General features: G+C 36.3%; 21 protein-coding genes, 1 long non-coding RNA gene, 1 other non-coding gene and 2 pseudogenes across 49 annotated transcripts; 10 read left to right on the top strand and 15 right to left on the bottom strand.

The window, feature by feature from the left end:
* Positions 1-1021: 1021 nt before the first annotated feature.
* Positions 1022-4018, bottom strand: LOC111788268 (14-3-3 protein 7). 2 transcript variants are annotated; one of them, XM_023668579.2, is made up of 7 exons: positions 3816-4017; positions 2973-3279; positions 2555-2642; positions 2316-2425; positions 1685-1830; positions 1390-1424; positions 1022-1217 (listed from the first exon to the last, which is right to left on the bottom strand). In XM_023668579.2, exons 1-7 carry the CDS (start codon positions 3880-3882, stop codon positions 1212-1214), a joined length of 759 nt encoding a protein of 252 aa, XP_023524347.1. In that variant the 5' UTR covers positions 3883-4017; the 3' UTR covers positions 1022-1211. The 2 variants fall into 2 exon arrangements, with proteins under 2 accessions (XP_023524347.1, XP_023524346.1); XM_023668578.2 differs by having other exon boundaries at positions 1022-1424; positions 3816-4018.
* Positions 4019-7270: 3252 nt separating this feature from the next.
* Positions 7271-10637, top strand: LOC111788125 (uncharacterized). The gene is made up of 5 exons (XM_023668340.2): positions 7271-7451; positions 7721-8188; positions 8287-9574; positions 9660-9806; positions 9888-10637. The coding sequence occupies exons 2-5, from the start codon at positions 8135-8137 to the stop codon at positions 10403-10405; spliced, it is 2007 nt and encodes a 668-aa protein (XP_023524108.2). The 5' UTR covers positions 7271-7451; positions 7721-8134; the 3' UTR covers positions 10406-10637.
* A 621-nt stretch (positions 10638-11258) lies between these two features.
* Positions 11259-16057, bottom strand: LOC111788120 (putative pectin methyltransferase QUA2). The gene is made up of 9 exons (XM_023668328.2): positions 15815-16057; positions 14437-15148; positions 14230-14362; positions 13832-14072; positions 13036-13261; positions 12738-12913; positions 12334-12637; positions 12018-12156; positions 11259-11835 (listed from the first exon to the last, which is right to left on the bottom strand). The coding sequence occupies exons 2-9, from the start codon at positions 15120-15122 to the stop codon at positions 11677-11679; spliced, it is 2064 nt and encodes a 687-aa protein (XP_023524096.2). The 5' UTR covers positions 15123-15148; positions 15815-16057; the 3' UTR covers positions 11259-11676.
* A 9169-nt stretch (positions 16058-25226) lies between these two features.
* On the top strand, positions 25227-27629 carry LOC111788270 (uncharacterized). Its single transcript, XM_087121164.1, has 6 exons — positions 25227-25666; positions 25748-25871; positions 25951-26050; positions 26374-26413; positions 26511-26727; positions 27415-27629. Exons 1-6 carry the CDS (start codon positions 25481-25483, stop codon positions 27483-27485), a joined length of 738 nt encoding a protein of 245 aa, XP_086977290.1. The 5' UTR covers positions 25227-25480; the 3' UTR covers positions 27486-27629.
* Positions 27630-30131: 2502 nt separating this feature from the next.
* On the top strand, positions 30132-31293 carry LOC111788240 (protein EXORDIUM-like 1). The gene has a single exon (XM_023668531.2). The coding sequence runs from the start codon at positions 30147-30149 to the stop codon at positions 31131-31133; it is 987 nt and encodes a 328-aa protein (XP_023524299.2). The 5' UTR covers positions 30132-30146; the 3' UTR covers positions 31134-31293.
* Positions 31294-32744: 1451 nt separating this feature from the next.
* LOC147793366 (uncharacterized) lies at positions 32745-34716 on the top strand (annotated as a pseudogene).
* LOC111788238 (F-box protein FBW2) lies at positions 33429-39873 on the top strand. Of its 9 annotated transcripts, XM_023668528.2 has the most exons (5): positions 33429-33515; positions 34710-34761; positions 35431-35510; positions 36945-37259; positions 37457-38274. In XM_023668528.2, exons 2-5 carry the CDS (start codon positions 34756-34758, stop codon positions 38106-38108), a joined length of 1053 nt encoding a protein of 350 aa, XP_023524296.2. In that variant the 5' UTR covers positions 33429-33515; positions 34710-34755; the 3' UTR covers positions 38109-38274. The 9 variants fall into 9 exon arrangements, with proteins under 9 accessions (XP_023524296.2, XP_023524295.1, XP_023524292.1 ...); XM_087121424.1 differs by lacking the exons at positions 33429-33515; positions 34710-34761; positions 35431-35510 and adding exons at positions 38283-38309; positions 38831-39873 and having other exon boundaries at positions 36942-37259; positions 37457-38111; XM_023668527.2 differs by lacking the exons at positions 33429-33515; positions 34710-34761; positions 35431-35510 and adding an exon at positions 35902-36178 and having other exon boundaries at positions 36942-37259.
* Positions 39777-42222, top strand: LOC111788266 (14-3-3-like protein A). The gene is made up of 4 exons (XM_023668575.2): positions 39777-40262; positions 40964-41086; positions 41635-41751; positions 41862-42222. The coding sequence occupies exons 1-4, from the start codon at positions 39777-39779 to the stop codon at positions 41910-41912; spliced, it is 777 nt and encodes a 258-aa protein (XP_023524343.1). The 3' UTR covers positions 41913-42222.
* Positions 42223-43603: 1381 nt separating this feature from the next.
* LOC111788233 (VQ motif-containing protein 9 pseudogene) lies at positions 43604-45237 on the bottom strand (annotated as a pseudogene).
* A 14613-nt stretch (positions 45238-59850) lies between these two features.
* LOC111788350 (uncharacterized) lies at positions 59851-62267 on the bottom strand. 2 transcript variants are annotated; one of them, XR_015419890.1, is made up of 5 exons: positions 62048-62266; positions 61536-61703; positions 60940-61024; positions 60785-60853; positions 59851-60261 (listed from the first exon to the last, which is right to left on the bottom strand). It is a non-coding gene; the product is annotated as an uncharacterized LOC111788350 (long non-coding RNA). The 2 variants fall into 2 exon arrangements; XR_002814146.2 differs by lacking the exon at positions 60940-61024 and having other exon boundaries at positions 62048-62267.
* An 865-nt stretch (positions 62268-63132) lies between these two features.
* SRS (Seryl-tRNA synthetase) lies at positions 63133-66808 on the top strand. Of its 2 annotated transcripts, none has more exons than XM_023668374.2 (10): positions 63133-63450; positions 63569-63717; positions 63929-64022; positions 64104-64252; positions 64342-64434; positions 64921-65100; positions 65432-65598; positions 65837-65971; positions 66081-66169; positions 66263-66502. In XM_023668374.2, the coding sequence occupies exons 1-10, from the start codon at positions 63222-63224 to the stop codon at positions 66361-66363; spliced, it is 1386 nt and encodes a 461-aa protein (XP_023524142.2). In that variant the 5' UTR covers positions 63133-63221; the 3' UTR covers positions 66364-66502. The 2 variants fall into 2 exon arrangements, with proteins under 2 accessions (XP_023524142.2, XP_023524141.2); XM_023668373.2 differs by having other exon boundaries at positions 63204-63450; positions 66081-66174; positions 66263-66808.
* A 393-nt stretch (positions 66809-67201) lies between these two features.
* Positions 67202-71932, bottom strand: LOC111788220 (thylakoid lumenal 29 kDa protein, chloroplastic). The gene is made up of 11 exons (XM_023668498.2): positions 71749-71932; positions 71558-71662; positions 71244-71328; positions 70948-70982; positions 70406-70471; positions 70250-70290; positions 69803-69933; positions 69399-69505; positions 68604-68741; positions 67698-67832; positions 67202-67526 (listed from the first exon to the last, which is right to left on the bottom strand). The coding sequence occupies exons 1-11, from the start codon at positions 71842-71844 to the stop codon at positions 67416-67418; spliced, it is 1050 nt and encodes a 349-aa protein (XP_023524266.1). The 5' UTR covers positions 71845-71932; the 3' UTR covers positions 67202-67415.
* Positions 71933-72872: 940 nt separating this feature from the next.
* On the bottom strand, positions 72873-75904 carry LOC111788295 (uncharacterized). Its single transcript, XM_023668619.2, has 5 exons — positions 75748-75904; positions 75114-75327; positions 74446-74534; positions 73498-73611; positions 72873-73246 (listed from the first exon to the last, which is right to left on the bottom strand). The coding sequence occupies exons 2-5, from the start codon at positions 75301-75303 to the stop codon at positions 73034-73036; spliced, it is 606 nt and encodes a 201-aa protein (XP_023524387.1). The 5' UTR covers positions 75304-75327; positions 75748-75904; the 3' UTR covers positions 72873-73033.
* Positions 75905-77378: 1474 nt separating this feature from the next.
* On the bottom strand, positions 77379-78063 carry LOC111788316 (uncharacterized). The gene has a single exon (XM_023668644.2). The coding sequence runs from the start codon at positions 78061-78063 to the stop codon at positions 77584-77586; it is 480 nt and encodes a 159-aa protein (XP_023524412.1). The 3' UTR covers positions 77379-77583.
* Positions 78064-80269: 2206 nt separating this feature from the next.
* Positions 80270-82560, bottom strand: LOC111788337 (uncharacterized). Its single transcript, XM_023668667.2, has 3 exons — positions 82309-82560; positions 81723-81787; positions 80270-80621 (listed from the first exon to the last, which is right to left on the bottom strand). Exons 1-3 carry the CDS (start codon positions 82451-82453, stop codon positions 80550-80552), a joined length of 282 nt encoding a protein of 93 aa, XP_023524435.1. The 5' UTR covers positions 82454-82560; the 3' UTR covers positions 80270-80549.
* A 1395-nt stretch (positions 82561-83955) lies between these two features.
* Positions 83956-87002, bottom strand: LOC147793365 (homeobox-leucine zipper protein ATHB-5-like). Its single transcript, XM_087121308.1, has 3 exons — positions 85003-87002; positions 84521-84906; positions 83956-84420 (listed from the first exon to the last, which is right to left on the bottom strand). Exons 1-3 carry the CDS (start codon positions 85064-85066, stop codon positions 84157-84159), a joined length of 714 nt encoding a protein of 237 aa, XP_086977434.1. The 5' UTR covers positions 85067-87002; the 3' UTR covers positions 83956-84156.
* A 323-nt stretch (positions 87003-87325) lies between these two features.
* Positions 87326-89898, bottom strand: LOC111788275 (uncharacterized). 5 transcript variants are annotated; one of them, XR_015419867.1, is made up of 4 exons: positions 89764-89898; positions 89383-89434; positions 88176-89298; positions 87326-88020 (listed from the first exon to the last, which is right to left on the bottom strand). It is a non-coding gene; the product is annotated as an uncharacterized LOC111788275 (transcript). The 5 variants fall into 5 exon arrangements; XR_015419866.1 differs by having other exon boundaries at positions 87326-88733; positions 89183-89298; XR_015419865.1 differs by having other exon boundaries at positions 87326-88724; positions 89183-89298.
* Positions 89899-90215: 317 nt separating this feature from the next.
* On the top strand, positions 90216-100874 carry LOC111788093 (uncharacterized). The gene is made up of 11 exons (XM_023668270.2): positions 90216-90519; positions 90812-90970; positions 92515-92632; positions 93244-93340; positions 94184-94290; positions 95053-95175; positions 95335-95488; positions 95986-96046; positions 96130-96503; positions 97521-99117; positions 100258-100874. Exons 2-11 carry the CDS (start codon positions 90843-90845, stop codon positions 100493-100495), a joined length of 2997 nt encoding a protein of 998 aa, XP_023524038.1. The 5' UTR covers positions 90216-90519; positions 90812-90842; the 3' UTR covers positions 100496-100874.
* A 561-nt stretch (positions 100875-101435) lies between these two features.
* On the bottom strand, positions 101436-102874 carry LOC111788290 (blue copper protein). 3 transcript variants are annotated; one of them, XR_015419904.1, is made up of 3 exons: positions 102718-102874; positions 102546-102642; positions 101892-102030 (listed from the first exon to the last, which is right to left on the bottom strand). XR_015419904.1 is itself a non-coding variant. In XM_087121478.1 (2 exons), exons 1-2 carry the CDS (start codon positions 102734-102736, stop codon positions 101606-101608), a joined length of 444 nt encoding a protein of 147 aa, XP_086977604.1. In that variant the 5' UTR covers positions 102737-102860; the 3' UTR covers positions 101436-101605. The 3 variants fall into 3 exon arrangements, 2 of the variants coding, with proteins under 2 accessions (XP_086977604.1, XP_023524383.2); XM_087121478.1 differs by lacking the exon at positions 102546-102642 and having other exon boundaries at positions 101436-102030; positions 102718-102860; XM_023668615.2 differs by lacking the exons at positions 102546-102642; positions 102718-102874 and adding an exon at positions 102198-102366 and having other exon boundaries at positions 101436-102030.
* A 1299-nt stretch (positions 102875-104173) lies between these two features.
* Positions 104174-107675, bottom strand: LOC111788251 (28 kDa ribonucleoprotein, chloroplastic-like). Of its 3 annotated transcripts, none has more exons than XM_087121476.1 (6): positions 107134-107675; positions 106962-107060; positions 106450-106734; positions 106203-106363; positions 104542-104689; positions 104174-104385 (listed from the first exon to the last, which is right to left on the bottom strand). In XM_087121476.1, exons 1-4 carry the CDS (start codon positions 107521-107523, stop codon positions 106235-106237), a joined length of 903 nt encoding a protein of 300 aa, XP_086977602.1. In that variant the 5' UTR covers positions 107524-107675; the 3' UTR covers positions 104174-104385; positions 104542-104689; positions 106203-106234. The 3 variants fall into 3 exon arrangements, with proteins under 3 accessions (XP_086977602.1, XP_086977603.1, XP_086977601.1); XM_087121477.1 differs by having other exon boundaries at positions 104542-104620; positions 107134-107674; XM_087121475.1 differs by lacking the exons at positions 104174-104385; positions 104542-104689 and adding an exon at positions 104730-105540 and having other exon boundaries at positions 105648-106363; positions 107134-107670.
* A 1182-nt stretch (positions 107676-108857) lies between these two features.
* On the bottom strand, positions 108858-112378 carry LOC111788232 (uncharacterized). Its single transcript, XM_023668514.2, has 6 exons — positions 111981-112378; positions 111605-111877; positions 110877-111034; positions 110129-110234; positions 109916-110041; positions 108858-109293 (listed from the first exon to the last, which is right to left on the bottom strand). Exons 1-6 carry the CDS (start codon positions 112170-112172, stop codon positions 109156-109158), a joined length of 993 nt encoding a protein of 330 aa, XP_023524282.2. The 5' UTR covers positions 112173-112378; the 3' UTR covers positions 108858-109155.
* Positions 112379-113599: 1221 nt separating this feature from the next.
* On the top strand, positions 113600-117475 carry LOC111788172 (serine/threonine-protein kinase PEPKR2). Of its 3 annotated transcripts, none has more exons than XM_087121551.1 (4): positions 113600-113898; positions 114043-114926; positions 116307-116603; positions 116763-117475. In XM_087121551.1, the coding sequence occupies exons 2-4, from the start codon at positions 114167-114169 to the stop codon at positions 117143-117145; spliced, it is 1440 nt and encodes a 479-aa protein (XP_086977677.1). In that variant the 5' UTR covers positions 113600-113898; positions 114043-114166; the 3' UTR covers positions 117146-117475. The 3 variants fall into 3 exon arrangements, with proteins under 3 accessions (XP_086977677.1, XP_086977676.1, XP_023524190.2); XM_087121550.1 differs by having other exon boundaries at positions 114039-114926; XM_023668422.2 differs by having other exon boundaries at positions 113601-113898; positions 114117-114926.
* Positions 116642-121328, bottom strand: LOC111788324 (bet1-like protein At1g29060). 2 transcript variants are annotated; one of them, XR_015419937.1, is made up of 5 exons: positions 121091-121328; positions 120773-120896; positions 119310-119366; positions 118365-118608; positions 116642-118204 (listed from the first exon to the last, which is right to left on the bottom strand). XR_015419937.1 is itself a non-coding variant. In XM_023668653.2 (4 exons), exons 1-4 carry the CDS (start codon positions 121156-121158, stop codon positions 118447-118449), a joined length of 411 nt encoding a protein of 136 aa, XP_023524421.1. In that variant the 5' UTR covers positions 121159-121328; the 3' UTR covers positions 118212-118446. The 2 variants fall into 2 exon arrangements, 1 of the variants encoding a protein (XP_023524421.1); XM_023668653.2 differs by lacking the exon at positions 116642-118204 and having other exon boundaries at positions 118212-118608.
* Positions 121329-122063: 735 nt separating this feature from the next.
* PPOX (pyridoxin (pyrodoxamine) 5'-phosphate oxidase) lies at positions 122064-126833 on the top strand. 2 transcript variants are annotated; one of them, XM_023668386.2, is made up of 14 exons: positions 122064-122298; positions 122374-122547; positions 122700-122738; positions 123634-123801; positions 123888-123993; positions 124151-124317; positions 124427-124669; positions 124972-125060; positions 125165-125215; positions 125310-125400; positions 125925-126029; positions 126114-126184; positions 126272-126367; positions 126601-126833. In XM_023668386.2, the coding sequence occupies exons 1-14, from the start codon at positions 122161-122163 to the stop codon at positions 126665-126667; spliced, it is 1605 nt and encodes a 534-aa protein (XP_023524154.1). In that variant the 5' UTR covers positions 122064-122160; the 3' UTR covers positions 126668-126833. The 2 variants fall into 2 exon arrangements, with proteins under 2 accessions (XP_023524154.1, XP_023524155.1); XM_023668387.2 differs by having other exon boundaries at positions 122159-122298; positions 122358-122547.
* A 3656-nt stretch (positions 126834-130489) lies between these two features.
* LOC111788131 (transport inhibitor response 1-like protein) lies at positions 130490-133892 on the bottom strand. Of its 4 annotated transcripts, none has more exons than XR_015420047.1 (4): positions 132951-133728; positions 132164-132665; positions 131240-132081; positions 130490-130948 (listed from the first exon to the last, which is right to left on the bottom strand). XR_015420047.1 is itself a non-coding variant. In XM_023668349.2 (4 exons), exons 2-4 carry the CDS (start codon positions 133559-133561, stop codon positions 131296-131298), a joined length of 1899 nt encoding a protein of 632 aa, XP_023524117.2. In that variant the 5' UTR covers positions 133562-133585; positions 133735-133892; the 3' UTR covers positions 130490-131295. The 4 variants fall into 4 exon arrangements, 3 of the variants coding, with proteins under 3 accessions (XP_023524117.2, XP_086977893.1, XP_086977892.1); XM_023668349.2 differs by adding an exon at positions 133735-133892 and having other exon boundaries at positions 130490-132081; positions 132951-133585; XM_087121767.1 differs by adding an exon at positions 133735-133890 and having other exon boundaries at positions 130490-132081; positions 132951-133648.
* Between the last annotated feature and the right edge of the window lie 557 nt (positions 133893-134449).

Here is a 134449-nt window from a genome sequence, read left to right as displayed (position 1 = left end):
GGAGATGGGGAGCTCCCTTTTTTAGCTTTCAATTTAATTCTTCCTCTTCTGCTAATTTTCCTTTCTGGGAAACACATTTCTAACTTAAAACCCCACGGAACGTCAAGACTTGGAAACACTAATATGAAATTCTGAAAAAAAAATTCAATGTTCTTTCTTCTAAAATTTGGTTTCACTCGACAAAAATTATGAGTATTTGAAAGTTTGGTCTATTTAGTGACTAATTGTTGAAAAATGTCAATAAAATTTTGTTAAGAATCAAAAGGACGTCAAACTTTCAATGGTATATTAAACAAAAAAAAAATCACCTATATTTAATACAACATTTGACTTCTAAGTTATAGGTATATCATAAATTTATAGAACACTTGTCACAAAGATTAGTAAATTCAATGTTTAAAGTCTCGACAAAGAATCCGAGGGCATTTTTTGGGAAGATTAGTAGAGCCATCGGTCAACCAAGAGAGGACCAGCCCTTCTTGATCGTTCAACGGTCAACCAAGAGAGGTTCAGCCCTTCTTGATGGTCAACCAAGAGAGGTTCAGCCCTTCCTGATCATTCAATATGGGTTGAACCAATAATTTTTCTCTAAAGTTCTGAAGGATCTTTTAAACCTTAATAGTTAAAATTTTAATTTTCCTTAAGATAATTGGAAGTCTAATCTCTTTGATAAAAATAACCGGTTACTTTCTAAAAAAAGACTTCCAGATACTTCTACATTTATCTTTAAAAAATGTAATATACTTTGAATATTTAAAGCTACTTTTCCTATCTATCATGTGATTGAGGCCCGCCATACCAGATGTAGGAAACCCTACCCTATCAACTATCATTAGCTAGCCACGTGAACTAGAGGTCATTGGCCACCATTGAGTTTCCTTCAAAAAGTCCTGAAGATATTTTCCCCTAATGTTTTGTGGTTAACTATAATGTTATGATCAGTCTTAGGAATAGGAACAAATCAATGTAGTACCCGGGAGCAGAGGTGTAAAGGAAATTAAACAGGTTGGCAAGTTAAGAATAAAGAACAAACAAGAACACATTCTTAAAAAGATTCACATGTGTTGTGTTTGAAACATATAAAGAATACAGAGCTAATAATTGTCAGTGAACCCTATTGTTCTATCAGTATGCCCCAATAATAATAGTTAATAACTACTGCATGTACCGTTGTTCAATACTTCAACCACAGGAACAAAGTTGCATGTTGCTTAACTCTGCAATCAGAATGTTTGTTAGTGGTTTTCTTTTTAAAGGAATGGTTGTTAGTGATTGATTGGTTGGTCCTGGTCCATGTGTTAAGTATTGATCGAATGCAAAATACCTAAGGTGCACAAACATTGCAGGGATTTTCTTATATTAACAGAATTGAAACAGTGATTAACTTACCTCTTTCAAGAGTTCATCGGCATTGGATTGCTCTCCTGTCAAATTGAACAAATATCAAGTCATCCACTGCTGAGTAAAAACCTCTGTTTCTAATTGAAAGTTTAACTCATACTACTGAACAAGATTCAAATGACAATTGGTACACTTTGGAATAACTATTTCAGAATATGAATTCAGCATATATGTTGATTTGATTCTTATAAACCAAGAAGATCAATGGCTTAAACTATATTGTTATGGAGTAAAACAGCAACGTAGAACCAAAAGAAAGACAGAAATAAAGAATTTGCCCCACCTTCGTCTGGCAAATTGGAAGTCCACAGGGTTAGATTGTCCCTGAGAAGCTGCAAAATGAGGGAACTGTCCTTGTAGGAATCTTCATTGAGACTGCCAAGTTCTGCAATGGCCTCATCAAAGGCGATCTGGGCAAGGTGGCAAGCCCTGAAAGGATACGATGTTATTGAAAGTAATAAAACCGAAGACGCGACCCTCTACAATGGTATGATATTGTAGAGCATAAGCTCTCATGACTTTTCTTTTGGTTTCTTCATGACTTTCCTTTTGGTTTCTCCAAAAAACCTCATATTAATGGAGATAGTATTCGTTGCTTGTAAACCCATGAATGATCAACCACTCAATTAGCCAACGTGGGTCTACTCCTTTCAATAATCCTCAACAAAACGTTGGAGGATGGTAAACTGCTTCCTTTACTGGTGCAGCAAAGTCCTCGAAAATTATCTCATAGTATTATGATCAAGTAAGGTTCCCTTTTATAAAGACCAAACAAGTAAAACGAGTGTAAATAGGATTCTTGAACTTTCCCATTTGCTCTGTACTTTCGGAATGGAAGTGACTCCTAGCTAAAAGAAACGTTTTGTTATAGTAATTACCATGTTCCGTAATAAAAGTGAGGGAAAGATGTTAACCTTTCAGGGGAATTCAAAATCTCATAGTAGAAAACAGAGAAGTTCAGAGCCAGGCCAAGTCTTATAGGATGAGTTGGAGGCAAATCAGAGTTAGCAATAGTCGAAGCAGCCTACGACACGAAAACATTTAATATCATATTTGTGAAATTTTAGAACACAAAAATAGATATAGGAAAAGGAATGAAAAGATAACAAAGCAACACAAAATGCTATTCCGGGAATACAAGAAACTGACTTACCTCATAAGCCTTTAATGACTGTTCTGCAACTTGTTTACGCTCATCGCCAGATTTAAACTCGGCCAAATACCGAAAATAATCTCCTTTCCTGTAGCAGAAGATCGAGAAGAAAAAATGGTAACAACCATGATAATCATTTGACGAAAGAATATGGATTGCACCAACATCAATATATAAACTGCAGATTTATGGGATCTATCTTCTAGAGAGAGTATCAAATAGAACAAACAATAGATTATTGCAAACAAAAAAGGTAGAGTGAAATCCCCTTAATGAAGCAAATAAAGATTAGAAATCTAACCTATTCGTAATGAACAAACAATATTACCACAACATATATCCAACCGTTCAAAGTTCTGCATACTAAAGATTTCATCATTTCTACATTTCAGTTAAAATAAAGCATCATGAATCTCACATCTTATGGTAGAATACAATAGATTCTCCAGCTGATGAACTTGGAAGGAGATGCTGGTCAATATTTGACAATGTGTCACTGCATATTTTAGAGAGCTCATCTTCTACCCGATGCCTATACTCAATTATCCGTTCCACATCCTTCTCATTATGTTTGGTTATCTCCTTCTGTTCAATTGAAGACAAAATGCGCCATGAAGCTCGTCTAGCTCCTATTACATTCCTATAGCCAACAGAAAGCAGATTTCTCTCTTCCACTGTCAATTCCACGTTTAACTTCACAATTTTCTTCATTTCCTCAACCATCTCTGAAGCATGGAAAGATAATGATTCGAACCATTCAGTATATACAAAAGATGAAGCGTGAAAATAGTATTACACAATGAATGGAGGAAGAGGTCTTGATTGACCACATTTTCACTCCATCTTTGATCTCCACAAACCAATCAATTTTGAAACCATGAACATAAACAATTCTCATATAATTATTCCCGCGCTGCGACAAGAACATTGTAAACAGCCAATGAGAAAATGAAAATGCCTTAATGTAACCAGTAATTTCTGAGCCAGATTGATTTTCTAGATTAACGCGCAAAGATGCCCCGACATACAACCAACAAATCCCGATAGTTAAGCTTCGTTTGATATAATTATTACGACAGACAGATTCCAACGACCTCTAAATAAAATCGCAAAAGCAAAAAGTGATTAAACACCACGTTAATAGCGGATTTACAGTCTCAAACAATCAAAACAACACTAATCCCTAAGTTCATAGTAATAATCAATTGAATTAGCAAATAATCCACGAATGACGAAATTAAATTCTACAGATAAACCATACCTTCATATCTCTCGGCCTGCTCTGCCAATCTAGCACAGTAAACGAGCAGTTCTCTCTCTTTCGCCATCGCGTCTCTCTCTATTTCTCTCCAAACTGAAACTCAGGTTTTAGCTTCGATCTTGCCGCCTGCAGAACTTGGCCCTTGGTGCTCTGTACTTGGCTTGTACTCTAGCCATGGGAGTTGAACTGAATTTTTTATGTACGATCACAGCAAGTTAAAGACATCTTGAATTTCGAAAGCTCTTTTATTGACACGTGTGAAGTTGGCGCGCATCTAAAGTAAAATCAGCCGTTGGATTAAGTTCATGACAGGAAGGGGCGCGTCGTTGACCGTGAGTTAGGTAACGGCTGGGTGATGTAAGAAAGAATTGGTATGTTTTTGTGGACCCCACTGGAATTGCGTCACAATCACAGCTTTGCCGTTCTTTCCTAACCATACAGTTTACCATAATTCTTTTCTTATTCCCTTATTTCAAGATTTTAATTTTTTTTTTTAAATTCAAACATTTTTCATTTTTCATCTTTATTTTTTTAATTTTAAATGAAATAATAATAATTTTTTAAAACGTGATTTCAAGTTAAATAAATTAGAAATACGAGTCGACTCCATCAAGGGTACAAACGACATTTCACCTTTATTTTATTTTTGGGCTAGGTCCAATATTTTGGATATCTCAATTTTTTCGTCCACATATATATATATATATATATATAGCTAAAATATGTCAATGTTAATAAAAATACCTCTAAATTTGTATTCATTATAAAAATAACCTTTCACATTTACTTTTAACTTTTTACCATTAGAATTATATTTAAAAAATACCCATAAAATTTTAAAAATAATATTAGTACCATTTATATTTATTTTAAAATTATAATTTTTACTGATAAGTATATCCAAATTTTTTATATTAATTACAATTTTAATTTGAATCAATTTTATTTTAAAATAATAATAAAAAAATGAAACATCTTATGAATTCGACATTATTGAGCTAGGTTTTTTTTTGTTGTAAATATAATTAATTATAAGCTAACCTTTTCGACAAAAACAATAAATTATTATCCGTTAATCGCTACTTTATGTCCATGTGGCTAATCAATTTGTTGGGTCATCTTTATTCCACCTAATTTCCCTAATTACCATTATACCCCTTTCACATTTACTTTTTTTTTTTTTTTTTTAAATATAAATAAATACAATTCAAAACATTTTAAAATTCTTTTTAATAAAAATTTATGAATTGAAAGAAAATACTTTTTTTTTTCTAATGTTAATAATATTTAAACTATTAAAATATTAACTTATTTACCATTTATTTGAATTCGTAAATTTATCGGGTGTAAAATTAAGTTTCAAAGTTAATTTCATATCTAATTAATTTATTAATTCAAAAATTTATAACAAAACAATTTCTTATTAAATAGAAATTAAATTCAACGAGAATAGAAGGAACTAACTGATTTAAAAAATTAAATCAATCATTTTGAACGTTGAATTTCATATATTATTTAGTTCAAATTCTAAGTTTTATAATTTTTTTATATAAAAATTAAAAAATAATTTGATAGCAACCTTTGGCCTATGATGGCATCTTCAAGAATAACGACACACTTATAAATTTGTTATTTTAGAATTTAATTGAAAGTGTTATTTAATGAGGTCTTTATTTATTTATTTATTTATATAATAATTTTCGAAAATAAATAGTCAAAAAGAACACAACAACCTTAATTGTTTTATAATGGAGAACCTAATGCAGGTTAATATTATCCACACAAAATTAACATTAGCATTAACCTTTTCGACAAAAAACAATTAATTAGCATCCACTAATCTACTCCCTACCTTAATTACTATTATACCCCTTATAGATGTTCTAATTTGGTATAAGGGTAAGGGTGAAATTGTCCATCAGCCATGTTCTAATTAGGTTATAAATTATTTACGAAGTTTAAATTTAATTTTTTTTCCCTAATAAACACTTCCCTTTCAATTGAATTGCTTTCAAGGACCACGTGGACGGCACGATGACAGGGTGGACCGACTTGATATGGCCCACCACGGTCGTGTTCGTGTATGGCTGTTCGGCCTTCCACGTGTCGCTCGTTTAATCGCTAAATTCGAATTCCCCATTATTATTTCCAAGGCTTTAAATTTTATTAGTTTTTAATTAAAATACCATTCCGTCAATTTCAATCTCTATATTTTTAAATGATTATTAATTAATTTATTGTTAATTTTTATATTAAAAATTAGCCATTATTAGCTTTTCGTCTATAAATTCTTAAAATATATTCACATTATTATTAAAAATTATTAAATTTTGTTAAATAAGTGAATTTTAAATAGGAAAATAATATTAATTTTTAAAATTGTTAAAATATTACCCTAATTATATTTAAGTATAATAAATTCTATAAAAAAATAATTAAGGAAGCGAAATTAAAGGGTAAAAAGGGAATAAAAAGCAACAAATTTGAAAAGCAGAAAAAAACAAAAAGAGGCAACAGAAATCGCCGTACGTCTTAATTTGTACGACGGACGGTGACGTCGTTTTGATTTATTTTTTAATCTCTTCCGGTTATTAAAGGTCAGCGCAAAATATGATTCTTACACGTGGACATATGAGGACGCAGACTGATCGGACGGCAGACAATGAGATGGTCCCCACAGATTGTGTGGGCCCTTACTGATATTCGACCCATGTGGCATCCTAGCCATATAAAACAAATATTCCACGTCATATTGGCTGGCAAAGAAAAATCATAAATATTTATGATTAATTTACAAATTTTGTATTTAATTGAATATTAAATAATTTTATATATTATCAGACCATATAGATTATTTAATATATTTTTTAAATTATAAATTTTTAATTAATCGATATTTATTTTATAATAAGGTTGTTGTTGAGCGGTTATTTTTTTAATTATTTTTGTTTGGAATAAGTTGTTGATTAATTGATTAAGGGTTTCTTTGGATTACCTTTAATTTAATTAAAATTTTTATTTTAAATATTTTATAAATAAATATTTAATTCTACGAATTAATAGGTTTAAAATTGTACTTAAAACACTGTGACCAGTCACTCTCAGTCGTAACATCGTTGAAAATAGTTATAGACGGTGACTGGGCGATCGATAGCCCGTGGCCTTCGATCACCGAAGATTGTCTTGGATGGATTCGAAATCAATATTTTAAGAGTGTATGGTGACGTCATAATTTTTAAATAATTTTTAAAAAATAAAAATGGATTTAATTTATTGAAAATAAAAATAGAAATATTGTAAAATTAAATTGGATGTAATTAAACAAATAATTTGTAAGGAAAGAAGGGGAAGCCGTGTTCCTTGCGCGTCTTTCTTTCTCTCTCCTCTGTAACTTCGAGAGCTCTTTACGACTGTAACGCCCTCCTCTATAAATCCGTAGCACCCGCCATTAGCTTCCTTCATTTCACACCTTGTTTCTCTCTCCTCTCTTTCTTTCTCTCTCTCTCTCTCTCTCTCTTCATTGTTGATTTGTGAGTGGAGAGCACTGTGTTCTCGTACTGCTACAACGAAAGCGATTAATCAGATTCATTTTGAGGGTTCAATCGAGGTAAATCTGGAGCAATCCATTGCCAAAAGGTACTTTCCATTTATCAATTTGATTCTCTTTCTTGCGTTCGATTCAGAGAGATTCCTTTTCATGTTTCAGTTTCCGAAATGAACCTAGGCCGTTCCTTTGATTACTGTGTCTGTTTACCCGATTTAGCTATGTTTTTTTTTGTTATTGGTGTTGAATTACAGAACGTTATTGTTTGATTCGTGTGGATTTGGGAATGGGATTTGCTTTCTTTTATGGTTTAGGGTTTGGGAGGTTTTCTTATTCTGGTTTGTTTTGTTTGTGTGATTAGGTTTTTTTATCTTCGAGAAAATTTTTGTGAAGCTTCTAAGGAGAAGCTGCCTCGTTTACAACTCTGGCCGACACCGAAGTGATTTCGTCTCAATCGCTCTGTAGTATTGGTCCTTTTCGTGGATTTTCTGGTCCATGGGCGTCGTTCGATTGCTGTTTTCTGCTGGTTCGACGTCTTCCAATCGATTACGGCTAATGTCAATCCGATCGTTCTTGTTTTGAAAACAAAATTGTATTGATCTATCAACATCGTTAGCGATGTGAGCATTGGAGCCATTAATTAAAGAAAAGTGTTGATAGGGCCAGGCGGAAGGAATAGTTCGTGGGAAAAGGATACTAACAAGAACCGAAACGTAGAACTATCATTCGGATCTGTAGAGTTATTTTTATTATTTATCTTTCTAAAATTGAACGTATGGCAAAATTCAATTGCTTCTCCGTTCGATCAGGGAAGAAGAAGAAAACCAAGGTAATGTCTTCTTTCGCTATTCATATCTTAGTTGCTTGTCAAAAAAAAATTCTGGGGGTTTGCTCAATATATATATACACTTTACTCTATGGTTGCAGGATGGTTTAGAATCGCAAATGCCTGCTGAATTGAATAGTTTGACGAAGACCTTGCAAGTCAGTATCCATCACACTGAGGAATCTTTTCAAGATGGAGAAGCGAAGTCATCGACCATGGACGTTGCAATTCTGTACCCATCTGAGAATAATTCTAAGCTGGATGTTAAGGAAACGAACAATGAGAATCCTGTAGGAGGAGGAGGAGCAGTAGAAGCTGCATATGAAGGGGAAGATGAGCGTGACGACAACTCCATCAAGAGGAACCTTTCTGACTTTGATCTCGCTGCTCAAGACACCTGTGGAGAAGAATTCGAGTTTCGATTTTCTACTTCGTTGGAAAAACAATTTGATAATACCGTCGTTGAAGGTGGAGAAGGGGCTGATGCGATCCAAACTGGACATGTTAGTGATCCTGGAATTGGTAAGGCAGTATGTTGGGCATCACCTAAACTTAAACGCTCCTGCTCTAATCTGGAAACCAGGGATGTGCTTAGAGATCTATCTCATCAGATGCCCCCTTCAAAATCTCAGTCTTTTGAGAAACTGCAAGAATTGGCTGACAAAATGTGGAACTATGTCGAACCGGGCAGTCCGGAATCTATTATGACCCATCGCAGTGCTGATAAAGTGATGTTGAAGAAGCGTTCTTCGAGCCAGATTCTGCCTTCCAGAAGTCGAAGGTTGTGGTGGAAGTTGTTCCTGTGGAGCCATAGAAACCTGCAAAAGCCGTGGACTACCAAGGCTGCTGCTCCTACTAGCTCTGCTTTCAACCAGCAAGGCGGGTATTGTTCGGATAATCTCGAGCCGAACAGAGCTGTGGGGAAAAGTATGATGGAATCGCCTGGATCATTTGCAGAGGAAACCTGGACCAATGACCCGAGTAACAGTAAAGTTGAGGATCAGAATCAGGAGAGCTTGTGTAATGGAGTCTCTGGCTTGTGGCCACAAAACCAGTGGGTTGCATTTTCAGCAGAATCATCTTCCCTAAGAAGAGTGGATGAGTGGGTAAAGGATCTTCAAATTGAGCCACGTCTTTCGATCGACTACATTAGAGATGACAACGATGAAGATACTTTCTCCCCGCCATATCCCGAGAGAACTGCAAGTCACACAGCTCGACGTGGCGAACCCAATCTTACAGAAGAGATTTTGCACGCGAATAGCGTCATCCAATCTCTGAATTCTTCCTCGACCGTGGCTCACATCTCTGGTATCGGCTTAAAAGCCATACCCACAATCTCACACCTATCCGGTCTTAGATCTATCAATTTGTCCGGGAACCTCATAGGTAAGAATTCGTTATTGTTCAAGTTATGTTCTGGTTACTTGTCTTATTGGTCTTGCCACTACTAACATGGCTGCTTGGTTTCCAGTTCACATCAACTCTGGATCACTGCCCAAGGGGCTGCACACTCTTAACTTGTCCAGGAACAAGATCAGCGCCATTGAAGGACTCAAAGAATTAACACGTCTTCGAATCCTCGACCTGAGTTACAATCGCATTTCTCGCATAGGACATGGTACTGTTTGGAGAACTTAGTGTAGAATTGTGTCCATTTCTGGTTATTATTCTGAGTGTGCAATTTGTTCAACTGCATCAGGGCTGTCAAATTGTGCGATTATCAAGGAACTTCATCTCGCTGGCAACAAGATTAGTGATGTCGAGGGACTGCATCGACTCTTGAAGCTCACTGTACTCGACCTGAGCTTCAACAAGATTTCAACAACCAAAGCTCTGGGCCAACTTGTAGCCAACTATAACTCTCTTCAAGCTCTTAATCTGTTGGGAAATCCAATTCAAAGCAACATGAGTGATGAGCAGCTTCGCAAGGCCGTTATTGGCCTTCTTCCAAACCTTGTTTATCTAAACAAGCAGGCCATCAAAGCACAGAGAGCTCGAGAAGCAGCGACCGATAGCATTGCTAAAGCAGCACTAGGAGGGAACAGTAGTTGGAATTCTCGCAGAAGATCATCAAGGAAAACAAGCCAGATGATTGCATCGTCTTCTCTCAGTGGGCGGAGGAGCAGCACTGCAAGTGTTGCTGCACACAAAGGCAGGCACAGATCAAAAGCGCCAACCCCACGCCCTTCTTCTCTGGGGTTGGCTTCATCTCGTTAACCACTTTGCCCCTTCCGCTGAGATACCACAACAACATTCACCTGTTCTGTTCTGTTCTGTTCTGTTTTGTGTTCTTCTATTCTCACCTTTTCAGCCATTTCATATTTTGTGTCCTGTTTTTCTCCTTCATAAAACTACGTTTGTCTTGTGGTTTGTGAGTCCCTTTTTTCCTTTTTAGTGATTTGAACATTGTTTTTCTTGATGGAATAATCATATTACATTGTCATATAAATCTTCCTCCAATCAACCCTTCCATGAACTTTGTAAATCCAAATCACATGTGACGATACAGCATTTTGAAAATAGCAATCCATCGATCAAGCAACTTTACGCCCTATTGGGTATGCGCTCGAAGTGAGAGATGCAGTTGGATTTGGATTGGACGAGCTAGGTCGTAGTGTAGGTATGACTTTCGGGCTTTGTCACGCTTATTCCTATACTCTTGGTGAGTTTGGCAACGAGGAAGGAGGTTGAAAATGAGGATGTGAAGAAGAAATGTTGACGTTTAGACCGTGACCAGAAGTAAACTTTTTAGAATTACAAATTTAGCTGTTAGGATTTTCAAATTATTTTAAAATTTATGAACTTTTAGACAATGAAAATGTATATTTAAAATATTGATTAATCAACTTCTTCAAAAGCATTAAGAAGAAGCTGAATAATCTATCAACTTCTGAAGCAAGCATTAGTGCTAAAATAATAATGATAATAATTAAAAAAAAAAAAAAAAAAAAAAGAGTAAGGTATTAAATATTTCCATATTATTAGGAAGCAGAGAAGGAAAGAAGAAATGAAATTCCAGAAAGCAGAGATGATTTTAAATGAATGAGGAGCTTATTGTTGATCACATTCATTTGATGTAATATATATATAATATATAATATAATAACAACAACATTTCAGGAACTGCTCAAGAATGATGCAAATTCTGTAATCAAATCCTACAATTCCCTCTTCTGTGCTCATTTTTTTGCATAATTACATGATTTCCTATTTTTGGCCTTACGGCTTCTTCTATATATAATAAAATATAAAGCTGCTATTGTGGTGTGCTCGTATCATATTTATGTCCTCCCTCCTTCTCCTTCTCCTTCTTTTCTTCTTTCTCTCTCCTCTCCTCTCTCTCTCTCTCCCTCTCTCTTTTTGTTCTTTTTTTTTTTTTTTTTTGTTTCAGAAATTTAGATTTTGCCTCCCCCCCAAAGATATGATTATTCCATCCCTCCAGAGAATGAATGAATATATAAATACTTTTCACCTTCAAAACGTATAAATCAGATTGCTTGTCTCTTCAAGAATGGTTTTTGGCAGATCAACACTCTCTCGTCGTTGTTGTCTTCGATTTTTATAACTCGTGCGTCCCACTTAAGCTGTGTAGTTATAGTTCGAGCCGATTCGATAAGTGTGGTCATGTCACGGATTATCACCCAACCCTGGAAAAAACCACCAACATCAATGAACAATCAATGACACATCTTGCAGGACAATGTCTAAGTTTCTAACCAATTGCAAAAGTGTTTTCGGATCATTAGGAGCCGAGTTGATTTAGAATGACTATCTAAGTGCTTATTCTCAATACGACATAGTTCACTTGAGTATTGGTTTAAGATAGTACCTCTGGACGAAGTAACCGATCAATCTCGCTGAATAAATCGAGCATCGAGCACCTCGGCTTCTTAGTTACTTCAAGGGACAGAAGTCCTGCTGCATGCACCAAATCATATGATCTAGGATATGTTGGAAAGGCCTCGCACCTGAATAGATGAAGCCAACTATAACGTAAGGATACAAGAAACTTCAATTTTTAACTACAGAAAATGTCAGATGAGCTGGCTGCACTAGGATTCAAAAAAACATGTTTTTCCCGTTCTTTTCCAGCAAGAATTACAAGATTTAGGTGCAAATATTGAAGTTTAGAAGAATAGTATTACCAATCGTGCAATACCCCAACGAAGCCTCTATCCATTATCAAGGGAAGATGGTTAGGACCATCTGTTGGCACCACGTTCATGACCCATACAGACTTCCCAGCTTCCAATAATGCAGAATTGAAGCCTCCAAAATGAGCGTTCATGTCTAGCACGTTGCGGAGCATGTTGTATGGGGGTAAAGGATCCTCGTCACCGGGTCGTTTTGGATGATCCGAGAAGATTAGTGGCGACAAAAGAGACCAGTAGTTCTTCACTGCCATTTTCCAGTTTATACCATCCTCTGTGAAATCATCCAAACCCAATCCTGAAAACGTGTCAACTTGAAACGTAAGCGGGATGTGATCGAATATCAAGTCCAACGAAACTATTCGATTCGAAGAAATGTAAACAACATCATAAATTACCATGTATAGCCAATTCACTCTTGTTTAAGATAGCCCTCGATGGCCAAGTTCTTCGTTCATTAATAGGAACCCAACGACGACTTTTTCTTCCACCGATGCAGGCTTGGAGTGGTCGGTAATATGGAGATTCGATATCATGACCTTTACCACATATTGGAGGAGACGAATCTGGCTTCCTAGATATAAAAGACAGCAGGAATAGACAAAATTAGGATGTAATCTGACAGATACTCAAACAAGACAGATGAAAAGATTTAAGAACATTCAATACATAACGTTAATAAATTCGACGTCGTACCGTGAGCTATAACAATTACTTTTACTAGTTTTCTTCCAGACAACAGTTTCATCTTGTTGAGACAACATCTTCCAGCACAGATATTCTACAAAATCCTGAATGAAGTTCCACCTTTTCTGATTCTCTTTTTTGTAACGAAAAGTCTGAGTATCTGTAATCTGCGATGTCCAGACAAAATACCCCCCTGGCTTCAAAACTCTATCAACCTCAATCAAGTATTTGCCATCTGCCATGGAAAAGGAAAAAGAATTGAAAATTTCCATGTTTGAATATAATCTCTGACAGAATGATGGACAGAATCGACCTCAGGCTGGCACAAGACATATAAACACTTGTGACGTTCTCAAAAACCGGGTTTGTTCTTATTGGATAGACTAAATTCTTGTGTTTTGTGTTATAGCATACAAGGCCATGACTATCTTTCTATGAAGCAGATCAAATAACGATGGAGAATTTATAAATAACGCACGAGAATCATACTCCGAAGCTACAAAACTCCAACTTCAGGTATTGGCCATTAACCAAAAGATATACAGTAAACCCGAACTCAACGGAATCTCCTCAAACGTTAGTTCATGCTATACGAGATTGCAAATATTGATTCAACTGTTGCAAGACGACCCTGTTCACGTTCCTACTAAATTTATACAAAAAACTCATGTTTTACTCGTGCTAGTCAACGAGATAATAAGTTTTTCAATGTCATTTTGCTTTAATTTACATTACAAATATGGAGGTGATACATAAGTTAAACAAGAACATCCATCAATATCATACAGCAAAGCTTTAAGTTTACCTTTACTATCCCAGTCAACATCACATCGTGCACAATGAACCATATCATACGACAGAGACGGATATGGCAACTGTTTCGAAGTAAACGAACCAAGCATTGCAGGAAGACCCCGTTCAAGAGTTAGTTGAACCTGACTGCCTGAAGCCTCATAATTTGCTATGCACATAGTTATGAGATGTTTGGAGAAAAGATGTGCTCCAAAGCTCCCATAACCACACCCTATATCCAGAATGGTTCTTACCTGCAAAATCATTAATCAATTAAACTGATATTATAAAGCTTTAAAATAAATCTGTTTGTCAACGACATAAATTTACACGTGAAGTGGGATCGTTTGCACGCATCAGCAGTATATGTGATGAAGAGATACAAAAGAAGGCAGTTGTCAAGATACATACCCCAACTTCTCTGAAATTAGATTCATTTCTCAGCCCAATCATTTCTGCAATTTGGTGAGAGTAATCTTCGACACCATCGAACATTGGAGAGGCAGAACGAAAGGATATTTGTTCTTCTTCAAGCATCATCATTCTGTAAGTTCAGAAGAACAATTAATCAAAGAAATATACTATGAGATTTTCTTTATCATGGATTTCTTGGCAAACCTTTTGGTCAAGCTTCCAGAGGAAAGCACCTCCTGTGCTGTAATTTTCACATTTGTTACCCAGATAACATCCCTTCCGGTCGGCCATCTAAGAGGAATCTTGTAATTCAAGGGAGGTTGGACCAAACAATTCTCCCACGAGCTAGGCTCACAATGTCGATCACAGGCACCATCTTGAATCTCGCTCGAATTGAAGCAAGGAACATGATTCTCCAGTTCTGGAGAACAGAATTCGAGCTCTTTCAACCTCGAAGCACCAAGGGAAATCTCGCCTATATCCCAAAGGTCTGAAACGAGCTGCTCTTGGAGTCGTCGATAACCATGGAATATTTGAACTTGGGATGAACTCGAAATGGAGAGTGTCCACCAAAAGGAACCAGTAAGAGCAAGAACTATAATCACCACTAAACTTAATTTCAACATTAGCATTATAAATTGCTGTCGACTTCGTGAGCTCAAAGAATCAGAAGCAAAGCCATTCTCAGGGCCTCCATATTTGGATGGGGAATTGTCTGGAAAAAGTACACGAATGGGAAGCCTGGAAGCCAGAGTTCCTCCATGATCTAAAGAAACTCTCTTCTCCATCTCTTCCCTTTCAGTTTTATCTTTCATTTGGGAATCCCATTTATCATCGCCATGACCATGTACCTTAACACCGGACGCACCTCGATGTAAAGGCCTGGACATTGCTGCCGTGGTAACTTCAAAATCAACTGAAAAATCATCAAAATTCAAAGAACACAGACACACGATTGAGTTAAATTCGATCCAAAAATTCGCAGTGTAAAGTATTTCTCCACCGCGATTGAGTTAAATTCATTATCGCGAAGAAATCGATGAATTAACACTGGCAGAATAAGATTAAAATCCCTAAAGATGCGAAGATCCAGATTTCATCTTCACTGAAAGCAACACAAACTCGCCAGCACGAAAAAAACACTAATAAACAGATTAAGAAAACGACCTAATGTTTTTAAGATCCGAATCTCGAATTCAAAACATCAGATGAAGAACACCAGTAGTAACACAGCCGAAAACGATTCAAGATCGAGCAAACGAGAAATGGAGGAAAATCAAAACATCTTCCAATTGAAGAGAGAACAAAACTGAAAAATCACATTCGAAAGAAAAAACAACAAAGAACACATCAGTAGTTTCCGAAAACAAAAACATCCAAATCAATTCAAACAAAACAGCTCCAAAACCCCTGAAAAGAGATTCACTAGTGACCCGTGACTCCGTGACATGATTATCCAAAACACATTATTATCATTATCCATCAAACACAAGAACCAATCCAAGCAACTTCATCAAAACGTCGATTAAACCCAAACTCAAAGCAGTATCAGAAAGAACTAGAAGAAGCCACAAAACAGTACCTCCAAGAAAGAGAACAGAATGAAGGAACAAAAAGAAGGAGGCAAAGGCTGTATTAAACAAAGAAGGAAGAACCGACACCCTAGGCCGCCATTGTCGTCTTCTTCGACCTTACAGAATTGATTTTCCACTCTCTCTCTAACCCTCCATTGATGGAAACGGAAGCGCTTCGCTTAAAACCAGAAGGGAAGAGAGAGAGAGAGAGAGAGAGAGAGAGAGAGAGAGAGAGGAGCAGACTGTGGAGAGTTGGAGAAGGGGAAATGGAGATTTTGTACAGATCCAATCACGACAAGCAGCGAAACATCTCGTGAAAAAATTAAAATTAAAAAAATTAATTAATTAAATAAATCGGACATATACAGTAATTAAAATATTATTAAAATTTTCAGAAATTAAATAATTTAATTAAGATTTTATAAATTAATTAAACTAAAATTAAAATATCGAGCTGGAACTCCGCGTCCATATTGAATTTAAGTGCGCAGTCAAATCAAAAAAAGAAAATAATAATAATAATAATAAATAAATAAATAAATTTTAAATAATTATGTTTTTAATTAAGTATACTCAAGAGTGAGCTTCAATAATTAATCAAATTAATACGCTTCATTTATTATTTTTCCCTTTTTGTTTTATCCAATTTTAGACGTATTTTTAAATCCGTGTAATTTTGGGAAAATCGGAATTTAGTTAAATTAAAAAATTAAAAAAAGAAACAAATAAATAAATATTTTAATGTTATTGGTTCGAATATATTTGTTTTTTACGGTAAAACTGTTAAAAAAAAATTACCAATTAAGAACAATTATTTACCTCTTATTTTGAATTTGACGACGATGTCAATTTAATTGACAAGACACGTACCAAAAATCCATTATCTCATACGCCCACCATATATTTGTTTTATATAAATAAATAAATTATTTAAGGATAAGCATGAGATAGCGCCACTTCCATGGTTTTTTGGAGACTACTAAATTTAATTTTTTCTTTATTGTTTTAAAATAAATAATTTCAATCAAATAATTCTAATAAAATAAAAGGGTTTCAAATAATTTCAACGATGCGAGTGTTTTCGATCTCATAGTGATGATCTGATAGAAGACAGAACGAGCATTTGTTGGACGGCCACAGATTGAATGAAATGGTGACATGGGGTTTCTTTCAATTCCATTTTTAGTCTTTTTTTCGATTGAAATTGAGCTTATATACGCTCGTTGAAGCATATTTCAGGCTCGTAGCACTCGTTATAGTATTATGAAATAACATACTAAATAAATAATAATAATTAATTATGAATTTTCAATGATTATTTATTTGTATATAAATGTATAAATTAGGAAAATAAAAATTAAAATTGGCGGTAGATTTTAAACACAGGGAAAAGGATCTAGCGTGGATTTTTGTGATAGAGGCGCGCGGCTATTAATGGCAAACCTAGCTCTGCTACCACTTCCACTTAAATTGCACCCTAATTATACGCAATAATTATCTCTCTAAATTTCAAATTAATTTCATTTCAATTATTTATTTAAATTAAATTATAAATTTATTGGTTAACTTTTAAATTTATTAAAATTAAAAAATATATAAAATAAATTATAGACTAAATAAAATTGATTATTTATTTATTGATTTGTATATAAATGTTATACTAATTAAGCAATGAATTAAAAGTTTAAAATATTTATTAGAGATTTAATTAATATAAAATTTTAAAAATATATATTAAAATGAAAGGGTGTGAAAAAATGGGAAGTTGTTAGTGGGAAGTCAATTTTAATTAATTAATTAATATAATGTAAAATAGGTAATTAGTTCATTAATTTTGGTGATTAGTTTGGAATTTCAGACTTTTAAACAAAATGTATTGTTTTAGGAGGATTTATTTATTTTTTATTTTAGCTAAATTATTAAAAAAAAATTATAATTCAATAAAATGTACAAGGACATAATTTTTAAAGAGGGTGACGTAGAAAGGGAGTAGGGACCAGTGGACGCGTATGGGATATGTCGGTGGGATGATGTGGCAGGTCTGCTGAGGTGGTCCTGGAAGAGCACTGGCGTGGAAGGGGTTGAATTATGGAATGAGAGTGAGCTGGCAGTGTGTGGGTGGACGAAACGCGGGGATCGGATTCTGTAATTTTTACTAGTTACCATATGGGGAAGTGTTTTTCGAACAATTACTTTTACTTTTTTTTATGTTCTATGCTTTCAAAAAGTGCTTTTTTTTTTATGACCCTTCCATTTATTGAATTTTTTTAATTTTGTATCCAATTAGGTTGACTTTCTAAGTCAACTCTACCTAATTCAACCGATAAAATAACGTTTAGGGTTCGAGTTTGTATGTTTATGTATTGTTGAACGGATAAAATAATATAATGATTGAACTATGTCAACTATTAAGTAGATTAATTCGTCTAATACGAGAATAAGAGATGTCCACGTGACCGAGCAAAAATAGAGAATTCTTATATTTATTCCTGCCACTCATTTTATTTATTTATTTATTTTTTTGCATGGACCAAGGTGGAGATTCTCGCGGGGATCGGATTTCGAGTGAAAAATTTTCATTTATTTTTACCGGAATCAAGGATCGAATTCCCAGCATATAATATTTCTCTGTTTATAATTGTGATTAAAAATAATATAATATTTTATATTAAGCGGGTGCGTAAAACAGCGAGAATTTAATCATTTAACTAATAATTTTTTAATGATTCAAATTTTAAATCTCATATATATATATATATATATATATATATATATATATGAGACATAAATCATTCACTTTGATCATGTTGTTTTAGACAGTTTTAAGCACACGACATCATTGTCTAAAACCACTTTAATATGCTTAGTGATTAATTAACTATTTAAACTCGTGATTACTTCCCACTTAACTAATTCTTTTATAAAAAAAATATTAATTTATTCCAAATCTCATGAAACCTTGAGTATTGTTTTTTTCCACACAAATATTTTTTAAATTTATATTATTATTATTATTCTATATTTTCTCGAAATCTGTGGGCCCAAAATTATTCAAATGATTATTAAGCTTATCAATAGTTTTGACTTGATTCACTGTATATTAACTATAGCTATGTGAGTAATAGAGTTATAGATGTCGACGCCTTCTCCCATGTCGATAAGTCATTTCAATTTCTATTCTCATAAAATTATTAAATGATGATTTATATTTTAATTTTTGAATTTTCTAAATATTTTAAAATTTCAGGGACAGAATTAAAATAAATTTCGATCGAGAATTTGAAACATTAATATATGTCGTAATATTTTTAGCAAAATTTAATGGGTTAATTAGTAATTAAAGTGATTAAATGTTAGTACTTTATTATAATTTTAAATATGAAATTAAAAGAGAAATTTTTGAATATAGTGATTGTTTAATTAAGGAAAGCATGTGTGATGTTGATTTTTTGTTGACTTGGAAGCACTGTTTCCATTGTCCGTTTTGTTAGACTCCATGTGCCTGCATAAAACGACACCGTATAAGTCAAAATAAATAAATGGATTTTATTTATTTATTTATTTTCTCACCCGCAAAATAAATGTTTATATTATAAAACGTCGTCGTTTTAGGAGTTCATGGTCATGGTGGAGGTATAAAAATTGGGATTTAAGAAATAAACTATTATATTATTTTTAAAAAAAATTAATATATAAAATTAGTATTTTTTTTTTATATAAAAATAATTTTTTGATAAGGAATCACATTGACAATTGTAGCTGAGAATGGGACATATACTGAATTTTATTTAATGTTTTTCGTTTGATTGTGTAGAAAAATAAAAATAAAAATAAAATGTATTTTCTATGGCCTTATCTTCTTAGTGCAACTTGTTTTTTTTTTTATCATGATTTAATAAATTATTTTAAATAATAGAATTATACGAACAATTATTTGCATTAATAAATAAAAATTATTTTAAAATTAATGGTAAAGAAATAAATGGGTGACTCGAGCAACTTTAATAAAATTTACCATCCAGTAAAATTTACAAAATGCAAAATACATTACTAACATAAGTTATATACGTAAAATGTTCTTAGGTTAGATTGTAACTCTATTTTTGAGTTGGTCGATTTATCCTCGTTTGATATTAATTTTTTTTTTTTTTTTTTTTTTTTTTTTTTTTTTTTTTACTTTCTTTAAAGTAAATTATGATGGGTAAGAAAAAGGAAATTTTTGGAAGGTAAAAAAAGTAGAAACAATAATGAGGGGAATAAAGTGGGTTTATTTGAATGGAAAGGGTAACCAATTTTTAAAAGAATAGGGTGAGGATTTATTGAAATGCACACCAAATAAAGAAAATAAAAATAAATAATATATAAATAAATATTATATATGAGAATTAATTATTATATAAAAATGGGAATTGATGGGGATGGGATGGGAAAGGGAGTACTCCAATTTGCTAGGTGAGATAAGGTTTAAGGCCACTCTCACCGAGTAGTAGTCTCGGTGTTGATACATGGGGAATGTGGGAGGTTTGATTAAACTGTGAGGATCTGCCCCGAGTAGTAGTCTCGGTGTTGATACATGGGGAATGTGGGAGGTTTGATTAACCCGTGAGGACCTTCCCTGAGTAGTAGTCTCGGTGCTGATACATGGGGAATGTGGGAGGTTTGATTAAACCGTGAGGATCTGCCCCGAGTAGTAGTCTCGGTGTTGATACATGGGGAATGTGGGAGGTTTGATTAAACCGTGAGGACCTGCCCTAGAACAAAGTAGAGAATGCCTGAGAATGTGGAAATGAGTAGGGAGAGATTTTTCCCCCGTTAATTAAATGAGGTTAGGGACGGAGATTATATTCTATATTCCCGTTCTTGCCCAAATCTCCATCTTGCCCTATCGAGCCCTGCTCACTTAGATATATGCGTGTCCGTTGTAATATTAAAATTTGAGTTTTTAGAAACGATGTATTTCATAAGAATGTGGGGACGAAGACCGAGAAGACTTCCCTATTTCCGCCACGTTTCGTGAACATCTCTACCTCTAATCAAGAATACGTGTCAATTCATTGTATGAAAATGAAGGGCAACGTCACACCGTTAAGAGCCAACGAAAAGTCTACCAATCAATGCTCTTTACAACACCATGATTAGATTGTAGTGTATTATTAGGAGTGTGAGCCCTCCAAAACCCAACATGTTAGGGTTTTATTGGCTAAAAGCTTTCTCCATGTGAGAATGAATGATCTTTAATAAAGTTCGAGTTGGATTCATCTAAATCGACGGCGTATGATTTAATTAGTTGAAGTATGTTCGGGTTGACCAAATGCAATTTTCACAATTGTTTTCGATAATAATAACGGAAGAAAGACGTTAAACGTAAAATACGAGCATCACGACCACAACAAATTCATCATTATGAAAAGCTCTTATCAGGGTCACGGTCGATATCACTGGTATCATCAATAAGAAAACCTTTAAGCTTATTACCCAGTAACTCGTTTTAAAAAATACGATAATAAAAGGAAGATACGAGTTCGTAGCTAAATATTTAACCTTAATAGGATCGTCCCGTTCCACACAACACCAACACAAGTAAAATGTTTATAATGGACAATTTTACCCTTTACCCTTTGTGCCTCAAACAGCCTAACACAAGTAAAATGTTTATAATGGACAATTTTACCCTTTACCCTTTGTGCCTCAAACAGCCTAACACAAGTAAAATGTTTGTAATGGACAATTTTACCCTTTGTCGTTTGTACCTCAACAGCCTCGCAACTCGTTCGTCTTGATATGAGTTTCTCGATTGATCGATAAAGGATATGCACGGGTAAATCTTTTCATTTTTTACGGTGAAATTTACCATTTTTATCTCTTGTATCCGAAATTTTAAAAATTGAATAAAATGAAGATGTCATGTCATACTAAACTCCATGCTTCTTTACTTTTTTTTTTATTGATTGCAATAACACATGGAATGGACCAAGTCCTATTATTATATCTTTTTCCTATAAATGTAGGGGTTTGGATTTTTCAATTACAAAATAAAATAAAAATTATAAAATTGATTTTTTATTTTTAAAATTAAAATATTTAATTGAATCTTCCAATAAATGTCTAATAAATTAATTTATTTATAAAAAAATGTCAATTTAATCACACAAAATTATTAAATTTAAAATAAATTTATTGGATTTTGCAGTTACAAAATAAAATAAAAATTATAAAAATTGATTTTTTATTTTTAAAATTAAAATATTTAATTGAATCTTCCAATAAATGTGTAATAAATTAATTTATTTATAAAAAAATGTCAATTTAATCAAACAAAATTATTAAATTTAAAATAAATTTATAGTTTAATTTAAAAAAAATGAGGGTGAAATTAGAGGCGTGAATGAGGGGTTAAAAATGTCCCACATCGGTCCATTTATGATAAGACAAACTTGAGGGAGAGGGTTGTGAGTTATGGCTATAAAATCATTAAATGTTTCAACAAACTATATTTATGGTCACGTTACCATTAACCAAAGCCAAACCCTCCATTTAAGTGAAAATATATGTCTTATATTCACGTGGATATCCCATATCTTGTAATGTCTTGCAACGTCCCAAATCCACCGCTAGCTGATATTGTCTTTTTTGGGCTTCCTCTCGAGACTGTAAAACGCGTCTGCTAAGGGAAGGTTTCCACACCCTTATAAAGGTTGTTTTGTTCTCCTCTCCAATCAATGTGGGACATCACAATCCACCCCTTTCAGGGCCCAGCGTCCTCACTAACACCTCTCCCTAACATATGCATTTAAAAACCGTGAGACTAACGGGCCAAAACGGACAATATTTGTTAGCGGTAGACTTTGGCTGCTAAACATTGAACGGTGTGTCAGTGAGGACACTGGACCCCCAAAAAGAGTGGATTGTGAGATCCCACATCAGTTGGAGAGGGAAACGTTTGTGAAATTTTCAAATATTTTGAGGGTCGATTTTTATATTAAAAATCGACAATATTTGCTAGCGGTAGACTTGGGCTGCTAAACATTGAACGATGTATCAGTGAGGACATTGGACCCCCAAAAAGAGTAGATTGTGAGATCCCACGCACGTTAGAGAGGGGAACGTTTGTGAAATTTTCAAATATTTTGAGGGTCGATTTTTAAGTGGAAGATGACTAGTGGGTACAAATTGCAATGTAACATAAAATGTAAGGTTATAATTGCAAATACTTGCTAAAGTTTGAAGTAGACAATAAATAGGGAGATATGGGGATGTGGGGGGGTTTCATAAATAAGTGAAATTATGGGGGGCTTAGAAAATATGATAATGGCAGAGAATGGGCAAAAAGGAATTTTAAGAATGTCCTCAAATTCAAAAACATTATTCTTCCGACATTATTATAATCTTCAACACTGAAATTACCGCCGACATTTGACCGTGTCAGAGATTCACACGTACGATTTTACTCAATTGGGCCTGAGCCCAAACAAGGCCCACGGATTTGGTGAAAAGCCCAATAGGTTGGTCTCCATCGTTAATGGGCTATAAAGTGGGCCTGAGCCCAGAACTAGACGTATGGATTACCTGTTTACCGACTTTCTTTATTTAACAATTTATCCGAATATTAATTAAAATGTGATAAAAAGACTAAAATGCCCTTTGACAAAACCATTCAAATTTCATAAATCAAGGGCTTATTTGGCAAAACAAAAAAACTCTTTTTTTTTTTTTTGTGAAATAAAAAATTCAAATAATTTATAGGTTTAAACGTATTAACCCAAGCCCACTACTAGTAGATATTATCTGTTTTGATCTGTTATGCATCGTCGTCAGGGTTTTAAAACACATTTGTTAGAGAGAGGTTTCCACACCTTTATAATGAATATTTCGTTCCACTCTCCAACCGATGAGGGGTCTTCCAAAGTTTAATCGCCCTAGTTAAAAATTAACATTTCTTAACAGCGACATTACAACGGTTGTTCGTAAAAAGACCACAGATAACCGTTTCTATCAATGTCAAATCAAACGGCTCGAGATTAGAATACTCACCCGCTTACCAAAACTAGTAATTGTTTTCTTTTTAAAAAATTTTAAAAAAAATTATTATTTATAGGGAAGGAATATAATAAATGAGTTAGGTATTTTCAAAAAATATATATATAGAAAAAGGCAACTTTATGAGAAAATCATATCTTTCTATAAAAGATGTAATGATTTCATAAATAAATATGAGATTTTAAAAGAAAAAAAAATCACAACATGGCTGCATGTTCTTAACCTTTCAATAATCATTATAATATCAACCAACATTACGAAAATTACTACAACATACGGTAATATTTATAGGGTAAAAAAGTAAACGTCACGTGGGGTTGAATACGAGACAGGTAAGAAATTAGAATATATATTTTTAATTCAATTTAATATCATAGATGGAGACGTATAAGGTATCCCTGACCACAACCTGAGAGCATTAAACCGATCGAGACGGGACACGAATTGAAAGTCTTGTAGGGATAGGAAGACGACGGAGAATACAATCCCGACCCGAGTTTAGGGCGAGAATTAATGCCAAAAGTGGGAGAGGGCAAGGAAGGGAAGGGATAGGGGTAAGGGATTTTGCAGCCTCCACTGCGCTGTATTCTGAAATTTTGCAGCTTTTAAATTCCCCATTCTACCCTTTCATTGAGTAGAGCATGTGGTGGCTATAAATTTTAATTTTAACCCAATTAAAATAATTAAAATAAAATGGTTAATATTTTAATTTAAAATATAATTAAAATTTAGAAGAGTTTAAAAAAAGAAAGCAATTTTTTTACAAATTAATTAAAATATTAATTATTAAATTTAAATGTTATGTCTAATAAAATTTTAAAATATAAACCATCCATTTTCCACACCAAATAATAATAATAATAAATAAATAAAAGACTTTGGTTGGTCAACCCCTACTTAAACTTGGTCGTGCCTCCATCTTTGGTTGACCCTCTTTTAATGCTCCTCCATTCATTTCCCTTTCCTCAAATATTTAATTAATATTTTATTTTTTTTTTAAAACACTTAAAAAAATAATATTAAAAATTAATGGAGAGTATCTGTGACGGTTAAAAAAATTTTAATTTTATAATTTTTAAAATGTTAAAGATATTTTTAAAATAATTAAAATATAAGGATATTATTAAATTTTTTTAGTAGAAAATATTTTTATTAATTTAAAAAAATAATAAATTAGTGAAGTAATTGTGTGGACATATTAATTATTGAAAGTGTACTCATTTATTAAACTGAAGTAATCAGCTGTCCAAAGTAAAGCGCCAGATCAGCTCTCATTAAAAAATAAATAAATAAAATAAATAAAAATTGCAGAAACAGTCCCTCAACTATGATGAAATTAAATAATAATTATTTTGATTGGAGAGTTGGAGAGTGCATTTTAATGCAAATACAGAGAAATACAGAGAAGCACTTCTCTCACTCACCTGTCATTTCCGATTCCATCACCCACCAACCCACTTCTTCCACCTCCCCATCCAGCAAATTAGAGTTTGCAGCTGTCGGAGATTTTCTCTCTCTCCTCTGCAAACAATCTATCAAATTATAACCACCAACGGCTTAAACCGTGTGGTTCACCGGCTGTGATATTTGATGCAGAAGAAGAGAAGCTCGTGTACGACGTCGTTTTCGGGGAGGGCATGGCGGCTTACCCACATTACCGGTCGCAATTTGGAGACACCACTTTCACTAAGGTCTTTGTGGGTGGCCTTGCTTGGGAGACTCCCACCGAGGAAATGAGACGTTATTTTGAGGAATTTGGTGACATTCTTGAAGCTGTTATAATTACTGATAAAATTACCTCTAAATCCAAAGGCTATGGCTTTGTGAGTTACTCTCCCTTGTTCTTTTTTTTGTTCTTTCGCAATGTTTTCCGCTTCTAACGACGTTTTGATTCGATTCTTTAGGTTACGTTTCGTGACCCCGAGTCGGCTAAAAGGGCTTGTTTGAATCCTAACCCGATCATTGACGGGCGACGAGCTAATTGTAATATTGCTGCATTGGGACGCCCTCGTCCTTCGCCTCCACGAGGTTTCTAATTCAATTCCCTCTTTTTTTTTTTATGTCTTAGAGTTTCTCGTTATGTTTTTTTTTTTGTGTGTGTGTGTAGGACGACTTCAGAGTGGCGTAAATGTGCAATCGGCTTCGCCGTTGCAGTTGAACCTCCCGCCGCTTCCTCCGCCACCTCCGGTTGTGTATTCACCATACGGGTTAGTTTTGTTTTAACTTTAAAGTTTTTATTTTGCGCGTCGGAATGAGAGGTAAAAAAGTTTAGAACTTTTGTTTGGAGAAAGTTAGGTTGTTGGTTTTAGTGGATTATCCTGTCACGTGGTCATAATGAGTCAAAACAATAATCAACTTACCAACAACAAAACAGCTAAAACGATAGCTTCTTGACTTATTCGACATTTTTTTTTTTCAAGTTATAAATTTACGAGAGATTATTCAAGAAGACGGGTATATCGTGACCTGCAGTTTTATACTCTAAGACGAGTTTTTTATTTTTTATTTTTTATTTTTTTTTATTTTACAGATACCCGACTTACAATTCTGATTATAACTACCACCAGCAAGTGAGTTTCGTCTTGTCTTGTTTTTTTTTTCATTGTGGCATTTACTCAAACTGTTGATAGGTGTCACACAAACTAACTCGAACACTTTGAATTATAGCAAGCGGTATACAATCCACAACTCCAACAACCACAATTCTATCAGCAATCCCCATATTTCTACGGCTATTCTCGAACATTTCCCATTCCTTCACTATCTCATCAACATCGTCTTCCTCCGTCTTACATGTACTACCCGACGCTTCCCCCAGCTCAATTCGAACCCTCCTTCAACTACCCTCCAGCTCCTCTCGTACCGCACCGCTTTTCTCCTGCAGGTACGTATCATAAATTAGGTTAAATTATAAATTTCAATAAGAAATTGAGTTAAAAATAAGTAAACGTCTTAGTTACCGTCACGTCATTTTGTTACATTTTGTTACGAGAGGGTTAAAAGTGGGGGCCATGTGGGTAAGGTAAGGGTAGAGCCATGTGAATGAGCTGTGTGTTGGGGCCAATGAAATGGTTGAGAGCAAATTGATGACAGACAGCTACTGAACTCACCTGCATTTCCATGTCACTTTTCAACCCCCTTTTATTCTAAAACCCCAACTTTTTTATTTTTCAACTGCCCCCTTAATTTCTTTCCTTTTTCGTTTTCTCCCCTCTAATTTTCCAATTTTGCTCATATACCCTCATTAGGAATAATGTTACCACCAAATACATACCCCTTTTACCCCTCATTATTCTTTCAAATTTTCAATTTAGTCCCTAATTTAATAAATATTTAAAATTTTAATTATATTCATAAAAAATAAGGTAATAACTTAAATGTATCATATGTTATTAATGGTTTTTTATTTTTTTTATTTTATTTTATTTCTTAATTTCCATTTTGGGTAGCTGTGTCCAGCTGCGTTTGAAAATGGACCACTTTCGTAACGTCTAAATTAAAATAAAACATTATTATTTATTCGCATAAAGTTTTGAACATTAATATATAAAAATATATATATTAATTTCAGATTCTCAGACATCTCAGACATGTCAGCAAACTGGAGCTGAAGCTGGAGCTGGAGAAAGTCCGACCACTTGACACAGAGAATAAGAATGTCAAAAATCGAACCGAAATTATTGGTTCCATTTCTCATGAAAATAGAAAGTAAAAAATGAAAAGGTGGAGATAGTAAAACTGTAAAAAGTTGACAACTTGATCAATTTGAGATCTTTTTTTCACCCATTTTTATCTCTGGCTGAGGCTCAAGGTCAATTTTTAGAGACATTCCATCTTTTTTGTATTTTTATTTGTTATCGAGGTATCCAAGATGTTTTTTTTTTTTTTACAATATTTATAATGAAAATATTCGAACTTCTGACCTATTATCGACACTTTCGAGAGAAATTGTAGAGGTCCATGTTGGGACTTGGAACTTCGGCTTTAAGGCCTATGTTGATACTTCGGGCCATCAAATAAATTACACCTTTTACGACCCTTAAAATCACGGTCTCTAGATTGGAAATATATTCTCTGTTGTGTGCCCTGACCGTGTTTAAGTTTCTAAATATTACATTGTAATAACTCAAGTCCATCGTTATCAGACTCATAATTTTAAAATGTATTTATTAGGGTGAAGTTTCTACACCTCGCAGACCCTGATTGTGTTTAGGTTTCTAAATATTAAATTGTAACAATTCAGGTCTCAGTGAATCTGAGATCTCACAATCCACCCCCTTGGAGGCCCAGTGTCCTCGCTGACACACTGCCTAGCGTCTAGCTCTGATACTATTTGTATTAGTTGTAGCTCGTTGCTAATAGATATTGTCCGTTTTGGCTCATTACGTATTGTCATTAGTCTCAGGGTTGCTCAGCGTCCTCGCTAGAACACCACTCGGTGTCTGACTCTAATATCATTTGTAATAGGGCAAGTTCACTGCTAGCAAGTAGTATCCACTTTAGCTCGTTGCATATTCGTTATAAGTCTCACGGTTTTAAAATGCGTCTACTAGGGAGATGTTTTATTCACTTCTACAACAGACGTGGGATCTCATATAAATGATTTTTTTTTTTTTTTTATACTTTAAATAATGTCGTAAGGTGTTGGGTTAAGTCCCGCAACGAGCGCAACACTCGTGTTTAGTTGCCAACCGTTGAGGTTGGAACCCTGAGCAGACTGCCAGTGATAAGCTGGAGGAAGGTGAGGATGACGTCAAGTCATCATGCCCCTTATGCCCTAGGCGACACACGTGCTACAATGGCCGGGACAAAGGGTCGTGATCCCGCGATGGTGAGTTAACTCCAAAAATCCGTCCTCAGTTCGGATTGTAGGTTGCAAATCGCCTGCATGAAGCCGGAATCGCTAGTAATCACCGGTCAGCCATACGGCGGTGAATTCGTTCCCGGGCCTTGTACACACCGCCCGTCACACTATCGATCTTCCTTCTTTTCACATTGCTATCAAATCTCCATTCCAATTTCGGCGGAGAAGGGCAATCAAGCTCACTATGTGGCCACCAGCTTGCTACATCCCTCTTTATTTGGTCACCTCCACTAACTCCGGCGATAGCACCGCCTTGTCTTCCGCCGCCAGATCCGGCCTAATTATCCAAAAACTTTATTCCACTGTTTGCAAGCGCCATGCAAATTCCTTTGATCTTATGCAATTTGAAGTAAAAAAACAAAAGTATAAAAAATTAGCATAAAATAGAGGTTCGTGTTCATATTAATCGTCATCTCCATTGTCGTCACGTTTATCTTTACAATTTGCTGCAGGGGTACACACGAGTTATATTGAGTTGAGTTGAAGAAATCTTTTTGACTAATAAAAAAGTTCGGGTTCATGATCCGAACCATCTGAATAGAATTCACAACCCAACCTAACACTATATTTTTGGGTTCAGTTGAATTGAGTTGTCGGGTTGTTTTTATTAAATTATTTAAAAAAATTATACTTATCTATATACATGTTACATTAATAATTAAAATCTTATAAACCTTAAATATCAAACGGTTCACAGGTCACCAGCATTGTTGCATCTACCACTTTTTTTTCTGTCATTATTTCACCTATAACCATTTAATAATTAATTATTTCTTTCATATTTGACTATTCTTATTATTTTTATTATTCAACTATAATCATAAATTCTAGCCGTTTTCAATTATTTAAAATTAAATAAGATAAAAATAATGTATCAAAGATATCATCCACGTACCAGAGTAGATACGAAAATAAAAAAGAACACGAAAAGAAATAAAGTTTAAATTTAAAGATGAGACGTAAAACATTCAAATCATGTTCGAGGTGCTTGCTTAACCCATAAAAAGACGTAAAAAGCTTACCAACTTCATTTGGCAAGGTCGTTGCATTTATACGTGAGGACGTATACCACCATGGAGAAAGACGTTTTTAATATCTAGTTGCTTCAATTTCTTGTCAAGTTGAGCGGTCGGAGATAAAATAATACGAATTATTGGCTTCGTAGTAGCTCGACTAAAATTTTAGGACGTGGATAATCTTATAAAATTTAATTTAATTGAAAAAAAAACAAAAAAAAAACATAAAAACCATGACTATAGCACAATGTTTTGTTAACAAAATAATAAATAATGCAAATAAAATTAATTTGGATTTTTGACTTTAAAACAGAGTACTAAAAATCCATCATGCGCCGCACTATTACGCGTCATCCTCCTCTCCCGCAGACAATAAATACCCTTTTCCCCATTTTCTTCGTCTCCACGCACAAATTTTTCACTATGGCTTCCATTTCTCTCCTCCTCCTCCTCTTCTTCTCTTCTTCAATTCACTCTCTCTCCGCCGCCGCCGCCACCGCCACCACCACCGCCGCCGCCAGGAACCTTGCTTTCTTAGACCATCCACTTGATCTCGACTCCTTTCCCTTTGAATACCACGGCGGACGTCTTCTCTCCGGCAATATAACCATCAATCTCATATGGTACGGCAATTTCAGTCCCTCCCAAAAAGCCATCGTCGGCGATTTTATCGCCTCCCTCTCTGCTTCCAAATCGGCGATTTCCCGGCAGCCCTCTGTTTCCACTTGGTGGACCGCCATTAACAAATACTATAATCTTGCTCGGAGTTTAAAGAAATCCTCCCGTTTTTCTATCTCCTTGGGTTCTCAGATTCATGACCGGAAATATTCCCTTGGGAAATCGCTAACGAAGCGTCATGTTCTTGCTCTGGCAGCGAAGGGTCGGCGGAAATATGCAATCAATGTGGTTTTAACGGCTGCGGATGTCGCCGTCGATGGATTCTGTTTTAACAAATGTGGGTCACATGGGGTTTCCGCCGGAGCTCCGATTCAGGGGAAGCGGTATAAGTTTGGGTATATTTGGGTGGGGAATTCGGCGACTCAATGTCCGGGGCAATGTGCCTGGCCGTTTCATCGTCCGGTGTACGGTCCACAGAATCCGCCGTTGGTGTCGCCGAATAAGGATGTGGGAATGGACGGTGTTATAATAAACTTGGCCGGACTTCTCGCCGGAACTGCGACGAATCCGTTTGGGGATGGGTTTTATCAGGGGCCGAAGGAAGCTCCGTTGGAGGCGGCGTCGGCCTGCACCGGAATATTCGGTAAAGGTGCTTTTCCGGGTTATCCCGGGGAGGTTCTGGTGGATGCTGGCAGCGGAGGGAGTTATAATGCGGTCGGTGGCAATGGACGGAAGTTTCTGCTTCCGGCGTTGGTTGATCCGATCACTTCCGTTTGTTCTACTCTGGTTTGAGAACTTGGAACGGTCTCATGCGAAGAGACTAAACGGCGTCGTATTCATGTTGTACGGATTGAAATGATTTATTTATTTATACTTTATTTTTCTTTTTATAAATATAATTCACAAATTTAAAGAAGGTTATAATAAATATGTATTTTTATTTTTCTGATTATTTTGTGTGAATGGAAAATATTGCTTTTGATTTTTAAGTCCCATGTTTGGTGATTTAATATATTTTTAATTTAAAATCAATTATTTCTAATTAATATGAAATTAGTTTAAACTAAATTAATCGAAATAGAAATATTAAGGTTAAAATTTTAGATAAAAATTAACTTTTAGAAAGAAAAGAGAATTTATTAGAGAGATATAACTAGGGGTGTACATTCAACCCGATAACCCGACAACCCGGACCAATCCAACCCGAACTATAAGGGTTGGATTGGGTTGGATTAGCATTTCGGCTAGGGTTGGGTTTATTTTTTCTGAACCCGAACTGAATCGGTTCGGTTTCAGGTTCATGGGCAAAACCTTCGAGTTGATCCGAGCCAAACTAAAATATATAAAATATATTAAGAATTTTTATATAATAATGGGTTTGACAGTGGTACCGAGGTCTCACTAATTTTTTTTTTGTCAATAATTATAAATTAATTTGTGTTTATATGTAAATTTTAAATATATTTTAGTTAAGATTGTATCCGAATAATTATAATTTTCAAGAAATATCGATATTTAATTATTTATAGTTTTATGATAATGTTGAACTATGTTAATATGTTACAATTTTTGCTGATTGTTTTTTTTTTTTTTGTTAATAATTATAGATTGATTCGTGTTTGTATTTGAAATTTTAATATATTTTATCTAAGATTATATCGAAATAATTATAAATTGTGGATAAATAAAATTTAAAAGAAAAATTTGGTAACCCAACCCGGACCCAACCCGAAAATAGAGGGTTGGGTTGGGTTGTGAAAACTTTCGGGTTGGGTTGGGTTACCAATTCAACCAACCCGAACTTTTGGGTTGGGTCCAAAAAAATCTTCCAACCCGACCCAACCCGGACCATGTACACCTCTAGATATAACAATAGAAAAAAAAAAAAACAAAGACATAAATATTTTTAAAACCTAAAATATAAAATTATAATTATTTAATATCTTTATATATATATATATATATATATTTATTATTTATTTATATTACAGGAGTCATATTTATAAGAAAATAGGTAAAAAAAAAAAATTAAAACAAACTTTTAAATTTATATAGGCTTATTTTTAAATTTGATGTTAAAATTTTTAAATTTTTTTTATTTTGTGGATAGTAAATTATTGGATATTTTTAAAACATAAATTTTTAAAATTTATTGTTTTATTCGATGCAAAACTAAAATTTAAAATATATTAAATTTACGAATGATAAATTAGTTAATTTTAAAAAATTTAAATATGTCATGTATTAAAAAAATTAGGGAGTTAATTGTACCAAAAAAAATTATAACTAATTACACGTCCAGGCTTCCCGCTCCCGCCAGAGCGTGTTCAAGGACAAGGCGGAGAATTGAATTCTCCAGCGTCCTCAGTCGCCTGAAACTCTAGTTTTCATCCTTTGTAATAAAATTCTCTGGAATTTCGTCGAAATAATGGATTCCATGACTTCAAATCTACAGAAATCCTAAATCCTTCGCCCATTTTCCGGCCGCCAACCCATCGTCCTACTCCGGTGGCTAGCATTCCGGCCAACAATCGTTCGAGTCAATCCATAATTCTCTCTCCGGTTCCTCAGCCCCAAAGAGTCTCCGTCGTTCCTCCCCATTACCATTTACAATCCCCCTCCAAAAGAATCCACTCTCCCGACGATATAGCCACTTCCACGATTCCGATTCCGGAAGAAATTTCCTAGGTTTCATTGTCGCTCTTTCCGAATCCGCTCGATGCCGGAAAATTTCCGATCCTTGTTTCCAATCCGACAATGTTAATTCCATCGTTTCGATTCTTGACACTCTGATTCAATGGGTCGACGAAATACCACCGGCGCAGATGGAAACCTCTCGTATCGAACATGGCATGCGCGGATGGTGGGAAACAGCGATTCTTTTATGTTTCGATTTCTCCCCGAGAATCTCCAGTCAGCTGCCATAGAAATTGTGCCCTATTTCACCGACAGCTTCGGGAATTCGAGCCGAATCGATTGTGGTACTGGCCACGAGACGAACTTCTTGGCCTGGTTGTATTGCTTGGCAAAATTGGGGGTAATCGAGGAGGAGGATTACCCGGCTGTGTTAATGAGGAAATTGCAGGTGGTTTATTGCTTGGAGCCTGCGGGTTCCCATGGTGTTTGAGGTCTCGATGACTACCATTTCCTGGCGTTCGTTTTAGTTGATAGACCGTAAGTATCTGAAACCCAACTCCATTCACAGTCAGGATATAGTTCCCATTATGCAGCACTTTCTCTTTGGATGGCTCATCAAATGGTCTTTATAGTATCAGTTAAATGTTTACATTTGTTGCAAATTTGTGCTCTTCATATATTCCTTAGGATACACAATGTTTGTTTTGTGAAGTTTTTGCTGAATTTTTTTATGTTGTTTCTAAAGGCTGGATAGTCAATGAGTTCTATTTCATTAGATCAAATACAAGCTCAATGCTCTGGCTTGCAAGTTATTCATTGTTGCTCTTCATAAAGAATAATGTTTATGTTTATAACTAGTAAATCTTTACTGGCCTGAGAGTAAAGAGACTGGTATTGGCTTTGTTTTCATGGGAATGGGATTGAACATTTGTTCTGCTTCAAATTCTAGATTTCTATGTAATCATGTTCTGTAGATGGGATTATATGTCTCTAAACACTTCAGGAATCCTTTGAACTTTCTTGTAGTAATGAGTTTGGGGGCCAAAAGGCCCCTACTCGTGGGTCGCTTGGTCGGCAATCAAGTGATGGGCACATATGTCGTTTTTAGCCCGAATTTTGATTTAGAAACATTCAGTCGTATAATCCAACATACGGTAGTTTCGTGCTGTTGGCTTTTCAACCAAGCGCGTTGACCGATTGTGCGAATTAACGGTTCCTCTCGTACTATGTTAAATTACTATTGTGGTTCTAATTAGTCTAGTGAGTTAGTTCAACTCTGTTTCTCATTAGTTAGAATCGAATTGTTACTAACTCGAGATCTACCCCGCTATTTATGTGTTTGCAGGCTTGTTTCGTAGAGATATCTTAAACAATATCTGAAGACCCATAATCTTGTTATTTTCCCTTCTCATGCTACCCCATTTTCTATTCTAGGAAGTGGGTAGAGTATAGAATTGGCTCTTTGCTTGTAGAAAAGTGTTAACGCTAAAGGTATAGATAGAAGAGAACTGTTGATGATGATGAAATGACATTTGGAATTTGGGTTGCCAAACATCATTCATAGCCAATCTCCTCTTGTCTCTTTCCTTTTGACGTTGCATGTCCATGACATCTCCATATAGGATTTAAGATACAGCATCTAAGTGCTTGTCATGATTGGTTAACGACACACTCATTTTACACAAGAAGATTCGTTTACTGAAATTACCTTCACTTTTTCTTCCTTTGCAGGAACTGGATGGAAGAGCTCGGCTAATCTGTAAGGGAATCTTCTCTGATGAATGTATGAATTTGCTTCTTATTACGGACTTTGGTTAAGAAAAAAAGCACTTTTCCCTCCCCTGTTTTGCTTCTTTGGTGGGCTTTGTTTCAGAATTAGGCCCAATCAAGGAGAGGAAGGGATCCATGGATTCACGAGTCGAGTTATATTATTTTATAGGCGTCGTATAAAGTGTCACGTCGCTTGGCTCAGGAAAATAATGGAATAAAAAGGACCTGCCTTGTCTGCTTCCTCTCCTTCTTTCTTTCTAATTAAAGTAGAGAGAAGAAAACCAAACGGAGGGTTTATAACACTGCTTCAGAGGGAAATAAAAGGCAGAGAAGAATGGGGTGTGGGTGAGGTTGATGAATGGTGATAAGGCTGTGGGGGCTGTGATTAATAACAGAGGCAATAACATCGACCATTGGACTAAATTTGTTGATTTGGGTACCTGAAATTTTGTACCAAGTTTCAATATTTGAAGCAAAATTTCACTATTTATGCCTTTTGTCATAGACTCCATTTTCATATGGTTACCTTTTTACCCATTTCTTTTTCTCCCAAACTTTATCTTCTTCTGCACTTGGCTCATTCAATAATTGATATCTCAATAAATTCCCTTCCACTTATATCTTAGCTTTTTGGTAAATGACTTCTTTTTTGTGTTTTTTTTTTTTAAATGATTATTTACAGGGCAGGATTACGCGTCATTGGAACAGAAACGAGGACCAATTTTGGAGTCAAGTGTTGGTAAAGAGGAAAGGAAAAAAAGGGTACTGTTTCCTTCTTGCTTTCCTTTTCCCCAAGTTTTGGTTGAATTAAGTCAATAGGGTAACCCGGAAGATTTGAACTTTCAAATTACCCAGCGTTGAAAAGAAGAGCTCTGGCATTAATTTTCACGTTTTACTGCCTTTTCCCGTTCCACCTCCTCCTTCCCCAATCCTTGACACCGACACCTGTAGGTGCCATTAGTTGGAACTTGTAACTTGAAACTTCATCCTCCGTTGCTTTCTCCTCCTCCTCCTCTCTCTCGGAGAAGGTATTTACTGCCTCAGTCACCTCAGTAATAAAAAATTCTCAGAAGGAAAAGGAAAGTAAAGTTTTTGTTTTTGTTTTCTGATACCGATGCCGTGCCAGTAAATTTCAAACATCACGTTTGCTTATTTGTTGTTATTATTACAATTCTTACTAACATCTCTGATCGAATGAAAAGGAAATGAAAAAACTAAAATAACAGTTGTGTCATTCTACGCTAGTCTTGCGTCTTCCTCACATCTATGCAAACACACACACACACACACTTATCCCGTTTGAGCATCTTTTTTTTTTAACCTCATTTCATAACATTGCGTCTCTTTCTCTCTTACACTCATTGGGTTTTCACTTTTTTGAAATTTTTGTTTCTCTGCTGCTTCCTTGCCTGCATTCAAGCTCTTGTTAGGTGGGTAGATAGCTCTCTCTCTCTCTCTCTCTCTCTCTCAATCTCCCCTTTCTCTTCCCTCTCTTGCTTTTGCTTTGTTTTGTTCTTCTCTCTGCTGAATGAACCGGTGAGCTTCCTTTTCCTTTTTGGTTTTGCATCTTCGTTCCTTCCCTCAATCGATTTCAATAGGAGGAAAAGAGTAGTTTTTCCTTTTACAAATTTAACATCACCCACTTAGCTACATGGGTTTTGTGTTCTTCTGTCCATTTTGTCTCTCATTCCATGGAGCTTCACATTTGCTGAGTGGTTTAGTCATCTATTTCTCTGTTTTGCCTGAGGTCATCTAACTAACTTCTGGGTTTTCTTCCACTAACAACTTCGTTTTTTTGTATGTCTTTTCTCTTCATTTGTGATGCTTTGTATTTTACTTCTAAATATTTGCCTTTTTATCAGTATTTTTAGTTTGGAACTTATTGATCTGTATGTATGCTTGCCCTTGTCTTCACATATTTTCGTTGGTTTATGGTTTAGATTTGATTTTAGGCTTGGAAATTTATGCTCTCCTGTGGTGAATGAATGTGTTGGGGGATTTCTGTGTAATTTGGATCTCAAACTGTGCCTTCTTCTCCACGGCGATTTCTTAAGTTCTTGAGATGTTTGTTTGATGTTTTATGAGTCGGTTTTGAGTGTGCAACTTCTCCAAATGTTTGACAAAAGGAGTGTTTTTCTATCTTCAGGCAGCGATGAACTGTGTAATTGACTTTTCATGTCTTATCTTTTCAAGCAGACTAGAGATGACAGAGGGAAGCGATTTCAGGCACTGGGATGAGCTAATACCGGACGCTCTGGGGCTAATTTTCAGTAAACTCCCACTGCAAGAGATACTTACCGTTATCCCCAGAGTCTGCAAATCATGGGCTAAAGCAGTGCTTGGACCTTACTGCTGGCAAGAGATTGACATTGAAGAATGGAGTAGCCGATGCCAGCCCGACAATGTCGATCGAATGCTTCAAATGCTTGTCAATCGAAGTGGCGGTTCGCTTCGCAAGCTCTGCGTTACTGGCCTCCATAACAGCAACATTTTCTCCTTCATCGCTGATCAGTAAGATATAAACATTCCCCTCTTCCCTGAAACTTATTTTTCTGGATGTCGGTGACATTGATTTTTACTGCCTTTCTTTTAAAATGAACATATACTGGCTTTGAACAAGATTGCTATGGTTGGTGCTAACTGGATTTGTTGGTGTTAAATGGAGTATTTTGTGATGTTGGTGTTTTGTTTTGTATTGGTTTTTCAAGTGCTGGCTCTCTCCAGACATTGCGGCTGCCAAGGAGCAATATAAGCGATGCTCTAGTAGAACAGATTGCAGGAAGGCTTTCTGCAGTTACTTTTTTGGATCTAAGCTATTGTGATAAAATCAGTGCCAGTAGTTTAGAGTCTATAGGAAAGAATTGCAAAGCTTTGGTTGGAATCTGTCGAAACTTGCACCCGTTGCATACAGCAGGTATGCCGTTGCTGGACGATGAAGCGTACGCCATTGCAGCCACAATGCCAAAACTGGAGCACCTTGAAATGGCCTATCACCCTCTTAGCACTAAAAGCGTGATGACGATACTGTCGAGCTGCCCCAATCTCGAATTCCTCGATTTGAGAGGCTGTTGGGATGTAAGGCTGGAAGACAAGTTTGTGGCTGAGAAGTTCCCAAAACTAAGAGTGTTGGGGCCTCTGGTTAGAGACTACTACGAGCGAAACGAATGGGATGAATGCTCAGACTACTCATACATCTCTGACGACTTGGCTTGGGACTTCTCTGCAGATTACTTCGACGACGATGCCGAGAGTTACGACGATCCATGGGACGACGAAGACAGGCTAGAAGGACTCGAGTTGAGATTCTATGAAGGAATAGATGAAGTTGGTGGAGGCTTTGGTTGGCCTCCCTCCCCTTAACTAGTAAGTGATGTTGTTTTTTTTGTGTTTGTGAAATTGTTGCTCTCTCTGTGTTTTGTTTCTTAGCTTCCTACTTGGTATCAACTCGATGCTTTTGGGACTTAGTGGATTTGTAAATTCTCTAATACAAAATTTAAGATGTAGTTGCACACGTTTTTCAATGAAACTTGTCAGGTTGCACTAAGTTACTTACGGATGTATACCCGCCCGCCCCATCAAACGTATTAGTATTTGTTCCTGTCTGACCATTGAATCGGTTCAAACCATTTGCTTAAGGAATAGAGGATTCAATCCATTTGCTTAAGGAATAGAGGATTCAATCCATTTGCTTAAGGAATAGAGGTTTTTGATGTAGTTGCACACGTTTTTCAATAAAACTTGTCAGGTTGTACTAAGTTACTTACGAATGTATGCATGTAGTTCGGGAATACATTGAGTACACCCTACACACAAGCAGCACCCGAGCGTGAATGAGATGACATGTGAACTATGGCATTGAAGATTTAAGGTATTTTAGTTCAATGTGTAAGTTTTGATGAGTTCTAAGCTTGTGAGTCTGCCATAGCTTGCCCGCCCTCCCCCATCAAACATAGAAGTATTTGTTCCTATCTGACCATTAAATCGGTTCAAACCGTTTGGGTAAGGAATAGAGGTTTTTGATGTAGTTACGCACGTTTTTCAATGGAATTTGCCTGATTGTACTAAGTTACTTACGAATGTATGCATGTAGTTCGGGAATACACTGGGTACACACCCTACACACAAATAGCACCCGAGCGTGAATGAGATGAGATGTGAACTATGGCATTGAAGATTACCTAGTAGAATAATTGTACCATCAAATTTATTTACAATATATATATAATTATAAAACAATGAATAAATGTGGATGTGTGTGTTTGTAAGTTTGTGGATTTGTTTTTGGTAGGATTAGGGAATTATAATAATGAATTAAAGGGAGTCACATGATGACACGTGAGAGCGGTCCCTCGGTAGTGGAGTTTGCACGTGTTCAACTTGAGATTTCCCTGCTCTTCTCCAATCTTCATTTTTAGCATTTTATGCCAATTTTATATTTAATTTCGAGATTTTGAATTTTCATCCATTTTTACCAATTCAAAAGAGATAAATTTACTTTTACCAAGACCGTAAATTATACACTTACTGAAAATGGGCCGAGTAAGTGGGCCGATATTGGCCCAATAGCCTGAATAAATGACAACATTTTAGCCCATCTAAGGCCCAAAATAAGAAGAAGGAAAAGGAAAGGAAGAAGAACCCGTGCGTGCCAGCTGTTTAGTACATGTCAGGCTGTCAATCCGAAGATTTCTAAATATAAAAATAAATAAATAAATAGAAAAGCTGTCGAAACAGAAAACGCACAGTTTTGAACATCGTCTCTGAACCATCCATCTCAATCCAACGGCTCAGATTTAATCTCTCTCTCTACTCTGGTCTTCGTCCTCAACGCAATTATCGCTCCTCTCTCTCTCTCTCTCTCTCTCTCTCGCGCGCGCGGAGAGAAAAAGAAAAGAAAGAACACAGAAAGAAGGAAAAGAAAAACTATCGAACCCCCAAATTCTCCAGCTCCTTCGGTTTCTTCTCCCTCTACTTCGAATCCTGCTCTCTCAGATTCTTCAGATCTAAGCGTTCCTCCTCGTTTCTGTAATGGCGGTCGCCTCTTCCCCTCGTGAGAAGTATGTTTACATGGCCAAGCTCGCCGAGCAGGCCGAGCGCTACGAGGAGATGGTTGAGTTTATGGAGAAGGTCTCGGCCGCCATAGAAAACGAGGAGCTTACCGTTGAGGAGCGGAACCTTCTCTCTGTTGCTTACAAGAATGTTATTGGAGCTCGTAGAGCTTCCTGGAGGATCATTTCTTCCATCGAGCAGAAGGAGGAGAGCCGAGGGAACGATGATCATGTTTCCGTGATCAGAGAATACAGATCTAAGATCGAGAGCGAGCTCTCTAACATCTGTGATGGGATCCTCAAGCTTCTTGACTCCCGCCTTATTTCCTCAGCTGCTTCTGGAGATTCCAAGGTGTTTTATCTCAAAATGAAGGGTGATTATCATAGATACCTGGCTGAATTCAAGACCGGAGCCGAACGGAAGGAGGCTGCTGAAAGTACCCTCACTGCTTATAAATCTGCTCAGGTTTGATTCCGTCCCTGTTTTGATGATGCACATATCGAAATCATTTGGTTGGTTAGGGCTCTTGAGATATCTCGTACTTATTCTCTCGTTCTTTCCAAGTGTTATTCGAATGACGTATGATCTTCCATCTCGTCTCCTAGTTTTAATTATCTGATATTCTACTGTTTAGTCAAGATTTCAAATCGGCTTATCATATTTCCTGCATATCATTGCCACTCGATTGGCTCTCATCCGTGTTTTTTCTCTCAGTTGAATATTCCTTGGCATGTAGATCTTTACGTGCTTGATCAAATTTCCTGCGTCAAAGAGAAAATATAGTTTATGCTTGTCTTCTAACTGTTTCGAAATGGATGTCGGCTTTTCGAAGAATCAAATTCGTGAAAGTACACTTGTACAATCTTTCCCCAATTTTCCTTTAGCCGATTCTCTTTTGATTGCTTATTTTTTCTCTAAGAAATTTGATTTCCTCGCTCTTGAATTCACGAGTTGATCTGGGGAAGTGGTTTCAATATGCATACAACTTATTGAATCACAATTTTTATTAAGAGTTATCGAACAATCTAAATCGTAAGCAGTTTCTCTATGGATTCTTCCAGTTTTGCAGTGAGTTGCCTTTCATTGAGGTTCGAGTAGTCAATAACGATCGTGATAAAATTAAACCAATTATTGTTCTAATTGGCTTGTGTCTCTTACGTCTACAGGATATCGCAAATTCTGAACTTGCTCCTACTCACCCCATACGACTTGGGCTGGCTTTGAACTTTTCAGTGTTCTATTACGAGATCCTGAATTCCCCTGATCGAGCTTGCAGCCTCGCCAAACAGGTTACCCGAACTCGAATATATTGTGTGCCTTTGTTTCTTGTCCTGAAGCTAGTGATTTGTCATATACAAAGCTGAATTTTCTTATTCCCCTGATTGAATGAGCCATTTTTTTGCTTCTCTTTCAACATTTACCGAAAATTGGGTGTAGCACTGTAAGTGGGTCAATTTGGTACAGATTTTGGCTGATGTTGAAAGGAACCAACCCCCCTTTCAATAGTGTCACACCCAATTTTAGGTAAATATTTATCGTTTTGTTACAAACTGAACCGACCATGCCATGAGAATCAATATAACTGTCTGAATTCAACTATAAAACCAAGGCAAAATGAATCGATACTAACCATCCTAACTGTCCATATCTGAACAGGTTGAAATATTTTGGATTTTGAATATCATGAAATGACCTATATTTTCTCATGAAAAGAAATTGAACTACTTTTAACTTGTATTCCCTTCCTAGAACTGTATATTTACTGTTCAACAGTCCGAAATGTCACTAGAAGTAGTCTATAAATCATTCCAAATCACTTACCATTGCACTTCTATAGGCTTTTGATGAAGCAATTGCTGAATTGGATACACTGGGCGAGGAATCATACAAGGACAGCACTTTGATCATGCAACTTCTTCGTGACAACCTCACCCTATGGACTTCAGACATGCAGGTAAACTATATGGTCATATTTCATACGCTAAATCTTTATCGACTATCTGCACCCGTGTTCTAAGTCCTGGGCTTGGCACTTTAAATTTGCTTATGTATAAATCTTTTCAGGATGATGGAGATGAGATTAAAGAAGCAGCTCCCAAGCGCGACGACGAATAATAGAGAGCATATTGATTTGCACGTGCAGGATTCAACTTCTCCTTTACATGTTTTATTCTGGAGAAGTGCTTGTTTGGAAATTTGGCTTTTCTATAATTATCTAGGTATTTCTTAGCCTTGTTATCATCACCACACTCTGGAAAAACGTCCTCGTTTGTCTTTTTTCTTTCATCCTCCCTTTTTACCCATCAATTCCATATATCTGAATTGGCTATTTTTCTCAGAGTTCTATATAAGTTCCATGTAATTTGATCTTAAACTTTACCCTTGTCAAGTATTTATATGAACTCCATATGCCGTCTGATTTGAATCCTGGTGTTCATGATTGTGGCTATTTTCATCACCAATCAATAAGAATAATTTGTTGTCCATGTAGAGATGATAAGTTTCTTTGATATATCTGTCATATTAGTGGGTGGTCCTGATGTTGATGCGTATTGAAAGCGTCACATGTAGTTGTAAGATCTTGTGTTGATTGGTGAGTTGTAAGCTTAAAGAACTTCCAATTCCAATTCCAATTCCAATTCCAATGCCAAGCAGTGGCTAGCATCCTTCTGCTTTAGTTTTCAGTTTCTGCAGGCCTGCCTGCCTGCCTTCGGCTTCATGGAGCTATCAATAATAAACCTGTTGGTGGCGGTGTCTGCTGTCACAGGTATGTGTACCAAAATTTTGTCATATTATATTACTTTTATTCTTTGGAATTTTATCGTGATTTCAATACAATATATATATATATATATATATATATATATATATATATATATATATATATATATATATATATATTTGCCCAGCTATTTTTTGAAGCCTTTCAGGTATACTTGAACGAACATTGAAGAAATCATTGGGTGTTATAGGAAAATAATTTAAGTTCATAATTTTAAGTTCACGAGAAGGGGCATTAGGAAACGGCAAAAACCAGCTTTATAGATCTAAACAAACACAAATAAAAGCCTCCTTAACCGCTCTTCTCCTTTTTCTAATTTTGATAAAGCTGAAGAAACCGGACCAACCAGTAAACCGTTTTTGCTTCCTCTTATTTTTCCCCTTTACATGCCATGCCAGTTTTTTCAATTTTAAAGGTTGTCAAATATGTCAAAATTTATCATTTGAAAATTTAATGACATAAAATATTTTCTATCCAAAAAAGCACAAATATGAAATAACTTCTCCCTACCCTAAGGTTATATGCCGTGGGGGAGGGAAGAAGAAAAGAAGGTGAAAAAGCAAGATAAGGAATGGATATTTGAGCCACAGACTTCTCTCTATCGAGAGTATATGTCCTAAACAACATGTCGGAAGGAATGGATATTTGAGCCACAAACCTCTCTCGATCGAGAGTATATGTCCTAAACAACATGTCGAAAGGAATGAATATTTGAGTCACAGACCTCTCTCTCTATATCCTAAACAACACGTTGGAAGAAATGCATATTTGAGCCACAGACCTCTCTCGATCGAGAGTTATATGTCCTATATGACCAAAGCTCAGGTTGGGTATCAGAATTATCCAGCATGAGCTTGAACTAACTAGCAGCCACCAACAAACCAAACCAAACCAAATCATATGAAAACCCAGCAGAATCAAAGCAAATGTGTTGGATGTTTAAGGAACATGATCTTTCTTGTTCTTGTGAGGCAGATAAACAAAAAGGTAGCTTGGATCAAACAAGTATGTTTCTTATAACAGGAATTCTGAAGAAATGTAACCTATATGACATTTGAATTCTTGCAGTAACCCAGAAAGAACCAAAAACAAAATCAACAGCAGCTACCTAAGATGATGTTGTTCTACGAGATTTACAGAACAAACAAACAAACAAATTCCAGTTTCTGAATCAGTAGTGTGAAATTCATTCCCATTTCACAAACTGATCATCCAATCCAATCCAATTACCCTTCATTCATCTCATTCTCAACATGTATACAAAATAATCTAATTAAGTAAAGAACAAACCCTGAGAGCTGTGACAATAACTACAAAGATTAACGAATTTCATATCCAAACTTACCATATGATGAGAAAGAAAGAAGAACTCACAGACCTCTCCATCTTGGATTCGGCACTGGCACTGTGGGTGACAATGGAAGCTGTGGATATCCAAACGGACCCGTCGACGGCGATAGCAGCAAGCTCGGTGATAGCAAAGGGTATGCTGATCTTGGTGAATTCATGCATCCGAATGGAAGAGGTGAAAAGGGCATCGGAAATTGACCCTCAGAGCTCATTACTGCCGATGATGGTGGTGGAGGAGGAATGCCCCCTTGCGCCATGGCCGGCGGTGGAGGCAGTGGCTGTGAGGTTAAGTTGTTCCAGCGAGGCGAAACTAGAGGAGCTAGAGGTGAGAATCCCGAGAACTGTTTCTGATTAGAATCTGAAAATGAGTTGTGAAGATATCTCATATATGCTGAAACAGGTGATTCCGCTGGCGCGTGGACGGCCGGTAGTGGAGGGAGAGGCGAAAGCGGCGCAACGGGCCGTCCAATGGGGCCGAAATTGTTGGTTGATGAAATGGAACTTCTAGGGTTCAGGCCAGGCGGTGGTTGTTGCGGCTGTAGCATCGGAGGAGGGCGGTTACTGACGTTTGCTAATGGAGGCGGACGGATTCGCTGCAGACGTGAGCTCTGAGGCTTCGGTGGATGAATAGGCGGCGGATTCGAGAATCGCTCGTGCGCCGGTGAGCCAGTAAGCTTCTGAACCACATCTCGGAAATCGTTCTTATTGATATTATAAACCGGCGGCTGATGGTGCTGCGGTGGCTGTTGCGACTGAGCCTGCACAGCCGAATCCGGCGGCGGAGGCGGTGGTGGAGGTTGAAGAAGACCCTGATTCTGACTAAAATTAGGATTAGAATGATGAGAAGAATCAAACGCAGGCTTCTTAACAAAACTAGGCTTGGAAATTTTGTGCGAAAGCTTGTTTAAGTGCTTGAGGTATTGATCCTTGCCTGAGGAGACCGTACCGCCGCCATTACTAGCGGCGGAGGAATCTCCCGTCAGAGAAGATTGGCAGCTTTTCTCCATATTTCATACAAAAAAGAAAAAAAAAAAAACAAAATCCAGATGGCCGGGACCCCCTGTTCTTGCTCAAAACAACAGTAGATCTAATCTCTCTTACAGATTACAGAACAGCAGAAATCTCTGCAAATTGAACGCTGTTCTTCCTCTCGCAGTCGGCTGGGCGACTCAGAACCAGAACGGAACCCGAAATTTGAAGAATAAAATTATGAATTAAAAAGAAAAAAAGCAGGTAAAAGATATACTTCAGGCTCCAGAGAGATCGCCCACCTTTACAAACACACTTCTAGAGAGAGAAACAAGAGAGAGAAACGCAAAGTGGAGGGTCTTATCTCATAAGCCTTCGCCCCCCCCCCCCTCCTCACACCAATAATTCTTCTTTAAATCATCTCTAATCTCATTTCAAATAATATTTCTTTTATATATATATATATATAAGTATTTAAAATAACTGAGAAAAACAATATTTTCAGTTTATTTTAAATTTTAAATACCATTTTTGTCCCCTCTTTATTTGGAGGGTTAATTTTAAAATGTGATCACACAAATCGGGGTGGAAACCTTTTCCCCTCGTTTTAAAGTTTTGAGGGAAAACCTGTGAAAACCTTTCCTTAACAGACCTAGCAGAAGCATTTTAAAGTTTTGAGGGGAAGCTCGAACGGTGTGGAAATTTTTACTTAGTAGACACGTTTTAAAGTATTGAGGGAAACCTTGAAATCTGCTAGTGGTGGATCCGAGTGATTACATAAAATTTATGAATTAAAGGAATAATTTAATTTTTTAAATTTAATTTTTAAATTTTATTTATTATACGTATTTTCAACCTATTTAAAAATAGAGAACCAAAAATTATAAATAATAATTTTCATATATATATATATATATATATTAAATTTAGAATAAAAATATAATAAAATTTAAAAGATAGAGACAAAATAGTGTTTTTGTTAAATTTTATAGTATTTATTGAAGTATTGGAAATGAAGAATCCTTGTGATTAGATAAGCATGAAGGAATATGCAACGTGTCATATTTTTAATAATTTTTATATTTAATTTTTATTCGGTTCTTTATCAAAAATAGTTTATGGCTTAATAAAAACATCAACAATTATATTATAAAGTTGGGAATAAGACAAATTTGGCTGTCTAATTAATATTCTTTTTCTTTTCTTTCTCTAAATCTCAATCTTATCTCTTCATTACTTACATTTGTGACAATATATAATTTCATTCAATCTTTTTAATGCTTTAAATTCTTATATTAATTTTATTATTACATTCTTATTTGCCAAATGTCTCATATAGTTAGTGGGTGGGAACAAACAAATAAATTAAATTATATTTTATAATTATTTTATTTGTACCGATCTACCTCCTATCAGATTGAATTACATTTGATTAAATTATTTTATCAGGTTTAACTTAACGAGTGAACGATCCACGTTCACTCGACCCCTATTTCACTGTGACTATATATATAATTATCAGGTTTAACTTAACGAGTGAACGATCCACGTTCACTCGACCTCTGTTTCACTGTGACAAAATATCAGGTCTTTCCTTCCTCCAATCGATGTGGGACCACCCCCCACATCCACCCCCCTTTGGGGCCCAGCGTCCTTACTGGCACACCGCCTCGTGTCTACCCCCTTCGGGAAACAGCGAGAAGGCTGGCACATCGTCCAGTGTCTGGCTCTGATACCATTTGTAATGACCCAGATTCACCGCTAGCAGATATTGTCCTCTTTGAGCTTTCCCTTTCGGGCTTCCCCTCAAGGCTTTAAAACGCGTCTACTAGAGGAAGGTTTCCACACCCTTATAAATGGTGATTTCACTCTTTTCTTCCTCCAATCGATATGGGACCGCCCCCAAATCCACCACCCTTTGGGACCCAGCGTCCTTACTGGCACACCGTCTCGTGTCTACCCCCTTCGGAGAACAGCGAGAAGGCTGGTACATCGTCCCGTGTCCACAAATCCACAAAAAATAGCCTTAAATAACTTAAAAAGGAAAATTACAAAAATAGCCTTAAATAAAAGAAAAGTGGGGGAGGTGGGTCAGAGAGTACTGTTGCGGGTCAAAGCAAGTGTAAGGAACGAAGTTGTTGTCACCAAATTTCTTTCCCCCAAAAAAATCATTAAAGAATCTTTTCGGCTGCCCTTTTGCTTTTTTTTCCTTTTTTTATTTTATTTTTTAAAAATATTTATTTTATTATTTTAATTGGATCCAAAATGTCTATCTAAATTTTAAATTTTAAATAAAAATTTATTTTAATTTCCTATTATTATAATAAGACTAAATTAATAAAAATACTTATGTATATATATTTAAAGTTTAAGGGTATTTTTGAAAAATAAAGTATTAATAATTTCTATTCAAATGTATAAATATTTTTTAATTTTTTTTTTTAAAGTTTAAGGGTATTTTTTATTTTTATTTTTTAGAAAATGGGTATTATTAATTTTTTTTTTTAATTTAGAGATATTTTTTAGAAATAAAAAGTAAAATTTAAAGAAATTTTTATTAATTTAGCATTATAATAATATTATTATTTAAAGTTGGGTGAGAGCTTATATTTCATCCCTGGGTCCATTAGATGAAGAATATAGTGTGTCTTTGACAAATTAATTATTGAGGGTCACCTTGTCTAGCAGCACCATACCAACGAGGGTGACTGGACAGTGGAAAAAACAGCCTTTTATGGTTGTTTTATAGTTAAATGTTTAGATCAGTAATATGTGTGTACTGTGTGTCACAACCGTACTAATAAGAGAATAGGTTGTGATCCCCACACTATATGTAAGGCGGTGTTAGCTTAATATCATGATGTAACCGAAGAGAATGATGCATCATCCAACACACCAAGAAGAGTGTGCATGAAAGTCGAGACAAGACATAAATAAGATTAGGGGTAACTAGTTGTCATGAGTGCCAGAAACGAGCTTGGAAGAGGGTTGGATAGGGTCTTGGGCCATAACCTCAAAAGTTGGGATTTCGGCGTCAGTTTTGCCTTATGGCTCTAGAGTCAAGTCTGTCTATATGAAAAATGAAAGCTTGTCAAATGAAAGCTCGTCAAATTTGGTGCCAATCAAACACCTGATGGATACTCCATGAGGCCGTATGACCCTTCGTCAAAATCATGTCTACTCCACCTAGATCTACAATGCCTCACAATGTTATAGTGGGAGGCATGATATCAACTCTCCACCACTCTAGAGCCCCTATGGCCTAAGTGAACTACCCTAGTGTGTCGACATTGCACCCTCAACCTTGAGTCAGAGGTTGGTATATGGGACCGCTTTCCGATACGGTATCTAAAAATGATTTAACATGAACACATGAGGGTTCATGCTTCAATGGTACTTAAATAGATGGATGCTCAGGATATCCCGACAATATAGTTGACTCATGGGTCAATTCTAAATAAGCGTATCCAAGCGAGTAGCAAAGGCCGACGACATCCAACATTTCATTTGAAAGACCTTAGCCTAGAGTAGAGATAAATCGGCTAGAGTCGCAACGAGTAAACATATGTGTATAGGTGACGTGTATGACTAAATGAGCTTCATTTCTATATGAATTGTGTCCAGTCGGTGAAAGAGAACCTTGCCTAACGTCGGATGAATCTACAAATCTTTTCTTCCTTCCTTACTGCCCTTGCAGTGCGCAAGATGGAGCTTCGCTCACTCTGGGAACGATTATTGATATCAGTTGGGGTGTAGCTGAGAAACCCCAAATCATTACAAACTACCAGGAAAAATCTTCAGAGGACCTATCTCTTGCCTTCTTGCTAACCGATATTGGGGTATGTCTTTTCCTTCTCTAGCTTGCTTAGGTTTTAGGTTTGAGGCGTTTTGGGGAAACCAAAAGCAAAACTATGAGAGCTTATGCTTAAACTGGACAAAATATCATATTATTGTGGAGAGTCGTGGTTCCTAACATGGTATCAGAGTCCAACCTTAACTTTTTTGTTCGACATTTGAGGATTCTATTGACATGACTAAGTTATGGAATAAAGGGTGTATTTTGTTCGAAGGCTCTAGAGAAGGAGTCGAGCTTCGATTAAGGAGAACCTGTTTGAGGGCTCCATAGGCCTCAAGGGAGGCTCTCTATGGTGTACTATGTTCGAGGAGGTACTGTTAAGGATTGCTGAGAGATTAGTCCCACATCGGTTAATTAAGGAGTTGATCATGAGTTTATAAGTAAGGAATACTATCTCCATTAGTACGAGGCTTTTTGGGGAAACTAAAAGAAAAGCCACGAGAGTTTCTGCTCAAAGTGGACAATATCATACCATTGTGGAGAGTCGTGGTTTCTAGCATTTTCTACTTCTGAGACATTGGGGGAAAACTGTTCTAGTGTTCTAGATTGGACCGAGTCATCCGTGTCAAATAATTCCAAGTCATCCGTGTCAAATAATTCCAATGATGAGGCCCGTCAATTCTAAAGGTATCAGCTCCCTGATGATATCACACATGATTTCATAAGTACACTACGATAATATATGGTCTGACAATCTCTTTACACAACAATGAAGACAAGGTTTATAATTAAGCAAAAGCATACCCAACATTTATGATTCACATAGCTATATACCACTTCAACCAGCATTCGTAGAGAACAAAATATTCTTTATAAATGTATGAAAACTTCTCTCTAGTAGACACGTTTTAAAATCATAAGGCTGACGGCAATACGTAATAGGCCAACACGAACAATATCTACCAGCGGTGGACTTGGGCTATTACACTTTTAGCAGCTAAACCAGCCAGGAACTCAACAGGGTTCAAAATATCACTTTGATTGCTGTTCAGAATTGGCCTCTGCTCAGGTTTATTTGAAATTCGGACAAGCCTGCCATCGAAATATTTCCTAGACATAGGTTCTCATCTTCTCCCATTGACTTGAAATCATGTGTGATATCATCAGGGAGCTGATACCTTTAGAATTGACGGGCCTCATCATTGGAATTATTTGACACGGATGACTTGGAATTATTTGACACGGATGACTCGGTCCAATCTAGAACACTAGAACAGTTTTCCCCCAATGTCTCAGAAGTAGAAAATGCTAGAAACCACGACTCTCCACAATGGTATGATATTGTCCACTTTGAGCAGAAACTCTCGTGGCTTTTCTTTTAGTTTCCCCAAAAAGCCTCGTACTAATGGAGATAGTATTCCTTACTTATAGACTCATGATCAACTCCTTAATTAACCGATGTGGGACTAATCTCTCAGCAATCCTTAACAGTACCTCCTCGAACATAGTACACCATAGAGAGCCTCCCTTGAGGCCTATGGAGCCCTCAAACAGGTTCTCCTTAATCGAAGCTCGACTCCTTCTCTAGAGCCTTCGAACAAAATACACCCTTTATTCCATAACTTAGTCATGTCAATAGAATCCTCAAATGTCGAACAAAAAAGTTAAGGTTGGACTCTGATACCATGTTAGGAACCACGACTCTCCACAATAGTATGAGCTTTCCCTCGAGGTTTCCACACCCTTATGAAGAATGTTTCGTTCTCCTCCCCAACCGATGTGGGATCTCACAATCCACCCCCCTTTGGGGCCCAGTGTCCTCGCTGGCACTCGTTCCATTCTCCAATCGATGTGGGACCCCCAGTCCACCCCCTTCGAGGCCCAGCGTCCTTGTTGGCACACCGTCTTGTCCACCCTCATTCAGGGCTCAACCTCATCGCTGACACGTCGCCCAGTGTCCGGCTCCAATACCATTTGTAACAGTCCAAGCCCACCGCAACAGATATTGTCTTTTTTGGGCTTGTCACTATACGGTGCGAGGCACTGGTTGGAGTAGACTAGACCCTCTCCATAGGCACTGTTTTTTTTTTGGCTTGTCACTATACGATGTCTGCCCCCCCCCAATCTTAGTGCAATGGACTTTCCTGCACTTACGGTGTCAAAACAGTCATCCAATATTTGATGGCTGATCCCCAACGAAGTAAATTCTCATATTTGGTAATTGCATAGCTGTCCAAATTCGTTCAATACTACCTCAAACATTATTTTCGATCCAAAGAATTGCAATAAATCATCTAATAAGTCTAAATCTAATCTCATAAAGTTTGGGAGTCTAATCTCATAAAGTTTGGGAGTCTAATCTCATAGTTTAACACTTCATCCAGTTACCTCTTTTTCGTGATCGTCCATCCAGTTACTCCTTTTAGGCTTCAAAATTTACTTGTCAAGGCTAGACTCTAATTCCAGATGGAAGAATTGTAAGATACCTTAAGAGAGACCGCTACTGAAAGCGCATTGCCATAGATGCTCCAATCTACCTACTTGTCGTCCTCAAATATGAAAAAACATGAAATGATGATGAAAAACATGAAAAATTGCTTCAAAGAGTCACTAAGAAGTGAGCACTAGAGAGACAAGCAACACTTGTGGAAATGTCTCAAGAGGAGTGAGAGCATGAGAGAGGCAAACAATGCCCATGGAGGTGCTAAAAAAGGAGTGAGCACGAGAGAGGCAAGAAACATCCATGGAAGTGCTCAAAGAGGGGTGAACACGAGAGAGACAAGTAATGCTCATGGAAGTGCTCCAAGAAGATAATATGCATGAGTTAATGGTTTCAATTGGATACTGACTCATGAAGCAGTAAGCTGTGAAGTTATTTTGTTAGCACATAACTCATGCATACTACCTTTTTGGAGCACTTAGGCGTTGCTTACCTCTCTCATGCTTACTCATCTTGGACCACTTCCACGTGCATTACTTATCTCTCTCGTGCTCACTCTTCTTTGAGCACTTTCATGGACATTGCTTGCCTCTCTCGTGCTCGCTTCTCTTTGAACAATTCCACAAGTGTTGCTTGCTTCTTAGTGCCAATTGAACTTTATCACTTGCAATAGTGACTCCTTGAAGCAATTTTTTGAGCTCCTCATCGTTCATCGTAGCTAGAACATACTTAGAATTTATCCTATTTTTCTTGTGTTGCATGTTGCATTCTTAACCAATTCCAAAACCATAATGGCAATGTATTTGAGGACGATAGCCAGGTGGATTAGAGCATCTACGATAGTGCGCTTTCTATAGCGACCTTTCTTAAGGTACCATTCGATTCTTCTATCTAGGAATAGGAGTTCAACCTTCACAAATTGGAGATCTTAGTTTTGTTGCCTCCTTTTCTTCCTCCAACACCCTTATATGTTATGAACACTTAGATAATAAGAATTATAGTGTTCATAACATATAAGTACAGGTAAATAATAGCTTGAAATTTCATCACTAGAACTCTGTTTTACAGCATCTTTGAAAATCTGAATAAAGGATTTGTCATACCAGTAGGCATAAAGCTTTTACAGGTAGATAAAAATTTACCAAAATCAACTTTTCCAAGAATTCTCTATAAATTAGGTCGGTAACAATTTATAAGGGTGTGGAAACCTCTCCCTAGCAGACGCGTTTTAAAAACCTTGAAAGAAAGCCTGGAAGGGAAAGCCCAAAAAGGACAATATCGGTTAGCAGTGGGCTTGAGTCGTTGCATATAGTATTAGAGCCAGGTTCCGGGCGATGTGCTAGAGAGGAGGCTGAGCCCCGAAGGGAGGTGGACACGAGGCGGTATGCCAGCAAGGAAGCTGGACCCTGAAGGGGGGTGGATTGGGCGGTCTCACATCGATTGGAGAAGGGAACGAGTGCCAGCGAGGACGCTGGGCCCGCCCCGAAGGGAGGTGGATTGTGAAGTTCCACATCGGTTGGAGAAGAGAACGAAGTATTTATTATAAGAGCGAGGAAACCTCTCCCTAGTAGAAGCATTTTAAAAACCTTGAAGGGAAGTCATTTCACAAACGTAGTCGAATACATGTAATTTATACCTCTCAAGAATATAATATCTAATGCTATCTACAAATAAAAGTCATTCACAAACAAACAGTCCTCAATATATAGTCCTCCATTTACCACACAGAGCTAATCTTTTTCCTATTTTAGGTAGGTAAGGTATCATCTCTTTCAATTTTTCAAGGAAACCCATAAAACGTTATTATAAGAAAGTAGCCTATTTCATCGTCTTTCATTTATTTGGCCCCTTTCCAAATTCAGGTTCCTCACTTGGCTCAAGGAGATCACTTTACTTTTGGAAGGCTAATTCGAATCACTCATAATACCTTTCTTAGAGAGCCATATCCTCATTCCTAAGAAGTAGAAGAGGGTTTGGGTTGAGGAACACTAAATCATCTCTTTCCAAAATTCTGGTTTCCCTTATTCCTTAATTCCGACATTTCTTCGTGCATGATTCAAATTCTTTCGTACTTCATATGGAATCTGTTTAACGCATCTTGATCAAGCAGTAAAGGAAAGAAATGTTTTGTTGGTTAAAGGTGCTCTTTTCTCTACTCCTAGACATAGGAGAGAGGCTCACTCTTCATCCATAGTATCATCTACATCTTATGCATCTTCTGTCTCCTTTCTTAGTTTTAGGAAGCCTCGAAAGTGACTTTGCTAAAGGGAAGTGGGCTTCATTCAATGGAATACTTTGTTGGTTTAGGGGGTCCAATTTTTCAGGTTAGTGTGTAGGGACGCGCACTTTGTTGACCTTTCAAGAGACGTGTTCTTCAGTGACAAGATAGTACATATTGGGTCAATGATTAATCCGACGAGTCTTAGCTTTTCAATTGTCAAATCGAACATATACTCCACCATTTACCACACGAGGTAGATTTTTAGCAAATCCTTTTATTCTCGTGCTTTCTTCTAAAATTTCACAAACCTCTTTTTGTCATCCCTTATTTCTTGATCCAAATATTTTTCGTTTTCCAATTGTCCTTGATTCATATTATTTCATTCTTCTGATGCCTTATGACATCTTATTCATTGATTCCAACCATTTATCGCTTTCCAATTCTCTATTCCAACAATATAGTCATCCATTCACCGCACCAAGTGGATTAGAAAGTACCCTATTTCCTCATCGTCATACTTTGTTCACTTGTCCTAAATTAAACCTTATAAGACAATGCTACCTTAAACATTATTTTCGATCTGAAAAATTGAAAGAAATCATCAAAACAAGGATCGACCAATATAAAAAGCCAAGCAAGCAGGTAGAAGTTCAACCAAGTTAACTGTTCTTTAGAACCAATCTAGCAAATCCTTTTATTCTAGTGCTTTCTTCCTCTAAAATTTCACAAACCTCTTTTTATCCTCCCTTGTTTCTTGATCCAAATAATTTTTCACTTTCCAATTGTCCTCGATTAATACTCTTTCATTCTTCTAATGGCTTACGACGTCTTATTCCTTGATTCCAACAATTTATTTCATTTTTCTAATGACTTATGACATCTTATTCCTTCATTCCAACAATTTATCGCTTTCCAATTGTCTTTTCCAATATATAGTCCTCCATTTACCACAACGAAATGAAGGTTTCCAAACTTATCTTTCTTCCGTCCTTTCATACATCATAAACAAACAAACAAACAAAAAAAAAAAAAAAAAAAAAAAAAAAAACTCGAAGGATCGTCCAATATAAAAATTCAAGGAGGCCAACGTGATTTACATGTTATTTCAAAATAGATGCTCCAAAGAATTCTTCAGCTTTTAGATCTAATATCTCTAATCCAATGCAAAGTCCTCCATCCACAACAATGTATGTCTTTTGCATCTTATTATGCACGAAAAATTGTCGACAATTATAAGAGACTAACTTCGTCCCATTATCTAAACAACACTCCCATCCACATTGCAAATTTTCTTCAAGGAAACATAGGCAGGGTTAAGAAATTACCCTATTTAATCATATCATAATACTTTATTCACTTGCCTTGATGCAAAGAATCGAGAAATCCTCAAACAAAAAATTGAAACCGAATCTCATACTTTAATCCAAACATATCTTATTTCCTTCCTTACATACATAACTTACGAGATGATTCAAATTCTTTCATCCAAATTTATCTTTCTTCCGTCCTTTTATACATAAAATTTAAACTAAAAAGAATTCAAAGATGGTTCAATCCCTTATTCCTTGATTCCAACCATTCTCTGTTTTCTAGTTGTCCTTGATTCAAATTCTTCCACGCTTCTTATGGGATATGACATCTTATTCCTTGATTCCAACAATTTTTCATTTTCCAATTGCCCAAAGTTCATTCGCCGTACTATGTAGATCTTTTTCCTCTTTAAATAAGAATATCCTCTCATTTAATTCTTCGAGGAAACCAATAGACCTTTTTAAGCTCTCATCATCATAATTCTTGTATCCAAACAAATATTCTTGTATCCAAACAAACTTATCTTTCATGATCTAAAAAAATTTCTAAGATTGTCCTACTAAAAAGTTGGGAATCAGTCTCATACTTTAACCCATAATTCTCATATCCATACTTATCATCCTTTCATCCTTACATACATAACTGTCAAACTATAAAAATCCAAGCAGGCGAGTAGAAATAATTTAGCAATTCTAGAGCTTCCTTCCTCTAGAATTTCACAAACCTCTTACTGTCATCCCTTATTCCTTGATCCTTGATTAACATTCTTTCATTCTTCTAATGGCTCATGAAATCTTGTTCTTTGATTCCAACAATTTATCGTCTTCCAATTGTCAACATATAGTCCACTATTTGCCACACCAAGTGGATCTTTTTCTTCTGTTAAGTAAGGATATCATCTCATTCAATTTTTCAAGGAAACCCGTAGAACGTTATTATAAGAGAGTACCCTACTTCATCATCGTCATACTTTATTCACTTGCCCTAAATTAAACCTTATAAGACGATACTACCTCAAACATTACTTTTGATCGGAAGAATGGAAATAAGTCATCAATCAAAACTTGAACTCAATTCTCATACTTTAAACCATTCTTGTTGTATCCAAACTTATATTTCTTCCGTCCTTTCATACATAACCATAAACCAAAAGAATTCAAAGGATCGTCCAATATAAAAATCCAAGCAAGTGCGTAGAAGTTCGGCTAAGTTAACTTTTCCTTAGCCCCAATTAGCAAATTCTTTTTTCTAGTACTTCCTTCCTCTAAAATACCTCTCGTTGTTATCCCTTATTCCTTAATCCAAATAATATTTCGCTTTTCAATTGTCCTTGGTTGATATTCTTCCTTCTTTAAATGCCTTATGATATATTATTCCTTGATTCCAACCATTTATCACTTTCCAATTGTCTATTCCAATATATAGTCCTCTATTTACCACACCACCAAGTGGATATTTAGCCTTTTTGAAGTAACAATATCATCTCATTCAAAACTCCAATCTCATCATTTGAACCAAAATTCTTGTATCCAAACTTATCTTCCATCCGTTCTTTCATACATAACCATCAACAAAAAAATTCCAAGTATCGTCCAATATAAAAATCCAAGCACGCGGGTAGATGTTCGGCCAAGTTAACTGTTCTTGAGCACCAATTTAGCCATGCTTCCTTCCTCCAAAATTTCACAAACCTTTGTTGTCATCATCCCTTATTCCTTGATCCAAGTAATTTTTCGCTTTCCTATTGTCCTTCATTAATATTCGTTTGTTCTTCTAATGACTTATGACATCTTATTCCTTGATTCCAACAATTTATCACTTTCCAATTCTCTATTCCAACGCACAGAAAGAATTGTCATACTTTATTAACTTGCACCAAATTAAAGCTTATAAGACAATACTGCCTCAAACATTGTTTTTGGTCCGAAGAATGGAAAGAAACCATCAATCAAAACTTTAACTCCAATCTCATAGTTTAAACCGAAATTCTTGTATCCAAACATATCTTTCTTCCGTCCTTTCATACATAACCATAAAAAAAAAAAAAAAAAAAAAATTCAGTCCAATATAAAAATCCAAGTAGGAGAGTAGAAATTCGGCCAAGTTAACTTTTCTTTGGCACCAATGTAGCAAATCCTTTTATTCTGTGCTTTCTTCTTCTAAATTTCACAAACCTCTTTTTGTGATCCTTCTTCCATGATCCAAATATTTTTTTGCTTTTCAAGGATATCTTGATTAATATTCTCATTCTTCAAATGACTTATGATATCTCATTCCTTAATTCCTTCTTCCTTGATCCAAATAATTTTTCGCTTTCCAAGGATATCCTTGATTCCTCTTTCAAGTAAGGATATCATCTCGTTCAATTCTTCAACGAAATCCATAGAACGTTCTTATAAGAAAGTACCCAATTTCATCATTCTCATACTTTATTCACTTGCTCCAAATTAAACCTTATAGACAATGCTACCTCAAACATTATTTTTGATCCGAAGAATGGAAAGAATCATCAATCATAACTTGAACTCCAATTTCATACTTCAAACCAATATTCTTGTATCCAAACTTATTTTTCTTCCATCCTTTAATACATAACCATGAACAAAAATATTCAAAGGATCGTCCAATATAAAAATCCAAGCAAGCGAGTAGAAGTTCGGCCGAGTTAACTTTTCTTTAGCACCAATTTAGCGAATCCTTTTATTCTAGGGTTTCCTTCCTCTAAAATTCCACAAACCTCTTTGTTGTGATCCCTTATTCCTTGATCCAAATAATTCTTTTGCTTTTCAATTGTCCTTGATCAATATTTGTTCGTTCTTCTAATAACTTATGACATCTTATTCCTTGATTCCAACAATTTATCGCTTTCCAATTCTCTATTCCAACTATAACCCTCCATTTACCACACCAAGTGGATCTTTTTCTTTCTTTAATTAGGATATCATCTCATTCAATTTGTCAAAGAAACTATGAATTCTCATACTTTATTAACTTGCCCCAAATTAAAGCTTATAAGACAATGCTACCTTAAATATTATTTTCGGTCCAAAGAATGGAAAGAAACCATCAATCAAAACTTGAAATCCAATCTCATACTTAAAACCGAAATTCTTGTATCCAAACTTATCTTTCTTCCATCCTTTCATACATAACCATAAACCAAAAGAAATTCAAAGGATCGTCCATTATAAAAATCCAAGCAGAAGGGTAGAAGTTCGGCCAAGTTAACTACTCTTTGGCACCTCTTTGGCACCAATTTAGCAAATCCTTTTATTCGGGTGCTTCCTTCTTCTAAATTTCACAAACCTTCACAAACCTCTTTTTGTGATCCCTTCTAGCTTATGACATCTTATTCCATAGAACGGTAATATAAGAAAGTACCATATTTCACCATCGTCATACTTTATTCACTTGCCCCAAATTAATCCTTATAAGACAATACTATCTCAAACATTATTTTCAATCCGAGAAATGGAAAGAAATCTTGAATCATAATCATAACTTGAACTCCAATCTCATACTTTAAACCAAAATTCTTGTATCCAAACTAATCTTTCTTTTGTCCTTTCATACATAACCATAAATCAAAAGAAATTCAAGGGACCGTCCATTTTTGTCATCCCTTCTTCCTGGATCCAAAAACTTTTTCACTTTCCAAGGGTCCTTGATTCTTATGACATCTTATTCCTTGATTCCAACAATTTATCTTTTTCCATGTCTATTCCAACATAGTACTCCATTTACCACACCAAATGGATCTTTTTCCTCTTTTAAGTAAGGATATCATCTCATTCAATTTTTTAAAGAAACCCATAAAACGAATTGTCATACTTTATTAACTTGTCCCAAATTAAAGCTTATAAGACAATACTACCTCAAACATTGTTTTCGATCTGAAGAATGGAAAGAAACCATCAATCAAAACTTGGAACTCCAATCTCATACTTTAAACCAAATTCTTGTATCCAAACTTATCCTTATTCCGTACTTTCATACATAACCATCAACAAAAAATTTAAAAGATGGTCCATTATCAACTTGGTTGTCCAATCTCACACTTTTAACCCACAAATCTCATATCCAAATTTATCTTCTATCCTTCCATTACATGCATAACCATCGAACTCACAAAATCTAAGAGATTGACTAGTATCTAACTTATAAACCAAATAGAAAGTAACTTTTCTTTAGTACCAATTACCCAAATTCTTTTATTCTAGTGCTCCTTCCTTTTAACATTTCACAAACCTCTTTTTACGATCCATCCATCCACAAAAAATTTCTGATATGAATCTCCACGATAAATCATCGGCAATTCTGTATTTCCACTTTTTATGTACATAATCTTCACTTTTATCTTCTCATATGAATCTCCATGGCAAATCATTGGCAATTTCTATCTTCCCCCTTTTATGCACATAATCTTTGTTTTTATCTTCTCATATGAATCTCCATCGAAAATCACCGCCAATTCCAAGGTCTATGTGCATTATCTTAACACTTCATAAGCCTTTTGTTAATCTTTCATCAAAAGAATGGCAAGAACTCTTCAATCATTAAACTCAACAAACCTAATCTCTTATCCAAACTTACCTTCCTTCTTCCTTATATACATAACTATTAAACTCAACAAACCCAAAAGATTGTCCATTATACAGCTTATAGACCAATTCAATCCAATTTTTTATTTTGGATTTGTATTCAATACGTAGTCCTCTATCCACCATACTCCATGCTTCATATGTCTTTTTCCCTTTTAGAACATAACCTCTAGTGTTATCTTCTCATATCAATATCCATGGAAAATCGTCAACAATCCTAAGGATATATCTTTGTCTATTCTTATAAAACTTCATCCAATTTGCTGATCTTTACAATCTTTCTTTCCTCATTATCACACAAATAACGGAGGTTTCCTCACTTGCCCTAAAATAAATCTCCTTAGTTGCTTAATCATGATCTCCAATTCAAAGAATCACAAGAACTCTTTAGACAAAAAGGAATTCACCCCTTTAGATTAGGCCCTAGAGTTGTATCTTTAGTAAGGAATGACCGAGGATCAAAACCATCTCTCCTGTGGTCTTGCCCAACCTACAGGTTGTAGTTCCATGGGGGAAGAGCTTCTTCTTCATCCCCTTTTCAAGAAGAAGAGGTTGTTTTCTGCAATTTTATGGGATTCTTAGGTTGAAAGAAACCAGAGGATTTCTAAAGAGATTGGAAGACCTTGGGGTGAGGTGTAGCCTTATTACATCAACACCTAAAACACCCATAAATGTACTTAATTCATTACTCATGAACCTCTTTCAACTACATTCATTACAATCCTTTATCGTAGTTTGACCATTTACTCTTGAGACAAAAACATGACATCGGCAGCACAAGGAACATTAAAAAGGAAAAACAAAGACATAATGAAGATTAAACATAGTAACCTAACCTTATTAGGACCATAACATTGCAGTCACACATATGGTAGTTCATGATGTCAAGTAGAAAATTACTTACATGATGGAGCGTTGAAAGTAGCAACCGGAGTTGGATTCCTTGTAGAATGACCTCAATTTTATTGTCTTCATCTACATCCTCCATTTCCATCTGAAATTTTCATAACATAGTTATTAACCAAAACCTTCAGCATTAGCAAATGAAATATGAGAAATAATGTCAAACTGATGAGATATGGATAATTTGAAACCATTGAAAGTGAACATTTGGTAGAGTTTGACGTGTAAAAGCTTGTTGTTCTTAGAAATCAAATTGTATGAATAGAATAATCTAAAATAATATTGCATGATCCAAATTTGGTAGGCCAATCTATAACTTTCATGCACGGAGTTAAATAGGCACCAAATATCAACTTTGAAAATTTTGAAGAATTAAATCATTTTATTGCATATGCATAAAATATTCCAACATGGTTTATCGTGAATAATTTTATAGTGTCATTCAATTTCCAAATCCCATTCAAACATTTTTGCACCTTGTCAAGTGACCACTCGATCCTATGTAGCTTCTTTTGACCACTGGATCATTTTATTTTGTTCACTAGAATTATTTTTGGATGCTTTCTTTCATTGCCTACTAGAATGGTAAAAGTGATGTAAAAACAATGGCTCACCTCTGTGGATTGTGTGGTTATATTTTATGCACCCCTGTTTGCTACAAACTTTACATGAACCGGACCGTCCTATATCATCAATGAAAAAAATAATTATGCATTAATCTTCAATACAGACAAATCGTTCAAGTTAGACAAAGAAATGGTTAAAGTACCTTCAATATCAACAAATTGATTGCTATCAGTCTCAGAAATTGATCCAAGCACTAGTATATCTCTCATATCGTTCATGGTTGTGACCTACACGAATGTTAGCAAACCAAAAAGCTTGTTCACAAAAACTCAGTAGATGAAGAGCAAAATGAAACCTAACAAACTTCATCAATCGTAAAAACAATAACTAGTTTGAAAATCCTAAAAGTATCTTTTCCATGTTGGAAGTGTGTGCACAAATGCATATAACAACAAGATAACCTCAACCTTGGTCTCAAATGTATTGGCTAGAACTAATTAGTGCAGAAATTTAAGTAAAACACTTCACTACGTTTGAAATCACATACAAATAAAAAATAAGAGACCATCAAATCGTACTTTCCAGAACTTATGGTTTTGACAAGCAAATACTGAAAAATATAACATCACATAATCCCTGCTCTGTTTGTGCATTTGACTACAATGTTTGCTAAAGCTACAATACACAACTTCACAGCCAACAAACAATAATAAATAAATAAAAACAACAATTACTTCCCAGACACCCAAAAACATCAACAAAAAATTCAACCTTACAGCATAGGGCTTGGAATCATACCAGTCTTCCTAGCAGATGCCAAAATCCCACCGGCCACAATGACAGGACCAATTGCTTTAATTTTGCCCCAGCAATCACTTCATCGAGAGCAACTGCTGCGTTCTTCCCCTCTCTGTTGTCATATAACCAATCTCAATGACGTACAGAGTTCGCCGTCCTCCTCTGCTTCTGCCAACACATAAATTTGAATATCAGGTTCATCCCCTGGCTCCTCACGTAGAGAAGAGATAGAATATGACGAGGAATAAAACGAAGAGTCCAAGATCATAATCACGTAACCTCTGTAATCGAAAATCCCGAATCCTCCGTAATCGAAACCACGAAAAATACAAATTAGGCAAAAAAAAAAAAAAACGAAAAAAAACGAACAATCCTTTGATCAATCTCTGAATTTCTCCAATTAACCCCTAAATCGGAATAGCCGGTTGAACCCTAACAATTTCGAACTCAGAACAGAATAGTCAAGACCAAACTACTCATACAATTAAAAGGCTGAAACGAAGTTCAATTACCTCTGTTTTTCATCACCGAGACGCGGCCAAAAACTTCTTTCGATTCTGCTCTCTCTTCCTCCGATTGCCTGGTAATGATCAAACGAACACTCAAGAGGTAAGAGGCCGTTGATGGAGAACGCTGTGAGAATGTGCGGAATAAGAGAGTGACAGCGGGGGAGAAATATATATATATGCAAGCCGCGGGCGTCCGAGTGGTAACGGCTTTGAAGACCGTACTTTGACCGTGGAAAGACCGTCGGCCGATACGAACGGCTACGTGAATGAATTGATTACTTCCGTATTTTTAGGGATTTTTGGAGATTTTATTAACAATATTTTGTTTTAATTTAAAAAACGAAACAAATAATTTTCATATTTTTTTTTTAATTAAATCTCATAAAAATTACAATTTTTTGTAATTTAATTATTGGCTTTTATATATTTTTCATAAGAATTATAGGCTATTTAGGATGCCCGATTCAAATTTTTAGGCTATATTTAGTCACTAATTTTTTATTTAATAATTTATTTTTGAATTACATATCAATTTTTAAAATAATATTTTAGAAAGGGATTGAGAAAAAAAAAAAATAATAAAAAAATAATTTTCATATACTTATATATTATTTTGGTATAATATATTTTAAACATGTAACTGCCCAGATCCACCGCTAGTAGATACTGTCGGGGCTTTTCATTTCGGGCTTCCCCTCAAGGTTTTTAAAACGTGTCTGCTAGTGGAAGGTTTCCACACCCTTATAAACGTGGTTTGTTCTCCTCCCGACCAACGTGGGACATCACAATCCACCCCCTTCGGAGTCAACGTCCTCGCTGGCACTCCTTCCTTCCTCCAATCGACGTGGGATCGCCCCCAAATCCATCCTCTTTGGGGCCCATCGTCCTTACTGGCACATTGCCTCGTGTCTACCCCTTCGGAGAACGGCGAGAAGGGTGGCACATCGTCCAGAGGGGGTAGACATTGGGCAATGTGCCAATAAGGACCCTGGCCCAGACCAGTGGTCCCATAGAGGAAACTTAGTTAAATAATATTTAAATTTAAAATAATAAATAATTTTTTTAATTTATTTTCAATTCATCTCCTCATTTCTCCCTGAAGATAATTGAGGCAAGGGCAGCCATCCGCTACTTCCATACCTTCCCGCCGAGCAAAAGCTTCCGCAGAGCTCCAACAATGGGATTTCATTCCTCATTCAGCGCCACATCTTTGCAAACCCTTAAGCTCGCCGCCTTTCCGACGACTTCCCGTCTTATTTTCAGGCTACCTACCAAAACTGCTTCTCTCAATTCTCTTCATCCTTGTTTCCGTAACCGGAAACCTCCATGTCCATTGCTTGTTCGAGCTCTCTCATTTTCGGCAGTCCAAGTCGATCCTCCAACTGCAACCGCCGGAGAAGAAATCGGTATTTTCATTTTCTCATATTGTTATTTTGTTGTTAACATGGTGATTGATTACTCCAATTTACTTTGTGAGAAATGAGTGTTCGATGTTGTTATTATTCTGTTCTTGGATTGGATTAGTTGGGAAGCCTCAATGGAAAGCTTCGATAGATTTCAAGTGGATTAGGGATAACAAGGATTTGGTGGCTGCAAATATAGAGAATCGGAAGTCTGGTGCCAATTTGGAACTTGTGCTCCAACTGTATGACAAAATGCTAAATCTTCAGAAGGTTAGATTTTGATTTTTTTGATTTTTTTTTTGTTACTTTTTGTTACTTTTCTTTTCTGTAATAGTTCTTGCACCATTGTAGCTGCATTATAATGTGTATTGATATTTTCATCAAATTTTTTGTTGCTCAACTATACACGAGGACAGACTATCAAACTAGTTTTTCGCCACTTTAAATCAATGCTTAACTAATTGTTACACACAGAGATCAGGAAGTTGAGCGGCTTCGTGCTGAAAGGAACATGGTTGCAAACAAGATGAAAGGGAAGCTGGAACCATCTGAGCGACAAAAACTCATAGAGGAAGGTACATGCATTTTTCGAACACGTCATTAGCTTCATTTTCAATTTCCGTGTTATCGAATTCACTTTGGTGTTCTCTTTCCAGGAAAGAATTTGAAGGAAGGATTGGTTTCTTTGGAAGAAAACCTTCTTAAACTAACAGATCAGCTTCAACAAGAAGCACAATGCATACCAAACATCACCCATCCCGATGTTCCAATCGGAGGGGAGGACTGCTCGATAATAAGAAAGACGGTATTTCTGCTTTTCACAACTCTTTATTATATTTCCTAACCCCAATTCTTCTGGATGTTGTGTTTTATGTCCTGCATTCTCTCTTGTAGGTCGGTAGCCCAAGAGAGTTCGGTTTTTCTGTTAAAGATCATCTTGAACTTGGGAAGCAGCTAAACCTTTTTGATTTTGATGCTGCTGCTGAGGTACAATCCTTGTTCAATTTAAGATACCCAAGAGGAGTTACTAGTTCACCTTGTCATGTATATTTGGAATGTTTTACGAAGAAAGCTATTGTTTGACTTTAAATCTTCACAAAACATTCTCTCTATCTTATTTTTGGTTAATGCTTATCATTCTATGTTATAAATTGGAGGACTATCTTTAAGAGATAAATAATTTAAATTTTGAATTATCAAGCTTATAGTTTTGTTGCATGACATGATAATTACAAGTCTTTGCTTATCTTGCTATGTTCATGAGTACTAGTTTAGTTGTTCAGACCGTGTAGTTATAAATGTCCAGTTATGGCGCAAATGGAATTGTTTATCGGACTTTGCAACTTTTGTTTAGTTTGAGAAATCCAATCCATGATCTATAACTCTGCTTAGTCCTATTTCGAACTTTTATTAGTTCAATAAATTTATGGTAGTGGGAACTGCCTTATTGTAATGTTGCTGTGGCTTATACAGGTCAGTGGATCTAAGTTCTATTACCTGAAAAATGCTGCAGTAACCTTGGAGATGGGTCTAATCAGCTGGACACTCTCAGAAGTAATGAAAAGGGGCTTTACTCCTGTGATAACCCCAGAAATTGTGAGGTCCTCAGTTGTTGAGAAGTGTGGATTTCAACCTCGTGGTGAAAATACTCAGGTTTTGCAACTTTTCTCTAACCCCTTCTCGGTTTTTGTATTTTTAACGTACCATGCAGAGAAAGTTAAAGCAATAATCTCCGAGGTGTTTGACTGCTAGTTTCATCGTTTTGAGATAACTTCTCAGTCAACCTTGTATATTTTGAACTTCTATTGAGTCGTATTGAGATGCTACTTGTTTTCAAGGCCTTAGACTTAGATGTTGAGCAGAGTATAGACTTGACCATTGCAGACATGACCCAGGGAGTAAAATGTTTGAATAGAGTGAGAGGTGTCCATTATTTGGAAGAGCGTTTAGTTTCCATCTTTCCATACTCACTTGTGCTTGGCAGGTTTATTCTATTGAGGGAAGTGACCAGTGCCTCATCGGTACTGCAGAGATTCCTGTAGGGGGAATTCACATGGATTCTATCCTTGCTGAGTCTTCACTACCTTTGAAGTATGTTGCTTATTCTCATTGCTTTCGAACCGAGGCAGGTGCTGCTGGAGCCGCAACCAGGTACACGCCGACATGCTTCCTAGACTGTTTTCTTTTCTCTCAATGACTATCTTATATAATGAATCTCTTTCCTAAATCAACACCTTTAAGGCTGTGATTCCACTGTCGTTTGATAACTTCATCTCCTTATAAATGAACAACCTGTGAACCTGCGTCACATCGTTTATAGCACTCTTGTTATTACTTTTGATGTCTGTTCTCTATCAAGTGTTTGATATATAAATATAATGCTGAGCAGGGGCCTGTATCGAGTCCACCAGTTCAGCAAGGTAGAAATGTTTATATTATGTCGACCTGAAGATAGCGAGTCCTACCTCGAAGAACTCATTAGTATTGAAGAGGACCTTTTCACATCACTGGGATTGCATTTCAAGTGAGAACCTGCATTTATTTGGGTTTTAGTTATCTTTATTGTCACTGTATTGTTTGAATAACACCTGTTTTCGGTTGCCCCATTTCATTTCAATGCCTCCTCTTTGCAGGACCTTGGATATGGCTTCCGGAGATTTAGGTGCACCAGCTTATCGAAAATTTGACGTGGAGGCATGGATGCCAGGTCTAGGACGGTACGGTGAGGTACTCGTTTTTCTCCTACTCTCTGCGGTTGGGGTACGATTAGAGTTAAATTGTCTTATACTTGTACATCCTATCCTGTCCACAACAGATATCAAGTGCATCAAATTGTACCGACTACCAAAGCCGCAGATTAGGAATCCGATATCGTCCACAAGAATCGATACCGACAACTTCAAAGAAGAAGAGTAAAGGCAATCTGGCGCCCACACAGTTTGTTCACACATTGAATGCAACAGCTTGTGCAGTGCCAAGAATGATTGTTTGCTTGCTTGAGAATTATCAGCAGGAGGATGGCTCTGTGATTATTCCTGAGCCATTGAGGCCTTTCATGGGCGGACTAGAGATTATTGCTCCCACATCCACATAGCGTCCTGAGTTTCCCAAAAGTTTCAATTTTTGCAGCACACAGTCTATTTATGGTGAAAGAGTGAGGAATTGAAAGAAATTCATGCTGGCCACGGATCATCCAATAAATCTCCCATCTTAGTTCTCCCATTTCTGGTACTTAGCTAATTGGTTTCCACATTAAAATATTGAGATATGTGTAGCTTAAAATGTTTTAAGTTATTGCAGCTGATTACTACATTATATTTGACCATTTGGTTGGCTTTTAAGCACTTGACTCTTATTTACATTTTCCTTAGAGTAGTTTCTTCTAAACATAGCCGTATCTTTGACGTTGTGTGAGATCCCACATTAGTTGGGGAGAAAAACAAAACATTTTTTATAAGGGTGTGAAACCTTCTCCCTAGCATACGCGTTTTAAAAATCTTGAGGGGAAGTAAAAAAAGAAAGACCTAAAGAGGAAAATATCTACTAGTGGTGGGCTTTGCTGTTGCACGCTATCTTTGAGTAGAGTAAATTATAGAGTTCATTTCATTCGGAGTAAATAGCCCATTTCTTTGCTGTTGTATAATTTTAAATGCTCGCTCCCTTTCGGAGGGCATAGCCACAAACTAGGATATCTACTTACCGCTTAGACTTTTGACTCGTAATTATAATCTTTTTTAAGGGGGAGTCACTGCAATTCTTTGGAAAAGTCCCATTCCCTTACGAGAATGAATAGAATTGGAACGAAGTATTTTAGAAGATTACAACAAATTAAATGTTTCAAATTGTATAAACTATGGCTAATTAGCCTTCAAATCAACTTCCCATACAATTGTCGAAATGCCTGCTGTACAACCGATTACAAAAGGGATAGTAGCCATCTTCAAGTTTAATTGTCCTCTTGAAACTCGTTATAACTTGAGTTTGCTCAAATCAACTTTCTTAACTGGATAGGTATAAGCTTCGTAATTTATCTGTTGTCCCAACCTACTTATTTTTGTCAGAGTGGTAATTAGATCAACCTGGAAGTAGATCCGAGTTTGAGGATATAAGGTCAAATGAAAATATATATTAGATTCAAATATGTAAAGACTTGATTAAATTGATTGCAAAACTAGACATTCTCAAGACTGGACTTAAGTTTCATCTATTTTAATGTTGAATTGAAAAGAAATAAATAATCATGTGCTCACCTCATAATCAGTCTGGGATACTGTTTCACGGCTACGTTGATACTTTTGGACCCATGGAAGAACATCAGGATCTGAGGCTAGCAATTCCTCGATTGCTGTTTGATCAGGACCCAGAAATGCTGACAGAACAGCTAGCTGATGAAAGTTCGAATGAAGCTTTAGCATTCGATCACTTATAAAACAAACAAAACATCTAAAGATAATTTCAGCCACACATGTTTAGTCTTTTGTTTTAGTAGTTTTGTCTCTTTAACTTCAAAGCACATTAATCATCCAGTAAAAAAGGAAAACTTAGTTCATCCTCCAAGCATATAATCTATTAAGATGTGAGTTAAGTGAAAAATGATTAGAAAAGAAAGAAAAAAGCAACAATGACAAAGGATTCGGAGAATGTTTTATGAATCAAATGGCTAGATTGATTTTACAATGACTCAGATAAAAATACACTATGGAATTTGTTTGATGTGTTAAGTAATAAGAATATATTTTGACTGAAAAAACAAACACGAGACATGAAATCCCCAAGAGATGCTGCACGAACAAGAACTTAATGAAGAAAATGAAAAGAGACAAGTTTTATATTTGTTAGACCACTCAAGTACAAAAGGCAGTTTAGGTTATGGGAAGTGCATTTACCATAACGTTGAAATGTGTTTAGATTTCATCTTGCTAGACAGCATTACCATAGAGCCTAAATCTAATAATGCTCTATGATAATTATTTTGCTAGACAGCATTATTAGATTTCATAAGAATGAGCTCAAAGTCGTCCAGCATATAATTGTTTTTCATTTTATTTTACTTCTATACAGATACCAATTAAGTTTTTTGATATATATATATGGACAGATTACTACTTGTAAGGCAGCAAAGTATTTCAGATGGAACACTAAATTAAGGAACATACCTGTCGGGGACCAAATCCAATATTAGAGAACTTTTCTTTCATTTCCTGAACGCTAGCTTTCCCCCAGATGGGAACCCTTCCCTCAGGATCAGGCGCTTCAGTATCTGATCTTCCAAATTCCCTCTCAAACAAGCCCCACTGTAGGCACAAGGAAAGATTTTTGTTTGTGTTATGCCCCAAATAATAAAAATATGGAAAATGCACACCTTTTGGACACAAAGTTCATTGAGCTCTACCCTAGAGCATTTATCTGCTTATGAACAGACTGCAATTCTCAGAACAAAGTGTCTGTTCTCTTCCACTTGGATGAAGGCCAAGAAATCTCAAACAACTTATGGTGATGACTTAAACATGCTCTTCAATGGAGTTGGCACAATCTTCTGTTGGGAATAAACAGATGCAAGAAACTACTTTTCAAGATTATTTCAATAACTTTGGTACCCAGAAACATTCTTTCTGAATAACCTATTCACTCTAATACCTCTTGACAAGATCAGTTTGATTGCATGGCTTTGGTCACCTAAGAACTACTTAGTAGATTTAAGAAGAAACGTGGACTTCAAGAATCAGACACATAGAGGGTTGCCAAACCTCTAGCTGAACTGCCGAGAGATCCTCACTCTAACATCCATCCAATCATACCCACAGTGGGAGAATGGATGTTCGAGTGAGTCTATGTAAGTTTGTCAGCGGGTGACCCAGTGACACTTTTGCAGGCTCATGCATGCACTAGTTAAGTATATTTGTGGTAAACATTCAGATGTTCATGCAGCATTAGTATACAAAGAAACTAACCTGCCCGCTGGAACCATACGCAGAATATAACAATTGTCCCTTTTCTTCATTCCCACCACATTTTCTGATGGCAGAAGCTAGAAAAGTGGATTTAACGGCACTTTGTGCTGCAGTGAGAAAGTTAACTTGATCTCATTGCTATTCTTTTACTCATAAAAGGCAATAGCATTAATAGAATACAGGAATACAAATTCAGACTAGAAACAGCGTCTTACTCCAACTCATCCCCACTAGGAACTGAAAGATTCTATAATTTTAAGGGGCTTTGACACTAACAACTTAGCTAACTACCAGCATGATTCTAATTTACAAAAAATAAATAAATGCAAAGAAATAAGGGTATCAGAACGAAATTGGACGATATATGAAGTAGTTCAGAGATGGAAATTGTTAAGGTGTAAAACCTGCAAGTTGGATAAGATCTGCGTAGGAAATGGGCCCACCCTTAGAGTACGAATCTATTTCCTTCTTTGCTTCCTCTAAAAAACTCAGAGCAGCAGATAATTTCTCATTTTCAGGTCTAGAGATCTCTGAACTTCATGGCAGAAAGCATGGAAAAGAAGTTAATAGATTTACTATTGAAGTAAGTGCAAGGATTTATTTTATACAATTGAGACGCTAGTTAAATTGAACTATACTATTTATGCTTCACAGTACCATATGATGACTGAAAAGAATGTTGGAACTAAAAAACGTAGAAGGTTAATGATTCAAAACTAATAATAGAATACCATACTTGAAAATTGTTTGTGAATCATCATTGATGCAGACATGCAAAAGTCTTTTGTGAAAAGAATGTGAATCTCAATGTTTCTCTCAGAAAGAAGGAAATGGCATCTAAAATGTAGTACCTGAGGCGAATGGATCCATTTGGTCCTCCAGTTTTAGTAGCCTAAAAACTTGAAACAGATCATATTAGCATCTTCCTTCCTATCTATCAAGTTCGTTGATGCAGTAAAATCAAGCACAGTTTGTAAATTCAAAGAGAGGAAGAATTTTTGTCTGACCTTGTCGTAAGTTACAGCATCATTCAGAGCTAATGTTAAAAGGGAGGGAACGATGTCTGGATTGTTCTGAAGTAACCAGAGAACAAAAGGGAATGAATATCGCCTCAAGTGTTTGACTATAAGAGCATAGGTACTTCAATGTGCAGGCTAAAACAATTGTAGCAGTTAAAACCAAAATGTCTTGACTATGTAATAACAAGATTAAATGTAACTTCTCTTGTTCATATTTTTGGTTCAACCTTTGTTGTGTTGTAAGGCTTTGAACCTTTGACTTCAGTCGAGGTATATACCTTAAGTAGTTGAGCTACACTCAAGTTGACAAATGTACATGAATCTACTTAAAGTTTCTAGTCTAGTGATGTTGTAGGTCTTAAAGCTCAAATCTCTATAATGTTCCTTATTTCACATTAATAGCCACATGTTGAATCTTAGTTCAAATGTGCAAACCTTAACATAAGAGGATTTGTCGAGAATGTACCAAAAAAAGATGAAATCTACCAGCCTATCAGCTCGAGTCTAGTAATGGTTTATTCGATTAGTACCTTAATAGCAGTAAAAAGGGTCCCCTTGATATTTGCTGCAATCAGTAACGTAAAAGCGAAATAAGTAAAATATATAATATATTTTTTCAGTTCAACAAGTGGGGTGGAGAACATACAAACCTCCAACTTGTAGAGATAACATGCTTTATATTAGTTGAGTTATGCTTAATTTGTCGAGAGAACATGCTTTATAAGTAAATTTCTATGTTTCAACCACAAGGACATGGGTGACATTGTATAAAAAATAGAAGCAAACAGCTAAATGGAAAACAATATTGTAGATTGATATAACTTACATAAAAATTCAGATCGCTGTCTGCGCTGTATTAAATCAGCAGCAAAAGCCGGTTCCACCATATGGTCAGAGCTCACAAGTAATCCCTAAGAAGAGGTCGAAACTGGCAGAAACTCATAATCACTTCATTCTAACTCATTCAAGCTCATATACAAATGTTTGATCGTTCACTCTGTTCTTACATTATGAGTTCTAAGCAACAATCAATTGCAGTGCACTAGTCGAATTAACTCACTCGCCAAACACATTTCTCTCGGCACGGAGAAAAGAATGTAGAAATTCAGAAAAGAAAAAAAAAAAAAAAATAGCTCTCACCAAGGCAATCGTACCACCGAAACCTTGAAGAACATCTCTTCTACTAAACCGATCCTCGTTGCTAGCAATAGCATCCGTTTTGATCTGACCACAACGAACTCTCGCCTGAAATTTCACACGACAGAATCTGCAATCAGGCATCAATTACTATAAGAATGCGGTTCGCATCAACAACGAAAGCAAAGACTTACAGTGTGAAAGGGATGTGCAGTAGCGGGGGAAATGGCGGTTTGAGGAGGAAGAAGAGGAAGAAAAGAAGGCACGGAAGAGAGGAAGGAGACCGCCATTGCCGAGTGGGTAGCTGCTGAGAGCTCTCTGTAATGCGAAATGGAAGGATGAAAGAGAGAACACCGGGAAACAGGAGATTCTAAGGCGCTATATTTGTGGATACTCAGAGTTTGTGACCATATCCTGATCCACACTTGGATGCTTCCACGTGTCCTCCACGTCACTCGACGTCGGACCCACCACCCTATCATTTTATATATATATATATATATATATTGAATTTGATTTATTTATTTTAATTATTATTCTAATTTTATATTTAGTCAAACAATTGGTATGTCAAATTGTGCATTAGTATATAAAATTTAATACAAAATTTAAAATGCATTTCAAGTATATAATCAATCTGTTACTTGTTATAATAAAATATTGTAAAAAGTAATTTTAAGGATTAATGATATTTAAGTCTTTTATTTTCTCTTAATTTTAATAAAAATAAAATAAGATTTAAACCAATAAAATATAATAGTATTAAGCATTTTTGTGAGAGAAATAATAATAGCTTCCAAAAAAATAAATATTTAAGAAATTCAAGTTAAATGTTAATAAATCATAAATTAAATCAACCCTCTAATAAATCCATATAAATAAATCCATATAAAACTTGAATTTCTATTTTTAAATTTAAATTAATCTACGAGATTCTCGAGTTTAGATACTTGAGGTCGGAGAAACGACGTATGGAATGAAAATTTATCGAAGAGGAATTAATATTTATTTTGATATTTAGCAAATTAAAATGAAAAACTCCTCAATCAAACAATCAAAGCTAAAGAGAATATAGAGATAATCAAATATGATTCTAACATATTCTTAAAGTTTGATTAAGAAATTAAATATTTTTTTAATAAAGATAAAATCTATAATCAAAGAAAGAAACCAAAATTCAAATGGGCATCAATCTACCAACCGAAATCCTTTGGTTCTTCTAATACAGTCAACCCGTCTTCGGGACGTTACTAAAAAATGCAGCTACTCGATCTAAGTACCAAACTCGATGAACATATAGGAGTAATCAACAAAACGATAATCGAAAACAATGGCATACTTCTGTGATATCTCCAAAAACACAAGCTGAATTCTAATATGTTATATATATATCTTCACACCAAACAAAATTGATGGGTAAGTGCCCAGTAAAGAGATGATTAAAAGTAGGAAAATAGTGGACATTGAGAGAGGTTGGGACTAATTTCTTGTACCCCTACTACTTCTTCTTGATGTGACTTGAACCCATCCATCTTCAGCCGGAGCTGAGGCCTCTGGACGGGGCTGATTGACAGCCCTGGGTTGTTGTTGTTGTTGTTGTATGGCATCCACCATCATATCATTTCTCATGCCATCGCTTCCATTTCCACCATCATCATCATCATCTTCTTCTTCTTCATCATCACTCATAGCCTTACAATTAATCAATGCCAAGATTAGATGATAATGCCAAATCTTTGTTTTTTTTTTGTACAATGAATGAAAGATTCTCTGAAAATTGCAAGTTTTTTCACCATAAGCTATGACAATGTAGACTCAAGGAATAACAAACACTACCAAAATCACGCTATTGAATAACGAGTTCCTTCTCAACATATACTTTTTGCTTCAAAATCGAGCCACGAAAGAACCGACCGACTGGTTATGACAAAAATTCGCATTACCTGACTAACATGAGAATGAGCACCTCGTAGAAGAGGGGATTGTCTTAACCTTTCGATGGAGCTAAAGTTACCATCCACACACTCCTCATGCATGAAAATCAATTTTTCCGCTACCTGCACGATTAGGGAGAGAACATTATTTAGAGTAAATAACTCAAATCTCGAACGAGCTACATGATAGTATCATATTTTACTTCTCAGAGATGATTTTAAATATGAGATAACAAAAATCCATTAATAAGAGTAAATACTCGAATTCTGATTTTATTCGGTATCTCATTTTTTTTCTGCTTCAACCAAGTATTCTAACAAAAGAGATAGAGACCAACAAGGTGAATGTGGAGCAGGTATAAAGTGCGACTAGACAAATCTATTAGAAATTATGAACTTTTTAAGTGCTTTTCCAGTCAACTTCTGCAGAACATAGAAAATGACTACAGAGAAAATAAATTCACTTCGAGCATAGATGTAAAAGGTTATTAGATTCGAAAACTAACGAACTACATTGTGTTCCACTAGGTTGTTATTTATACCATCACCGCGTCTTCCAAGCATCTATCTTCTGAAGTTAGCCATAACAAATAGCTAAAAGTTTAATAGGATATCGAACTATTCCAACCAAAAGCATCACGCAACGAGACTCTTAAGACGTGGAAGCAAAATTTTCAAAATATCTCTAACAGAACTCAAGTTTCACAAGTCACATTGAAAACCATCCAGAATCAAATCAGGTAGAAAAGCCATTCATCAACAGTAGTTAGCCACTAGTAAACAACTAAACTCAATATACAATAAATTTATTTGATTAAGAGAATAAATTTCACCAACACAGTTCAAACAAATATTTGTATTAACTGTCTTAAACTAACGGCATGCTATTAACCTTAGTTCTGAAAAAGAGGGCTTTACTCAAAGACAAACAAGGATCGAGAGCGGTATAAAATATACCTCCTCAATGCTACCATCATCAACCTGAGTGTTCAACGAAAGCATAGTTTCATCAAGAATCATTTCTAAGTCATCGATATATAGTGTCTCTGCAAGATAAAAAAATGCAACTTTTTCAGATAGAAAAAGCAATATGAAGTATTGAAATGAGAAACGACAAAAACGTTATGCTTTCATGGTATCAAGTTCCACTACAAATCATCTATCATCTAGAAAAGTTGAAAATAATTTGAACTAAATGAATTTCTTAAAGGAAGAAAACTCAGATCATTAATTGACCAAACTGAACATCAAAGACAAAACGTCGTGATGTTAATAGAAATCATACAAATAATCTCACCCAGTGTTCTTTACAGCCCAAGGCACACAAAAGCACTATATCCGTTATAGCCCTTTTAAGGCTTAAGGCTTAAGGCTTAAAGGTAATAATTAGGCTTGAGGAGCAACGCCTCAAAAACGCTTCATTAAGGGAACGTTGCTTCTTTGAAGCAAGGCGCAAGGGCCATGCCTAGGCGCACGCCTCAGTGAGCTTTATAAGACAATGATCTCGTCATTTAATGGATTCCTTTTTTATGTTTATAGTAAAACAAAGTATTTTAATTGTTTGCAAAATTAAACAGTGCATGAAGATAGTACCAATGTTATTCAAGTGGGAGGAGCAAAATCACCTTTGTTCTGAGTAAACCATGTGAAAATATCAGAGCACAATAGTTCAACTTTACGACGAGAGTCGCGACCACCCCACTCATTGTCCACCGCCAACTGAAGAGCTGACCAACGAGATAAAACCAACCCGATACCTTCCTGGAACAATGGAAAAGCATCAGCTGGGAGAAGGCGATTTCCGCCACCTTCCATCTCTCCACCTCCGAGCGTAAAACCCTAAAACCCCAATTACCAAAGCACATATAGGTTAACAAGAGTAGTCTTCTTGCATGTATATCATGTCATTATCAAAGAAAATAACAAGGTAACAATCAAAACAAATTTTCTTCCCCTTTTAATTTCAACCAAGTGGGGAATTTCAAAAAAAAAAAAAAAAAAAAAAAAAATCGTATGCCGACAACAAGTTGCAGTGCAGAGTTCATCAATCGTACAGAAAAATTCATTCTCTCTAAAAAAAACAAGTTCACAATTGAAAATATGGTTTCATAATGTAAATTTAACGAACGCGAGAGAGAGATTTGTTGCATCATTGCTCACTTCGAATCGTTCGTGAGACGGAGGAAGATAGCAAATCCAAAACAAACATTCAAATCAGCAAAGCAAATCCTAAAAACAAACATATTATTATGAACGAACCTCGATGAAATTGAGAGCCGTGAACGAAATTGAAGGCGAGGGACGATCGAGAGAGAGCTGCGATTGGATTCAGAGAACAGTTGCAGGAGATCGGTGAGCCCTAAGCAGTAAGCACAAGCAGTTTACTTAAAGAGAAAAGTATAAAAATAATAATAAATAAATAAATCATATTGAATCGCAATATTTCGAGAATTTCATAAAATTTACCAAATTCGTTAAAATAATAATAAAAAAAATTACTATATTTTTTTTACTCATGTACAGTTATTTATTTTTTAAAATGAACATTTAATTATAAAAGAAAAAATTGTGCTCTCCAATAAAATTTTATTGGCGAATTTTTAAATTATAAATTTAGTGTCTTAACTTTTATTTTAAAAAATTAATTTTATTTTATTAAATTATAACTAATATATTAATTAATTTTTTAAAGATTTGATTTGATGGAGAACCTAAATTAAAAAATTTATTATAAAAGAATTGAAAGTTTAGAAAGGATTAAATAATTAAAGTAATTATTGTTAGACGATGGAAGTCCCACATCGGCTAATTTAAAGAATGATTATGGGTTTATAAGTGAGTAATACTAATTTTTTTGATATGAGACCTTTTGGAGAAGCTCACAGTAGAACCATAAGAGCTTATGTTCAAAGTGTACAATATCATATAAGAGTTGTGTTCATCTAACCATTATTTTTTTCTAAATATAATGCTCATGCCCTTTTAGACTTTTCTTTTGTACGGCCAACTATCGTTATTTCTTGCAAAAAATTAAAAAATAGTATCATACCTATAATCATTTCCTAAATTAGTCGATATGGGACTTTCATCAAACACCTCTCATCGAACAAAGTACGCCTTACCTCAATCGAGGCTCAACTCCTTTTTCTTTTTGGAGTTTTAGTCATTTTTTACTATGCATTTGAGGCTCACAATACTTTTGTTCGACTTTGAGGATTTTATTTACATTACTAAGTTTAGTGGAGGGCTCTAATATCATATTAGATGAACACGACTCCCCATAATGGTATGATATTATCTATTTTGAACATAAGCTATCATGGTCTTACTTTGGCCTTCCCAAAAGGTCTCACACTAATGGAAATAATATTAATTTATTATAAATTTTCGATCATTCCCTAAATTAAATGCGGGACTTTCATCCCATAGAAATAAATACGATATTATAATATATTTAAAGTTACATATAAATAAATAGAAATTTCACTATTTTTAAATGAAAGTTTTGAATCAAATATAAAGAAATTAAATTTTTTTTTTTTTTTTATGTCTAATGGAACTATTATTTATGATCTTAACATAATTATACATTTAATTAATGAGTAGATTACGAGTATGTATTGTAATTTTTCATAATAATAAATCAAATGTTTATCAACATAATAATTCATATATTCATTTTATGAATTGAATAATTATTCAATATAATTATTAAAATTTTAGCATTTAACTGTGTTCATACTTGTAGATCTCATAGAATAGCTTGATGGGTAGATGATTTTCTTTTTCCTCTTAAAATTTAAATGGGACGTTTTGAAAAATTAAAGTATTTATTTGAAGAAAGTAGAAAAAGGGAACGAATAATAATAAACAAGATTTTAAAATTTAAAAAAAACAAAAATGATTGAAGAAGGGGAATCTTAAAGCCTAAGACATCGTGGAATCGAAGCCAATTTCTTCGCTAATTCGTATGGATTATTTACATGTTTAATCAAACAAAATCTTCTCAAACCCTAACGATTCAATTGTTTCGGAACAGAAAGAAAAAACTGATGAAGAAATCACGATTCGCGTTGCGAGAGGCGATTCTGTTCATCAGCCATGCACGTTCCCCTGCACCACGGCGCTTGTTCTGGAGTGCATCAAAGCCTCCTCCAATTCCATTCTCTTCCGTCTCGGCCGATTCAGAAACCTCGACCAAAACCCTAGGTGACTCTTCTTTCCACTATCGCTATCTGTTCCTCGTCTAAATCGCGACGCAAACGCCATCGATCTACTCTTCTTATAGATCGAAGACGCCGTAGCCTTATCGTAAGGCCGATTCGGCGAAGAACAGGAAGAACAAGAGGAAACAGAGGAGTAATAAGAAGAGGAATCGGAGGAAGAAGAAGAAAGAGAATCGGAGATTTTACGCGATGAAGTAGTCGCGGAGAGGATTTGCGAGAGCTTTTCTGTCAAACAGAGGGAGCAAACGCCGGGAGATTGGCGGTGCTTGGGATGCCGTTTGCAGCAACAGCAGCGGCGATGGCGGCGGAGATCGTCGTAATCGGACTTGGATTTGTGGAGGTTCGCCATTGGAGGAGGCAGATGGAGGTTTAGGAAATGGATTTGAAATATAAAGAAGGCGGTATTGGTGAAAAGGGCAAGTGAAGCTTTATTTCATGAGCGTTCATACGAGACTTCTTTGGAATTTCTAAGAAACAGAGCGGCATGACGGTGGACAGATGGCGCCATTTCATTGGCTCACGAAACCACTGACATTATTTTGAATTCAAACTCAATTTTCAAATCTTTTGTTGCAAAAGAATTTCGATTTTTCAACTAATTAATTTATTTATTTATTTAATTACTTTTTAAAATTCTCATGCCTGACATTTCTCTACCTCTCCTACAATTCAACTAAGTTGTCTACCGTTACATCTGTTATGATATGATCGTGTTATTTACTGGCTGTTATCCAACATACCGACATGAGTCCTATGATCGTGTTACTTACTCGTTGTTTCTAACAATGAAGTCAACTCCATCATACCGACATGGGTATTTTGGTAATTTCAATCCTTTTAAGTTTTTGGATGTGGTATCGATTCATTACTATACTCGAGTTGTATTTGAACATCACACTTAACCAATTAGTTGTGAAAAACGTATTGATCTCGTTTTTTTTTTTCGTTAAGGTAATTGTATTATTTTTTCTATAATTTGAAAATTGTAAAAAAAAAATATAATACTTAAAGTAGAATTAGAATAGTCCAAACCCAAGTGGTGGAGAATTTTGGTAACAAAAATGAATAATGTATCCTTTCCGTATTATTTAATTTATTTTATTTTTAACTTTTTCTTTTTCTTTTTTTAATTCAACTTTTTCTTTTTATAATTTGAACAATTTATAATTGGATTTATTAAAATAAAAATATTATGTTTATTTCAATTAGATCATAATTTTAAAAATTTTAAATAACTTCAAGATAAATAATCTCAATACATCAAAATGAATTGTTTTCATATTGATAATTTATTTGATTTGATTTTGGGGAAAATAAATGAATTAAATGAATTTAATAATAATGAAAATGGGAATGTTTTTAAAATGCTAAAAATCAATGTCCACGTTTGCTTGTCGTGGTGGTTGTGAGACTACCGACGTGGAAAGATGACACAAAGAAGAAAGAGATTTTAAGATACTTAGTCACAATTTGAAGCAATAAAAGTCAAGTCAAACTAAAACACAACATGTTGGTTTTGGAAAAGAGGGTTTCTTGTTTCCCTTCAATAAAACGTGAAACGACGCCGTTTTGTCTTTTTTCTTTCCTCCGATGATCGTGGTGAATTCATTTGTCCTTAGTAATTAAAATTAAGGTAGGTAAGATTTTATGCATTTTGTGGTAGCCATTCTTTTCGGATCCCTAATCGTGCTAAACCTCGACATGTCTCGTTCATGACTCCTCAACACGGAGTGCTTCTATTTCTATGCAAAACCACGTACCAGAACCCACGGTAACCACTAAAACATGGTTTTACACGGTTGGATGTACGAGAAAAAAAATGGTAAAAATTAAAACTCTCTCTATAATTTTTTTTTTTGTACAGTGAAAAAAATAATATGTTTCACGTTTGCATTTTCAATTTAACAAAAACAGAGAAAAATTATGGTTAAATATTACACATATTTCAATATAAAATTTACTAGAAAATTTCAAAATTTTAAATAGGGTAAATTTATAAAATCTAATGAATTTCTAGAATTAACTAATTTAAAAATTATTAATAATCCTAAAGTAAGATTGGGAATAAATTAAGAATTACCCAACAAAATAGGACCTTTCAAATATATTTATATTTGACTACGATACTTTGAGAGAAATTCTTAGAAAGTAAATTGGCATTTTATATTTCTCCATGGTAGTTGTGACTAATGGGCAGATTCTATCTAGAAGTTTGAATAAATTGATTTTTCTTGCTATTTTTAGTACCTTTTTTTATAATTCATGTTTGATAATAATAGTTAGACATCAATATATTCTACATTTACAAGCAAGAAATCAAAATACCGACGTAGAAATCATCTCAGTCATATATATGTGATTTAAACTCGAAACGAGCTAACTCGAAAAGAATTTAACTAGTCAAGGAAGATACCGTGAACAAAGTAGCTAGATGTTCAGACCTCCCACTCCACGACATTGTTTTATGGAATAATCGAGTAATAATTAGACGGTTTAGAAAACAGTTTTTAAAAGCATTTTTTAAAATAAAAACGGTTTAGAAAACACTAAAAAAGTTGTACCAAAAGTCAATACATACCTGAAAATGTATGCAGTTGCATCCGTCAAGATCAACAATGTTGTCTTCTCTTGACATTTCAAGAATATCTTAGAAGAAAAAGCCAACCGAAACAAGAATTTGAAGCAGGAGAAGCCTGCTTTCTTCTCGAGCCAGGGCTTTATACATCATTTCCCTCAATCTCGAGTGAACGAAACCTTTAAGTTTTATCGCCTCAATTTGGACCTAATCGTCTACGATAAACATGACGTGACTGAAAAGACCACGTAACTCTTAGCTTATGATTTAGTTGATTCACCGGCTTCACTAGTCTTAGCTTCTATGTGACATTGAGATACATATGGCTTGAGCTGCAAACAAAGAACAAGTCACTCAACATTACATTGACTTCCAACAATTGAAGGGATGGAGATTAAACCATCGATTTTAAAAACGGTAATTAGTGTCTTATCCACTTAGGAAGTCAACTTCGACACAAAAGAAAGTTTTAGTTTATGGTGTTTTCTTTAAACACGAAACAAGAAATTTAAGTTCCTATATTAAAAGAACAAAGGAGATAGAATAAACAAGTGAATGAAAGTTTGAGGTACACGTTGATCCACAACAAAAGGTAACTTGAGTTTCAAATCATCAATAGCATGGAACAGTGTAACTAAAGAAAGCTCCAAGCAATGCATTCAACCAAAGGATCCTACATGGTGAAGTGCAAAGAAATTTCGGGAAAATAATTCATGCAAGTACGAGTTCCAAGTCAAGCCAAGCCTCCCCCGACCCCGGAAATCCATACAGCGAAAGAGAACATCAAACTATGCAGGTGACTGACAAACACATACCGATGAATTGGATCAAGAGTGGGATTTGGTTTTTTACTAATAGTTCAAGAACTATCATCAATCAATGACATAATTTTGAACTTTGACCTTTCCAACGAATATATACATCTAAATATGATAATGGTAGTTGACAGACCAGAATTCAGCATGAAAATTGATATTGTCGTTCATCTTGACTGTTTTAAAATTGATGCAAGTTTTACTATACAGAATCACTAAATGGAGGATCAAAGCTTCAAACGTATCAAGATGCAAGCTATTATTGCTCTATCACAATCCCAAAAAAGTTTATTCAGCAGACAGAAGTTCCTTATATCTGCTTTCTCCACAAGCATCATTAGGAACTCTTAGTCGCATTCTAAAAACAAAAACAAGTTCTAAAAATCTAAAAAAAATTAGTTTTTAAAAACTTGTTTTGTTTTTTGAATTCGGTTAAGAATTTGAATGTTTCTTTAGCAAAGATGAAAATTACGTCAAAAATTTGTTGAAAATGCGAGTATAATTTTCAAAAAACAAACAAAAACAAAGGTTATGAAACTAGGGGTAAAGAGATGGAGTTGGGAAGGGAGAGATAACCATTTCTAAATTTTACATTAAACAACGAGGAGGAAAAAGTACCTTGAAATCAGTCAAATCAGGGACGACATAGTTAGGCAGTTTCTCTGGCACCACAACGTATCCACCTGAAAGAAATTTTTAGGTTTTAAGTACAAATTTGAAACCTATAAACAGACTTCAAATCTGATATCTCATTTCTTTTCTTATTCTCGACCGAAGTCAGTAGAAGTTAGTAGAAGTTTCCATAACCATTCATACACTAAAATCTAGAATTAGAACTCACTTGCTGCTAAAATGAGTTAGCAGCAATCGGCATATAGACCAAGAGGTAAGAGGTTGGAATCTCTACCCCACATATTGTTCAATTAAAAATAAATTGGAAGCAACCTAACAATCACATCACATCTCTAGAAGCACTTGTTATCTTCCTAACACGGTCGCTAATTTAGTATAGAACTGGATCTTAACGGCACTAACTCAAACTCCTCATGCTGAATTAGTGTAGCACCAAAAGATAAATAACTTTTTTACAGTGAAATCAACTAAACATCATACTTAAATCATCGAACGTTTTCACAAAGATATAAGCATAAAACCTAAAACTATAAGAAAATCAATACAAGTGCAAGAGGAAGTCTATCCACACCTTTGCGCGTATGAAAACCAGTAGGTTTGCAATTTTTTCCCTTGTAGTAATCTCGTGGAGCTCGTTTTGACGAAAGAATGTCCAAAGATGATGTGCGCTTCCTCCTCATTGATCTTGCTAGTCCCAAAATCAGTCCCAACGCCATTTTTCCTCTCCTCCGCCTCACTCTCGAATTCGAAGACGAAGAACCTGAAATTTCTTCGGCTTACCAGATCGTTCTCTCTGCCCTCTTCTTCGATGAGCGAAGGCGGAGTTCAGACCAAATACGAGGCGAGTTAAGATTGGGCCCAGGCCCAGGCCCAATCTTATGAGCCGGGTCGGGTTGGTAGTTTCGAATTTGGTATGAAGGGAGTGGATGACAATTTCCCGGTGCTGAGGAGATTTTGTACCTCCATAAATTTTTTTTTTTATATAAATTATTTACTTATTATTATTAAAACAACATTTTTTATCGTCTAAAATAAGGTTTTATTGGATTACCATTTAATTTATGTTTTTCAAAAATACATTTTTGTAGGGTTTTCCAATAAAAAATAGTTTCGGATTAAAATACATTTTTTCACATAAATTTGTGATTTACTCTGCACTCCACTTGTCATAATCGAACTTGCGATTGTGCGGCACTCACTACTCAGCAACAGGTGAGTTAAGTCTATTTGTTCTTGCGTCGCCTACGACCAAACGACGTATGCTCGAGCCTCTGACCGCAATTCAAGAAGAAAGTTTTAGAAAACGGAAACAAAGAGTTTGGGAAGCAAGATTTGAGAATTGAAATTGGTGTTATATGGGAATGTAAGCAAAAGACAGTAACAACGACTTACTACATATAACTATCAGGTAGGGAGAAATCGCTTTTACTAACAATACTAATATCAAATTACTATAAAGACAACTATTAAATATCATGGACTAATAAATTCAAAATTGTATTTTGAAATGCCATAACATGGTTGGTTAGCAGCGAAGTGTACGTGAGTTTTGAAGATTGTTGACGAGAGTAGGGGCCAAAGTTGGCAAGTATGGCTGCTAGTAATGGTTGAGGGTTGTCGGCGGTGATAACTGTAATGCGAGGATATTTTGGTCAATTTCACGTATCGTGAAAGTCTGAGAGAGATGTTAACAACCGTATAAACTAAAAATGAGGTTATAGAAAACATCAAGGGTTAAAATGTGAAGTACACAATTCAACGATTTCGTTTGTGTTTATGTTGCCAATTCTGATGTGAATTCAACGGGTCGTCCCACCGACCCAGTTTGCTTTCTATAGTGCATGAATGAAATAAAACAAACATGAATGAATTCCATTTACATTTCCACAAAAAGGAAATTGAAGTTTTCATCTTCATTTCCCATTTGCTTTCAAAATCCCCTTTATTTCTTTCTTTCTTTCTCTCTTCCTTTTCCTTTTTTCCACCTTTATTTTGCTCTACAACTCACTCACAACCCTAAAGTTTGTCCCATTCTTTTCACAAGCCTGACTTTGTGTGAGCTTTGTCGCCTGTCACTCTCCCTCCTTTTAGCTCAAAGTCTTTCGATTGTAAACACGTCATACTCGTCCCTTCAACCTTTGGGGTGCAAATACTTTCCCCCCAAAAGCCTTAAAAGGAATTATACTTTTAAACCAAATTAATACGAGCATAGCACATCTGAACATTAAAGGCCTTTAATTTGATCAACGTTAAGAGTATCTCTCTCCATATGGTCGTATTAATAATAATCTTCTCCACTTTTAATCGGCATTATACTTTCATCCCAACATGAAATTACTCTTTAAATCTTGTCTAAACAAGACAGAAAAATAAGACAGATGAAGGATAATAGTTGAAGAAGATGGAAGAACACATGGGTTTACCAGTGGAGGGAGGGAGCTTGATCAACAGAGCAGAAATTGCAAGGCTCCTCTGTATTAAACAAGCTTTGATCCTCATTCATGGCCTTCGTAAACTGAGTCTGATTCTCATAAACTTTCCTGGAAAGTTCAAAGGAATTCAACATCGAATTCAGAGAAGAGTTGTTATTAGTGGAAACAAATGAGTTCTTCTCATCCTTCAATTCCCTTTGAATTTTCATCTTTGTTCCTTCTCTGCTTACTTTTTCCCTCAACTCTCTTACCTGCCAACGAATTTCCATTTCCATTTCAACATCAGAATTAGAGCATCAAAAAGGCCAAAACCCAGTTTTCCAAATTGAAAATGGAGTTTATTTTCACTACCTTTGAAGCAAGAGAAGCATTTTCTTTCTCAAGAACATCATAATCCAGCTTAAGAGCATCGTAATTGGCTTTAAGAACTCCATAATCTCTCTCTAATTGCTTTGTTTTCCAACGGGCTCTGCGATTTTGAAACCAAATTGTTACTTGCCTTGGCTCGAGCTCTAATTCAGTAGCTATCTTCATTTTTCTCTCTGGTTCGAGCTTGTTTTCCACTTCAAAATGTCTCTCCAAGGCCTTCACTTGGTCCGGCTTCAGCCGGCGTTTTCTCTCCGGTGCCGAACCACTGCTTCCACCGCCGTCTTCACTGTTGTCTTCTTCCTCCAAACTGTCTAACATTGCCTGAAACTCCTTGCTGTAGCCGCCTATGGTGGTGGAGCTCGGTTGCTCTGAAAGAAAAACAGAGATCTTTTAGAATCCAAAAAAAAAAAAAAAAAAAAATACATAATTTCCTTGCTGGGTATTTGGTTATGAGCATTATTTACCTTTAGGAGTGAAGATGGAACTGAAAGAATCCAAGGATTCTGAGCGATCAAATCTCATCATCATCACTGCAAATGAAGAAGATAACAAAAAACAGAGCAAATGGCGGAATTTTTATGGTGAAACCAAAATGATACTGCTTCTGTCTTTCTCAGCTTTCATTTCTCAATTTTTTTTGAGACAGATCCAAGCATTAGCTGAAAAGAAGTTCCTATGGAGGCTTTTTCTTAGCTAGTGGAATGGCAGAGAGAAAAATAAAATAAACTGAAATGAAATTGAGATTTGTTTTTTGAATTATTGTCTAATCATTATGGATGAAATGAGCAAAGGAAAGTGAGTGAAAAATACAGTCGTTTTTTGAAATGGTATACTAAGGGAATGGTGTGTAGGCTTTTCACCTTTTGTTGTTTTTATATAATCAGATTTATTCTCTTAAAAAGCTCTAAAAAAGCATCGCTTCTGCTTTCTAAATCGCTTTTTTGGGGAGGGTTCTGATCAAGGACCAGTTTTTAGCTTTGCTGGATTATGGATGGGTTGTGGCCTGGTTTTCCCTTTTCCCTTTTATCGTAGATAGACATTTATGACAACAGAATTGCCTTTTCTTTTCTAAATAAAAATATAATTAAAATAAGTTTACGAAAAATGACTGTCACAATGAAAAATGCTCATAAATCCTTAAATGCATGGTGAAATCTATGGGATACCATAAGAATAAAAATAATTTTACACGTGCTAGACACATGCAGAGGATAAATTGTCAAATAATTCCTATAATTCTCATGGAATTATATGTAATTACTAGTAGCCAATCTAGAGTATGGCAACAATTAGACATCAGTAAGTTTTTGGCTCAGATTTTAATCCCCAAAACAAATAATATATAGAAAAAATTAAAAGCAATAATTGACACACACAAGAAATTTAGAAAAAACATGGAGAAAAAGGATGAAATAACCCAAAACGAGTAAATTCCATACTATTTTCCACCTATCTATATTCGAATCATTTATCGTGGATGTAATTTACTTTACATCTATCTATCGTCAAACGACCATTGAGTCTTTTGAAAATTTGAACATTCAACTTTAGAAAAGATAATAACGGTTGAAAACTTGGGTATCTGAACACAAAAAATGGGATAAACAACCTAAGAGGGCTAGAGGAAGAGGGTTTCCCTACCCACAGAAAACTAAAGAGGAGATTTCCAGTTGTAAATAATCATGGAAAGGCTATAATTAAAAATGAATTTCTTCCGAAAAAACATACCATCAAGACGAAGTGAGTTGTACTGTACACTTCTACAAAAAGACTCAAAAGAAGAAGACTTATCTTCGAACATAGGATGAGTCCTTTCCAACCAAAGATGTTAGGCGCACTCTAGCTGCGCAATTCCAACGGACTTCAGCCCGTTTAGATAAGCTCCAACCCCCAAGGACTTCTACTGACCAAATGCCAACGTGCTTGGGCATACAAACCGAAAGGCCAAGGATGTCAAGAAGGGAAGACCAAGCTTTGGTAGCAAAAGGACAATGTAGAAAGATGTGGTTAATGGACACTTCACTGTTTACATGTCCTTCGGAGGAGATTCTGTGTTTAAATTCCTCTGAGCTAAAGACCATAAGAACACCATGACTTTATTTGGAATTCTAGACTTCCTTCTCGAGTGAAAGGGCCCCTTGTCATCACCATCCCCCAGCAGACAACATAAAGCTTCTGGACTAACCCCAACCAACTATCAAGTTCTCTACCAAAAAACCCGCTGCTCAAGACCAAATCTCAGTCCCTTGAATCTTCTTTCTTGCAATCGACAATGGAAGCCTCTTACAACCTTCAAAGTGTTTTCCCCAATCCACTTGTTCTTCCAAAACCTGATTTTTTCCCCTAGACGAGCCTTGAAGTCCACAAAACTGAAAAAAAGAACACCTACTGTTGTTTGTAATTTCAAACCATGGCCTCCTTTTGCAACTCCTTTCGGGGGAGGGTAGATCAATTGTGAGGGTCTTCACCATGATACTAGAAACCACCCTCTTCCATAAAGCAAAGTTTTCTCGATTAAACCTCCACAGCTATTTGAAGAAGGGCATTGTTGTTTTGTTGAAAAGCCTCCATATTGAAGAGGGAGAGAAGCTTTTCCCCAATTTACTAAGTTCCTACAAGAACACTTCGAACTAATGCCACTTGAGAAGAAATTCCTAGCCATATTCTCAATTTCATTTATGATTCTCTTTTGAGCTTTGAGGATGGAGAAATAGTACAGAGGAAGACTATTTGTCACCGATTTTGCAAGAGTCAACCCACCACCCTTCGAAAGAGTACAATTCTCCATTTATCAACCTTATTCCTGACCTTGCCGAACATCGGGTCCCAAAAAGTTTTGTTCTGAAAATTACCTCCCAAACGTATACCCAAATAGGAAAAAGGGAACTTTTCCACTCTTCATCCCAGCTCATTTGCATTTAACATCAAGATATCCTCTTAAATTGTGATGCCTATTAAAGAAGTTTTGGTCACATTGAAGGAGAGACCCAAGACAAAACGGAAACTTTTAACCAATAACCACCAATTAGCAAGAAAACCCCCCTCAGGGCAAAAAATGATGGTATCATCAGCATATTGTAAGTGGAAGATTTCCTCCTCCCTACGGTCCACTGCGAAGCCTCTAATGAACTCTCTCTGACAACAAAGGTGCACTAACCGGCCGAAGGAGTCTCCAATGAGAGTGAAAAGAGGTTTTCAACTTCAACGCGGACGTGTGACTCTTGAAAACTTCGAAAGTTCACTCTTGCGCCAGGTCGTGGACTTCCCAAGAGGTTAGGGTACCGAATTTTAACCATGGGATAATTTTGACCATCTTGAACCCTCCAAGTGGATCCACTGGATTTGGGCTAGAACACCATTCCCTTTACAAAAAAATTCAGCAGCTTCCAGCGAGAAGCCTCCGTGAGCACCAAAATAACTTCTTTGATCAACAACTTTCCATTGAGCATGAAAAAAATGGTTGCCATGGACTAACTGGATTTCTGCAAGGACAAAAACACAATAATTTTCGTTTCTCTCTTAGAGCCACATCTAAGCAATCAATGAGGCAAGAATTAATATTTGAATAGTCCACAAATCCCCAGAGTATTGCCAATGGCCTTAAAAGTTGCCAGACTCCATAAATGAAGAGGCTCACCTTCACCCAATCCCCATACGAAGGCACAACGTTTATTCTACCATGAGTCTAAGAGTTCCAAACTTCCATCTTTCAAGTTAGAGGCCCAAAAGTCACCCATCCTTTACTGGTCGCAAGGAGACAAGCACAATCAGCAAAAAGACACCTCAGAAAGCTATATCCGGCTGGATCGAATTGATGAAGAAAGAGTTTTAGGTTTGTCTTTGTAAGATCTCGAAAATCCCTCCCCAATCGTCATGAAAATCTCTGCAAGTAACGACAATGGTTTCTGCTCAGTTCGCCTCTCGAATCTTCGCGTGTTTCTAGCTTCTTACATTGTGGACCAAAAATTGTCAGGCCCAATCTTTGAGCTTTCTCAATGAACTCAGTCTTCTTTTCCGCTTTCTTCTCATCTTTCTCCCCTATTTCTGCAAAAGAACAGCCTGGTACTACTGAATAACCTTTGAAACTTCACTCTCAACCTTCGCTTTGTCCCTTCCATTCATGAAATCAAGAAGAAGCCACTAGAAAACTGCCCGCCAACTCAGGATTCGAGGGACCTCTATAATTCTTTAACCACTAAAACTCAATAAAATTGTATATTATAGCATAGGTCAAAACAATTAAAAAGATAAAAATTAGTTATACGTCTATTTCTAAGACATAACAGGCGAGATCAAGTCTTCTGTAGTGAACGACCAAACCCCATAAAAAAAAATACAGAACAAGCATTACTGATAGAAAGCGATCTACAGGAACTCCTACTTGTTTGAATTAGATAAGAATATATGAAAGGTTAGACAAGTGAAATTAAATAAATGTGAATTAATAGTTATAGTTGCTAAAGGAAGAATTTCACAGTAGTTCGTGTATGAAACAAAATTAGAAGGCATAGGCCTTAATATGCAGTAATAGCTCATGAAGCAGCATAGACGGCCAACAAATCATGCTGTATTTTGGTGATCACGTGCAAAAAACTTGATTCTATTAGTGATAACTCTTTGAAGTGATAACCAAATAAAGCATACCTGACCAGGTTTGATGTTAATCCACGGATGAAGACAGAGGAGTACAACAGGAGGAGATGTCGATACCAGCAACCTCCATAACTTCGCAGACCCATTTCGACAGGAAAATGGCATTACTAACAAAAAAAATTTAACTACAAAATCAATGACAGAAAAAAGGCACCCACAATCCAACATCAAGAGGCAAAACGAAATCATACCTCGAAATGAAGCGCCACTAAACCAATATTTCAACTTCATCCACGATTAGCCCTACATTCAGTAGATAAATCAATAGATATAAATGAAAGTCATATGAAATAAGAACTCCATTAATATCTGTGGTCTCTATATTAGCTCGATGATTTTGTTAAAGAAGCGTATACCGAGACAGAGAAGAGTGACTGAAGAGGGATTAAACATGCGTAAATTGGCAAAATGGTAGCCAATGAATTGGATAATACCATTACATGCCAAATTAATGGCCGATATCGCAGTGGAAACAAAATTAAAACCCTAACCAATTGATCTTCACTTCAACCAATGAAAATGTAGAGTTCGATCAAGAATATACGATCAGCAAACAAAAATATCGAACGTACCGCCGCCGGCGGATTGCAAACCCTAAAGTGGATTGAGGCGCCGCCGGCAGCCCCTCTCCCTCGACTTCCGTTCCCGCGAATTGCAGCAGCCAATATGGTAGCGTGCGCGCGCACTCATCTTGTTTTAATTTTTTTCTTGATAATATTTAATTAATAAAAATATTTTCTCTCGCTCCTTATCTCACAAATACTTTATTAATAAATTGAATTATTAATAATTTTTAAAAATTTAAAAGTCTTTTTTTTTTTTTTTTAAATTAAGAACCTAAAATTAATTTTTTTTAATAAAAACTTCAATATTTGTATTAAAATTTTTAAATTTTAAAATTTAAATTAATTAGTTTATTAAATATAAAATAAAATTTGGCGTTAAACAAATAATTTAATGAGTTTGGGCGTGATGTTTGCATGGCCATCCATGATGAGACGATCCATTTGGAAAGAATAGAACATGTCGAACATATTTCGGGTCATAAACAATCCAAATCCGAACGAGCAATCCGAAGGATAAACGATCTTCGGGCCATTGGCGCAAGCTGTGAAGCGCCATCGGAATCAAACTCTTCGATTCTCAATCTCAATCCCAATTTCAAACTCCCACCTCATTTACCTACTGCAAAACGAAGATCCATAATCTTTTCAGTGTCTCAAGCTCAATCCGATCTTACAGAGCATGCTCATTACTGGCATTGGCAATCTACTCAACCGCTTGCTTGATCGGCATCTTAGGGAAGATACGCCAATCGTCGACCAAAGGTTGGAATCATTCATCTCTGTTTCATATCGTTTGATTTATATTCAATCTAGGAGCTGCTACACGCTAAGCTTTTTACAGCTGACTGATCTTTTGATGTTCATAACATTAACTTTGTTTCTCTTTGGTCGAAATCTGAACGGAAATGACTTACTTCTTCTGTTTATCGAATGGTTTTGGAATGTATCAGCATCCTCAAGGCTGTCCTCGATGGCATATCTCTGGTTAATTTTTACTTTTATTATTATTGTTATTATTATTTGCAGTTCTACGTGTTTGAAGCTCAATATTTAGTTCCAGGGAGTAGAATTGCGCTATTTGGAAAATGCAGCACATTCCAGCCACTCTCGAGGAACAGTTGTTACTGAAAGCAATCAAGGAAGAATGTTCTTGGGAGAGTCTCCCGAAACGGCTGCAAGCTACTCTGTCCTCCAAAGAAGATTGGCATAGAAGGTTAGAAACATGTGTTGGTTGTCTTTATGTTTTACCTTGACTCCTCCGGTGGTGCACTATGGAATAGATGTAGGGACGATCCCTGTATCAGGAAACCAAAAGGTGTAAATTATCATAAATCGTCTTACAATTGAGGAATTTGCTCCCATGTGTTTCTTCACATTTCACTCATCCTATGAAATTTAGATATTTCAGACCTTATTGGAAAGGTTAAAGTTTAAGTGCATTAGCAACCACAGATGATTTATGCCACACTCATGTAACGAGGTATCATTAGCCAAAATGTTCCTACTACAACCTTTGGGCACACTTCGAGCTGTTATTTAGCTATAACTAAATCAGAAAAAGTGCCCCCTTAAAATTTTAGTTCAAGGATTCTGGTTTATCGCTGTTCTATTGGATTTGGTTTTTGTCTCAAGCTACGGACTTATATACTGTTAGCATACACCCTTCCTTATAGAAATTTAGCCACCCTTCCATAGAGAACACTAACTAGAGGCCAAGATTGTAACCATCTCCCAAAAAGTTATCATCTTCTTTAAAAGAATCTCCTATTTATTTCCACTCGCGATTTACGAAGAAGAGATTTTGATGCATAGATGCAAAGGGTTATCCTCTCTTACTTGAACGGATGTGTACAAAGAATTGGATTCAACACTTCTTTAGTGGTTTTAGGGAAACATTACCGGATGCCAAAAATGTAGAGCAAGACATACCACCGTATAAAGGTGTCAGTTTAAGAATTAATGACCGGTTATTCTATTCCCTTTTATGCACTAATTTGGTAAAAGTTGGATACCAGCGTAGGTTTTTTTTTTTAAAATTTATTTAACCACTTGTATTGACTCCTCCCAAGCATAAAGTGCAGATAAAAAAATTAACCATTATATACAGAGTTTAATACACAGAGATACATTTCCTGGTGTCAGGGGCATAGGAAATATGTGCTGGTGAAGTTACCTAAAACCTCTGATAACCACCTGATTTATTATAATTTATAAATGGTCCTTCATAAATTGAATTTTTTGCTTGTCAATATCCCCCATTTGTTTCTTCAACTTCGTTTTTCTGTGCCATTACTTTGTACTATAAATTATTTGGTCCAAAAAACTATACTTCATGATCTCTACTGTTTGGAGTATTTCTGGCAGAGTCCTAGTGCTTGGGTTGGGAAGACTAGTTTTATTCCACTTCATTTGTCAAATAAGAACACTTCACTTTTTATTTCTTCAATGAGATATATTTTCCTGTTTATAAAAGAAAATTTCGTTATTGTTTATTTCTTTTAAAAAAAATTTTAAAAAATCTTTCTTGTTAATATATTTCCTTAAGGAACGCACATTCGGTATTCTCTAGTGTTTGAACATAAAGTGGCGATTTCCCTGTCACTTAACCAATTAAAAAGTTGTCTGGTTGGCAGCAGTTTAAATACTGGCAATTGACGGCATATAATGCTAAAAAATATGAGCATTATTAATCCAAGCTCTCCTGATTTATGAAATGGATCACTTCCTTCAATACTGATACATGCTAATTTCATGTAGGATTATTGACCACTGTATAAAGAAGAGACTCCAATGGAACACTAGTTTTGTTCGCAAAGTATGCAAAGAAAGTGAATATTATGATGATATGATGCGGTATCTGCGAAGGAACCTAGCGGTCTGTGTTGTAGCAAAAGTTCTCATATTATTTATTGATCCAGTACCGCCTTTGATGATTGCTAAAGTTCTACTGCAGTATAAATTTCTACTTATTAACTGTTGTCTTGTAAGGTATAACTATGGCAATTTTTGTTCTCAGAGATGGTTGCAATGTTTTGAACTAGATAACATGTTTTAAACTTCTATCAACTTGGAGTATTGCCACACAAGGATTGTAAAAAGACTAGTATTTACCTATTATTCAAAAAACCATACATGCTGTAAAACGAAAACCTAGGTTTGTTGGGGCTCTAACTGATGGGTTGGATATAGTGGCAATAGTCCTTCTACTCAACCAAGTAGTTATGAGTTAAAACCCTTTTGGGTCCATTCATTTATAATATTATTTCATGTATTTTGACCACAAATAGTTGGCAGTCTCTAATTCTTGACCTAATGAAGGTTGAGGGTCTCATGAAAGCGATTGTTTTTGTACGAAAAGGTTCTTTGGTATCTGAACTCTGTCAGAATTTATAGACAAGAAAACTACATTGGCATGCACACATGTCACCACCTGATTTAAATTTTATTTTACCCTTAGTGTTTAAAACATGGACATTTTTCTTGCAGCTATTTCCTTATCACCTTGCGGAGTATGTTTGCCGTGTAATGAGAATATCACCTTTTAGATATTACTGCGATATGATATTTGAGGTCATGAAAAATGGTTAGTGCTTTCTTACAACTTATGCAATGCATTTACTTGGAGTGAGCCTATTATAAATTTATTAGTTAAGAATTAATTAAGTGTACTGTACCATGTTTATAAGAATTTATCCTGTCGTAATCTAGTATCTAAAACCTCAGAGGAATGTGATAATTCACCATGGTATGAGTGTAGGTGGTTTTGAATTCAGATATTTGCTTTCATGTTCCTTCCCCATTTTGACATAATTGTATGAATGGTGCACATTATGAATTCAAGTAATATTGGAGCGTGCCAATAATTGACAGGACATCTTATATATTGAATGGAATTAATTTGCATGACATAGATTAAACCAAGTGGTTGTGGAGAACCCCTAAAGGACCCAAACATCTTTTTGAGTTTACAAGTTACTGAACTTTGTAGGGTTGTAAAGTCGTTCAAACTTAAAACTTAGAGATAATTAAGAGTTCGGAGACCTAGGTATTAAGAGGGGGTTTTTTTTTTAATAGTTTTGTAGAACCTTTCTACCATTAATTTGATGTAGGCTAAACTTTAGTTCCTGGAGTTTCACTAAATCTCTTTTTCCAATTACTATCTTTCTTATAATACATGGTGGTCCTAAATTTATTCTGTCACGCCTTAGGGACTTGTTTTTTCGTGAAAGTTGAGGAAGTCATGATTTCTGATAGTTACTGCGACTTGCTAAAATGAATGTTAATATCAAATCAAGGGAATTGTTATGTTTTGAAGGAACAAATATGATTCTCTGCTTCATCCCTTGTTCAGCATCCTATATCCTTTTGATGGCTTTAGATTATTATTGTGACTTGATAGTTTCCACATGCTTTTCTTTCCTTGCAGAGAACCCTTATGATAGCATCCCAAATTTCAGTGCGGCAGATGCACTGCGGTTGACTGGAATTGGAAGGAATGAGTTTATTGATATCATGAATAAGTGTAGATCCAAGGTACTAGATATATGCTTATGTGTTTTTGTATTTATGGTCGATATAATTGTGATCCAGTTTTTAAATTCATTATACTTGTTTAAGGCACATGTGTTCACTATTTTCTAATCTTCTAATTGAATTATGTTCAAATACTTGTTGACTATATGTGCTTAAGAGGTCTTGAGAAACTACAGGAGTCCCCTTTCTGATCTACTGTAATATCTTGATTGTAAAATAAAAAGGAGAAGCTATTGAAAGTCTTCAGTTGCAGACATCCATAGAGAAGCATCAGAGGAGAATATAGTCTATACAATATATATTTTTCTATCTACCCATCTTTTTATCATCCCACTATTCCTTTCTTTCGAAATGCTCCAAAGGACTTTCATATACTGGTGAATGCTTCAGTGTTCTTTTTCATGCTCTTTGACATCTGCTACTAGCACACCTTTTGCAAACATATTGTAAATACACAATACCTACAGACCTCACGGAGCCACTGCCCAAAACTAGTAAAAATTTTCTTTAATATGGAAAGGACCAAGTATGTATTAGAGATGTTCCATGCCTTTATATCCATGTTCTCTACAGATGCACCCTTGTCGGCAGAAACCCATAAATTTTCATTTAATTTATTATGTACATTTACAATGGTATTGTCATTTTTCCACCTGCAAATATTGGATTGTGTTCACATCACATGTGGAGCTTTTTTTAATCATTCGTTTACGTTGAGCTTGTTTGTACATTAATATCCTTTTCTTCCTTTGAGAAATCCAGAAAATTATGTGGAAGCTAAACAAGTCAATTGCAAGAGAACTTTTACCAAGTCAACCTATTGATTTTGTTGTTGATCCATGGTGGGGAGTTTGTCTTGTAAACTTCACGTTGGAAGAATTTAAGGTGAATTTCAAATCAATCTTAGTTCCATGTTCAAATTTGTACTGTAGTGTGCAACAAACAATTTTTAAAAAGATTACAAATATGGCAATGCATAAATGATTTTCTTTTCTATTTTCCGTCATTTGATTTGAATATTTGCTTCTTCTTTTTTAAATGTAGAAACTCTCAGAAGAAGAAATGGCAACTATTGACAAAGTTTGTAAGGAGGAGGCTAATTCATTTATTCTCTTCGACCCAGACATTGTAAAAGGTCTCTACAGAAGGGGATTGATCTACTTTGACGTTCCTGTTTATCCAGATGATCGTTTTAAGGGTAAGCAATCAAGTTTCAAACATATGTTTATTTAATTGGATTAGATGATGGATGAGTTTCTTTAATTTGATGTTATTCGTGTAAGACATTTTTCTGGACTGACACCTGAAAGACCTTCGATTAGTGTATGGACTGTGTATCTCATATTGATTTTGGAAGTCAAATCTGCTGACTGCTGGTTTATCTCATACAAGCATATGTTCATGCCATAAAATTCTTTGGCTACTACTGCTGTTCGTTTGAGCTTCTTTACAAAAATTATAAAATGTTTTTTTCAGTATCGTCTTGTATATGTGTCAAGTTTCGTGGTTTGACAATATAATAACAGTTTTGCAGTCTTAAACTTAGCTAGTAGACTTTTTGTTAATCTAAATTGTTGCTGTGTACTGGAAAAAGTTACATTTAATAATAGGTATAAATTGGCACATTGGCCTTATTGGAACCACTCCTATGTAAGAGGCGATGAATTGGAGATGCTAATGCTTTTAGTGATACAGTTTCAAGACTTGAAGGGTTTGTTTCCAACCGAGAACAATCCTACGAAGACCCGATTGAGGAGTAAGGCAATTATCTGCTGCAGCCTGTTTCTTTTTAGTATTACTTATCTGAGTGGGCTTTATGAAGAAAAGTCAATTTTTCAGGTTATTGTATGCAGTTTTTGTTGTTTCAAGTGAAAATGCAACTGTGGCTGAACTGGCAGCGACATTACAGGCTGACCTATTGCAGCTTCAGGCTGCTGCATCTTTTGCTTGTAGATTGGGATGGGCAGTAAAAGTAATTGATCCAGCATCCGTTCTTCAAGATACAAGCATACCTAACTCTCCTAGAACAGTTTTTGGGGATGAAGATGGTTCTCTAGCTGCTTCAGGTTCATCAAACATGCTTTCTGATGGCGATGGTTCTCAGCAAGGGTATTCCGGGACAGATAGTTTGGGACCAGATTGTGCTCATCGCGTTGCTTTTGTAGTAGATGCTAATATAACATCATATCTCATGATGGGGTCTGTTTCACCAGGTCTGTCTTTTAGCTTCCCCAGGTTTGTCTTTTAGCTTTTCAGTGGTGTTTTTTTAATATAATTTGCTACTAATTTATAACTTTTATAATAGTAATAATATTATTATTACTAATTTTATTTTTATTTGTACAAAACATAGTTTCTTTTCCCTCTTCATCTTTAGAATCAAACTAACATTTATGGAAAGAAACGAAACAACAACCAAGAGAAGTAAAACTAAATGTTCTACAAAAGAATTGAAAAGCTGGCTTGGACAACTGAGACTTTATCTGTGAGATAGGACAAACCCTTTGCCATTAACTGAGACTTCGGTATCAAATGCCCAAGGAATATAAAGCCTTTGTTTTACTTATTGCATTGGATGGGCTACCTGTATGGATGACTTGATGACCTAAGTTTGTGTGGACAGCGTGTCTATTATTATGATTTGAAAGAGAGTAATTTTGGTGATTCCAAATCCAAAATGGGAACCACAATAGTTTAATGTAATTGGAAACGCTCTTAATTGGTGGCTCCGAAACTTCCAGAACCAAAATTTTCTTGTGGTTATGTCACTAAAATTGATTACGTTCTCTTTGTTTATGAATGTACAGTTTTTAATTTATTGCAATCCCTCAGTTCCCTATATCAAGATGGACTATCTTGAGGGAGGGACGACATTAACTTCTTTTTTCATATTTCCAGTTCGGAGTCCTAAATTACTGGATATCTCATAAACTACTGTATTTTTTGCTTAAGCAGCATTATGAACCATGCAGTTGAATATTGGTAAAAAAATTGGATGTGTATGAAGTTAGTTAAACAACATGTACAACTTGCCTTCCATCTTCTTCTACGCCTATTTCACTTTCCCGTAGCAGCCATAATTAGGGTTGTCCTCGTATATGGATAAATATTGTCCGCCATGATATCTTTATGACCTACTTTGTAACATATTTTGCTTTATATTTACTTATGAGGAAATGTAAGCTTATGCATTTGGAATCCTTATTGTTGCTGTTAATTTGTTGGATCAGGACTGAAATCCCATGCTGTAACCTTGTATGAAGCTGGAAAACTAGGCCATGCTTGCATTGCAGATCTTTGCAAAGATCTAACTACCTTAGAAGGAGCAAAGTTTGAGGGTGGACTGCAGGAATTTGCAAACCATGCATTTAGCCTACGTTGTGTTTTAGAATGTTTATTGGTAGGTGGAGTTGCCATTAATGCAAAAGGAGAGGAGGGAATCTTTGATAAACTAGATGCACAAGCTTCTGACAACAATGAATCTTCGTCTTTGGTAACAGACACTTCTTCAGGTGAAAAGTTAGAATACTTGACTACGGATGATCAGAAATGTTCCGCAGTGCTACTTAAGGGTTCTGCCTCATCCGAATCTCTTAAAAACAGCGTTGGTGATGATATGAACTCTGCTAATTGTTTAAATGGTAGGACTTCCTTTAGTCAAGCATCGGACCCAGTTCCTCATCTCCAAATCGATAACAAATCAACTCATATTGATGAGCTAGATATTGGAGAATCACTCAAGAGAATAAAGAAATATCAAGTTGATATTCTTCGCTGTGAAAGCTTGGCTTCTCTTGCTCCTTCAACATTAAATCGGTTGTTTCTTCGTGACTATGATGTTGTTGTCTCTATGATTCCTCTTCCTCCATCATCAATTCTTCCAGGACCAACAGGCCCTATCCATTTTGGTCCTCCATCTTATTCATCTATCACACCTTGGATGAAATTGGTTTTATATTCAACTGTAGCCAGTGGGCCACTTTCAGTTATACTAATGAAAGGGCAATGCCTGCGTATGCTTCCTGCACCATTGGCTGGATGTGAGAAAGCCTTAATATGGTCTTGGGGTGGTTCCAATATCGGTGGCCTGGGAGGAAAATTTGAAGGAAATTTTGTAAAAGGAAGCGTGCTTTTACATTGTTTAAACGCACTTCTCAAATACGCGGCTGTGTTAGTGCAGCCCCTCAGTAAATATGATATTGATAAAAACGGGAGAGCCATCACCGTTGATGTTCCTTTACCCTTAAAGAATTCTGATGGCTCAATTACTCAAGTAGGTAATGATCTGGATCTATCTAAAGAAGAGATTTCCGGCGTGAACTCCTTGTTAATTGTTGTAGCAAAGAAGATAGAACTGTGGGCAGTTGGTTATATTCGGCTCTTGAAGCTCTTCAAAGAAAGGGAGTCGGAAAACTTTTCTTCGGATGACACGAACTATGAATGGGTACCATTGAGTGTTGAATTTGGAATACCACTTTTTAGTCCCAAGTTATGTGACAATATTTGTAGAAGAGTGGTCTCATCTGAATTACTTCAGTCAGATTTACGGCATAAACATCATGAAGCAATGCAAGGGTTGAGAAAGAGATTACGCGATGTTTGTTCGGAATACCAAGCAACAGGTCCAGCTGCAAGACTTTTGTATCAGAAGGAGCAACCTAAAGAACTTTCCAAACAACTCCTGAACTATGCTAGTGGAAGGTGGAATCCACTAGTGGATCCTTCTTCTCCCATTTCAGGAGCTGCGAACGAACATCAGAGGCTAAAGCTTGCTAATCGGCATCGCTGTTGCACGGAAGTTTTGAGTTTTGATGGTACCATTCTTAGGTCTGTCTACATTTCCCATTACTTATGTTACACAATGTTTAGATCGAGGTGCACATGGTTACTTGTCTTGCATGAATTTCCTTTTTTTGTTTTGGTTTTAAATGTGATGGGTACAGTTTTAAGCATGCTCCCTGGATTGCATATGCTTGTTGATTAGAAAGAGTCTCTGCTAATCTTTCTGAACCAGAAAATTTGGAGACGAATAAGAATGTTTCATAGAACTCTGATAACTGCATCCATTTGACATGTTTATTATAAGAAACGGAGAAGAGGGCACAGCCGAAGGGCAAGGGGTGAGAAATCCCTCACCACCAAACAACTATACAAGCATACCTTCCCAACAATACATGACCTGAGTTAGGCTATACTTGCAAAATAAATCCGTGTCTAAGGCCTCAACCATTCAGTGCTTCCAACACCTACCTCTAAACCCAAAAGCCTTTAAAGTCTGCTCCCACCCTATCATACATGCATCTCAGAATAAGATGGTCCAAGCCTTCCTCACCATTGTGATGTCCCACATTGGTATTGTGATGTCCCACGTTGGTTGGGGAGGAGAACAAATCACCCTTTATAAGGGTGTGGAAACCTTCTCCTAGCAGACGCGTTTTAAAGCCTTGAGGAAAGCCCGAAAGGGAAAGCCCAAAGAGGACAATATTTGCTAGTGGTGGATCTGGGTCGTTACAGTCATTAAGTCACCAACTTCTTAAGACCTTCCAGATCTGTTTTCATAACTCTGTTAGTTTCAACGGTGAGTTGGAATTTCTTTAAAACTTGATTTATTACTGCTAGTTTCAACTTCTGAGATCGACTAACGTTGGAATTGTCTCGAGTTGATCCATTCATATAAACCTGCTGTTAGATGAGACATTTTTTAATTATGAATTTACTCAGTAGTTATATATATTATATATGTATGGGGAGGGGTAGGAAACTATCTTTTAGTATAGAGGTTCGATAATGGTGGGTGGTGATGTCTTCAATGACATTTGCATATTCTGCTTTTTTTATTCACTCTCCAAAGTGTCCTAACAAAGTATTAGGTAAACACTGAGGAGGGATTGTCACCATGATTGTAGGCAGCTGCAAAGGCAATAATTTTACGGTATCATGTGCTAATAATATGAATGATATTTTCAGATCCTACGCTTTAGCGCCCGGGTATGAGGCTGCCACAAGGCCAATAGAAGAAGCCCTTCCTAATTCGAAAGGCGAATCAGATGAAACCGACAGCAAGGAAGTAGTACTCCCTGGTGTGAATATGATTTTCGATGGTACCGAGTTACATCCATTCGATATAGGTGCTTGCCAGCAGGCTCGTCAACCAATTGCCTTAGTAGCAGAAGCAGCAGCAGCCTCAGCCGCTGCAACTAAATAGGCTTTGCAGCCATTGACATTTGCTTGGGTAGAAGAATAGACAAGGTAATGCAACTGAGAATATATTTAATTTGATTCTTTCATATGTTTCATCCTTGGGGCAACTAAACTCAATGAAAGTTCGAGATTAGGTCCGAGGTAATGATTACCGTTACTTTGTTGGTGTATCGTACCCATCTCGAGCTTCTTGCCCTGGGGTGCATATATAGTTACCACTGTTTGTTAATGTATCCATGATTTCATTAGAGTAGAGATCTTGAACTGATCAAAGCTATCATATTGTGGTTGCTTGCTTTTTAAGCCACTTATTTATTCATGAGATTTTCCATGATGGCAGCAGTTTTGAAGAGATCAGTTAATGTGTAAACAGGTGCTTTAATTCCAAGCTTTAACAGATTACTTCTGCCTTTTATTTATTTTCTAAAATTTAATATGCGAGGATAGGTGATTTCGAATCTCGAACCACTTGATTGAAGATACATGTCTTTATTGGTTAAATTATACTCGCGTTGATAACGATTGACAACGCATTCTACTAAATTCAAGTAGAGACAAAAATGCATTCCAAAAGACTTTGTCTTGACCTTTTTTTTAGACGACACGTCTTCCTTTCCTTCAAAATTCACTCGGCTGGGTGTGCGTGTTTAAATATATTATATATTGATAAGCCAGTGCAGAAGTAGCACGCTCTTCTTCTCTCGTCTTCAACCTTTGCAACTCAAACGTCCCTTTCACCTTCCATTTTCTCCTCTCTTCTTGGTCGCTGTCTTCATGGCCATGGCTTCTTCCTCCACAGTTGTCGTCCTTGTCCTCTCGCGAAATTAGTATTTTATCGATTAAGCTAGGTCTAATCGATAATTAATATTTTAGTTATTTATTAAGTAGAATGAAGAAATTAAAAAAAAAAAATTGAATAAATAAATAAATCTTGCAATTTTAGCTAAGAGACAATTATTAATTTATTTAATAAAGAAGGCAAAATTAATTTAAAAATAAACCAACCGACCACCTCAATACAAACAAATGAAAATGCGAATCAAAACGACGGCGTATAATCACATAAAAACATATCTCAAGTCTCTCCGCCAAATTTATATATAAACTCAATTTCTTAATAGCCTAAAGCCAACACGCACGAACCTACCAAAATCGCCAAAATTGCCACGTAGAAATTCGGGAGAACATACGACCCTGAATTCGACGAACCTGCTGGAAGCTGCTTTGTAGGCGTGGTGGTCGCCGGCGTGGCTCCGGTGACTGAAGGGGTGTCCCTTGCCGGTGACGCTGGAGTGGTGGAGCTGTCGTCCCCTGACGATGGAGAAGTGGACGGTCCTCCGGCGCCGACTGTGACGGAGAGTTTCATGCCGCCGACGCAGTGCCCCATAGAGCTGCAAATGAAGTAGTGGGTTCCGGCGGTCTTTAAGGTGATAGTGGTGGAGCCTGAACTGTCGGAAGTTATGGAGTTTCCAGTCGTGCATGCTTTGTAGTCACTGGCGGTAACTTCGTCCACTGTGTGCCCTTCTCCATAGCTGAACGCTGTCATGAAGAGATTTGAGAAGGAAAATAAGCAAATACAGATGCACGAAAGGTGTTCGACGTTAATCCCATGAGAAAAACAACTGAATACAATCAAAAATACAAATGCACAAAAGATGTTCGACATTATTCCCATGAGAAAAACGGATGAAAAAAAGTAAGCAAACCAAGTTTGTCGCCGATGACAAAGGCCTTCCCAGAGGCCCATGTGCCATAATCAACGCCAAGGGACCAGCCGGAAGTATCTCCGACGGTGTGAACTGTGGCCAAGTTCGGCTGTACCATGCAGAACCCAAGTGCCAGGAGGCAAACAAATCCGGCATGGAAGCTAGCCATTTGAAGGTAATTACTCTTAACAAAAATGCTATGCATTAGAATAGAGTGGGCAAGAGAAAGATTTCAGGATAGAAACAGAGGATTGAAGGCTTTACATATATATAGTGGGGAAGAAGAAGTTTGGTCCTAATGCAAATAATTTTGGTTATGTGGGGGATGACTTAAGTTATACTCTTTACCTAACACTTTGAGCAAGTGCTTTTCACTTGATAATGGTAATTTTAGGAACTTAGTTCTTCTTCATCAATCTAGCTGTTTGAAGCCATTAAAGTATACCTACAAGGATATGAACAGTGTTTGTTAGACATTTATAGACAGAGTCATTATAGTTAAGTCTTAAATTTAGCTTACCATATCTTGAAGGAACCATTTCTTCTGTTGAGCTGTTGGACGACAAAGAGAGTGACTTGTGTAAGCATAGCCAAGAAGGTCAATTACTTTACATGTATTTTGGACCAAATTTCTTTGCACGAGTCAATGGGGTTGTGTGCAAATGAAGAAATGCATGTGAAGCTAGCTCGGTTTTGTTTGTCCAGACAATGATAGTGCGACTCTATAACTTCTTCAATATACGCTCCAATGCAATCCATAGGAATCCCTTGACGGAGAAGTCGGACGACATAGGCCATTTTTCTAATCCAAAAGGTCACTTTCATGGCTTTAGTGCGTCACTCAGTAGGATCTTTCAGACGTCTCATTTTTTGGGACTTTGAAATCCGGGGACTTTGTTCCCAAAACTCCCTTCCTCACGAGGTCACAAAGTCCTATCAAAAGAAGAGATCTGGTATATGATAATCTAAGTCTTGCTTCTTTTGGTCGGCCTGTATTAGCATAGATCGAGTTGATTGATGGTAGAAACACCAAACATATAGTTTGGCTGCCATTTCCTTGGCTCAATGTTGCCATTGTTGTGGTAGAAAGTCTTGGGGATTGGACTTGAGAAAGTGATTGAAAAGATACCAATGCCATGGCCTTAAACAACATAATATAATGAATGCTTCAAGTCTACTAAACCCATCAAAGTATATATCTCAACGAAGAATTAGCTGTCCATTTTCATGGCCCTATGGAAAAAGATACTTCCTTTCCATTTTAAATTCAAGGTCAGATACTTGGAGAAATTATTCATCAAATCTTGCTTGAGATATTGTCACTGTTCCAACTAGAAAACTTGTCGACCAATCCTGATTAACCTGTTTTCTTTTCCACAAAGATACAAACAGAGGTGAGAGAACACTTGAATCTTGAATGAAAATTTTGAACTAACCAAATTCTGACAATTGAGCTCTTACAATGAACTTTAACCTTTAGCCTGAGAATAGAAATGTAGTTGGTTATGATTTAACATTCCACCCAACAAAGAAGAGCCTAAAAGTAAAAGGATCAAAGGAAGTCATCGTAAGGAAGATGAAAGGTTTGCATTATTGTTCCATCCCGGCATTTCCATTACCACAACTCCACACGAGTTAGGGCTTCATTGGGCCCGTTGGCTTCAAGCCAATATGAAGCCAACCACCCCAATGTTCCCTACATAGAATTCAAACTTCTAACCTTTCGTTTGGAGATATATGTTTGATATATGCCTAATGAGTAGAATTGTGTAGAGATAATATCAATTCAAACTTCTAACCTTTTGTTTGGAGATATATGTTTGATATATGCCTAATCAGTAGAATTGTGTAGAGATATATGTTTGATATATGTCTAATTAGTAGAATTGTGTAGAGATTGTTTAGATTGACATCAGTAGTAGAATTATGTTACCTAATGCAAAGGCAATCTTTCCGAGTATGGTTTGAACTGGATATCGAACTAAATGGGAAATCATATGCTTAAGGGCAATCAACATTTGTCAGTCATTTTTTGCTAGCTCAAGATGATGAACACAACTAGAACTATACTCATACCCCTATTGGATTAACAGAGATCACTAGAGGGAGAAGCATTACGTTTCAAGGATGCTTTTCAACCTCAACTTTGTGGAAGATTACACGTTTTTTCTTTATCGAGCATGTCTTCCTGCAGAGATCAAAAATTCAGAATTGTGAAGTTTAAAGGCTAAACTCGATTCTACAGAGTAAATCCTGCTACGCCTTCAAAATTAAACCAAATCTAGCTTGCAGAAAATTTTAAAACCAATCAGCAAATCTCTTTCTGAATGAAAACACTCGTTACCTTCAAATTTCAAGATCAAGAACCTTCTTGCAAAAGAATGCACATATAGGCTATATATACCATCTACTTTCTTCTTGTCCTTCAATATTGGAAGAGCACAGTTAGGCAAGTATGGCCGAAGGAGTATGAACTCGGTCCCAACACGAAGCTAATATAATTTTATACAAGAAAATTCGACATCGTTAGCACACAGAACACGACTTTGTATTCGTCAAAGTTCGAGAATATTCATACAAAAGTTTGGGTACTAAGAACATCAAAGAAGATAACAAAGATGCAAAACAAGAAATGATTCCACACCTAACAATATGTCACCTGAAAAGAAGAAAAGGAGAAGAGAAAGAGACAGAGAGACAATAAAGTAATATGAAGAATTCATGAAGGTCTAAAGAACAAGGTTGAACTTATCATGGCGTGAACAAGAACAAACAATCAACACTGCTGTGGAAGATAATATCTAGCATCTTCACTACTTGCTCCGGACAGGGAAACCACATAACATCGTTCAAATAACAGAATGAAGCAATGAAATTCAAGAACTCGACGCCCATTGCCTCTTCACACTGAGGGGTTTGCCAACATTCATGAATTGACTACTTTAAGCATATAAAGCAATCAACCAAACAAACAAATCGCAGACGGTTGCTTAATGTTCTCGATTAGTACAGTACTGCAATTATGAGTAGTACACATGAATGTGAATTCAAGTACAATACTGCGACCATGCAAACAAAAATGCATACTGTAATTGCATTCTCCCACCCACCTATTCTATTTAAAGCAAATAAGTAAAGATCAAATTGTACCGATTGTCCTTGTTCTTGAATTAGCACAATACTGTGTGTTCAAAATAGTAACAAAAAAAGGACACAGCTGAGGAAATGAGGTTTTATTACGAGAAATAAGAATAATGTGAGATCTCACATCGGTTGGAGATGGGGAACGAAGCATTCCTTATAAGTATGTGGAAATCTCTTCTTAGCAGACACGTTTTAAAACCTTGAGGGGAAGCCCAAAAGAGAAAGCGGAGAACGAAACATTCCTTATAAACGAAGCATTCCTTATAAGTATGTGGAAATCTCTTCTTAGCAGACACGTTTTAAAACCTTGAGGGGAAGCCCAAAAGAGAAAGCGGAGAACAAAACATTCCTTATAAGTATGTGGAAACCTCTCTCTAGTAGACGCATTTTAAAACCTTGAGGGAAAGCCCGAAAGGGAAAGCGAAGAACAAAACATTTCTTATAAATATGTAGAAACCTCTCCCTAGTAGATGCGTTTTTAAACCTTGAAGGGAAGCCCGAAAGGGAAAGTGGAGAACGAAGCATTAGTATGTGAAAACCTCTCCCTAGTAGATGCATTTTAAAACCTTGAGAGGAAGCCCGAAAGAAAAAGCACAAAGAGGACAATATCTGCTAGTAGTGGGCTTGGGCGATTACAAAAAAGGATTAAAGAAAACCGTCTTACTTTTCTCGAGGGTAATGACACTTGAATCAATAGAGAAAAGGTTGAAATAAATGATGACACTAATATTTGATCTAATATACACTCGTTAACCGATATGGATTTTCAGTAATGTGCGCTTTCTGAGGAGAACTAGATAGCATTACCTACAAAACAAAGAAAATGGAAGAAGAAGAAAGAATGAAAGGTTGATGACAAACTCTTTCGTTCTACCATGAGACGACCACGTATTTTAAACTTCAGCAGCAGCATTAGATAGCTCCATGCCAACAGTTGATGTAACTTCAGGCTGGGATTTCTCTTCAGGAAGTTTCACAAACTGCTTACTACGTGCAACACGAAGTGCTCTTCCCATGAAAATCTGCACTTCAAACAGACGAAGAACCATAAGAATGCTGATATACACTGATCTTGAGGCTAAAAATAAGTAGTAACACCTGAAATTACCTTCCCTTGGAACTCAGAAAGAGCTGCTTCAGCATCCCTTTTGGTTTTGAAGGCAACAAAACCATATCCAGAAGACCTTCTTGGATTCTCATGAAAAATAATTTGTGCAGAAACTAAATTACCACTCCCTGACTCAAAGAACTCCCTAAGGTCCTTTGCTCTTGCTTCAAATGATAAATTTGCCACAAACAAATTGAACGTAACTGGTTTTGGATGCACGGTAGGGGAGGGTTTCTCTTTTTTAAGCTTAGCATAATTGAGCTTTAGAGTACGACCCTCAAATTCCTGCATTTATGTGAACCATTTCATTGAATGAATCCAACAAGAGTTCAAAATGCTTCAACCCGAAGTAATAAAGTGATGAAAAATTTTAGCCAAACGCAATGAATTTCTACTTCGACTGTTCTTCCATGATCGAGCGTAAACATTGTTGTAAGCCTCAATTACGCAACAGAACACAATAAGCTAAACAAAACAAAAATCATAATCAAGATAAACATCAGTCTGCTTACATACGATTCGAGATTCTTGAGTGCTGCAAGAGCTTCTTCAGGTGATCTCATCGTTACAAACGCCAATCCCCTGTTTCTGATCTTGTTATACATTGAAAACTGAGAGAAAGAGGACCGATAATCAATTCGCAATAAACTAAAACCGTCAAACAATAAACTAGAATTGACATACCTCCACGTCCAGAACAGTACCAAATTTCTCGAACAGAGAACGAATATCCTCAGGAGTAGAATTCCAAGGCACGTTCTGAGCAAGCAATCTGGTTCGAGAAAATTCCTCAGTATCAGAAGGAGAGCTCGCTACTGCATCGTCTTGGGAGGTTGAAGCGAAATGGAAAATCAACCTCCTAGATTTGTTACCTTTAGTGAAAATGAAAGGATTGTGGTCAAAGGAAGTAAAAAGAAGAGAGGAAGAAGAGCGATAAAGAGAGAGATTGATGTCGCCATTGATGGAAGAAGATGGATTTTGCGAACATGAAAGAGGTGCGAGAAAGATCGGATGCTGTTGTTTAGAGCGGAGGAAAGTGGAAGATGAAGAACAAGGAAGGCGAACCAGAGGCATTGCTGGGATATTATTCACCGCGCTCCGTTCAGTTTCTTCCGGTTTGAAAGCAACACAGAGCTACGCCATGGATTTGGATAAGGAAGCTCGGAAAAGGTCAAAAACGTCGACGTTTTGATATTTAGCCAATATTTAGATACTTTCGTTTAATTTTCCCTCGTAAAATGCAGTGACCACTTAATTGTTTATTTAGGGTAATTTTATCTTTTATCCGTCACTGACATTTTGAATTCTTTAAATTTGTATAATCTATTTTCAAATTAACCCTCCAAATAATCAGGGTTTAAGAACAAATTAAAAAAAAATGTGCGTATATATATATATATATATATTCTTTTTACAGGAATTCAAGTTTATATATATATATATATATATATATATATATATATATATATATATATATATATATATATATGTATATGTATATATATATGTATATGTATATGTATATATATATGTATATGTATATGTATATAAATATGTATATGTATATGTATATGTATATAAATATGTATATGTATATGTATATGTATATGTATATGTATATGTATATGTATATGTATATATATATGTATATGTATATATATATGTATATGTATATATATGATCTATAATTGTTCCTATGCATTTGAAATTTAAAAAATAAATAATAAATCGTTGAATTTTCGAGTATATATATATATATATATATATATATATATATATATATATATATATATAGATATAATTCCTTCATATAAGTTTTCCGTGATTGAAGCATTGTTCAATTCATTTCTACTATTGCAAAAATCAACCACATTTGATACCTGAATGAAGAATTGAAGGAATTGATGGAACCCAGTTGGTGCATTTTGAAACTGTTTTAGTAATATAATAAATGGAGAATTTTTAATTATTAATTGTTACATTTAAAAAATAAAAAAATAAAGAAAAAACAAAAAAAAACCAATCACCAAGCCACATAAGCAGCTAACAAGTCCAGTCAGCTTTCGGTTTGTTCCTATCCTATCCGTTATACTTCAAAAATCAAAGACTAAAATGACTTAACTACGGATGTAGACAACAAATGACTCGAATCTCCCACTCCAACACTACTAAACTAAAAAAAACACGAAGGACATTTAGACAATAATTAAAATATGCTCAAATTGACATGATATTCCATGCTCATTGAAGATTGTAAATACATTATTTTCTCGTTATCAAAGTAATTTTAAATTATTTCTCACATGTTTTACGTAGTTTATATTTGAACAATGCAGTGTGTTCTAGAAATAATTTTTACCTTTCTGCATTATGAACATAAGAATGCATCGACCTTTCCTAGAAACATAAATGAAATCATAGGCATTAAGATTAGTTTCAAAATACGTACAAAGTTTATCTAAAGCCTAAAGTATGATCAAGAATACAATCAAGAATACAGGTACATTGGCACGTAACTATAGAGTTTTTCCTTCATATCCTTTCAAATCAACAACTCAGCTGAATTGTTTCCACTAGCAAGGGATATCTTATCGTACTTCTAGCTAGCTAGATTCGAATACTGCTATTATGTTAGGTCAGTCATATGCTTTGGTAGCAAAATGTCACAAGGAAAAGGGGAAGGGGTGACCTGTTCTTGGGTTGCAACTACTTCTTTCGCATTCTCGAGCTTGGGGAGTTATGTTGTAAAGGTGAAAGAGGTTGTCGTGTCGAGTTGACTTCATTTATGATATTCTTCCCTTCAATTGGACTGCTCATTTTTCGACATGATTTTCGCTTGTTTGACTGCATACAAGAGGTTAAAGATGATATTATATTTCAAATATGGCATACCCAAAAACTAAAAATATCGTTATAAATGACTATTTTAGTTTTCTCTCAATTTTTCTTTACAATAATTTTCATCCAAACACAGAAATTCATAATAAGTAGTGTTTATAAGCTTAAATTTAAATAACTAAAAACTAAAACCCATTTGATAACTATTTTGTTTTTTTGTTAGTGAAAATTAAGCTTATAAACACTATTTTCTTTAACGAATTCCTTTGTTTCGTTATCTACTATTTACATATAAATTATGTCAAGTGTTTGAACTTGATCCTAATTTTAGAATTTGACTCGGAATTCAAAAGTTTTCTAGAAAAAATAGAAATTTATAGTAGAGAAATGACGAGAAAATAAGCAAAATTTTCAAAAAGCAAGTGTATTTATGTAATTAAGCTTATAATATCTAATTACACCTATGTTTTCTTTGTTTTTTCATAGTTTTGTGAAATTTTAGCCTAAGTTTACCATAAAATATCGATGCATATATGATGAGGACTGGAAAGTAGAGTTTAGAAAACAAAGAAAAACTTGAGAAATCAGAGTACTTATTAAATGGTACTAAGAAGTTGATGAGCCTGACCTTGGCGGCAGACCCACTGTTGGCCTGCTTATCACCTGAATGTTGAATTATATCTTCCTGGTGCCGTTTCAGCAACCTCTTGTTCTCCTCGTCAAGAAGCATATTATCTTCATACAACAACTTCACCTGCATAACTAGCATGAATAAGCTATCATTGGAGCCAAATATGGTTTCACAAAGCAAGAATCCAGAAAAGAAATGCCCGAAGCTTACCTCTTCTTCAGCTTTTTGAAGATTTGCTCTCAGATGTTCACAATCCTTCTCCACGGCCTTCAGGTAAGCAGCTAGTGATAGAGCCTTTTGAGTTGAAGGCTTTAAGCTAGGAGGAAATTTCAACAAAGGTTAACAGAGTTAGAAACCTAAACAACTAGAGGAGGTTAGCTACCTGAGCTTTTTTCTTTTGGGCTTCCCCATACGCGTTTTTCGTCTATTAGAAAGAAGTTTCCACGCCCTTATAAAGAATGTTTCGTTCTCCTCCCCAACCGATTTTGGATCTCACAATCCTCCCCTCTCAAGGTCCAGCGTCCTCGCTGGCACTCGTTCCCTTTTTTCAATAGATGTGGGACCCCCCAACCCACCTCCCTTCAGGGCCAGCATCCTAGTTGGCAAACTGCCTTGTGTCCACCCTCCTTCGGGGCTCAACCTCCTCACTGGCACATCGTCCAGTGTCTGACTCTAATACCATTTGTAACGGTCCAAGCCCACCGCTAGCGGATATTGTTCTCTTTGGGCTTTTCCCTTTCGGGCTTCTCCTCAAGGTTTTTAAAACGCGTCTGCGGGGGAGAAGTTTCCATACTCTTATAAAGAATGTTTTGTTCTCTTCTCCAACCGGTGTGGGATCCCACAATTGCGTGCTTTTTTTTTTTTTTTTTTTTTTGTTTGGTCCTCTACCCTATTTTCTTTTTATATCATAATAAAAATAAAATTTCGAAAAAAAACAAAAACAGAAACAAAAGCTCACCAATTCCACATTTTCATAAGCTTCTGGCTTGAATCTTGATCACTGCTTGCTTCTAAAAATGCATGAGCAGCTGTAGATCTATCATTACAATTACATGTTGGCAAAACCAACTCGAGTAAGTTATCCTCCAAATCTCTACCATCAGAAGATGAATCAACCTGAAGCGTTGTAAAAAATGCACATGCATCAATTTTAACACAACCAATGGAAGAACGAACTACTATCCTGACTTACGGCTTGCATGCTAGGCTAGGCTACTAGTAAAAATTGGCAACTGACATAATTACGTAATCAACAAAGTAGTTGATGTTCATCGAGCTAACTAAACAGTAATTTCTACGCTCAGATAAGACCATTTTTTTAACTCAATTATTAGAGGCATTTTATGATTCCTCGTTCATAGAAATGATCAACATCGACCTTAAAGCATTTAACTCACGAGATCATTACTATATGACAATGACCCTTCAACTAATAAACAAACAATCTAAGAGGGGAGATAGACATTGCAAGGTCCAGAGGTTCAAAAATCTTTTAGCATAGCACACAACCCAAAAATAGAACCCCACCAATTAAACCTGAGAAACCCAACTTTTACTTAATCTGAATTGCCAGTTTGATATGGACGATTATACCGCAGATATCATGTCCTCCATTGTACTGAACTTTCTTTACTATACAAAAATAAAACTAACAACACGTGAGTGCGTGAGAGGAGATGCTATTACCCTTTTCCTCTCGTATTCATGCTTAAAGAACAGCAGTTCATCTGACAACCGTCTAACCTCTTCCTGCAATCCGTGAAAACGATTCTCAGCCTCCCTTGCACGCTGATCCGCCTCGTTCCCGAACTCCATCAATGCATCTCGGTCGTGATCATATAAAGAGCACTCTCTCTCCCATTTTTCACATTGACCTGTAAGAAAAAGGCACTCCGTAGCCAGTTTTCGATTCTCCTCGACAAATTTCTTCAAAGCTTGTGCGTTCATTGTCGCTTCAGCCTATCAACAACGAAGTAAGAACAGATACGTGAGGAAACGAAAAACTGAAAAAAAAAAAAAATCAAAGAAAACGAAGAACAAAAAATCAACAACACATACGAACCCTACTACGCTCAATCAACAGGTCTTTTTCTTTGATTTTGGACTGTAGAGCATCGCAATATTGACCAAGCCGCCTCTGAGCATCCTCAGAGACCCGAAGCTTCAACTCCAGCGTCTCCGCCGACACAGGTAGACCTAATGAATGATCTATTGTTTCCTTGATGAAATTGTCGACTTCAGGAGGAAGATCCATCGCTAAATCCTGTAAACCCTAGCGAGATTCAAAAATTCCAAGTCGCAAAAACCCCTAGAAACTACAACGACTCCAGCAAGCGACCAGAGAAGTCGTTGAAATCTCGAATACTTCGAATTCGAACGAAGTTCGCCCGGCTCCTTTCAAAAGCTACTGTAATTTTAAACAAATGTGGCCAACCAGACGTAGCCGTTGTGGCACCACTTTGAATGAGAGCGCATCGCGTTCATGGGCGGGTCGGAATAAATACTAATTTCTTTTCAAAATATTTGAATTTATAGTGGGCTTGATGACGTGTCGAGCCCATGGGCCCAGAAGCCCAACTAAAAAAAATCGAATTTGTTATTTTATTAATTTTTATTAATTTTTATTTTTCGTTCACAAACTTTATAATTTATTTTTTTACTTTGCTTTAAATTATAGCGATTAAAAATATATTATGCGTTTAAAATTTAATTTTGGTCCATTGACAAATTATATTTATTTAATTTATATGTTCCAAAGTTAGCATAATAATTTAATAATTAATGCCATGCATCAACTTAATTTTGATTTAATTTCTTCAAATAACTAAAATAATAAAATTTAAAACAATATTTTAAATTACTATTTTATACAAATATTAGTGGTTGCCATCGGTCAACTTACAATAATTTTCTTATAATTATAAAATTAAATAATTTAATTTTAAAAAATTTAAGATAACTACTAACATCATCAAAGTTAGTTAGATAATACATTATCCAATGTCGATTGCTCTTCGAAAGAGCATCCATCATGGGAATCAACGGTGGTGGTGTCATGTTGTGGAGCCATCATGTGGAATGTGTTGTTTGATTGAACAAATTTGCAAATGGCGATACGCTGTGTTTGATTCCAGTGATTGTTGACTGCGTGTAGAATAAGAAGGGACCATGGTGACGAATCGGAGGTCGTTGGGATGACAGTTAAGGAGGCTATTTTAGCGGTCTAACTCGACGGGTCATGAGCTGTACACTCTGTGATTCGTCGGAGGTAGTCTTGAGCCAGTTTGATAAACTCGACAGTGAACCGAACTAGACAGAGCTGCAAGAGAGTGAAGTTTTACGATGGAGATGTCGAAGTGGAACTGGAGGAAAATGTCTGATAGAGGAGTTTTTGACAATGGACGTTGCATGCTGTCATCAAATTAAATATACATTTATTTATCTAATTTTTAAAAATACAGGTACAATTAATTATTCAATTTAATTACGGGTAAGAGTTTAATATATTTTTTAATAAATGAAAAATAAATTAATTTAATTGAATAAAATCTATCTAACAATAATTAATAATTTAGAATTAACAAATCTAATAAAAATAATTAAACATAAATATTAATTAATTATATAAAATTAACATAAATAATCCATTTCAAAATATCTAAGCAAAAGCTTCAACCAAAGTGCGCTGGACTCCGAGACCAAAATCCCTAAGCCGCATGTTATTCATTTTTTTTTTTTTTTTCAATTTTTCAATTGGGTAGTTTTCATATATATATTCTATTGTCGTTGGGATTGCTTGATTTTTTCTCCCGGAAGGAATGTGATCGGGGATTGCTAGGGTTTCGGCTTCTGTCTTCAACATCTTTTATGTGTACAACGGATCGATATTTGATTTAATGGTGGTACTGGTTATTTTGATTTCGCTCATCGGAACCGGCGATTTGATATGCGAGTGGTGAAGGATATTGCGGGCTTTGAAGGTGCGCTTTTATGTCTTTTTTTTTTTTTTTTTTTGAAGGTTGTGGAATTTGATGATTTCGATCTTTATATGAACTGGATTTTGTTAGACTATGCGGATAATTGAATCTGATGTTGCTTTTATTGGTTCATGTAATGTTAGTTAGGATAAGCAATCATCAAGAGCGTTTGATCTTGCATTGTGAAAGGAAGTTGAGAGAATCTGTAAATTTGTTTGCAGTTTTCAGTTATCCAAACTCGCGCGTAAGAGCTGTTGGTTAATTCGATTTGATGAGGAAGAAAAGGAAAGGAACCGAGACTGATAATGGAAAACCTTTGGACTTACCAGAGAATGTGACAGGAACTCGTGATTCGCGATCTTCTAAACTGAAGGCTACTTACTCGCTAGTAGATTACACGAGGTTGAATAAAAGGTGCAAGGAAAATGTGGGTATTGAACCAGTTCCTTCATGTAAGAGTAGGTTTGCAGCCATAGCTACAGCCCCACCCATTGGGAGTTCGTCTCTGATTCCTCCTGTTAGAGGTTTGAAGAGGAAGATTGGGTGCATAGACGTGGCTACGCAAATTGGGCGAAAACGTAACATCGAAAATGATTATGTTTCAGGCGAGACCATTGGGCATGGAAAATTTGGTTCAGTTTGGCTGTGTAAATGTAAGCTTACTGGAAATGAGTATGCTTGCAAAACTCTGAAAAAAGGAGAAGAGACTGTGCACAAGGAGGTGGAGATAATGCAGCACTTATCTGGCTACCCGAGTGTTGTGACATTGCTGGCAGTGTATGAGGAGTCAGAATGTTTTCACCTGGTTATGGAACTGTGTCGTGGAGGTCGTTTGGTTGATCAGATGGTCAGTGAAGGTCAATATTCGGAGCATCGAGCAGCTAATATACTCAAGGAAGTGATGTTGGTTATAAAGTATTGTCATGATATGGGGGTTGTACATCGAGACATAAAGCCCGAAAATATTCTTCTCACGACGTCTGGGAAGATCAAGCTTGCAGATTTTGGCCTGGCCACTAGGATTTCATGTGGTATGTATCCTTAAATCTGTACTAGAGAGTTCGTGTTTATATGTTCCCTCTTAGGTATTAGTTACCCTAACTTCCTGCAGTCTTCACTCGAAGCTATGAGAAAACTAAATTTTTTGGCATGATGTGGAAAAGGGAGAACCTTCTTGGGTTTATAAGCTGTGGAGGTGTGAAGTTTGGCACTCTTTTAACGCCTTCATTTGGGTTCATACGTTGGAACTTTTCTTTTCTTTTTTTCTTTTTTTCTTTTTTTTTTGTTTACATTCAATGTTTTTCTGATCATCAACAATTTTTGTTGTTTTTTTTTTGGTTCCATTTGCTGGTTTGGTTCCTGCTTTTTGTTGACATCTTGTGTATGAGATGTGCTTGGATTGTTGTTCACAAGGTAATCATTCAATGAGATTATTGTGCAAATATTTGTGACTGTAGTTAGTGATCGTGCTGATGTCTTAATAGAAAATAAGTGAGGAATGTCTCTACGAATAAGTATTCAGAGTTTGTAGACCGAACAAGACAACAAGATGACACGCAGGGGTATGTGACAAGGTTGCGAAGGACGTTGATTTTTTCGGTGAGTTATGGAAAGATGAGTCATATAATTATGTAAGAGGACTAGTTTTGTACCGGTCCAAGCCCACCGCTAGCAGATATTGTCCTCGTTGGACTTTTCCTCAAGGTTTTTAAAACGTGTCTCTTAGGAAGAAGTTTCCACACCCTTATAAAAAATGCTTCGTTCTCCTCCCTAACCTATGTGGGACCTCACAAGTTTTGTGGTGTTTTTTATCTTTCTTTTCCTCTTTGGGACCTTTCATCTAACTACGAGAGCAGATCCCGTAATGTGAATGGCATGACCATTGGAGTTCTTTGATGAGATGAAATATGCACAAGAAAGAAGGAAATCCCAAGACCAACTTAAAGAAGATACTAAAGTAGTTTTTGATCTTACACCAAGCAGCTTAGACAAAACAACCCGACCCCATTAGTCCTCGAGGTCGACAAAGAACAAACCGTAGCTTACACTGCTGGTCTTTAACTTAAGCAGCAATGGACACATTATCGTATTAGCTACAATAGTGTTAGGCTTAGAGAGAGTGAGAGAGGATGCTTATGGGGGAAGAGGGGGGGTAATTTGGTTCGGTATCACGAATCGGAGAAGGAAGTCTTCATTGTGGATGGTAAATGATATGGTAAACTGCTTCTTCGTAAAAACTACAGAGGTTTTCGAATTCGTAGTTGTTTTCTCTTATGTATTATTCTTCTTATAAGCTTTTACTTGATCTGCTATAGTTTGTGTGAATGTTGATGTTCATTCTACCTTTGTTTTATACTTAGGATTATGTTTCAAACATTTGCTTAGTTAAGTTATTTGATTGCGGACTGCAGGCCAGAGTTTAACTGGTCTGGCCGGAAGCCCAGCTTATGTGGCTCCTGAAGTGTTGTCGGGAAGTTACTCTGAGAAGGTGGATATTTGGAGTGCTGGTGTGCTCCTCCATGCTCTGTTGGTTGCAACTCTTCCTTTCCAAGGCGATTCGGTAGAATCAGTTTTTGAAGCAATAAAGAACACGAAGCTCGACTTCCACTCCGGGATGTGGGAGTCCATATCTAAACCTGCTCGAGATCTCATCGAGGGAATGTTGACGAGAGATATTTCAGCTAGGATAACGGCAGAAGAAGTTTTAAGTAAGTTCATTTAATCCCTGATGATTAAGCAATAGTAATATGTTATCAATGAACCTTGCAATTTGAAGATCCTATGTTATTGCTTGTTTAGAATATGGATTAATATCAATCCTTATTACATAATATAATCTCATTTGGATGCCAATGGTCATATTTCAGGGCATCCCTGGATATTGTTTTACACCGAACGCACGTTCAAGACGCTCCCCGTCAAACTGAAACTGAAGAATCAAGAATCTTGCCAACAGTCTCCCATTGCAGCAGCCAAAATTAAGCCTAACAGAAACAGATTTGACAGTGCAGCTATTGCTGCCTCCCTTAGTGAAGTCTCTAATCTTTCATCATCTGAAAATTCTAATGCCAACAGTGACGATGTCGATGTCGACGTCGACGACTCCTTTCTGGTGGACGCACTTGCAACAGCTATTTCACACGTGACAATTTCCGAGCCAAAGAGAAGCAGGCTGTGTGTTCCTACAGGCCGTATCGAGCAGCACAGCTCCTCTAACATGAAAGCTAACAATCTCTGTAAAGCGTTTTGATCCTGCAAATGTGCCAACGTTGTCGTCGTCGACATTGTTCTCTCCTGTTTTTTTTCCTAAGCTGGGGAACTACTACTACTTACAGGTAACACAACCGGGATGAATTTCTCCAAGTAGCTAAGAGGATGATTTCCAGGCCAACATCAACGAAATCTAACGAGTTTTATTAATATGCAGTCTATGTTAGTCAATGCCTGAGGTGCATTAAATCTGATTAGAAGTGTGTGATTTTGTGCTTTAAGTCTAATAATTGTCTTGACATGAATTGACAAATTTGATGTACATATTTTGTAAATACAGCAGTAATGAGAAGAGAGGGCATTTTGATTTTCTCATGTTGGCCAACTGCATTTTCTAAGCCATTTTTTTGCAGAATAGCTCGCCCGCCTGCCCTATCTTACTTGATAACTAGACGAGTCCGAAAACCATGTGAGATTTTCAAAATAATTAGATTTGGAGATTTGCCTAACATAAAAATAACCAACCGAGGTGAAAATCTCGAGAAAAAAAAAAAAAAAAAACACCTGAATAGTGAGGTGAAAGGAGATTAAAGTCAACTTAAACACTTGAATTTCTAAACCGTTTTTTGCAGAATAGCTCACCCACTTGTCTTATCTTACTCGATAACTAGACGAGTCAAAAAACTATGTGAGATTTTTAAAATAAATTAGTGGTGAAAATCTCGAGAAAAAAAATGCACTTGAATAGTGAAGTAAAAGTTGACTTTAATCATCGAGATTAAAGTCAAACTTAAATAGTGAGGTGAAAGTTGACTTTAATCATCGAGAATAAAAGAATATACCGACATGTCAATTGTCCTTGACCATGTTCTAGGCGCCACAAAACAAGAAAGGAAGAGGGACATAATAATCAATCCACATTATTAACAAAGCAAAATGTTTATATGTGACATTATTCAATAATTTATTTTAACATGGTCCCATGATTTTCTATTCTTATTTTCATTAAAAACCATTGTCAATGATTTTATATATTAACTTTGTAATGATCATTTGAGACTTACTTGGAAACCGCTACAGAAGGCCCAGTTTGTCTCTCCTAAAAGTCACAAAACAAACCCCATCGGCATAAGTTGATTGATGAAAACTATAGTTGAAATGAACAATACAGATCTTTACAACGTATAAAAGTGTATACTCAAAGAGTTCCCTACAAAAAGAAACACAAAAAGCCTATTTTCACTGCACCATTTTCTTACCCCATGAGTGAGAGTGATAACATTAAAACATCATTCCTGTTTCTTTTCCTTCGTCACTGGCCAGCAACTGGTAGGGAAGCATTCATTTTCTGGATATTTTCGACCACATATACACTATGAAGAAACAGATCAATGCAAATACGACGACCTGGACGACGTGATTTGATCCGTTCTGTATGATTTTTTTGTTCAATCTTCTTACGTTGTTCTTCACTCCCGCTTGAGCTTTGATCAACGTCATTTGCTACAACAAGACAGAAAACAGAAATTCGAATCAGTTGGAGGTATGAGAAGTATATGGGATTGTATGCATTTCGAATTGGTAGAAAATGATATGAGACTGATTTTATTCAGTCAGTTTCTTCTGATTTGATTGAGCTCTATGCATTTTAGGCTGAGGTTATCAAGAAAACTTGTTTTGTTTCTTTCTTTTTGATCCATTTTATGTTTGTTTTGGCAAAAGGTAGGAGGATCCAAAATGAGGCAGCAACATGTATTTCCATTCCCTACCACAACAGGAATCAAATAATTGGAACGATCCTAATTTTCGTATGACGATAACAAATGGGAATCGTTTCTCATTTCTTTTATATATATATATATATAACAAGATACAATTTTTCATTGATGGATGGAAACAAGAAGTTCAGAGAAGCTACCTTCCCCCAAAGGGAGAAAACATTCTTTGATAAATTTAACAAATGAAAGGAACGATAATCATTTACATTCTGGTCCTTGTTACAGAAAATATTTAATAGATGCAATATTCAAATTTTAATTCTCATTCTATTGTTTTTCCTGTTGAATAATTATTATTCCAATTATCTGTAATTTCCATTTTCTTAAGCAAACAGGACCTGAAGTAAGATCGTCAATCAGTAAAAACAAATAATGACAAAAAGAAAAATCAAGTGGAAATATGACAACTAAGAAAAAATTGCATACCAACTGATCTAGAAAATCTTGCTGAGATTTTGCTTCTGTTCCAATTTCTTGAGCAATCTGCACCAGAACAATTACACCAAGTACCAAAAATAAAAGATCAAAAATTGGATTAGGAATTAAGTAAATGTACACGATCTCAATAAGGTAAAACTATGACAAAACTGTGAAGAGTCGCAAAATGAAGATCCTAGGAGCTTTGCACTTTGAACAGAAAAAATGCTGCTCAGATCATAGTATAAAGTTACTTTCTCAGATTAACGTGTCTGATTTAAGTAGCTGATAACCGGATATTGACTTTGGGACCAGAAGAAAAAGAAAAAAAAACACAATCTGTTCTTTTTTCCTAGATAAGAAACAAGAAGAGCTTTTGTAGACAATATGAAAGAAAAACGTTGTCAACAATAGGACGCTTAGCTCAACGTTCAGAAACAAATCTTTCTAAAAAAAATAAATAAATAAAATAAAAAAGAAAACGACAAGGTCAAGAAAAGATGCCCCTCGTTTTCCAGATTTTGGTGGCATACAACACGGCAGTTAGAGGCCAATAACATCAGTAACCCCCTCTATTCATTTTGATCAGCTGTGCCATTGTTCAAATTTACTCACACCAACTAGATATCTTTCTATAGGCAAATAGTTAGTTCTAAGGAATTCTATCAGCTTAATTTGTATATTCTTGTTCATTATACAGGACCATATTTAAGGCAATGGCCAGACAATTTTGGAGACTTTAGAAAGGGTAAAACAAGAACACAGTGACCAATGATTGAACTTATGACTTTAAAAATGTCGACTTATAACTTCTGATTGCTAGCGAACCTCTAAGGAAGGTTTCCATCAAGTGCTCCAAGGAAAGAGGATCCCCAATAGGTTTCTGCTCCATCGCCTATAATTCACATTGATATGCTTGTCATATTATTCTTACACACTTCTTTCATTGGCTATGATACGTTTAGAACGATGACGAGCCAATAGACTAGAACTGCCATAACGAAGACTCTGTAAATGTATGGCTTCTGCTTGTTCCAGCTGTAGGTCTTATAGATTTCGGTTTTCTTAAATAATAAAAGGTCACATATCTTACATAAGAAAGGAGGGAAAATCACGAAACTATACAGAAAGAAAACCATGCCTGTGACCGCCATTATAATGAAATACAAATATGAGCACAAAGCATACAGCTATACCATGTGAAATGTATCAATCCATGACGTACATCTCATGAGCGCAATTGAGAAAGGAACGACGTGTAATTCCTATAGTATCATTGCAAATAGATTGACCTCTAACAAAACTAGATTCAAATATTTTATAAAAGTTGAAAGAAATCTGAAGATTTCTGTCAAAAACTTGTTTTTAGATGTCGAATTCTATATAAAAGTTTAGCTGCGGTTTCCAGTTTGCAAATCAATAAATCTAAGTGCAAAGCTGTACGATGGTTTAATGGAAAACCATATACTTACATTTCTCAGCCTCTTAACCTGGCCATGGAGACCAACGATCTGGTCGTCCAAGTCCCCTTGCATCGGATCGATCTGTAGTTGAATTTCATCGGAAGCAGCCGACGGTCTCGTGCTAAGCCCCTCCCTGAATACCTCAAAACAAAGGACGATTGCACTTGAGCGACATGAATTGAGTAATTATGATTCTTAACATCCGTAAATATCGAAATGATTTGAGTAATTCTCCGAGACACATGATACAAAGTCGTAATTCTTACAAAACATTTAATTCCTGAAAATAAATTAGGAATTTAGCATGTAGAAGAAAAAGAACAATACCTGGAACGATAAGGAGCGGCATCGCCGTTGTAGAAGGAACTACCGCCACGATACGAATTAGACGCCATTGAAGACAGAATGAAAACCTAATCCAAAAGGAAAGAATTGGATCGGAAAGAGACGAATAGCGAGAATCAATTTCAGTATCTTCAATCTGAGTCGGAAGGTGAGAGCGCGAAGCAAATTGGGATTTTTCCGACTCCCGTTAACGCGTTGGCGTTTATTGATTTGTTTTTTGAAAAATACAACACGTATTTGGTTGTAAGGGGCGAGTGAATGTTGGTTCGGTTGGGTTTTTTTAAGAACCGAACCTCTTGAATAAACCCGCATTTTTCGACCGGATCAGTTCGCCCGGTTCTTGAATAAAATGTATTTTTTTTCTTTAAAAAATTAATGGGTCAGACGGAGATTAGAGATGTCTACAAGACATGGCTCCCCTCAGGAGACAAAGCTGGGGTGAAGATCCGTTTACATGGAGATTCAAGTTGGTACATATTGTAAAAGTTCAAGTTCACTGCTAGTAGATATTGTCCGTTTTGCCCTGTTAGGGGAGAGGTTTTCACACCTTTTATAAGGAATGTTTTGTTCTCTTCTACAACCGATGTGAGATCTTACAATCCACCCCTCTTGGGGGCTAGTGTTCTCATTGACACACTAGTCGGTGTCCGACTTTGATACAATTTCTAATTGTCTAAGCCCACATCTAACCGATATTGTCCCATTTGACTCGTTGCGTATTACTATCAGCCTCATGATTTTAATGACGAGTGCACCAGTAAGTCGGTGTACATGGGTTCTCCCCTATTTTCGAGTAGCTAAATTTAAGTAGGTCCAAATACAAAAACCGAGCCACACGAGACCGTTAACCTAGGTCACAAGATAAATAGCCCAATTTTGTTCATATCACAAAGAGAATAAAATAATAGGAAGATTAATAAGAATAAAATTCATTGATCCTATCCAACAGTAAGTGTGATAAAAGAACTTGGCCAATTATTTCAAGAAGCAACGGTGACAACTCGTCTTCTGGCGATGCGAAGCGGGTTGAGCCAGCGCAACTCCAATCAGGAATGCGTCCATTTATGCGCACAGCTCTTTCTATGTCACGCTTGATTTCTGCCCACTCATTCCATCTCAAATCGAACTCGATACCGATAATTTCCCATTCTTCTCGCTCTCTTCGAATCCCTCTCTTCAAGCTTCCACAGGTTAGTTCTTCGTACTGTTTTCTGTGTTTTGCCGCCTTTTTTTCTAATCGGTTGTGTAGTAAATTTTGTTGTTAGGGTGTTTATCGGCCGAATTCGAGCTCTGAGTTTCGTTGGTTTTGCTCGAAGTCTCGGATTGCTGCTGCAACCATGCAGAATCGGGAGTCGATTTCGTATCTGACGCAGAAGGAAGCCGCTGAGGTCGATGAAATTCTCATGGGTCCTCTCGGGTTCAGCGTCGATCAGTTGATGGTTAGTTTTGTAATTGCTTGATTCATTGCTAGAAGTTCTTTTGTGAGTTTCAATTTGTGAGTTCAAAATTAGTCTCATTCATCACTTTACAGTACTGAAAATTAAACTGTCGGTGTGTTTTTTTCTTCCCTTTTTTGTTTGTGTGTGTCCAGGAGCTGGCTGGATTGAGCGTAGCCACTTCAATAGCAGAGGTAAGCTTCCTCTTGGCGTTTATTTTCTGTTAAGATCGTTCACACTCGATGGTTAGTGAAAGTAGATTGTATTCTGGCTACTGTTTCGTTCTTGTTTATGAATGATTGTTATGAATCCTTATTTGGCTTATCTTGTTTGGTTAGTGAAAGTAGATATATGTAAGTTAACGTACAATGTTCATTGTTTGGCTAATCTTCTTTTGATTTGCAATTTTCATTGCTCTATATTTGAACCATTAATGAGCATCTTTCTTACGAGTTATAAGGTGGTTTGGGCCAATCTTTGTGTGAGATCCCACATCGGTTGGGGAGGAGAATGAAACATTTTTATAAGAGTGTGGAAACCTCACCCTAGCATACACGTTTTAGAAACCTTGAGGGGAAACTCGAAAGGGAAAGCCCAAAGAGGACAATATCTGCTAGCGGTAGGCTTGGGCCGTTACAAATGGTATATGAGCCAGACATGAGGGATGTGTCGGCGAGGAGGCTGAACCCCGTAGGGAGTGGACACGAGACGGTGTGCCAGCAAGGACGATGGCCCTGAAGAGGGTGGATTGGGGGTCTCACATCGATTGGAGAAGGGAACGAGTGCAAGAGAGGATGTTGGGCCCCAAAGGGGGTGGATTGTGAGATCTCACGTCGGTTGGGGAGGAGAACGAAACATTCTTTATAAGGGTGTGAAACCCTCTCCCTAGCAGACGCATTTTAAAAACCTTGAGAGGAAGCCCGAAAGGGAAAGTCCAAAGAGGACAATATTTGCTAGCAGTGGGCTTGGACCGTTACACTGTGTCTAGCTCAACCAAGTAGGATGAGGAGGTTAAATAGAATTTAAAAAGACATAGTTTTGTTTAGCAAATAGCTGAGAACTTCTGTTTTCCTCCCAAAAAATCAACAGGTTTACAAAGTCGATGAGTATAAGCGCGTTCTTGTTATCTGTGGCCCTGGAAACAATGGTGGAGATGGTCTCGTGGCTGCTCGTCATCTGTTTCACTTCGGATACAATCCATCAATTTGTTATCCAAAGAGGACTCCTAAGCCTCTTTATGCCGGTTTGGTTACTCAGGTTGTGTTTCTCAACCATAATTGTAATCTTTTCCTTGTTCATCACTAGTTTGGCTGAAGTTCTTATCTAATTTCACGGTTTTGTAGCTGGAATCACTGTCAGTTCCTTTCGTGTCTGTAGAGGACTTGCCTTCGGATTTGTCGAAGGATTTTGACATTATAATCGATGCAATCTTTGGGTTCTCCTTCCACGGTAATATCTTCCTGCTATACGCGCTCAATATATTATTTCAAAGAATTAAACTTTCGACCTTACCATCAATTAGTCATTTCTTCTTTAAGATGATCCTAAATTTGTTTCTAATTTGTGGGTTTTTGGGTCGGTTTGTGCATACCTCGACTACTTTCAGGTGCTCCAAGGCCACCATTCAATGATTTGATCCAAAGGCTTGTCTCTTTAAATGAGTACAAGGAAGCAAAGCAAAGATTTCCTGTTGTTGTTTCTGTAGATATTCCATCCGGATGGCATGTCGAAGAAGGGGATATTAGTGATAGCAGCTTTAAACCCGATATGTTGGTATGCTACCGTTCGAATTTTCTACGACCACCGTAGAGGTTTTTTTAATATTTAATTACACAAATTTGTTTAAAAACCGATTAGATCATTAAACACTTATTTATGCTAGGTTTCTCTGACTGCCCCGAAGCTATGTGCAAAGAGATTCCATGGTCCACATCATTTTTTAGGTGGCAGATTTGTGCCACCGTCTATCGTGAGCAAATTTAACCTTCATCTTCCTCCTTATCCCGGCACGGCAATGTGTGTTCGAATAGGAAAGCCTCCACATGTTGATATAGCTGCACTTAGAGAAAACTATATTTCTCCTGAATTTGTTGAAGATAATGTAGAAGCTGATCCTATTCATCAGGTGAATACTATATTCTTATCGGTGTTTACTTATATTGAAATATATCCTCTATAATAAAGTTACTACATTTATGTGAGATCCCACATTAGTTGGAGAGAGGAACGAAGCATTCCTTACAAGGGTGTGGAAACCTCTCTCTAGTAAACGCGTTTTAAAACCGTGAGGCTGACGGCGATACATAACCGGCCAAGGCAGTCAATATCTGCTAACGGTGGGCTTGGACTGTTAGAACTTCCTTATTTGAAAAAGAGTCCTTTGTTAACTTTATTGTTTCTAGTAGTGAACCAGTAGTTTTCTTGCAGTTCCGCAAATGGTTCGATGAAGCAATTGCTGCTAATTTACGGGAACCTAATGCTATGTCGTTGTCTACTGCTACGAGCGATGGAAAACCGTGAGCTTTGATTCTCTTCTTTTGGCATTCACTTAATTGAAGATCATTTTCTCCCTCGCTCAATTTGATAACCCTTTAATTTCTGGTTCACTTTGCTGCTTCAGATCATCTCGTATGGTTTTGCTAAAAGGATTTGATGAAGATGGTTTTGTCTGGTCAGTGTGCTACACTATTATCATGTTGCAGCAAACAATTTTTTCCCGTGCGCCATAAAATAACTCCGCTCATATTGTTCGTTGTTATCTGCAGGTACACAAATTATGGAAGTCAGAAAGCACACGATTTAGCTGAAAATCCACGTGCTTCGCTTCTTTTCTTCTGGGACGGTCTTAATAGGCAGGTGAAATAACAGCTTGCAGTTTTAGTTTGAGTTGAAAATGTCAGTAGGGAGGCCATTTTTTCTGCCCATAAATTCCTCGAGTAACTCGCCCTTCTGTTTCAGTTCCTTTTGGATTCTAATCCATGGGTTCAACATATAAAAAATTAAGCGGTGAGCTTAGGCTGTTACAAATGGTATTATAGAGCCAGTCACCAAGCGGTATGCTAGTGAGGACGTTGGCTCCCAAAAGGGGGGTGGATTGTGAGATCCCACGTTAATTGGAGAGGGGAACGAAACATTCCTTGTAAGGGCGTGAAAACCTCTCCTTAGCAGACGCGTTTTAAAACGTAGAGGGGAAGCCCGAAAGAGAAAGCCCAAAGAGGACAATATCCGCTAGCAATGGGCTTGAGCTGTTACATGTTCTTACACTCGGTCATTAGCTTTTGGCATTTCCTCCACTTCATAATGCTCATCCTCAATGCTTTCAAGCCAATGCAAATGAATGTGCTTACTATATTAGCTATTGTTTGATTGTTACCTTCTAGGTAAGAGTGGAAGGAACAGTGCAGAAAGTTTCCGAAGAGGAATCGGAGCAGTACTTCCACAGTCGTCCTCGTGGAAGTCAGCTCGGTGCAATCGTTAGCCCACAGGTCTGTATCAGTGCCATTCAATATATTGTAGATAATCAAAATGCTGAGATATTGATAGATTCATGATGTCGCTTTCTCATTCAGAGTTCTGTGGTTCCTGGAAGACATTTTCTCATTGATAAGTTCAAAGAACTAGAGGATAGATACTCGAATGGGTATGTGAATCAATATAAGCTCATATCTGATTCAAAATACAAATGATCTTTGATAATTCATTAAGGAAGATGTTCTTCTGTTTGCAGAAGTTTGATTCCAAAACCAAAATACTGGGGCGGATACAGGCTTAAACCAGAAGCTTTTGAGTTTTGGCAGGGGCAGCCATCTCGGCTGCATGACAGGTTATTTTCACCTCTCTAAGAACAGGTGGCTTTATGTCATTGGCCAAGTAGTTGAGTTGCGGCCTTGCAAGCCTTTCTGATACTTAACGTTCGAGCGTTTGAGCGTTTGAGCCCTTCTCAATCTAACTATAACTCAACGGTTAAAATATATGAACGTTTGAGCTTTAAAAAATAACAAACAAAAGGAAATGCACTTTCTTCTCACTCGATTTTTATGCTTGTTTTCTCGACAGGTTGCGGTATTCCCCTTGCGAGATAGAGGGAAAAAAGGTTTGGAAGGTAGAACGGTTGGCTCCGTGATTGCCTCCTCCATTACGTTAGGCTTGGAATTTCATCGTTCATGTACTTTTTCTTTACTTTTCATGCTTGTTTCCCCTCCCCCTCCCCTTTTGTGTTAACGTGGCTAATAAATGATAATTGAATGATTTACTGAGTAATTACAATATTTACGGTTGCCATTAAATTACGTGACAAGTGGTTCTACTACCGACCTCCATAGTGGTATGCTACTATCTACTTTGAACATTAACTCTTATACTTTTGCTTTTAGTACGATTTTTAGGTCTCGTACTGATGGAGATATATTCTTTATAAACGGTAACCCATAATCATCCCTTTAATTAGCGTTTCTCTCGAGTTTCTTAAGTATGACACCATGGCTTCTGGCCTGATGCAAAGCACTGCTTCTGAATTACTTTTTTTTTCTTTTTTTTTTTAATAAAAAAAATATTACTCATATAAACGCCATAGTAATAGATGTATTAAATACAAAATATCATTATAGAAATTAATTTTAATAATTAAAAATAGTATGACTAAATTCTATTTTTTCAGAAATTAAAGAGTTAAAATTTGTAATTTAATAAAGAAAATATTTAAAAATTATTAGAAATAAACAAAATTTTATAATAAATATCTCAATTGTGAGTCCTCTAGTTTAAGTCTAAAAAATAATTAATTTTATTCGTTTTAAAAATATTTTTAAAATCATACACTTTTTTATTTGAATAGATGGATATTTGAATAAGTAATCAATTTTAATTATTCACCAACTCGAGACAACTTAAGCATAGTTTTAGTTAAGACGTAATAACAATCAAGTCACGAAATGTTCAAATTTCTCTAATCTATATTGAACCCAGAAAAAAATTAAGCAACCCGAGCATAGTCCAGCTGCTAAATATATCGATAATCTCCTTTTCAAAACGACATGCTCGGAAAAAAGTAGCTGGCGAGTAAGTTGATGATGTCCCAACATTGGGTACCCTACAAAACAGTTGAAATAACTTTAAATGTTGCTCCCCCTATCTCTATCCCTAAACTTGACTTCATATTCTTTGCATTATCACCCAAAAAGTTGCTTTTTAAGCTTTCTTTTGACTAACTTGAATTTGACACTCTTGGAAATTATGATATAAAAAACTTTGTGTTAAAATGGGATTTGGACCAATCTTATTTAATATTTTACAAGTGGGAGATTGTTGGGTCAATCTCACCACAAAGTGGTTGGGAGCTTTTGCAATAGAGATTGATTTGAATCAATTATATGTATAGTTGAATGATTTCAACACCACTTACTTTGTCCATCAATATCCTTATTCCAACCAAACCCGACTCGGATAGGTTAATTTAAACCTAAGGTCATCGGGATGACTTACAACAACTTAAGCCCGCTAGTAGATATTGTCCGTTTTGACCCGTTACAGATCATCGTCAATCTCACCAATGTGAGGTCTCACAATACACTTCCTTTAAGGGCTCATCATCCTCGTTAGCACACCGCCTAGTGTCTAGCTCTAATACCAATTATAACAACTCAAGTCCACTGCTAGCAGATACTATTCGTTTTGGTTCATTATGTATCGTCGTCAAACTCACGGTTTCAAAAAGCATATGTTAAGGAGAAGTTCCTACATTTTTATAAGGAATGTTTCATTGCTCTCTCCAACCGATCTGGGATCTTACACGACTTTTCTTCATATTCGGGACGAATACACGAGAAGTTTGTAAAATTTCAAAAGGGTTATGAGATTATGGGGCTTAGAACTCTAAATTGTAAAATAATTAATATTTTAAGAAATAATAATATTTTATTTAAATGAGTAAAATAAGTAATATTTAATTTAAATGAGTAAAATAAGTAATAATATTTCATTTAAATGAGTAAAATAAGTAATATTTTAAGAATTAATAATATTTAAAAAAAGGTATGGATAATTAAATGAAGTATGGTAAAAGGGATGGGAAAGGCAGCAGAGTTAAGTGGTTGATGTGAGTGCTTAGTTCAGGCATGAAATTAGTTTGAGGGAGTTTATTATATTATAGTGGAAGACAGCTCACACACCCTTCTGCCTTCACTCACCTTTTCCTCCCCCCACTCCACTACTACTCCCCATTTCTCTCACATGCTTATTTCTCCTTTTGTCTTTTCCTTATCTCGATAATTTTGTATCAATCCAAGCCCACCACCGTTAGAAGATATTATCCGCTTTAACTATGTGATATCCCACATTCATTGCAGGAGGAGAACGAAACACCCTCTATATGAGTGTGAAAACCTTTCTCCAGTAAATGCATTTTAAAGCTTCAAGGGAAAGTCCAAAGAGGACCATATCTACTAAGGGTGAGTTTGAGCTGTTACAAACTTGTTACGTATCGCTGTCAAGAAAATGTTTCGTGTTGGTATACCGCTCGGTGCCTGGTTTTGATGTCATTTGTAACAACCTGAGCGTACTAACACATATTGTCGACCTTGACCCGTTCGTCAGCCTCAGATTTAGAAAAAGAGTCAAATATTTGACCAAAAAGGTAGGGTTAAAAAAACTTGAAGATGCTTTAAAGGCACTTTACAAAGCATCCCATCAGAAATATTCTAGCACTTGATAACTGGGGAAGAGAATGGTCTGCCTAAGGGAAATCAAATGGAAATCCAGCAAGAACACAAAGGCTGCAGTAGAGTATATATCATCATTCTTATGTCGATATCATTTCTCCTACCAAATAAATTCAATGTATTTGGTTATGATCACAATAATTGCGTTTCTTTTTACTACTCTACTCTTTCTCATCCAATAGCTATTCACCCCTACAAAAATTCAATCCAATGGAAAGCTATTCAATAGGGAACGGTGATTGTTCTAACCTCCTCGAATAATTTCTCGAAAAGACACTCTCTTTAGGTAACAGCCTAAGTTCACCGCTAGTAGATATTGTCATTTTTGTCCTTTCGAGCTTCCCCTCAAAGTTTTTAAAACGGGTCTACTGGAGGGAGGTTTTCACACCCTTGTAAAAATGTTTCGTTCTTGTTCTCCTCTCCGAATGATGTGGGATCTCACAATTCACTCCCCTTCAGAGTCAGCGTCCTCACTAGCACTCGTTCACTTCTCCAATTGACGTGGGACCCCTCAATCCACTCCCCGGACCCAATGTCCTCGCCCAGTGTATGGTTCTGATACCATTTGTAACAGTTCAAACCCACCGTTAGTAGATATTGTCCTCTTTTGACTTCTCTCTCTAAATAATACACGGAATACATTCCGAAAGAGGGAGAAGGGTGAGATTGTTGGGAGAAAGGAAAACTTGCCACTACACAACATAAGGTTAAACAAGAAAGCAAAGTCCTCTCCCCATACTGATTCAATGGCATATAGTCATATCCCACTTAACATCTTTTACCTCCTGCCAGGAATCGTTCCCTCTTCTCATTATGAGAGAGAAAGAAGAGAGAGAGCCCATCATTAATGAATGGCTGCTTTATAACGCAAACTCAGGAGGCTCATCAAATAATTGATCTACAGTGACCCCTAGTTAAAAATGGCCAATACAAAGTCTATTCAGCAAACAAAACTAGCAAATTTCAGCACAACCTTATTTTACCTTATCTAGGATGGCTCAGATAGCTCTATATTTGCCTATATATCCTCTTTTGAGCGCATTTTTGTTGGTCCTGTGTGTTGTATGCAACTGCAAGATGGCATAAAACCACATAGGACCGACCGATGCCCTCCCGGGTTCCTAAGAATTCAACTACTTCAATCTAAGGAAGGACAGGAGAGGGGCGGGGAGCGTCAACGAAAACTGGTTCGTTTTACTAACACAAAGAAATGGAGAGGAAAAAGGAGGGAAAAAAAATCTGAGACAGTACCATTATTCTATGGAAATTCTGTCCATGCATAATTTTGGCATTTATTACCCATCCATCTCACATCTTCTGATAAATAACAATAGTAAACTCAATAACCAGGGCCTACACTACTAATACACCTGTTTAGAAATAAACAACATTTAGCTAAAGAGGCCGGGTCTTTCAATCCTCACATCTTCTTACCATTTGAATCAAAATAAATGGACTAATGTTTCTTGTAAAGCTGAAGTACGAGTACCTGTGTCATCCCCTTGCTAGCTATCCGCTGCCGGGAGGTTGGAGGGATATTCATAGATCTTGCAGCTGACTGATCCTCCAAACCTTGCAATGCTTTTCTATCTTGATTCAATTGATAAAATGACCAATAATTGCTATCTAAGCTTTTAATGCAGCTCTCTACGACCCATGCCTCCTCCAGCAGCTCTAGTTTGCAGTTACTGAATATAGAAATGAAGAATTAAACGTGAACAATTAGAAACAAACTTATAAGAAAACTTGTTTAGCCGGACGAACTGTAAAGAGATTGATCCTCAGCAACTAAACCACTCTTCAAAGTGTCAGGAAGCTCCATATCTCAGATGAGATGCTTTCGTTCTTAAGTTCTGGCTCCCGGAACCATCATAACCATCCCCATGTAAAAACTGGCATCCAACTTTCTTAAGTGGGTATACGTGAATTCTTTTTTAGGTATTGAAGAATAACCCCTTGACAAGCAGTAAGAAACTTACCGCACAAAATTGTAACCTTGCTCAGTGACAGTTGAAACTTTTAGTAGTTCAATATCCTATAGGATGTCAACGAACTTAGGAGCATCGTCCCTCGGCCCCTCGAGAGATCTATACATATATAACACCTGAACATGGTTCTCCATATCCTCCACCTGAATATGGTTATCCACTTCCTCATCGTTTTCATTCCTCATCACCTCAACCACTAAGTGAGGCATGGCCCTGGCAACCTCTTGGCAGCCTTGGCGAGACAATTTACAAGCCGACATCCAGAGGAATCTCATATTGTAGTAATGATGTAAACCAGATTGCAACCCTCCATTGCCAAATGGACTATCTCTAATCTCAAGTTTTTGCAATCTAAGACAACCTTCAAGCACAAATTTCAATCCCAAATCACTATCTCCAGCAAAAGCAACTGATAGGGTGCGTACCAGTTTTCCATACTTCCCGATGTAGCTGAAAGCACGATCAGTCAACAATCCAGAGATAGCAAGCCTGGTGAGCTTCTTACAATTGATAACAATGGCACCAAACCCTTCATCCATGGGTTCTCCAGTTTTATGGTCTGGCTGGTGTCGCCCCATAATGCATAGCCTAAACACCACAAGATCTTGGCAGTTCTTTGACATAGCAATCACAGCTGCATTTGTCATTCTCTGGCAAAAGTAGAGGATATATTGCAATTTCCTGCAACCCTCAGATATTGCTTGGAAGCCGACTTCAGAAATTGGGCCTTCACCGTCTTCTCGAGGATCAACAGGAAAAACCCTAAGTTCTTGCAGATCCTTACACGTTGAAGCAACAGCTTGAAGTCCTTCATCACATATTGAATCAAGAGCCTGCAATATAAAGATTAAAAAGATTATGGACTTCGAAAGGCAAATTCCTTCCCATAAGCTACCTGTACTCAAGATTACATACCCAGAAAGTCTGGAGCTTATGACAGTGGCTTATAACTGGTTTGAGTTGTTCAGCAGATATATTTGCATAGCTCAAGTTCAGAGTAGTGAGATTAGCGCAAGCTGGATAGATACATGGTAGATAATCAGGTAAAATGTCCTTGAATCCAGAGAGACAGACTAGGGACTTGCAAGCAGCAAAAGCAGCGGCATAGTCGGGCTCTGGCTCCCCATGGATCATGGCCTCTGGGTTACAGAACGAACCAGTTCCAAGATGTGTTAGTTGTGGAGCCCGAACTATCAGGTGGTATAGCTGTGCAATGGAAACATAACGGTTCACTCCAAGTTTCTTCAACAACGGGGATCTACTCACCAACATTTCTAATGCCTCAAAATTGATGGGGCATTCAACGCAATCAAAAACTAGAGACTCAAGACAGGTTTCATTCTCTGGGAAACAAGATATCCAATCTACTTCATCATCTGCTATGTCAGATTCAATCAGATCAAGCACTCGAAGCTGCCTGAAAGATAAATCAAGCAGCCTAAGTTGAATAAAACAAGCCATTAATTCAAGAACTTGAACAAAAGCTCCACGTTAGTTGCCCCTCTCAAGATCTTATCGAAATTCAGTATCCTTCAAGAACATCAACAGGCCTTGCTTAGGTTAAATAAATGCCACATTACTCAGAGAAATGATCCCAAAAACAAACAAAACGTAAATTAAGTAATGCAAACTCAAGGGATATAATTCCAAGCTCATAATATTGATAGCAACAAAGAGAAGAAGATGGAATCTGCTTGCGTACCTACACCTAGAAGCAACCACAGCAATCCCGCTGGTGCCGAACCCTTCGCAGCAAAAAAGCACAAGCTCCTTGAAACCAGGGAAAGACTCGGCAAGTAGCGCCAGATCATCGTCAGTGACTGACATACGCTTCAAGTAGATTCTCTCAAGCCAAGGATAGGATTTAGCCATGGCCGCAACCCAAGGAGTAAAGTGAGCTCCCCAATTAGGCGGCATCAAGTTGAAATCCGAGAACCTCGGCCTTCCCTTGATCGTCACTGACCGAACTCGTTTAAACCGCGACGTAACTCGGCGAGGAGAAACCGCATAGCAATTTCCGATGAACAGCTCAGATCGAGTAAGGGCTTCAACCCCACACCATGACTTACAAACAAGCGAAGCCGCGTTCCGGTCATGGCGAGAAGTGAGAAAGTGAAGCACGTTCTCAAGAACATTGTGAAGAGTATTCTCAACAGAACCAGAAGCAGCTATATCGCCATAACAGCCAGTACAATTACGAGTTTTACTAGCAGATTCAGCAACAGCGCCGCCGCCGCCGCCGCCGCCGCCTAGATCCAAAGGTAAAGATCGATCGTCATCCTCCGACATTTCTTCAGCTTGTTCCACTCTCATGAGCAACAAATCACACTCCAACACCTTCAAAAATCCTCATAAACAAACCCCTCTCAATCAGATTTCAGCCAAAAAGAAAAATCAACACTGAATCAGATCAAACAAGGGCTCAAAAGTGAATAAAAACACATGAAGAGAGAGAAAATGAAGATCCATAGAGAGAGAATCCATACCTGTTATTTGAGAGGACTGTGAAATGATATGGAAGTTTGGAGGGATTCGTTTAACTGATCACAAGGACAATGGAGTGTAAACAGTCGGCTCTCCTGTCTGTATCCATAGACATTGGGATTCTTCTTGCCTCTCTCTATAATTTCTTTTTTTTTTTTTTAATTATATTTATTTTAATCTCTCTCTCTCTCCTTTCAAATGGCTCCCTACACACCTGCTCTATTATTTAGGGGCTTCCCCTCTAAATCTTGTCCTTTCATTTCACTTCATTATTATTTTTTTTAAAATAATAATAATAAATTTCTCAATATTAATTGCCCCTAAAACAACTGCCCTTCCCTGCCCTTCCCTTGGTGGGTCCATAGATAAGGTGTGTAAATCTCTCCCTACGCGTTTTAAAATTTTGAAGAAAACATCAAAAGAGAAAATTCGAAGAAGACAATATTTGCTTGCAATGAGCTTGGATTGGACTGTTATAAATGATATCAGAGCTATCGGCTCTCAAGGGGGTGGATTGTGAGGTCCACGTCATTTGAAAATGGAAACAAAACATTTATTATAAGGGCGTGGAAATCTCTCCTTAGTAAATTTATTTTAAAACTTTGAAAAAAAGCTCGATAGAATAATATTTGTACCGTTACAATTACAATTATATAAATTTAAGTTAAAAATAATACTTTAGAAAATATATTACCTTATAATATATAAAAATATATG

The sequence above is a fragment of the Cucurbita pepo genome, chromosome 2 (genome assembly GCF_057944985.1).
Source record: "Cucurbita pepo subsp. pepo isolate OVF chromosome 2, ASM5794498v1, whole genome shotgun sequence".
Classification (NCBI taxonomy): domain Eukaryota; kingdom Viridiplantae; phylum Streptophyta; class Magnoliopsida; order Cucurbitales; family Cucurbitaceae; genus Cucurbita; species Cucurbita pepo.
This window is presented reverse-complemented; position numbering and strand designations above follow the sequence as displayed.

Bases quoted from the DNA above. Each gene is read 5' to 3' on its own strand.
- LOC111788268 (XM_023668578.2), bottom strand. From the start codon at position 3,882: ATGGCGAAAGAGAGAGAACTGCTCGTTTACTGTGCTAGATTGGCAGAG. The intron at 2,426-2,554 runs GTAAGTCAGTTT...TTCGTGTCGTAG, and splicing joins AGTCATTAAAGGCTTATGAG to GCTGCTTCGACTATTGCTAA. The intron at 1,831-2,315 runs GTTAACATCTTT...GTATCCTTTCAG, and splicing joins ATTTTGAATTCCCCTGAAAG to GGCTTGCCACCTTGCCCAGA.
- LOC111788125 (XM_023668340.2), top strand. From the start codon at position 8,135: ATGGCAAAATTCAATTGCTTCTCCGTTCGATCAGGGAAGAAGAAGAAA. The intron at 8,189-8,286 runs GTAATGTCTTCT...CTATGGTTGCAG, and splicing joins GGAAGAAGAAGAAAACCAAG to GATGGTTTAGAATCGCAAAT. The intron at 9,575-9,659 runs GTAAGAATTCGT...CTTGGTTTCCAG, and splicing joins TTTGTCCGGGAACCTCATAG to TTCACATCAACTCTGGATCA.
- LOC111788120 (XM_023668328.2), bottom strand. From the start codon at position 15,122: ATGTCCAGGCCTTTACATCGAGGTGCGTCCGGTGTTAAGGTACATGGT. The intron at 13,262-13,831 runs GTAAACTTAAAG...TTTCCATGGCAG, and splicing joins TGTTGACTGGGATAGTAAAG to ATGGCAAATACTTGATTGAG. The intron at 12,914-13,035 runs GTACGACGTCGA...TTTTATATCTAG, and splicing joins AGTAATTGTTATAGCTCACG to GAAGCCAGATTCGTCTCCTC.
- LOC111788270 (XM_087121164.1), top strand. From the start codon at position 25,481: ATGGCGGCTTACCCACATTACCGGTCGCAATTTGGAGACACCACTTTC. The intron at 26,051-26,373 runs GTTAGTTTTGTT...TTTATTTTACAG, and splicing joins GTTGTGTATTCACCATACGG to ATACCCGACTTACAATTCTG. The intron at 26,728-27,414 runs GTACGTATCATA...TATTAATTTCAG, and splicing joins GCACCGCTTTTCTCCTGCAG to ATTCTCAGACATCTCAGACA.
- LOC111788240 (XM_023668531.2), top strand. From the start codon at position 30,147: ATGGCTTCCATTTCTCTCCTCCTCCTCCTCTTCTTCTCTTCTTCAATT.
- LOC111788238 (XM_023668528.2), top strand. The intron at 35,511-36,944 runs GTACTGTTTCCT...CTTTTCAAGCAG, and splicing joins AAGAGGAAAGGAAAAAAAGG to ACTAGAGATGACAGAGGGAA. The intron at 37,260-37,456 runs GTAAGATATAAA...TGGTTTTTCAAG, and splicing joins TTCTCCTTCATCGCTGATCA to TGCTGGCTCTCTCCAGACAT.
- LOC111788266 (XM_023668575.2), top strand. From the start codon at position 39,777: ATGGCGGTCGCCTCTTCCCCTCGTGAGAAGTATGTTTACATGGCCAAG. The intron at 40,263-40,963 runs GTTTGATTCCGT...TTACGTCTACAG, and splicing joins CTGCTTATAAATCTGCTCAG to GATATCGCAAATTCTGAACT. The intron at 41,752-41,861 runs GTAAACTATATG...AAATCTTTTCAG, and splicing joins TATGGACTTCAGACATGCAG to GATGATGGAGATGAGATTAA.
- SRS (XM_023668373.2), top strand. From the start codon at position 63,222: ATGGGATTTCATTCCTCATTCAGCGCCACATCTTTGCAAACCCTTAAG. The intron at 65,101-65,431 runs GTTTTGCAACTT...TGTGCTTGGCAG, and splicing joins CTCGTGGTGAAAATACTCAG to GTTTATTCTATTGAGGGAAG. The intron at 65,972-66,080 runs GTGAGAACCTGC...TCCTCTTTGCAG, and splicing joins TCACTGGGATTGCATTTCAA to GACCTTGGATATGGCTTCCG.
- LOC111788220 (XM_023668498.2), bottom strand. From the start codon at position 71,844: ATGGCGGTCTCCTTCCTCTCTTCCGTGCCTTCTTTTCTTCCTCTTCTT. The intron at 71,663-71,748 runs GTAAGTCTTTGC...GTGAAATTTCAG, and splicing joins CTGCACATCCCTTTCACACT to GCGAGAGTTCGTTGTGGTCA. The intron at 68,742-69,398 runs GTTAGTTTCTTT...TTGTGCCTACAG, and splicing joins CGTATGGTTCCAGCGGGCAG to TGGGGCTTGTTTGAGAGGGA.
- LOC111788295 (XM_023668619.2), bottom strand. From the start codon at position 75,303: ATGGAAGGTGGCGGAAATCGCCTTCTCCCAGCTGATGCTTTTCCATTG. The intron at 73,612-74,445 runs GTATATTTTATA...CTAATCGTGCAG, and splicing joins ATGATGGTAGCATTGAGGAG to GTAGCGGAAAAATTGATTTT. The intron at 73,247-73,497 runs GTAATGCGAATT...ATTAATTGTAAG, and splicing joins CTCATTCTCATGTTAGTCAG to GCTATGAGTGATGATGAAGA.
- LOC111788316 (XM_023668644.2), bottom strand. From the start codon at position 78,063: ATGGCGAACCTCCACAAATCCAAGTCCGATTACGACGATCTCCGCCGC.
- LOC111788337 (XM_023668667.2), bottom strand. From the start codon at position 82,453: ATGGCGTTGGGACTGATTTTGGGACTAGCAAGATCAATGAGGAGGAAG. The intron at 81,788-82,308 runs GTGTGGATAGAC...AATTTCTTTCAG, and splicing joins TGGTTTTCATACGCGCAAAG to GTGGATACGTTGTGGTGCCA. The intron at 80,622-81,722 runs GTACTTTTTCCT...CTTTGTTTGCAG, and splicing joins CTGATTTGACTGATTTCAAG to CTCAAGCCATATGTATCTCA.
- LOC147793365 (XM_087121308.1), bottom strand. From the start codon at position 85,066: ATGATGATGAGATTTGATCGCTCAGAATCCTTGGATTCTTTCAGTTCC. The intron at 84,907-85,002 runs GTAAATAATGCT...TTTTTCTTTCAG, and splicing joins TTCCATCTTCACTCCTAAAG to AGCAACCGAGCTCCACCACC. The intron at 84,421-84,520 runs GTAGTGAAAATA...ATTCGTTGGCAG, and splicing joins ATGCTTCTCTTGCTTCAAAG to GTAAGAGAGTTGAGGGAAAA.
- LOC111788093 (XM_023668270.2), top strand. From the start codon at position 90,843: ATGCAGCACATTCCAGCCACTCTCGAGGAACAGTTGTTACTGAAAGCA. The intron at 92,633-93,243 runs GTCTGTGTTGTA...TTTTTCTTGCAG, and splicing joins ATCTGCGAAGGAACCTAGCG to CTATTTCCTTATCACCTTGC. The intron at 96,047-96,129 runs GTAAGGCAATTA...TCAATTTTTCAG, and splicing joins TACGAAGACCCGATTGAGGA to GTTATTGTATGCAGTTTTTG.
- LOC111788290 (XM_023668615.2), bottom strand. From the start codon at position 102,366: ATGGCTAGCTTCCATGCCGGATTTGTTTGCCTCCTGGCACTTGGGTTC. The intron at 102,031-102,197 runs GTTTGCTTACTT...TCTTCATGACAG, and splicing joins TGTCATCGGCGACAAACTTG to CGTTCAGCTATGGAGAAGGG.
- LOC111788251 (XM_087121476.1), bottom strand. From the start codon at position 107,523: ATGCCTCTGGTTCGCCTTCCTTGTTCTTCATCTTCCACTTTCCTCCGC. The intron at 106,735-106,961 runs GTAAGCAGACTG...ACATAAATGCAG, and splicing joins TCAAGAATCTCGAATCGTAT to GAATTTGAGGGTCGTACTCT. The intron at 106,364-106,449 runs GTAATTTCAGGT...TTTGAAGTGCAG, and splicing joins TTTCTGAGTTCCAAGGGAAG to ATTTTCATGGGAAGAGCACT.
- LOC111788232 (XM_023668514.2), bottom strand. From the start codon at position 112,172: ATGGATCTTCCTCCTGAAGTCGACAATTTCATCAAGGAAACAATAGAT. The intron at 111,035-111,604 runs GTAATAGCATCT...ACAACGCTTCAG, and splicing joins ATGAATACGAGAGGAAAAGG to GTTGATTCATCTTCTGATGG. The intron at 109,294-109,915 runs GTCAGGCTCATC...TCTTGTATGCAG, and splicing joins ACAGTGGGTCTGCCGCCAAG to TCAAACAAGCGAAAATCATG.
- LOC111788172 (XM_087121551.1), top strand. From the start codon at position 114,167: ATGAGGAAGAAAAGGAAAGGAACCGAGACTGATAATGGAAAACCTTTG. The intron at 114,927-116,306 runs GTATGTATCCTT...TGCGGACTGCAG, and splicing joins GGCCACTAGGATTTCATGTG to GCCAGAGTTTAACTGGTCTG. The intron at 116,604-116,762 runs GTAAGTTCATTT...GTCATATTTCAG, and splicing joins AACGGCAGAAGAAGTTTTAA to GGCATCCCTGGATATTGTTT.
- LOC111788324 (XM_023668653.2), bottom strand. From the start codon at position 121,158: ATGGCGTCTAATTCGTATCGTGGCGGTAGTTCCTTCTACAACGGCGAT. The intron at 120,897-121,090 runs GTATTGTTCTTT...TGAGGTATTCAG, and splicing joins GCCGCTCCTTATCGTTCCAG to GGAGGGGCTTAGCACGAGAC. The intron at 118,609-119,309 runs GTATGCAATTTT...GTCTTGTTGTAG, and splicing joins AAGATTTTCTAGATCAGTTG to CAAATGACGTTGATCAAAGC.
- PPOX (XM_023668386.2), top strand. From the start codon at position 122,161: ATGCGTCCATTTATGCGCACAGCTCTTTCTATGTCACGCTTGATTTCT. The intron at 122,548-122,699 runs GTTAGTTTTGTA...GTGTGTGTCCAG, and splicing joins TCAGCGTCGATCAGTTGATG to GAGCTGGCTGGATTGAGCGT. The intron at 126,185-126,271 runs GTATGTGAATCA...TTCTGTTTGCAG, and splicing joins GAGGATAGATACTCGAATGG to AAGTTTGATTCCAAAACCAA.
- LOC111788131 (XM_023668349.2), bottom strand. From the start codon at position 133,561: ATGAGAGTGGAACAAGCTGAAGAAATGTCGGAGGATGACGATCGATCT. The intron at 132,666-132,950 runs GTACGCAAGCAG...TTTATCTTTCAG, and splicing joins GTGGTTGCTTCTAGGTGTAG to GCAGCTTCGAGTGCTTGATC. The intron at 132,082-132,163 runs GTATGTAATCTT...TTTATATTGCAG, and splicing joins ATAAGCTCCAGACTTTCTGG to GCTCTTGATTCAATATGTGA.